This window comes from Rhinolophus sinicus, linkage group LG14 (assembly GCF_036562045.2).
Source record: "Rhinolophus sinicus isolate RSC01 linkage group LG14, ASM3656204v1, whole genome shotgun sequence".
Taxonomy (NCBI): Eukaryota; Metazoa; Chordata; class Mammalia; order Chiroptera; family Rhinolophidae; genus Rhinolophus; species Rhinolophus sinicus.
Genome location: NC_133763.1, coordinates 42,750,893 through 42,895,071, shown reverse-complemented (window position 1 = coordinate 42,895,071; position 144,179 = coordinate 42,750,893). Strand labels below are relative to the sequence as shown.

Below are 144,179 nucleotides of genomic sequence, written 5' to 3'. Positions count from 1 at the left end.
CCCAGCAGCCTTTGCCATCAAGGGCCCCAACATTCCTAGATGCCATTGCCACTGAAGACACCTACAGCCTTGGCCACTGAGAACTCCTGCAGTTTTCACTGACATTGACTACAGGTGATCGAGCTGTATGCCACTATGAGAGTATGCCACTGTGCTCTCCACAAAAATGTAAACTCTGCACCCCCCAAATAGTACCTTCACAACCACCCACAGGTGAAAGTTTTTCCTCACTGAAGCCAATCCAAAAGGTCTGGAAGAGGTGATTGCTCCCTAATATGTACAGACAGCAACACAAACCCACAAGAGTCAGGAACCATGACACAACAAAAGGAACAAAATAGTTATCCAGAAACTGACACAAAAGAAATGGAAGATCTACCAATTACCTGTAAAAGAATTAAAAATGATGATTTTAAAGAAGTACAGGAATTTTCAAGTGAACAGAAATAAAGAGATCAAGGAACTCAGGAAACAGTACATAAAGAAAATGAGAAGTTCAAAGAGATAGAAGTCATAAAAAAGAACCAAACAAAAATGCTGGAGCTGAAGAATACAACAAATGCAATAATAATAATAATAATAATAATAATAATAATAATAATCCAATGAGAGCTTCAACAGCAGACTCGATCACCAGAAGAAGGAATCTGTGAATTTGCAGACAAATCTCTTTATCCAGGAGAAGAAAAAACAAAGTATGAAAAATAGCGAAGAAAGCCTACGGAATTATGGGACACTATCATGAGAACAAATTACTCATTACAGGAGTCCTAGAAGAAGATGAAAGAAAGGGGCAGAAAGATTATTTAAATAAATAATAGGATTTATAGCCAAGATGGCAGATTAGGTAAACACTATATGTCTACTACATCCTAGGATCACACCAAAATTACAAATAAATTATAGAACAATCAACCTCAAGAATCATCTCAAGACTAGCTGAACAGAATCCTTATAACTAAGGATCTGAAGAAGAGGTCACATTGAGATGGGTAGGAAGTGGGAAGACACGAAGTGGTCTGACCCTAAGCCCATGGATGGTGGTTGAACACTGGGAGGGCCACATCAGTGGCGGAGGTGCTCCCTGAAGACGGTGGGGTTCCAGCCTCATGCCAGGCTTTCCAGTCCAGGGGTTCTTTGCCAGGAAGAGGAGTTCCCATGGCATTTGGCAGTAAAAATCATGGAGGACTCTCTCTGCCCTTCCTAGTGGAGTGGAGGGCAGCTGGAAACCGAGACACCCTCTTACAGAGCCGGCACACAAACTCGCTCACTTGTGGGCACTTGCCTGGTTTCTGGTGGAGGGGTGGCAACTTGGGAAGCCCAGGGATATGCGGGGAAGGAGTTGTGTGGAGTTATGCGGAGTTGTGTGGTTTCAGGGCAGGAGTTGGAGGGGCAGGAGACATTGCTGTCCCTGTGTGGAGCCTGACACACGTGTGGTCTACATGAGGGCACCATCTTTTCAGTGTTAAGTCCTCCCCCAAAGGGCCAAGACTGGGACCACATTGGTCTGGTGGAATCTGCACATGTGTACCACCTTGGTGGTAGATACCCTGGGTCTCTGCCCCCTGCACAGCTGGTGCTACATCACCCAGAACACTACTGACTGCTGGGCTGCTTGCCCTGCCCCACAAACTGTGGAAGCCTTTTTGCAGCAGTGAGTAGGCCTTCGGAAACATTTGCATTTGCTGATGGGTGGTAAACCAAGACCTGCACTGCAGCATCTCTTGGACAGCTCTTAGAACCTGTGAGCTTGAGACAGGGGATGGCTGCCCATGGTGTTCTCATGACATTTTTGCAGGATGTTCGCGGGCCCAGCACCAGTGCAGGAGCCAAGACTGTATTGACTGTAGAAACCACCAACCACACCCCTTAGCTCCTTGGAACCCCACCTTGCCCACCTAGAGCTGGATTGCCAGGGACACTCTGGGCACCTGGGTGGCTGGCCTCACCCCCATAAGCTGTGGAAGCCTTTTGCAGCAGCTAATGACCCACAATGGCCCAGTGAGATTTTGGTGGTAGACAGTGACCCAAAACCTGTGCTGCAGCCACTCTTGGGCAGCTCTCAGGGATTTGCAAGCCTGAGGCTAGTGGTGGCTGGCTCTGGTATGCTAAGGGCATTTCGCAAATTGGTCACAGGCCAGGCACTACTCCAAGGCGAGTGGTGGCTGACTGTGGTGTTCTAGGGGTGCTGTGCGAAGTGGTCACAGGCCGGGCACTGGCATAAGAACTGAATCTGCATTAACTTTGTAGAAACTACCAGCCACATTTTGTGACTCCTGGGACTCTGCCCTGCCCAGTTAGTGCTGCATTGCCAAGGGCACTGTCAACACCAGGTCATCCAGCCCAGCACACACACCTAGGGAGGCTCTTTCAACAACTGGGCCTGACAGGCAGCTGGAATGTGGTAATAGGCCTAGGGGGCCCTGGGCCTTTTGCTAAGCTGCCTGAGGCCCATTACTAGTGGCAGCCAGCATCAGATGTTTACAGCGAGGCCACCCCCACATGCCTCCAGGTACAGCACAGGCAGCAGCTGACCACATATAGCTTTATGGCTCCTACCATGTAACCATGGGCCAGTAACAGGCAAGGCTGAAATTGGCCTGCATAGGAGCCCTTCCAAGGAGATACCAGAAATAACACACCCAGAGGCCACCTTCAGACCACACCAGAGCACTACCTGGTTAACCCACAAGTGGCACACCTAAAGGGGTGTTCTCAACAGGCACAAGAGCCCACAGGGGTGAATCCTCTTTGGAGGGGTCAGCCCCCACACAGCCTCTCATTCACTGTAAGCATAGCCAACGTTCACAGTCTGCTTCAAAGTCAGTTCCATCCACTGACATGCCAAAATCAATCAAGGTTCAACTACAACAGGAGAACACACATAACACACGCAAGGGACACTGCTGGAACATACACATAGGAGATGAGGGAGACTGTGCCATTGGACCACATACGACACGTACTACTTGAGGCCACCCAGCAAAGACTGAGCCACATAGGAGTTCTACCTACCATGTTTCCCCGAAAATAAGACCGGGTCTTATATTAATTTTTGCTCCAAAAGACGCATTAGGGCTTATGTTTAGGGGATGTCATCATGAAAAATCATGCTAGGGCTTATTTTCCAATTAGGCCTTATTTTCAGGGAAACACAGTAACACATAGAAGCAAAACAGAGAGGCAACCAGAATGAGGAAACAAAGAAACATGTCCCAAAGAAAAGAATAGGAGAAACTTCCAGAAATAGGACTAACTGAAATGGAGGCAACCAAACTACCAGGGGCAAAGTTTAAAACACTGATTTTAAAAATGCTTAAGGAACTTAGAATTTCAACAAAGAGATAGCAAGCATAAAGAAGGTCACAGCAACCAAAAAAAAAAAAAAGTCAGAAATAAAGAATGCAATGACTGAAATGAAGAATACATTAGAAGGAATCAATAGGAGATTAGATGAAGCAGAGGACTGAATCAGTGATTTAGAAGACAAGGTAGCAGAAAACCAATCGGAACAACAAAAAGAAAAAAAAAACCAATATAGTTTAAGAGACCCATGGGACAACAGCAAGCATAACAACATTTGCATCATAGGAGTATCAGAAGGAGAAGACAGGGAGCAAGAGATCAAGAACCTATTTGAAGAAATAATGATTGAAAACTTTCCTGACCTGACAAAGGAAATAGACATACATGCCCAGGAAGTACAGAGAGTCCCAAACAAGATGAACTGAAAGAGGCCCACACCAAAACACATAATTAAAATGCCAAAGGTTAAAGTCATAGAAAATCATAAAAACAAAAAGAGAAAGACAACTAGTTGCTTACAAGGGAGCTCCCATAAGACAGTCAGCCTATTTCTCAACAGAAATTTTGCAGGCCAGAAGAGAGTGAGAGGAAATATTCAAATCGATGAAAAACAAGGGCCTGCAACCAAGACAACCCAGCAAGGCTATCATTTAAAGGAGAGATAAAGAGCTTCCCAGACAAGAAAAAGCTAAAGGAATTCATTACCACCAAACCAGTATTACATGAAATGTTAAAAGGACTTCTTTAAGCAGAAGAAAGGAGAAAAATGAAGATTAAAAAAATATGAATAATAAAATGGCAATATCTATGTACCTATCAATAATCACTTTAAATGTAAATAGATTAAATGCTCCAATTAAAAGACACAGGTTAGCTGAGTGGATAAGAAAACAAGATCCATGCATATCCTGCCTACAAGAGACCCACCTCAGATTGAAAGACACCCAGAGACTGAAAGTAAAGGGATGGAAAAAGATATTTCATGCAAATGGAAATGAAACAAAAGCTGGGGTAACAATACTTATATTGGACAAAATAGACTTAAAAATGAAAACTATAATAAGAGACAAAGAAGGACATTACATAATAATAAAGGGATCAATGCAACCAGAGAGTGTTATCCTAATAAACATTTATGCATATAACATAGGAGCACCTAAATATATAAAGCAAATAAAGACAAACATAAAGGCAGAGATCAACAGTAACACAATCATAGTAGGGGACTATAACACCCCATTGACACCAATGGACATATATTCCAGACAGAAAATCAACACGGAAAAAGCGTTAAGTGACACTAGACCAGATGGATCTAATTTTTTTAGAGCATTTCACCCCAAAGCAGCAGAATATACATTGTTTTCAAGTGCACATAGAACATTTTCCAAAATAGCCCACATATTAGGTCACTAAACAAGTCTCAACAAATTTAAGAAGATTGAACTCATACCAAGTGTTTTCTCTGACCATAATTGTATGAAACTAGAAATTAATTACAAGAAAAAAAAACGGAAAACACAAACAAATGCCTGAAGACTAAATAAAATGTTACTAAATAATGAGTGGGTCAACAAATGAGATCAAGGAAAGTCTAAAGATACCTTGAGACATGAAAATGAAAACACAATGACCGAAAATCTGTGGGACACAGCAAAAGCAGTCCTAAGAGGGAACTTCATAGCATTGCCAGCCTACTAAAGAAACAAGAAAAATCTCAAATCAACAGTCTGTCTTTACACCTAAGGAAACTGGAAAAAGAACAGCAAACAAAGCCCAAAGTTAGTACAAGGAAAGAAATAATAAAGATCAGAGCAAAAATAAACAAAATAGGGGTGGCCAGTTAGCTCCATTGGTTAAAGCGCGGTGCTCTTAACAACAAGGTTGCCGGTTCAATCTCCACATGGGCCACTGTGAGCTGCACCCTCCACAACTAGATTGAAACAACTACTTGACTTGGAGCTGATGGGTCCTGAAAAAACACACTTAAAATAAATTTTAAAAAGAAGTTAAAAAAATAAATAAAATAGAGACTAGAAAAAAAAATACAAAAGATCAATGAAACCAAGAGCTGTTTGTTTAAAAGATAAATGAAATTGACAAAACTTTAACTAAACTCATCAAGAAAGAAAGAGGACCCAAATAAATAAAATCAGAAATGAAAGAGGAGAAGAAGTGACCACAGACACCACAGAAACACAAAAAAATAAAAATAAGAAAATACTATGAACAACTATACACCAACAAATTAGAAAAACACACGAACACGTGGAGACTAAATAGCATGCTACTAAGTGAATAAATTCCAAGAAGCATACAATCTTCCAAGGCTGAATCAAGAAGAAACATAAAGTCTGAACAGATTACTACCACCAAAATTGAATCAGTAATTAATGAGCTCCAAACAAAAGTCCTGGAACAGATGGCTTCACAGGTGAATTTTACCAAACATCAAAAAAGAACACCTATTCTCCTCAAAGTATTCCAAAAAATCCAGAAGGAGGGAAGTCTACCAAGCTCATTTTATGAGGCCACAATTACCCTGATCCCCAAACCAGACAAAGACATTATACACACACACACACACACACACACACACACACACACACACACACACAAAGCTATAAATATCCCTAATGAACATAGATGCAAAAATCTGCAACAAAATATTAGCAAACTGAATTCACCAATATATTAAAAAGATCATACACTATGATCAAATGGGATTTATTCCTGGTATGCAAGTTTGGTTCAATATCTGCAAATCAATTAACATGATGCCCTGCATAAACAAAGTGAAAAATAAAAATCATATGAGCATATCAATAGATGCAGGAAAAACATTTGACAGAATCCAGCATCCATTTATGACAAAAGTTAACAGCAAAGTGGGAATAGAGGAAACATATCTCAACCTAATAAAGACCATATATATGACAAACCCACAGCTAACATCATACTCAATGGGGAAAAGATAAAGCATTCCCCTTAATATCAGGAACAAGACAAGGATGCCCACTTTCACCACTTTTATTCAACATAGTACTGGAAGTTCTAGCCACAGCAATCAGACAAGAAAAATAAATAAAAGGCATCCAAATGGGAAAAGAAGAAGTAAAATTGTCATTATTTGCAGATGACATCATACTACATGAGAGAACCCCAAAAATTCCACCAAAAAACTATTAGAACTCATAAATGAATTTAGTGAAGTAGCTGGATACAAAATTAATATTCAGAAATCAATTGCAGTTTTATACACCAATAACAAACTTTCAGAAAGAGAAATTAAGAAAACAATCCCATTTACAATTGCATCAAAAAATAAAACATTTAGGAATAAATTTAACCAACGAAGTAAAAGACACAAAATTATAAGACATTGAAGAGAGAAATTAAAGAAGATAGAAATAAATGGAAACATTCAATTCAATTGCTATCAAAATACCAATGGCATTTTCACAGAACTAGAAGAAATAATCCCAAAATGTACATGAAAACATAAAAGATCCCTAATAGCCATGGCAGTCCTCAGAAAGAAGAACAAAACTGGAGGTATCGTGCTACCTGATATCAAATACTACAAGTAATCAAAACAGCATGGTATTGGCATAAAAACAGACACATAGATCAATGGAATGGAATAGAGAGCCCAGAAATAAATCCATGCCTATGTGGTCATTTAATCAATGACAAAGGAAGCAAGAATTTACATTGTGGTAAAGACAATCTAATAAATGGTGCTGGGGATACTGGAAAAATATATGAAAAAAAATGAAACTGGGCAATCTTCTTACACCATATACAAGAATAAACTCAAAATGAATTAAAGACTTAAATGTAAGACCAGAAATCATAAAACTCCTAGAAGAAAATATAGGAAGTAAACACTCAAACGTTACCCTTAGTAATGTTTTCACTGATATAGCTCCTCAGGAAAGGGAAACAAAAGAAAAAATAAGCAAATGGGACTACATCAAGCTAAAAAGTTTTTTCACAGCAAAGGAAACCATCAGTAAAACAAAAAGACATCCTAGTGAATGACAGAAGATATTTGCTAATGGTACATCTGATAAGAGGTTAATATCCAAAATTTATATATATGTAAAAAAAAATACAGCTCAACACCCCCCCCTCCCAAAAAAAAATCTATTTTATAAAATGGGCAGAGGACCTGAATAGACATTTCTCCAAAGAGGACATACAGATAACCAATAGACATATGAAAAGATGCTCAATGTCACTAATCATCAAAGAGATGCAAATAAAAATCACAATGAGATACTACCTCCTGTTACAATGGTTATCATCAATAAATCTACAAACAAGTGTTAGCGACGATGTGGAGAAAAGTGAACCCTTGTGCACTTTTGGTGGGACTGCAATTTGGTACAGTCACTATGAAAAACAATATGGAGTTTCCTCAAAAAATTAAAAATAGAACTACCTCATGACTCAGCAATTACACTCTTGGGTATTGATTCAAAGAAATCCAAAACATTCATTCGAAAAAATATATACACCCCTATGTTTACTACAGCACTATTCACAATAGTCAAGATATGGAAACAACTGAAATGCCCATCAATAAATGGTTGGATAAAGAAATTGTGGTACATTGATACAATGGAGTATTACTCTGCTATAAAAAAGAATGAAATCTTACCATTTACAACAACATGGATGGACATAGAGGATATTATGCTAAGTGAAATAAGTCAGACTGAGAAAGACAAATACCATGTGATCTCACTTATATGTGAGATATAAAGAGCAGAATAAACGAACAAACAAAACAAATAGACTCATAAAGAGAAAAAACTGACAGTTGCTAGATGGGAGGGGTTTTGGGGGATGGGTGAGAAAGGTGAAGGGATTAGGAAGTACAAATTGGTAGCCACAAAATATTCACAGGGATGTGAAATACAGTATGGGGAATATAATCAATAATGTTGTAAAGACTATGTAAGGTGTCAGATGGGTACTGGACTTCATGGGGTGATCACTTCATAGATTATATAAATGCCTAACTACTGCACTGTACACCTGAAACTAATATTGTGCGGAGCTGGAGCATCAAGGGTTAAGAAAATGTAACTACAAGCAGAGGTTGGGAGGATCGCTGAGGGGAACTCCGATAAGCATAAAGAACAAACAGACACCTCCTGTCCTGGGAATGGGAAAATATCAAAAGGTCTAAAGACAGTCAGGGCCAAACTTTGGAAAAACATAACTAATCTGTACTTGCTGCCTCAGCTGCTTTATGTAACCTTCTTGTTTCTGTCTGTATAAAAGAATGCTGAAAAATAAAGCAGGCGCAGCAGTCTAATTAGAACTGCTCGCCCTCCCGATCCCATCTTTGTCTCTTGTCTATTTTTTTCTCAATCCTCACTCCCCACTTCAGGAACCATTCGTCTTGTCGGCAGGCTCCGACATAATATGAAATAATACTGAATGTCACACACACACACACACACACACACACATATATATTCACAAGATGTAAAGTACAGCATAGTGAATATAGTCAGTGGTATTATAATAGCTATGTATGATGTCAGATGTGTAGAAGACTTAGTGGGGTCATCATTTTGTGAGGGGTGTAAATGTCTAATCATTATGTTGTTTTGCACACCTGAAAAAAACAAACAAAAAGAAATAATGGCTGAATACTTCCCAAATCTGAGGAAAAATATTAACATCCAGGTATATGAATCCTGAAGGTCCCCAAACAGACTTAACTCAAAAAGATCTTCACCAAGACAAGTATAACCAACTGTCAACAATCAAAGCTAAAGTGAGAATTTTGAAAGCAGAGAAAGAAAAAAGTGTTGTTACTTACAAGGGAACCCCTCATAAGGCTATCATCAGATTTCTCAGCAGAAACCTTCCAGGCCAGGAGAAAGTAGGATGATATATTTAAAGCGTTGAAAGGAAAAAAAATTGCCCAACAAGAATATTCTACCTGACAAACTTGTCCTTCAGAAATAAGAAAGACAAAGACTTTCTTAGACAAACAAAAGCTGAGGGAGTTCATCAACACTAGAAAAATGAAGGCCAAAAGTAGCAGGAGGAAGGAGATAATGAAGGTTAGAGCAGAAATAAATGAAATAGAGCACAAACAAAAGAGAAAAGATCAAGAAAACAAAGAGTTGAGCTTTTTTTTTAAAGATATACAAAATTGACAAACCTTTAGCTGGCTAACTGAAAAAAAGAGAGAGATGATTCAAATAAATAAAATGATAAGCAAAAGATGGACATTACAACTAATACCACAGAAATACAAAGAATCATAAGAGATTACTATGAATAATTATATGCCAACAAATTAGATAACCTAGAAGAAATAGGTAAATTCCTAGGAATATACAATTTACCAAGACTGAATCATGAAAAAATAGAAAACCTGGACACACCAATAATAAGTAAGAAGACTGAAGCAGTAATCAAAAATCTTCTGATAAGGAAAAGTCCATAATGAGATCACTTCACGGGTAAACTCTACCGAACATTTAAAGAACAATATCAATACTTCTCAAACTCTTCCAAAAAGTTGAAGAGGAGGAAACATGCCCAAATTCATTTTACAAGGCCAGCATTATCCTGATTCCAAAGCTAGATGAGGACATAACAAGAAAATAAAATTATGGGCCAAAATACCTGATGAACATTGATGCAAATCCTCAACACAGTACTCGCACACCAACCTCGAGAGTCCATTAAAGGATCCGACACCATGATGAAATAATATTTATTTCTGGGATGCAAGATGGTTCAATATATGCAAATCAATCAATGTGATATACCACATTCACAGAATGAAGGATAAAATCGTGAAAATTTCCGTAGATACAGAAAAAGCACTTGACAAAATTCAACATCCTTTCACGATGAAAGCTCTCAATAAATTAGGGATAGAACAAATGTACCTCAACATAATAAAGGCCATATGTGACAGCTAATATATTTTTTAATATATAAAAACTAGTGTGACCTAACTTTATTTATAGATATTTGAGTAGGAAAAAAGACTGGAAAAAAATTCAAAACATTAACCATTGTTAACTAAAAGAGATGGAAATAAACACTATAATGAGCATACTGTACTTTTGCTTATAAAAATAAACTCTAAGGAAAAACAAAAGAATGAAACAGACCCAGAGACCTACAGAGAAAAAAGAAACAGTGGAAGGCAGAATGAACAGGACAGGAGCAAAATGAAATGGGAGGGGTGGCAGCAAGAAGAAAGGAGACAGCTCGATGGCACACAACACATACACTGAGGGGACAGGGCTGTTGAAACTGGAATCACACCTGATGAATCAAAGGTAGACAGAAACCTGGGTGCAGAAGAGTAAGTTTAGGGCAAGAGTGAGGAAGCTGGACAGTAAGCCATCAGTGATGCCAGACAAAGTGTCAGTTAGCATCAGTGGACATAGGACAAAACAGTGTGACCCACCAGAAAAGCCCACACACAGATTCAGAGACCTAAGGAGTGGGTGCAATTTATCCATCTTTTCTATATACTTCGTGCTTTCTGTATCCTGTTTAGAAAACAGGATGTTCCTTCCCACTTCTCATGCCTTCACCAAGGTCATGAGGACGTTTTCCTGTTTTCTTGTAGAAGCTGTATTGTTTTAGCTGTCACATTCAGGTTATGAGTCACCTCAAATTAACATATATAATTGAGGTAGAGCTAATTTTTTCCCTTATGGATAGCCAGTTGGTCCAGCATCATTGAGTAGGCAAAACAGTCCTCTTGCTAGTGGATTACAGCAGCAGCTTCATCGTTCGCTGAGTAACCACACATGTGTGGATCTGTTTCTGGACTCTATTCTGCCCCATCGGTCCATCTTCCTCCCCTTATGCCAACACCACACCATCTGGACCACTACAGCAGGCCCCCAGCTTTAATTTCACCTGTCTTGCTTAGCCTTTCCCAATTTAGAAACAGGCTGTGTTCCCCAAAATTCCTGATGGAATTTTGATTGGAATTGTGTTGACTCTTAGATCAATCGAGAAAGAACTGGCATCTGAACAGTAGAGAGACACTCACCATTTGCTGAGGCCATCACCAATTTCTCTCAGCAGTGTTCTGTAGTTTCAGTGTGTGTGTGTGTGTGTGTGTGTGTGTGTGTGTGTGGTGGGGGGTGCACACCTTTTGCTGAATTGACTTTTCAGAGCTATTTTTCAGTTTGAAGTCTGCTCGTGTATGTCTAGCATGTAGAAATAGAACTGACTTTTTCATATTGACCTTATATCTGGCAACCTTGCTAAATTAAATTCACTTATTACTCATAACTGTTAGTGAGTAGCTTCCTCTGGATTTTCTACACAGACAGCAAAACCAAGGTCAAGGAAAGGCACCAAGTGACTGAGATACAGAGAAAGATCCTAAAGGAAGAGTCTGGCAGGAAGGGACCGGCATTTCTCAGTAGAGATACCATCATCCAGAGACAGGCACACAAGGAAATGGAAGGGGGACTCTGAATCCCCAAGTAGAGGCCCATCCCCACTCTGCCCCGCAGTGAGGCCATGTGGCTGAGGAAGGCGGGTGACGAGATGTCCTGGTTTACTGGAACAGGCCCCAGATGTCCCCAACCACGGGGCAGCTGCCCTACCCTGCACGGCCTTCTTGGCAGCCGGGGTTTCCTGGCTCTTGGCTTCCTCTTCTCTCACTTGTGGTTCCGCTCCACGAAGGTGCCCTTCATCTTGGCAATGATATCCGAGTCAGTCTTGGCATACTGGATGCGCATGGGCTGTCATAGAAGGGGAAACCCTGCATGGAGCGCAAGGCATTGGTGGCACTGCTGACTTCGTTCAAGATAACAAAGGCCTGGCCCCTCATCTTCAGGCTCCATGATACCAGGATATCCAGGATCTGGCCAAACTGGGAGAAGACGGCTCATCCTTCTTGATCTTCTCATTGAGGTTGTTGATATAAATAGTGTGGTTGGGGCAGGTCTCTGGAACTGCCATGGAGTAAGATGCTGGGGTAGGGCAAGAGATCTGCAGCTCCCACAAGTCGTCAACAGTTAATATTAAATGCAACTGTGAAAAGCTAAAAACTTTTCCTCTAAGATTAAGAATAAGACAAGGATACTCAATCCCAACACTTATATTAAACATAGTACTAGAAATCCTAGCCAGGACAATTAAGAAAAAAAAAAGGCATTCAAATCAGAAGAAGTATAACTGTCTGTATTTGCAAATGATATGATTTTATATATGGCAAACCCTAAAGACTCCTCCAAGGAACTGTTAGAACTAATCAACAAATTCAGTAAAGTTATAGGATACACAATCAACATATAAAAATCAGTTGAATTTCTATACAGTAACAATGAACTATCTGAAAGAGAAATTAAGAAAGCAATACCATTTATAGTTGCTTCAAAAATAAAAATATACTTAGAAATAAATTCAATCAAGGAGGTGAAAAATCTGTACACTTAAAACTATAAGGCACTGATGAAAGAAATTGAAGACGGCATTAATAAATGGAAAGATATGTTGTATTCTGTGATTTGAAGTATTTATATTGTTTAAATATCCATACTATCAAAAGAAATTTACAGATTCAATGAAATCCCTATCAAAATTGCAATAGCATTTTTAATAGAAATAGCAAATTTAATCCTGAAATTTGTATGGAACCACTAAAAACTCTGAATAACGACAGCAATCTTGAGCAATAAATCCAAAGAAATCCATACTGAGGCACATTATAATCAAACTGTTCAAAAACAAAGACAAAGAAAGACTATTGAAAGGCACAAGAGGGAAACAACTCATCACGTACAAAGGATTCTCAATAAGACTATAAGCTGATTTCACAGTAGAACCCTTGAAGGTCAGAAGGCAATGGGATAATATATTGAAAGTGCTGGAAGAAAAAAAACACCCTATCAACTGAGAATTCTATAACTGGAAAAACTATCCTTCACAAATGAGGGAAGAAATCAAGGCATTCCAAGATAAACAAAAACTAAGTGAATTTGTTACCACTAGACCTGTCCTGCAAAAATTGTTAAAAGTAGTGCTTAAGGTTGAAATGAAATTAGACAGCAACTTGAAGCTGTAAGAATAAAAAAAACGGGTAAAGATAAATACATGGGAAATTATAAAATCTAGTATTGTAGTTTTGTTTGGTAACGATACTTTTTATTTTCTACAAGATTTAAAAGACTAATCAAAATTTGACAAATTCATAAAAAAAGACAAGTTCATAATCTATGTTATTTGGCACTTGATATATAAAGATGTTATTTGTAACAACAATAACAGAAAATGGTGAACAGAGGTATGTAGGAACAAAGTTTTTGTATGCTCTCGAAGTTAAGTTGGCAGAATTTTGAGTTGGATTGTTATAAGTGTAGGATGTTATATATCATTCTTATCATCACCACAAAGAAAACATCTATAGAATATACATATAAGGAATGAAAATGGAATCAAAATGTATCACTATAAAAAACCAACTAAACAAAAAAGAAGGCAGTGATGGAGCAAATGAGAAAGGAAAAGCTGTAAGTCATATAAAAAACAAATGGCAAAATGGCAGAAGTTAAGTTCCTCCTTATAAGTAATTACTTTAAATGTGAATGTATTAAATTATCTAATAAAAAGATAGAGATTGGCACAATAAATTTTAACAAAACATTATGCAACTATTTGCTGTTTATGAGAGACTTTAGATCCAAGACCCAAATGGGTGAAAGAATAGAAAAATTGATTCCATGCAAATAGTAACCAAGAGTGTGAGGTGTCTATAATATCAGACAAAATAGACTGTAAACTCAAAAAGAATACAAGAGGAAAAGAAGAACACTTTATATTAATAAAAGGTGTAATACAGCAAGAAGATGTAACAATTATAAACATTTACGCACCTAATGACAGACCTCCAAAATATATGAAGCAAAAATTGACAGATTTGAAGGGAAAATAAGCAGTTCTACCATAATGGCTGGAGACTTCAATACGCCACTTTCAATAATGGATAGATCAACCATACAGAAGATAAGTCAGGAAATAAAAGACTTGAAGAACACAATAAATAGACTAGACCTAACACATACAAGGACACGCCACCCAAGAACAGCAGAATACAAATTTTTCTAAAGCTCACCTGGGTCATTCTCCAAGACAGACAACTTGCCAGGCCATGGAAGCCTCTTTGCTGAAGTGGAAATGGATCCTCCAGTGATTGGTTAAACCTGACAAACAGGGTCTTTCTAAGTTACAGAAAGATGTGGGTCCCCCTATGCTCAGCTTCTTGCACATGAACCTGGAGATGGCAATGATGCCCCCATTGCTTCCTTTCATGGTGAAATGGGTAGCCCCTTGGGACCAACTGTCTCACATGGAATGGAAGTGAGTGTAGTTCCCTGACACCCACACCACCACTGTATGCGATGCAGCCCGCTGGAGAGCAGCAGCTTGTCATCTGGTCTTGAATACCTCTCTGACTAAGAATAATGTCCATGAGTCTGTCCAGCTTGCAAAGTTGGAAGTGGTGCATTTGACGCTCCAGGATGCACTTTGCTATGCAGGTTCCTCATATTGGGATCTTAAGTGATTCATGGGCAGTTGCAATGGTCTGGTCAGGCCAGTGGCAGAAAGATGATTTCTTAATTAGTACAAAGCCGGCCCCTCTGAGGAGCCCACATTTGGAAAGAGTTGGAAACACTGCCCATTCCCACTCTGTCAACCATGTTTTGCACATACATGACACTCTAGAGACACATTTCAGCAATACAGCAAACCAATTATCTAAGATTAAGACACTTTTGCTAGCCACCCAGCTGCCTCGCTGGACCCCTCCTTGTTTTCATACATGCCTGTAGTTTGGGTACATAGTACTGGGCACTGGGGCATGTATGTTCTGGTCAAGTGGAACTATACACAGGACACTCCTCTGGGACTCCCTCTGACCAAAACAGTGAGTAACAACTGTGACTTATGCTCCAAAAATAAACTTTGGCATGTTTTTCAGTGGGGATCTGTTCCACGGGGTAACTGTCCCTTCTCCCAATGGCACATTGATTATATTGGTTCGTTGCCCCCAAGCACAGGTGCCAACCAGTATGCCCTTACTATGATTGACTTTTTTATGGGATTGATGCTAGCCTTCCCCATTTGGCGTGCCACAAAGGAGACCACTGTCACTAACCTCATGAGGATAATTTTAGACCCTTTGGTGTTTTGGGTATCATTGATTCTGACCAAGGGACTCACTTCACTTCCCCTGCAGTTCAGACCTGGCCATTAGAACAGGGCGAGAAAACAACTTAAGGGACTTTTGTTTGTTACTAAAACTGTTCTCTGGGAAATGAACTTCTAAGTGAGTCTGTTTGCTCCTATAAGCCCCCATTTTCCACAACTCTTTTCCCAGGAGGTTCCCTACCCCTCACATTAATTTCATGCGATCTTTCCCTGCTTGTTATCAAAGGCACTCTGGCTCATTTCACTGTCTGGGATGATTATATCCTCATTACTCCTGTCAGTGACTCCTCATATAAATATAACCTTTTGATTTTCCCTCCAACCCCTTTGTCTTGGAGGCCCCATCAGGGACAACTTATTGAATATCCTTTCATTGTTGAAAGCCGGTTGGGATCCCCTAGATATTTAATTTGGGCACAGGAGTACCTCCCTAAGCTAATACCAAAGCCTGAGACCTTGTCAATGTACTCAGAATATGAAGGACAGTGGCTTAACTCCCACTCTACTAGCTCCTTACAGGAAGTGAAAATAGTAGCCCAAGAGCTTGCCGGTGGAGGTGACTTCATCTTAGACAACTGCTGCTGCTCAGGATTTGAACTCTGTTTTGCACACTTCCCCTTTAAACAACTCCTGAATTCAGTGCTGATACCACTGCCACCCACAACTGATCACAACAAACGCTTTCATTGTACTGCCTCTTAAGAACAAGAACCCTGGGAGTACTATTGGCCCCTTAGGAACGTGAACCCTGGGAGTACCATTTCCCTGAGATTACTAATTGTTTCCCCCTGGATCCTGCTAAAATCTGCCTGTGAAATCAGGAGTTCAAAACCCCATGTTAGTAGAACAGCCCTAGAATGCATTAAGCCTCTAGACCAGGGGTATCCAAACTTTTTTCAATGGTTTTCACCAAGGGCCATATGCGGTAAAATACACAAATAGCCAGGCCACTCACTCAAGGTGAAGTACGTATTGCCTCACCTGGTTTATTTAAGTAAACTAAATATATTTTTGGAATTTGCTGCAGGCCAATTAACAATGGACTGCGGGCAGCAGTTGGCCTGCGGGCTGCAGTTTTGACACCCCTGCTCTAGAGGATGCAAAGCATTGCATCTTAATGCTACCCAGCAGGGAATTTCTCCTAATATACCTCTCTGCCATGCCTAGCTCCTCACCCCCCAGATTTGCTATTCCTATTGCCCTTCTAAATGTTTCCCATGATTTCTGTTTCCCTAAAACACTGGCCATGGCAGGACTTCCACACACCCCAGCACTCCTAAGGCTTGCACCCAGGAGCCTACACTCACACATACCACTCCCATGAACACCTCCACTTCCCATCTCTTCTCATATCACAACCACCACCACACCACCCTGGTGACAGACCAAACCTCCAACTCATAGGTACATGCCATGGAAATGCTGGTCTTGACCTTAGTCCTTTGAAACTGTGTGAGTTCCCATGAGCATCCTCCCTGCCAATGCCATGCTAGACCAAACTCTACAATGGCTTCCAAGGAAAACCCCGCCCCCATTCACGTAAATACATTACCTGACTGCATTCCTAACTGTACTCACCCAGGATGGCTGCAAACTGTAGTCAAGTTATGTCCAGGACTCAGCTGTACTTAGCCAAGTCCACATGCTGACGGCTTCACCCTTTTTATGATAACATCCTCTCAGGTACATTATGCTCTAAATAATGCCACCTTTGAGTTCTATTGTGACCCAAACTCACAGGTACATCACCTTATATATTTTTCCTTTACCAATTCCTCTGCAGGTTTTCCCCCAATAAAACCACACCCAAATATGCAGTGGTTTTACACAGGGACTTCCCCTAGTTCTTTATCCACAGGCACTGCCCCATTTCCATCAACCCAAGAACACCATGCAAAATGGGCAATATTTATTCCTATCTTAATAGGACTTTCCATAGCTACAGGAGCCACCAGAATTGGAATCAGAACAGCAGGCTTTGTAAAACAAAATCAAATCATAACTGCCAACCAGCACATTTCAGTGGACCTTTCAGATCATATTCAAAGGTTGCTTAAAACATTGTCCCTTATACAACTAGTCCATGAGTCTGTAGCCCAAAGGATAATGGATAACAGACTAGTTCTTGTCTATTTACTAGCCAGAGAATGAAGAGTTTATGCCATTGAGAGCATCCGTTGTTGTATGTGCATGAGTAACTCTAGACAGATACAGGCCAAGCTATGAGGAATGGCCAAGATGTAAAAGTCTTTCATAACCTAACAAAAATCATCTAGTAGATTCCCTTAATCCAGAGGTACCTGGATTTGTCCCACACAGTAGCATGCCTGGTTGTGAACTGGGTACCAAACCCTCTTAATGTACCCAATTGGACCCTCCTAGTTGTCACCTTTATCAAAATTTGTCATCAGTGGCTAAGTCAAGCTGTTCCATTTACCTTTAACAACTCCACACCCAGGTGGCAAGCATTATCCACCCCAGTTAGTATTGTTAATGATGTTGAGGCATCACAGAATTGATTGTATTGTAAATTTTAAAATGCATTTTCCTATCACCTCAATATCCCAGTAAACATGCTGTGAGCCCCCTGCCTAGAAAACGAGATACGCCAGTGTGATAAGGTTGCCCCTTGCCACAAACTCCCCTTCTTGCCTTCTTCTGACTGTGACCTATTGACACTTAAATGCACCAGTGAAAACCCCTGTTATACTCCACACTGATCCCTAATAAAGGTACTTGTCCACAAGTCCTCTCTTTGTCTCTCTCTCAGCTCCCACCTGTTTGCTGAGTCTGCTTCCTTGGTGCTCCTCCTGTGTGACCTCAGCACGTAATGACTTTGTCTCTCCAGGACCTGTAGGTATAACAAATTTTGTTTTCCTGAGCCCCCTCTTGTGGCTTCACTCGACTGACCATCACCTAAAAGAACACAGAACAGAAAGCAAAAAGGCAACCTACTCAACGGGAGGAAATATTTGCAAGTCATATATCTGATAAGGGATTGATATCCAGAATATATCAAGATCTAGAACTCATCAATTTTTAAAAGCCCAATTCAAAAATGGACAAAGAACTTGAATAGACGTTTCTCCAAAGAAGGTATACAAACGATCACTCAGCACGTGAAAAGATGTTCAACATCATTAGTCATGAGGGAAATGAAAAGCAAAGCCACAGCAGATGGGAGGCAGGTCCAAGATGGCAGCACGGGGGGTGCTGACTGTGCCCCTCCCAAGAACACATTAAATATACACCTATATTTAGAGCTATTCCTCCTGAGAGACAGCTGAGGGCCAACTGAATAGTATCTACACAACAAACAGGAGAGAGAGAGATAGAGAAGGGTGGGGATCCATAAGAGCTTTCTGGGAGCTGAGGGAAGTCTCCAGGACTAGAGGAACCAGTGAGCACCATTATTTGGATTTCCTCTGCACTTGGATAGCGGGCAGGAGCTCTATCCACGTTCTCTGTCAGACCTACAGAGCCACCATATATTGTCCCTTACTGTGCTGCATGCACACAGAGCTCCCCTGCCTGGAGCCAGTGCAGAACTAGCAAAGCCTTGCAATACCCATACACAGGGCTACCACATTCAGAGAAAGTGCAGAGATATGGGGCACTGCTGCATGCACACGAGGGATTGACCCAGCCAGAGAAAGTGCAGAACTAGTAAGGCATTGTGATGCACACACACTGGGCATCCCCCTGGATCAGAAGAGCAAGGAAGTATACACATACCAGGCTGCCCCGCACTGACTCTGTTCTGGCCACACAACAGGGAGCTACCACACATGCTCACACACCAGTCTTCCCTGCCCGGAGTCCACTCCTGTCCCCATGGCACACCAGGCACTGCACATGCCTATCCAGACTACAACTGTCCTGCAAAAACCATATGGTGCACAGCGTACACACTATTGCAAGATTGGGAGAGATAACTATTTCATCTAACTCACAGGAACAAACATAGAAAGTCAAACAAAATGGGGAGAGAGAAGAATATGACCCAAATGAAAGGATAAGAAAAATCCCAGAGAATAGCAGAGATAAGTAATTTACCTATTAAAGTTTTTTTTCAAAAAAACAGTTACAAAGATCCTCAACAAATTTGACAGCAGAGTAGAGGAACTTAGAGAGAACCTCAAGAAAAATTAGGATATGTAACATAGAACCAATAAGAAATGAAGACTACAATAACTGAAAATAATTAGAATCAACAGCAGATTACTTAATACAGAAGAGCAGAATAGCAATCTGGAAGACAGAATAATGAAAATCACCCAATGAGAAAAGCAAAATTTTAAACGATTTTTAAAAAACTTTTATTTATTTAAGTGTTTTTCCAGGACCCATCAGCTCCAAGTCAAGTAGTTGTTTCAATCTAGTTGTGGAGGGCGCAGCTCACAGTGGCCCATGTGGGGATCGAACCAGCAACCTTGTTGTTAAGAGCACCGGGCTCCAACCAACTGAGCTAACTGGCCGCCCTAAACAAATTTTTTAAAAATAAAGAGCATAAGGGACCACTGGGATGACATCAAGCACTCTAACATTCACACTATAGGGATTCCAGAAGGAGAGGAGGAGAGAAAGGGGCAGAAAATATTTTGAAGAAATAATGGCTAAAAGTTTGCTAATCTGGGGGAGGAAATGGACATACAGGTCCAGGAATCGCAAAGGGTTCCAAAGAAGATGAACCCAGAGAGGCCCACACCAAGACATATTCTAATAAAAATGATAAAAGTTAATGATAAAGAGACAGTCTTGGAGGCAGCAAGAAAACAAGGTACATGCAAGGGAAACCCCATAAGGCTACCAGCTGATTCCTCAGCAGCAACTTCACAGACCGGAAAGGAGTGACAAGAAATATTTAAGTGCTGAAGGAAAGAAACCTACAAACTAGAATACTATATCCAGTGAGGTTATCATTCAGAATTGAAGGAGAGATAAAAAAATTTTCTGATGAACAAAAACTAAAGGAGTTTACCACCATCAAACAAGCTTTACAAGAAATGTTAAAGGGTCTTCTTTATGCAGAAAAGAAAAGGCAATAACCAGAAATAAGAAAAAGAGGAAAGAAAAAAAATCTCACTGGTAAAGGAAAATATATAATAAATATAGTAAGTCAATAATTTAAAAAACTAATATGAAGGTTAAAAGACAAAATTAGCAAAATTAACTAACTATAATAAATAGTCAGGGGATACACAAAACAAAAAGATATAAAACACGATGTCAAAAACATAAAGAGTGGAGGGGGTGGTGGTAAAAATGTAGTGCTTTTAGAATGGATTTGAACTTAAATGCCTATCAGCTTAAAATAGACAGTTATAAAATATAGATGAATATATTTGAACCTCATGGTAATGACAAACCAAAAAATATACAAAAAATAAGGAGAAAGGAACCCAATCAAAACACTAAAGAAAACCAGCAAATCACAAGGAAAGAGATCAAGAGAAGAAGAAAATAACAGAGAACATCAAAATCAACCAAAAACAACAAAATGACAATAAGCACATGCCTATCAATAATTACAAAGGTTTGACAATTAAGTTCGTGAACTTGTTGCAGTGCTGTTGCTAACTTATTTTGATATCAGAGGGATTTTTCATTATGAATTTGTACCGACTGAACAAACAGTTAACTAAGTTTACTATTTGGAACTGCTGAAAAGGCTGTGTGAAAAAGAGATGACCTGAACTTTTCGCCAACGATTCATGGCTCTTGCATTACGTCAAGCACCAGCTCACACGGCACTGTCTGTGAGGGAGTTTTTAGCCAGTAAACAAATAACTGTATTGGAACACCCTCCCTATTCACCTGATCTGGCCCCCAGTGACTTCTTTCTTTACCTGAAGATAAAGGAAATATTGAAAGGGAGACATTTTGATGACATTCAAGACTCCAAGGGTCATATGATGACAGCTCTGATGGCCATTCCAGAAAAAGAGTTCCAAAATTGCTTTGAAGGGTGGACTATGTGCTGGCATCAGTACATAGCTTCTCAAAGGGAATACTTCGAAGGTGACCATAGTGATATTCAGCAATGAGGTGTGCAGCACTTTTTCTGAGATGAAATGGCTAACTTAATTGTCTGACCCCGTACTTTACATGTAAATGGAGTAAATGGTCCAATCAAAAGACATAGGGTAGCAGAATGGATAAAACAAAACAAAACAAAACCCCATCTATATGCTGCCTATAAGAGACTCACTTTAAATTGAAAGACTGACACAGACTGAAAGTGAAAGCGTGGAAAAACGTATTACCTGTTTCAACTTTTCACTGGTGAAGGGAAATTTTAAGTTACACTTAAAGTTATATTACAGACATGGTCTTAAAATTTTCAAGCAAAAAATTAAAACTACTCTGACATGAGCAGCTTCCCCAAAAGACTGGCAAGAGAAAATGCAAATAGCTAGAAAAACCACATTCATCAGTGTTAGGATAAATAAATAAATTAGGTTATGTAATGGGATGTTACATAGCAAAAAGAAATGAACTGCTGCTGTGTACAACAGCATGGACAAATTTCACAGACATGATGTTGAGCAAAACTTTTTGTATCCTGTAAAATTTCATTTATATAAAAGTGAATAATCAGCAAAACTAGTCCACAGAAATAAAAATCTGAATATTGCTTATCCTTAGTCGTGGAATATTGAGTGATAAGATACAACATGGATCCTTCCAGGGCACAGAAAATGTTCTACATATATACATACATACGTAAAGATTTTCTGAGTTGTACACTTGAGATTTCTATAGTTTAGCTCCCAGCCTTAGCGCCGTCTTCTTAGAAACCCCCCGTGCCATGAGAGCCAAGTGGAGAAAGAAGTGAATGCACAGGCTAAAGCGCAAAAGAAGAAAGATGAGGCAGAGGTCCAAGTAAACCTCTAGTTTGTGCACCCGTGGGAGCCACAGGAGCAGAAATAAGGAAAGCTGGAGGCCAGGGATGCTGGTACAAATTATTGGACTGCATGCCTGCTGTCTAGAACTTCTCAATGGAACTAGAACATCCATTGCCGTCTGATCGTGTGACCACCTTTAGAGAGATTCACTTTGCTCATATGAAAACAGTACCTTTTGGGTCCTTTGGACCCTTTTGGTCCTTTGGACCCTTTTGGTCCTTTGCTCTGGACGTGTGACATTCTGGACTGATTCTGTTCTCAGTTGTGGCTGAATGTAACATGTACACTAAATCATCTCTTCCCCTGTCTTAGCTGAAGAAAAAAAGGGATTTCTATAGTTTATTGTATGTAAATAATACTTTGAATAAAAATACTTAATTTTACAATGCACATGCAAATTCTCTAAAAAGAAATGCAATCTAAAAAGGCTCAAAATTAACACAAAGTTCCAAGAAACATGATCTCACATTCAGAAATCGTAACTGGAAACAATGGATAGCAGAATGAATTTCTCAAAGATTTTCGGTACAGAGTCAAGCTATAAGAAAAGTGTTTCCTTTGTTTACAGAATAATATTAAAGTTAAAAACAGAAACATGTATCAAAAAGTCACAGAGAAACAGAATTGAAAAGGAACTAGATATCCTAGGAAGGAAAATTATAAATATTGAAATTAAAGAATCAATGGGCTTTCTTGAGAAAACTTCTAGTTCTGACCAGGATGGAGTCGCTTATGTTTTACTAACCCGGTTTCATATAAATAAACATATACATGTGTGTGTGTGTGTGTGTGTGTGTTTGTGTGTGTGTAAATTAGGTTCCCAAACCCAATTCCAATGTGTGTGTAGGACAACAAGCAATTTTTAAACACCACCAGGGTGTCTGAGAATTAACTCAGTTTTGACACTATCTACCTGGATGGGGTGAAGGTACAATCCACCCTTTCAAGCCCTTAGGAATTCTGACACAAAGACTTACAGGTGTAGTTACAGTTTCTTGCTTAAGAACCATCCCTGCTTCCAGCACCTGAGGTCCCAGATCAGGTAGGAAAGAAGAAAGTTACGGTCCTGTAGGGAAGAATTGTATAGTCGAACCGCCATCCTCCCTCACTCCCTCCCCAGATCCCTTAGAATAATGGAGGAATCTATCCAGGGGAGACCCTCCCTCAACCCCCCTCATGTTGAATGTGAGCACACATTGTTGAAGCCATGAAAGCCAGCCCTTCATGTTTTTATCTCCCCCGTTTTAGACAACAAATGTTTCAACTGCTCATTCTGATTTTCTATTAAACCATTGCTCTGAGGATGCTATGCAGCATGACAAGTCCATCTGATGTGATACCACGGGGCCCACTGTTGGACACTGTGGGTTGTGAAGTGCATCCCTTCATCCAAAGCAGTGTAACTCCGTGGTCCAAACTAGTACAGTATTTTCTGTTCCAACCCTTGAATAGTATTTTGTGTATTTGCTTCTGGCATTGAGCCAATGTAATCCACTTGCTAGCTATGTGTGGGGCCTTCCCCACTGGGGAGTTTTCCCTACAGCCATCTGCAGTCTCTGCTTCTTGCTGACAGAACAGTTCTTGTTGACATTTTGTGCCTCGCCGAGTTCAAGAGAAATGTGTCTACATTCAGCGCATCCCTGCATTGCTGCAGCAACCCCTCCCCACGTCCACTTATTTCATGGAACCAGTGGCCACCTCAGGGGAGTGCACCAAAAGGTACACTTGGTGGCTCCAATCACCTTTTAAATCTGGAAGGGTGTTCTTCTGATGGACACCAACATGTTCTAACTTGCCCCTTAAATTCCCAGTGTGGTTTCCATAGGGCCACACCCTATACAGGCATCCCTTTAATGGTCCAATTTTCTATTGACCATCGACCTTACCCTATGGCTAGGCCATTGGCTATGGCCCATGAGTTCATCAAAACCCAAGTGTAAAGGCTTTTTACCATTGTTCAGTTCTTCCATCACTGCTAGGTAAACAGCATGCAATTCAGCCCACCAAGCCGACATATTCTTCCCTTCTTCAGTTAGTCTTGCCATCCTCTGGTCTTAATGCAGCAGCTTTCCAAATGGGATATTATCCATTTATCTTGGAACTGCCATCGATAAACCAAGCATCTCTTTGTTGTTCAGTTGAGAGCTGTTCATGGGCATTTGTTTCTGGCAGTTCCTCATGTGACTCCAAAGTCAGTCCTGGAGGAAAAGAGGCTACCTGCTCATGGATACGATGAGTTCCTCCTTGCAGTCCCCCAGCAGCAAGCTCCTACATACATTATTTCCATTTTATTCTGAAACTCTTCTGGGCGCTGCCTTCCTTGAGTGTTTCTCTTATATCACCCAAGATGTGGGTATCTCAGGTTTCACAATTATTTTATGTCTTTTGATCATTGAGGCAGCCTCAATTTATGTTCAATAACAAGCTAATAGTTCTCAAATGGTGTAGCGTTTGGGAATTTTCTGGTCCCAAATCCCAACATCCACTGCTGGGAAGCACTTATGGGTTTTTGCCATAAACTTCGGTCTGCGTGAGTACGGGTGGCAGACACTTCCAAAATCATATCTGAGTTTGGGTTATCAGGCCCCAAAGGTATTGAAAGAGCTACTGCCACTGGTGCCGCTGCTATGGAAGGCAATGTGAAGGTTCCTCAAAAAGTTAAAAATAGAATTACCGTATGACCCAGCAATCCCTCTCCTGGGTATCTACCCAAAAAATCTGAAAACATTTATCCATAAAGACATGTGTGCTCCAATGTTCATTGCAGCTTTATTTACGGTGGCCAAGACATGGAAACAACCAAAATGTCCTTCGATAGATGAATGGATAAAGAAGTTGTGGTGTATATACACAATGGAATACTATTCGGCAGTAAGAAAAGATGAAATAGGACCATTTGTGACAACATGGATGGATCTTGAGAGTGTAATGCTGAGCGAAATAAGTCAGACAGAAAAAGCAGAGAACCATATGATTTCACTGATATGTGGTATATAAACCAAAAACAACAAAAGAACAAGACAAACAAATGAGAAACAAAAACTCATAGACATAGACAATAGTTTAGTGGTTACCAGAGGGTAGATGATGGTAAAGGGGATCAAATATATGGTGATGGAAGAACTGACTCTGGGTGGTGAACACACAATGGGATTTATTGATGATGTAATACAGAATTGTACACCTGAAATCTATGTAACTTTACTAACAATTGTCACCCCAATAAACTTTAATTTAAAAAAAAAGAGCCGGCCTGGTGGCTCAGGCGGTTGGAGCTCCATGCTCCTAACTCCAAAGGCTGCCAGTTCAATTCCCACACGGGCCAGTGGGCTCTCAACCACAAGGTTGCCAGTTCGATTCCTCGACTCCCGCAAGGGAGGGTGGACTGTGCCCCCTGCAGCTAGCAACGGCAACTGGACCTGGAGCTGAGCTGCGCCCTCCACAACTAAGACTGAAAAGACAACAAGTTGACTTGGAAAAAAGTCCTGGAAGTACACACTGTTTCCCAATAAAGTCCTGTTCCCCTTCCCCAATTAAAAATATATATATATTTTTTTTTTTTAAAAAGAAAGAGCTACTGCCTTTTGTAATTCAGATAGGGCCTGCTTTTGTTCAGGTCCCCACTCAAATACAGCTTCCTTTCAGGTAGTCTTAAAGATGGGAGCTAGCAGTATTCCCAAATGTGGAATATGCGTATTCCAAAATCCAACCAAACTCTAGGCCTCTTGTTTGTTCCTAGGGATGGTAGTGACAGTTGTTTATTTTTCGTTGCTTGTGGAATATCTCGGGTGGTTCCTACCCAGGTATTCCCAAGAATTTTACTGTTCAGAATGCTGGTACCAACAAATTTGCTGTACAATAGCCAGTGTGGCCTGTGAAAAAAGCAGATGGCTCATGGAGTCTAACAATAGACTATCGAGGCTTAACCAAGTTGTGGTGCTCATAGCCTCAGCAGTTCCAAACATGGTCTGAACCACACACTGGTTCTTTGCTGGATTTATTAACCAGCCCCGGTGGGTCACGTGCATCACCACTGCATTCAAATCAGTCCTAGCTCACACTTTGGTTTCTGATGTTCTCATCATGGCATCAGTATAGTGTGTCATTACACTTCAGACCTGCATCAAGTCCAAACCCCTTCTGAACAAATTATGACAATAAGCTGATGAGTGCAGATAACCCTGTGGCAGGACAGTAAAAGTAAATTGGGATCCTTCTCACAGGAAGGCAAACTGCAGTTGGCTCTTTTCTAAGATACAGATAGAGAGGAAATCGTGTGTAAGGTCAGTAATTGAGTACCAGCCTCCTTTACCTGCTGTATTTTCTGTGTGGTTCAGACCATGTTTGGAACTGCTGAGGCTATGAACACCACAACTTGATGTAATTCTTGATAGTCTACTGTTAGTCTCCATGAGCCACCCACGTTTTTCACAGGCCACACTGGGCTATTGTACAGCAAATTTGTTGGTACCAGCATTCCAGCTTCTAGCATGTAATTAATTAAAGCGGTAATCTCTTTTTGTCCACCAGGTAGTCTATATTGCTTTAGGTTAACCGCCTGTGTGGGCTCAGGCAGTTTCAGTGGTTCCCATTTAGCATGCCAAGTTAAAACTGGCCAGAGGGCAGGCTTACATGCCTTCTGTTTCACAATATTAGTTAGGGGACGCAATCCCCGTAGTAATCCCAGTAATACATTCTGGTAAAGGAGATGTGACCACTTCACACAGAATCTGTTTAAAAACCCCAATCATCCAAAATTTCACCTTAATCCCATCAACTTTTGCATCCGCAAATCCTCCAAATCTAACCTTAGGCCCTGTTAAGACTTCACCAAAAGGTTTTCAAATCACAGTGCATTGGGATCCTGTATCAAGGAGTCCCAGAAAAGTTTCTTCTCCCCCTGGATATTTCACCCAGCTAGTGCACATGGCCTTGAGTCCTCAGCCAGGGGTTGGAGCCACAAGACCCTGGCCTCCATGTCAACATTTACCTTGATTAATCTTTCTAACCATCAGCCCAGAGGATTCCTACTTACAAAGTCGGACAATGAAGTTCGCGAACTCATCCTAGAAAAAGAGCTACATACCTCATTGCTGAATATCACTACGGTCACATTCCAAGTATTCCCTTTGGGAAGCTGTGTACTGATGCCAGCATCTAGTCCACCCTTTAAAGCAATTTTGGATCTCTTTCTGAAATGGCCATCAGAGCTGTCGTCATATTACCCTTGGAGTCCTGAATGTCATCAAAATATCTTCCTTTCAATATTTCCTTTATCTTCAGGTAAAGAAAGAAGTCACTGGGGGCCAGATCAGGTGAGTAGGGAGGCTGTTTCAATACAATTAGTTGTTACTGGCTAAAAACTCCTTCACAGACAGAGCTATGTGAGCTGGTGCATTGTTGTGATTCAAGAACTGTGAATTGTTGGCGAAAAGTTCAGGTGGTCTAACTTTTTCATGCAGCCTTTTCAGCACTTCCAACTAGTAAGCTTGATTAACTGTTTGTCCAGTTGGTACAAATTCATAATGAATAATCCCTCTGATATCAAAAAAGGTTAGCAACAGCGTTGCAACAAGTTTGTGAATTTAATTGTCAGACCTCGTATATTCCTCATTGTAATCTTTGCCTTACAGCTCTTTAAATTCCTCTAAACTGGGGTAAATAGAGCAGACTTGCTTGGGGCCTTTTAATGTTGGGGAACAAATAGGGGGTCCGAATGGTTCACCCAATTTCTGGTAGTGCTGCATCAGCACCTTTGTTTCAACTCCTTCGCTGTCCACTTTATTCATCCTTTTTTCTTTTTAAAATTATTTTATTTTATTGTAATTAAAGTTTATTGAGGTGGCAATTGTTAGTAAAGTTACATAGATTTCAGGTGTACGATTCTGCAACACTTCATCTATATATCACATTGTGTGTTCACCGCCCACAGTCAGTTCTCTTTCCATCCCCATATATTTTATCTCCTTTATCCTCATCTCCCCCCCACACCCTTACCCTCTGGTAACCACTAAACTTTGTCTGTGTCTATGAGTTTTTGTTTCTTCATTTGTTTGTTTTGTTCTTTTGTTGTTTTCAGTTTTTTTTATTATTAGTTTCAGGTGTACAAAACAATGTAATAGTTAGACATTTATACCCTTCACAAAGTGATAACCCCCCTTCCGCAATCTACTACCCCTCTGACATTGCACATAGCAGTTATAGTTCTACTGTCTCTATTCCTCACACTGTACTTGTGACCATATATATATATAAATAAAGTTATAGTTGACATTCATTAATATTCACCTTCAGCTTCAGGTGTACAGTGCAGTGATCAGGCATCTACATCTTCCCTGAGGTGGTCTCCCTAATAAGACAAGTGTCCATCGGATACCCTACAAAATCTTTACAACATTATTGATTATATTCCCCGAACTGTCTTTCGCATTGCCGTGGCAATCTTGTTTTCAGTTTAATATACCACATATCAGTGAAATCATATGGGTCTCAAGTTTTTCTGTCTGACTTATTTCTACTCAGCATAATAATCTCATGATCCATCCATGTTGATGCAAATGGTACTGTTTCATCTTTTCTTATAGCAGAATAGTATTCCATTGTGTATATATACCACAGTTTCTTTACCCATTCATCTATCGAAGAACACTTTGGTTGTTTCCAAGTCTTAGCCACTGTAAATAAAGCTTCAATGAACATTGGAGCACATATATCTTTATGGATAAGTGTTTTCAGATTTTTGGATAGATACCCTGGAGAGGGATTGTTGGGTCTTTTATCCTTTTTTCCAATAACTATCTGAAGATTTTGATTCTGCTGGGTCAAGTCCCTTTGTCTCTCCCCTTTGTCTCTCCCCAATTTCTTAATTACTTTAGTGTTGTTGGTAAGACCCATTTTGGGAGATAGCAAATCTTGTAAATCTTTTTTTCTTTTTTCCCCTTCTTCCACCTCCACCTCCCACTCTGGTTCAAGCCGTTGTTTCTCAGTCTAGTTGTGTAGGCCACAGCTCCCTGGCCCATGCTGGTATTAGGAGCCTTGTGCTCCCCACAGCTGAGGCAATCAGTCGCCAGTCGTTGGTCGGCCGCTCACAGCAGCTCACAGCAGCTCTCGCCAGCTGCCGGCTGCTCACAATGTCTGCTCGCCACTGACGCTGGCCACCGGCCACTCCTGCTGGCCGCCGGCCACTCCTGGCAGCACACGGTAGCCCAGCTCCAGGGAGAGCTGTTGTTCACAATCTTAGCGGTAGAGGGCGCAGCTCACTGGCTCGTGGGATTTGAACCAGGACCCTCCGTGTTAGGAGCATGGCGCCCCAACCACCTGACCCACCAGGCCAACCCCAGCAAATCTTATAAAGCTTCTTGAAATGTTCAATTTTGTAGCAGTAAAGTTACATGGCTCCCCCCTTGATCACAGCATTTATTATATCTTGGGTAACAGGCATATTCAGCAGATGACTATCCTGGTCATCATAAAGCCAGCCCCACATGGCTTGCATATAAACCATATCAGCTGCATCATCTGGGGTGTTGATTTGGCATTTATAGAGGACGTGGGAGGTCCCCCTTCTCAGAATAAACACATCTTACAGTGGTTTTTATCTAGCCCATCAACCCAAACATGCTCTTCCACCCCGCAGCATTCAAAACCAAAGACACAGCCCCCAACTTGGATACTCTCACAATCTATTTTAGTAAAGCTTCTTAAGAAAGTTCATGAGAACAATACACAAAATGAGCCAGCTCCTTCACACCATATCCCCTAGTTTCAGTCATTTCTTGGTTTTTCTCTTCCTCTACATTAACTACCTTCTTGGTGACCAGAGGTTTTAGAGGCACTTACTGTTTCCCCTGCATAATTTTTCCCTTTCTAGGAGACTTTGAGGCTAATAGCTGAAGCTCAGATCAACCCAGATCTGAGCTTGATTGTGCATCAAGACCTGACTCAGCATTTTCTTTTATTTTGGCTATTACAGATAACAATAACCATGCTTCTTATTATTTTGCATTTCTGTATATATCCAATGAGTCAGCTCCTTGGGGGTTGGGTCTACTACCATTTCTAAATTCCATTGGTAATTTTTTTTAAAAGATTTTATTGGGGGAAGGGGAACAGGACTTTATTTGGGAACAGTGTGTACTTCCAGGACTTTTTTTCCAAGTCAAGTTGTCCTTTCAATCTTAGTTGTGGAGGGTGCCATTCAGCTTCAAGTTGTTGTCCTTTCAGTCTTAGGTGTGGAGGGCGCAGCTCAGCTCCAGGTCCAGTTGCTGTTGCTAGTTGCAGGGGGCACAGCCCATCATCCCTTTTGGGAGTCGAACCGGCAACCTTGTGGTTGAGAGGACACGCTCCAACCAACTGAGCCATCTGGTAGGCAGCTCAGCTCAAGGTGCCGTGTTCAATCTTAGTTACAGGGGGCGGAGCCCACCATCCCTTGAGGGACTCAAGGAATTGAACTGGTAACCTTGTGGTTGAGAGCCCACTGGCCCATGTGGGAATCGAACTGGAAGCCTTCGGAGTTAGGAGCACAGAGCTCTAACCGCCGGAGACACCGGGCCGGCCCCCATTGGTAATTTTTACCTTTAGTAACTGATTTTGTCATAGCTGCAGTTTCATATCATGGGTGACTAAGTAGCTATCCAGGGGTCAAAGGTTCCTCACCCTCTCCACCCTTTTATCCTTTCTATTCAAAAAACCCACAAGTTTCCATGAGCCAGGACCATTCTAGCAAATCCCACTTCATTGGTACCAACTAAATTTGGTTCCTGGACCCCTTTCCAATGTGTCTGTGTAAGCTTCCCCACACCAACAAGCAATTCTCAAACACCACTTTTTAAAAATACTTCTTTGAATGAATGCTTAACTCATTTGTTTCCATAACCTTGTTTTATGACAAATGTATTTAAGTGACTTAATTTCCATTATGATTTTATTTTTAATCCAAGGGTTATTTAGTAATAGATTATTTAGTTTCTAAATGTCTTAAAGCTATTCTTTTTTATGGTAAATGCTAATTTAACCAATTATGTTTGGAAAACAGTCTGTGTAATATTGATCCCTTGGAGCTATTAGGGCTTCCTCTGTAGCCTAATGTATGGTTTAATTTTTTATATATATTTTGTGTATGCCCAAAAGGAATCTGAACTATCTCATGAGTGGAGAGTTATTTACATATATAATAGCTTGATCTAGTTTATTGTATTATTTAGAAATTTGATAACTCTGCCTATTTTTGTATGCTTCAACTATTAATTTCTCAGAAATGTGTCTGTGTAAAATCATCCTCTATATTTGTCGACTTGTTAATCTACTCATTTCTGTCAGTTGGTGCTTAAATTTGTCACTTTATCTTTTATCAAACTATATCTATATTTTAATATGCTCTAATTTCTTTTCACTCAGTCTCGTCCTTTCATCCATGCTGTTACATTATTCTCTCTGCATCCATTTCTTCATCTGTATGTAACCATTTTATAGTTGTTAAGAGTACATTAGTTGGGGCGGCTGGATGGCTCAGTTGGTTGGAGCGTGAGCTCTTAACAACAAGATTGCCAGTTCAATTCTTGCATGGGATGGTGGGCTGCGCTGCTCCCCCCATCCCCCCCCCCCGTGTCCCGGCAACTGGATTGAAACCAGCAACTAGACTTGGAGCTGAGCTGCATCCTCCACAACTAGATTGAAGGACAACAACTTGACTTGGAGCTGATGGGTCCTGGAAAAATCACACTGTTACCCCCCGCAAAAGAATTCTGTGCAATGACAGACACACATAAAATAAGACACATTTGAACAAATTAACTGCTTTTAAAAAAAAGAGTAAATGAGTTAATATTTGTTAATCATTTAGAATAGTAATTAGAATTACTTAGAATGTGGGAAAGGCTAAGACACTTGTTGAGACTATCTATCACAACCTACCTTCTCCCTCTGCCCAATTTTGCTTCCCTTCCTTCTCTTCCACAGATATTGATCCTTAATAAACTTCCTGCACATAGTATTATGTAGGTGATTGGTATAATAAAGGGTAGAGGTGGTAATTGAAGCCATGAGCATAGTTCAAATCACTTGAGAAAACAGGAAAGTTAAAGAAAATAAGAGGATCAATGACCAAGATTGAAGGACCTCTCTGATTTAGTGTCTGAGAAGGGAGAGATAAACCTTCAAAAGAGACTGAGGCATAGACAAAAGGGTAGGAGGAAAACCAAGCAAGTATATTGCCAACAGCATCAAGAGTGAAGAGATAATTAATAGTGCTGCTGTGTAAAAATCTGAACAAATGTGAGATAAACAGCATCAATTGCAATAGCAGAATGAGTGGTTTAATGAGTACAGTGGATGCTGTGATGCATTTCCCTGACCTCCCTTGAGGAGTGAAGGTCTTATTCCGTCAACTGCGGAGAGCTGCCAGCAGACATGCCTCAGTTATCAGCCTTCTTGAGTAATTGCCGTGGCTAGAGCTCCTCCTTACCTAAGGTCCTACACCCTTCCTTGGCGAACCCTGCATCCTAACTGGGGAAAACTCTGAAAGTTAATCTGTTTCAGGAATGTGGGACAGGCCAAGACATTTGTTGAGATTGGCTATCACAAATTAACTTCCCCCTCTGCCCAATGTTGCTTCCTTTCTTTCCCTTCCACAGATACTGATCCCTAATAAACTTCCTGCATATCAAAGTGCATTGCAAGCGTCTGCTTCCCTGGGAACCCAACTGGTGTCCATCAGTTTCCATAATAGGAAGTAGTGATGGCTATAAAGAGAAACCAGACTGCAAAAGGTAAGAAATAAAGTGTGAGAAAGTGGAACAAGCAAGAACGGGAAACTTGTTCCAAGTAATTTTGCTTTCACAGATCGGAGAAAGACCAAAACTAAGGCAGTATTAGGGCCTCACTACCCTGCCCTTTCTTTAGTATAGGAGATATTTGATTGAACGATAAATGCCAGTTTTACATACAGGATTCTAAGTCGTTGAAATTAACCCTTCACAAAGAGTGAAGAGTAATTAGAAAGTATTGCTTTCTGTTACTGTGTCGGGACATTAAGTTCTTTAAGCAGTATCAGCTTATTACGGAGTTAGGGGAATGAGTAGCCAGCATTTTTAAAAGACCTACATAAACCTTAAAATTGGCTACCTCATGGCAGTCTCTTCAACAACATGGATCATGTTAAAATAGGTATTGTCTATACCTGCTAAAACTGGATCTTCTAAACCATTCATCCCGCAGCTTCCTTGTAGCCCTAGCTGAACTAGAAGGTCTACCCCTTACGCCAGACACCGAACCTGTTTCTCGGTTAAGTGACTTAGTAGCAGGAATCAAGAGATTTCTGAAAAGCTTTCCTCTGGAGCTCCAAATCAAGATGCCCCAAAAAAGTCTGCATGGGAATTGAAACTTTTAGAGAATGAACGAATTCATTATATGACAATAAATAATAATTCTGACCAAGGCATGAGCGTGGGGTGGAGAGAGAGGTTAGGTTAAGACCAGGAGCAAAGCTTCAGGAGCGAGGGACTAACTGAGAAATCCTCCGGAAGTAGCAATAATACGGTGCTGGTTGCTGGCAGGCATTTAAATTTTTCTCACGCCAACGAGTGCATAACGACGGCAAAAGAGCCCTCTGATGTCTTTTAAAGCATTGCCAGGACCGGTAAAATGACAGCAGCGGCGAACACAAAGCAGAAAAGTTCCAATTGACCCCGGAAACATTTTATTTTGCGTAGGTATCTGGAGAATTTTCTTTTGCGGATTCGTGACTTGATCCGGAAGAAGAGCTAGCAAACCTCACTTGCGATTGGATTGCGTCATAAAGGCGGGGCCTTTGCAAGCCAGTCACGTTGGCAACAGGATGTGACGACTCCGGAAGCCGCGGGCTGAGCTGTGCTCCGGCTAGCGGCTTCAGTGGGCGCGGTCTCAACCCAGAACTCAGCTCTGCTGGGGGCGGCGCCATTAAGGCCACGCCTCCAGCGCCGACTCTGAGTGGCTGTGGAGCGTCGTCGTGGCTCTGCGGGGCGGAGACTCGGCCGTTTCTCTCAGAGTGCAGCGCTCAGCCGGCGCCGTCCCATTCTTCCGGTTTCCGGTGGCCGCACCGCCTCCCTCCGAAGCTTAGGGATCCGCCCTCTAGAGAGCTCGTCGTCGCCCTCTTTTCGGCGTCGAACTCCAGAGTTGTTCCGGAGTAACTCCAGCCCAACATTCCCTGCTCTGGTTCTCGCCCCTTGGAGGACCCCGGCCCCACACTGCCCACTTTCCTGGATGTGCTGGCCCCTTCCACCCCTCTAAAATGCCCAATAACCTACAGGGGGTCTTCCTGAAAGCCGCAGAGGAAAAGTCAGGCAACGCCTCGCATTGGTAAGTACAGGTTTCCAATCCTTCTCGACACACCCATTTCTTAGCAGGATGTCGAGTCGGCCCTCATTTCCTGACTTTAAAATTGAGATGAGTTTGCCCCCCCCCGCCCCCCTACGGTGAACTACCCCCAAGGAAATGTTCGTCACTTTGGCACTTAGAGCCCATCCCTCTTGGAAATGTAAATCCTCCAGAGCCTGACGCAGTCAGTCAGCCTCCGCCCTGGCTCCGCGGGACTCCAGCGTCTCCAATTTCAAAGGCAGACAGAATAGAGCTCCACGGGAGAGGACAATCAACATGGCCGACGCCCCTGTGTGACCAAAACCTTCTGGAAGGTTCTCGCGCAGTCGCAGGAAAAACACGCAGCAGTCCGCGCGGATTAGCAAGTGCAACCCAGGTGGCGCTGGACCTTCTGTGAAAATTGCTATAAGAGAGTGAGAAGGAAAGGATATATTTTTGTGTAATGGATGAGAGTACATGCATTTAGAAACTGAAAAATTGCTCTAGAATAAGGGAATAGATTATTTTTAAATTTCAAGTAACAGCTTTATATGCAGAGAAAGAAGAGTAAAAATAGAGGAGTTCTCATGTAAAATTAATTCTTTAGAGCAGCCTATTTGAAGCAGGTAATGCGAATGCCATTTCTAATTGGATGAACTATAAATGAACTAGATATGACACGGGGAGATTCCAGTATTTCTTAGACAGACATACCTATTTGTAAATTTAGAAACTAGTTTATCACTAACTCAGTTTTTTTTTTAAAGCTTATATTAATCGACGAAATGAAACGAACAAAACTATTAGCTATGGTAGAATATTTTAAGTTGTTACGCTCCATGGTTAGTGGATGTATAATAAGTAATGAGAAAAATGGTAATGGGTCTCTGCAGAAGAAAAATGTGAAGAAGAAAGCATGGAATTTGAGATTAAATTTCATGGAAGAGATTTTATGAAGAAAATGGGGTGCCTAGGTTTAATCATAGCTTTGCTAGTTACCATTTGTGAGGTTAAGGACCTAGGTTTCCGTTCTGTAAATAAGACCCCTTAGAGATATTTTAAAGATTAAAAGTGAATTTAGGTGAAATATTTAGGAAAAATAGAAGAGTACTATTTTGTTGTTGCTGTTGTTATAAGAATACAACTTCTGTACAAATTTTGGCCCAGGAAATGGGTCTCCTTTAACTACAAGTAGATAAAAAACCTCATTATAATAAAGACTTGAAAAAAGCATGCATAATATTCTGAAAATGAAACTAAATGCTCGTGAGCTAAAACAGTATTGAAGAACTGCCAAGAAAGAACTATTGTATTTCAAATCATCCAAAAAGCCAGCTTTTGTGTACAGTATGTTGTTTGTTGGTTTATTTTTGCTGGAAGTTGTGGAGATAGGCAGAGATAGTGATGTGTATAGATATGCAAAAGTAGTATTGTTTTTAAATGATTGTTTATTTCTACCTTCTTTTAATACCTAGATACTGATGACATCTGACTTACCGTAACTTAACACAGTTTGTTTTAGGATTGTATTTGTTTTTCATATCAGAAATAAGATAGAGTAAGAACTTTTAAGTTTTCATTTATTGTGTACTTTAACTCTTATCCAGTTTCTAATCCTTTGTCTATCTATATTTGGCATTTTTAAAACATTAATTGAATTAAGTTTTGATTACATTCACAAGTCATTTAGAGTTTATTAACTCCTTGATTTATGCATTGTTTTCATCTTCAAACGCATTTATTTCTTCAAATCACTTATTTGGGGTATTGGTTGCATATTCGATTTCATTCTGTTTTGTAAGTAACAATCTGCATGACATCCAAATAGAATTTTGTAAGTCATTTGGTTAATTTCAGCTCTTTATTGGAAACTTAATTTTCTTGTGATATTTTTGATGGTACTAAATCATTCATTTTCTTCATGAACAAAATGACTATGATTTTCTTATTTTCTATAGATACTTGAATTTTTCTTGAGGTGCTGCTTTCCTTTTATAAAAAGTTTTTAGTCATGTGATATAGAAAGTTTATTGTTTAAAGTATTTCTCATTCATTAGGGCATAAAATGTAAAACCCAAATTTAATTGTATAGTACAAAGGAAAATCTGTAAGATATTTGTGATGGAAGGCATTAAGTTTATTTAGATTTGGGCTTTATTAGCAAAGAGCAAAGCAGGAATCAGAATGGTATAGTGGAAAGAAGATAAGCTTTGGAGTACAGAGACCTAGGTTCATATTCTAGTCTACCACTTATTATCAGTATAGCCCAAACATTGGTTAAAAAACATTCAGTGAGTGCCTACTCTGTGATAGATGGTGCTAAATGGAGAGACCTACTAAAGAATAGGATATGGCCATGCCCATGAAAAACTATACAGTCTGGGGGGAGATGATGTGATACATTTTTTTTTATAGCATTGTGCATAGAATGCTGTGAGGGCATAGAGAAGGGATATTGTAGGAAAGATTTATTGAGCAGCTGAGTTGGGGAATATAAATGTCAACTCGCCAATTAAAGAGGAATGCAGGCTATGGCCAGGCAGAGAAAATCAGTAAATACAGCACCAGTATGGCTTATTACTAACAATTGGTGTTTCTTGTTTGATTCTGTGCTACAAGGTAGATAAATAGAACTTAAGGGTTGGGTTTACCTTGCTACGGAGATTAGATTTCATCTAATGGAGAGCAGAGGATTGGACTGTCATGGTCACCTGTCATAGATAACTGATGGTAGTGTGGATTCGAGAGTGAGGATCAGGCATATAATGATCAGTCGTTTCAGAGCTGAACTAACTGATGCAAAGTAAGGGCTGATTCAAAGAACAGAAGGGAAAATATGCAGACCTTGTCAGTGAATTGGTATAAAGAAAAGGGGATCAATTATGATGGTAGATACTGGTAAACTAATAGAGATGAAGAACACACCAAGAAAGCCATCAGAGAGATATTTGAATCTGAAATTCAGGCAGGGTCAGAGCTGAAAATAGAGTCTTGTGAATCATCAGCTAAGAGGTATTATACTAGAAGCCTGTGATAATACATTCCCACAGTAATAAGAATTAGGATGTCATATGATTGTCAATTGGCTTTTATCCGCTCTTAATCCTCTGTTCTAAAATGGAGAGCTAAAATGAGTATCCTTAGCAAGGGACTTGGTTTGGTTAGAAAGATAATGTTTCATTGTCAGTTCAGTGTGCATTTAGTTTTGTGCCATGTGTTATTAGTTTACTTTTGTGGTTTTGTGTGTGTGTGTGTGTGAGTGTGTGTGTGTGTATTTGTGAGAGAGAGACAGACAGACATACAATGTAGGCTAACTGAAATCTATGACATTTCATTAATCTCTGTTTATGCAATTGAATTTTTGGACCCTGTTATTTGGGATTATGCCAAAGTAAATACAAGAAAATGGATGGGAAAAATAAAACTGAAAAAAAGAAAATGGGTTGGATTGCCCAAGAGACCATGTAATACTGAATAAGTTACTTAATGTTTCTAAACCTCTTATTTTCTCAAGTATAAAATAGGAATGGCAATACCACATTGCTGGGCTATTATTAAGATTAGATTAATGACATTTATAATAACATTATTGTGTATATAATATTATATGGTGTGTATTACATTATGTCCTTATGTATATTGTATAAGTACATAATGTGAAATCATAGGTAGTAAAATGGAAAAAGGTCTCGTAGCAGTTGGAAAAAAAAATATTTTCAAAAATAGCTACAAAATGTTCATTAGCCTGCAAAATTTTTATTCCATTTCTAATATGTGGATGTTTCATATCAATATTAGAATAGTAAAAAATGTCAGAACTTATAAATATATTTAATATACCTTTTGTTAAAGTTCTCATATATTCAGAAGACTACCTAATTCATTTACTTATTCTTGGACACCAACTATATGTTTTAATGGAAGGTCATAACTAGCATATATTGAAAGTTTATCATAATCCCAGCCAGTTCTTTTATTTACTTTTCATAGCAAGCCTTCCTTATTGCCTCCATTTTACAAATAAAGAAACAGATATTCCAAGAAGTTAGTAAATTTACCAAAGTCAATCAACTAATAATAATTTAGAAGAGCCAAGATTAGAATCCGGTAATCTTTCTAATCCTGTTTTCTCTTTTAAAGTCTCAGACTGTATTATTTTTCCAGTGTACTTCTCAGTTCAATCACCAGCTGGTTTAAAGTAATTAGCATGTTGATGATTCTTTTTAAGTGACCAAACCAGAGCATGGGATGCAGAATCTGGTTCTAGTTTTAGTTCTAACATTAGGAAGCAGAATGTGATCTTTAAGAAAACAGAATCTTTATAGGGTTTTTAGTTAATCTCTTAAATGGAAAGTCACTTCTAGATCTGAAAAAATATATATATTGGTTGAAGAAGTGTGAACTTCACCTGATTTGTGACTTCTCTCCTTAACATTTGCATTTCGGTTTTTTAGAACTCATTTCATTTGTTACTAGGAAATCATGGATTTTTTAAAAAGTCATGGCTTGTAGAATTCAATTAGCTAACATTGTCTACAATGTGCCAATTGCTCTGTTAAGTGTAGAGGATGTATTATGACTAAGATAACCTATCCTTAAGGAATTTATGGTCTCTGGTAGATTAAGTGACTCTACTGATATTCTGGCATAGAAGCTGTATTTTCCTTCCCTTTTTGGAGGGGAGTGGAGTAGAAAAGAAGAAAATCATTGATTAGATTTGAAAATAGTTTGTGTGATATTCACAAATGTTTTTTGTAAAGCAGAAATAGACCATATAATGAAGTATGTGAACGAAGTATCAGAAGCCTGTGTGATTTGTTTGAATCCCATGTCAGTTAAAAAATGCTTGCCCCTATGGACATAGTTATAAAAACATGGGTTCTGCTGTATTGAAGCTTCAAATATGTTAGCTAAATGTTACTGGTGAATGAAGTACACAAATAAACCAAATGAGACTAAGCAGTGAATGGTATTGAGACAGTTCACTTGAAATGGAGAGTCAAAAGAGCTGCATTATATATACAAGTATACGTAATGTATACAAGTGGACCCTTTGGTCAGCGTTGCTCAAGCAGTAGTTCCCCGTAATCAGAAGCGTCTGGACGCTGACAGTAACCACTTTGAGCACCTCTTGTAATTGCAGAAGTCAAATGTGATTTGTATTCATCTTTTGTTATTGGTTTATATTATTACAATTTTAATCGTTTTTCCCTTTCTTAAAATGTGTATATGCTTTTTTGGCACCGTGTGTGTGTGTGTGTGTGTGTGTGTGTGTGTGTGTATTATATCTATTGTATGTAGTATATATATTACATACTATTTATGTATAAAATATATGTGTTTTTTGCGGTCCTACTGTGCTTGGTATTGGAAGAACAATTACAAAATAAATGATGTAGTCTCTGACCCTAAGGAGTTTACTGATGAAACAAATACTTTATTCATTTTTTTAAAATTAGCTAATAGAGCAAAGGCAGTATTGAAGGCATTATATAACTCCTAGCATTAGTGGCACCAATGTAAGTACTTTAGGGATTCCAAGTGGAAGAAATTAATGTGAATTTGAGTGACTACCAGATATTTCATGGAGAAGATGGAATTGATCCTCAATTTATAACTACATTTTAAATTGTTGGAGAAGAAAAACATAACTTGAAGAATATTTAGAATAAATAATGTGCATGAGATAATCCAGAAAAGCAAAGAGACCTCTTTGATAAGACCAGGGATTTTATGTTGAGAAGTTATAGGTGGTACTGTTTTGTAGAGATTGGTTGGGACTAAATTGTAGATGATTGTCATATCAAGCTGAATTGCCAATGGTGCATTATAAAACTTTGAGCAAGGAGGAAACAGGATAAAAATGATTTTAATCTGCCAGAGGTACATATTAATAGTGTCTATAGTCAGAAAAAAAACTAGTTCAAACGTCAGAGCGAAAAACAGGGATAAGAGAATAAGGACTAGAAACAAGGTGGTGCAGGTCTGCTCTAGGTAGTGGAAGTGGCAATGGTGAATAAAGAAGATGAATAAGAGCTGTAAAAGAGAAAAAAATTATAGACTTGGTGATTCATTGAGATTACATTTATTGACTGTTTACCCTTTGTAAGCATCTGTACAAGGTGCTGTGGGTGAATCAAAAGTGAACAAGAAGGGTGATAAAGATAAATTGGAGATAACTAGGTGATTTCAAACCTAAGTGGCTTAGAAAATAGTAATGCTAACACATGACTGGATGGTAGGATAGAGTAGTAGTTTTCAGTAGAGTGTATTTTTAACTTTAAATTGATGGTTAAGTAAGGTGAAAATGTTTGGTAAGACATCACAAATATGGAACTAAGGTCAATATTAGGGGATAGGAATAAAAGGATGTAACTGAGAGTCCTCATCGCAAAGGAAATAGTTCAAATAGTTGAAGTGGTGAAAATTGGTTCAGTCTTTAAAGAAGAATGTCTTGAATGAGAAATAGGGTCAAGAACTGCTTTGGAGAATAGTCATAGTTTAATGCTTAAAATGCGGAAAATGAATAAGAAAGGAAACATTAAATAAGACGAAGCAAATTGTGCTCAGTGGGACTCATGATAGGAAGAGGTTCAAGATGGAGGGATAATTAGCTACTGTAGCAGTGTCAATTTCAGCAGAGAGCACCTAGAAAATGAGGATAAAGACAGATTTAACTTGCAAGACACATTTGGTGATATTGGAGAATGAGTTATAGAATAATGGGAAAGAAAAGAGGCCTCCAGAACAAGGCTTCGAGACAACTTTCTGGCATATCGGTGATAGGAAGTTGGTAGATGGTTTTAATTGCAGTTCTTTAACTCCATCTTCAACCACCGTCACTAAACTTAGCACCTAGATCACAGTCTTCTCTTTGATCCTACATGACTTTAGCATCTATGTGGATAATCTCTTTGTCACCTGGTCTTTCAGTACAAATATTTTTTTCTCCAGGGATCTTATTCTCCGTTCTAGTGCCAGGCATCCACTTCTGTAGTTATTGTTATCAGATGAAATTGCTGCATCTACAAAATTCTTGATTCAGGCTTTCTAATTACCAGTTCCTATATTTCTAGCTTACTTCTTGAAGTATTCATATTCCCATTCTGATAACTTTAACTTTATCTGGGCCTTCAGTCCAATAATCCTTTTATTTTCTCCTTATATTTTAGGCTTTCATGTTCTCATTTTTTCCCCATCCAGTTTAGATTCTGTTTCATCATTTTAATTTTATCAATACCCTAAATTCTTTTGCTCCTTTTTGATTTTTCTTGTACCCTTTTTCTGAAGCCTCCGCAACCCTGGATAAACCCAGTGATTTGCTTTCTTTCTTTTTGCCTATACCTGGTGAAAACAAGGAAAATCTCAGAAGAGCAGACTGGTATTACTATCAATTCATAATCACCACCTGTCTCACTGGGCCATCAGCAGTGCCCAGTGACTGTTTTCTGAGATCATCTTATTCTTGCACAAAGACTGTTCAAATCTCTTCCTGTTTTTGCTCTTATTCGTAGCAGATGATGTCATCTTTTTCATAGAGAAAATAAAAGCAGTTAAATCAGAGTTACCTCAATCTTACAACACCAAAGCTATAAACCTACCTGCAAATGCACTTAACCTCTCTTCCAGTTCCAGTGGAAGGAGATGTTTGTTTCTCCTGCTCCTGTTAAGGTTCAATCCTTCCACCTGTCTTCTGGTTCTCATATCCTACCTCCTCATCAAACCTTGCATGTAATTAGCCGCGTTCCTTGCCAGTCTCTTGCTCTTGACAACTCACATGAGCATTTACATATGCTCTGGTTCATCTAAGCTTTAAAAAAAGGATAAGACCTCTTCCTTGATCCCATGTTTTGCCTCCAGCTACTTAACCAGTCTTTCTCTTCTTTACAAAGTTCATAAAAGAGTTGTCTATACTTGCCATTTTCATATGCTTTCTTCATATTCACACGTTTCCCCACCAAACTGCTCTTTAAAGCCATTACTGACCCTCATGCGATTCATCCCAGTGTGCAGTTTTGAAAAAAATTTTTTATTGGGGAATATTGGAGAATAGTGTGTTGTTTCTCCATGGCCCATCAGCTCCAAGTCCAGTTGCCGTTTTTCAGTCTTTAGTTGTAGGGGGTGCAGCCCACCATGCCATGTGGGAATTGAACTGGCAACCTTGTTGAGAGCTTGTGCTCTAACCAACTGAGCCATCCGGCTGCCCCTCCAGAAGCTCAGTGACAGCTCGTTGTCTTCAATCTAGTTGTGGAGGGCGCAGCTCACTGGCCCATGTGGGGATCTAACCAACTGAGCCACCCGGCTGTGCCCCAGTGAGCATTTTTAATCTGCAGCCTACTTGGCCTCTCAGAAACTTTTAATAGAATTCCCCAATTTTCTTGCAACTCCTCCTTTGGCTTCCATTGCATCAAAATCTTGTTTTCTTTCTACTGCTCAAAGAAAATGGGAAGCTGCTGAAAGCTTTAAGCAGGGAAGGGCCAGCTTTAGGGTGCCAACTTGAAGGGGAGAAGATATGACTGAAGCAAAAGCCAGTTTCCGAGCTACTAAAGTAGTCTAAACCAGAGGCGATGTTTCATTGTACCAGAGTGGAGACAGTTAATTTGGAAAGAAATGAACAGATCAAGGGAAATTTAGGAGATGATATCAACAGGATTTTGGGATAGATTGAATACAGATGGTAAGAAAGAAGGAATTACTTCTTCTGACTTAGACTAAGATAAGTGGGATGCCATTTACCAAAAGGGGGGGAAAACACTGAAAAAGGCCATGTTGAATTTTAGGTGCGTTTGAGATTCTGAATGGAAATGTCATGAGGAAAGTTGGATATATAAGCCTGAAGTTTGAAAGAACTAAGATATAAATATTTGAATTGTTGATATATAAATGGTAATTAAATTGAAGTCATGCATTTAAAGGAAATCATCTAGGGAAAGTGTACAGAGTAGGAAGAGAAGAGTTCAGTCTAAGCTTTGGTGAATTTCAGCATTTGAAGGTTCATTCAAAGAGGATGAGTTGGCAAAGGAAAGTGAGGAGTCACTACAGAGGTAGGAGAATGTTATATCTAGGAAGCCTTGGGAAGACAATGTTTTTTAAAAACGGAGCAAGCATTTTTATATTCCTCCAAGTACATCGTTTATCTCATTTAATGATAATTACCTATTTACATATTCACGTGCCAGATAGTTTAAGTTCTTTTTAGGGATTGTGGGTTGAATTAGCTTGGAGTCAATCAAACATTGTCTGTAAAGGGTCAGATAGTAAATATAGCTTTGTGGGCGGTACGATCTCTCTGTAACTGCTCAACTCTGCTGTTGTAGCATGAAAGCAGCCTTATACAGTACATAAAAAAATGAGTGCAACTTCGTACTAATAAAACTTTATTTATGGATCCTGAAATTTGAATCTCATAATTTTCACGCATCACAAAGTAGTAGTCTTAAGACTTTTAAAAAAGATATTTAAAATATAAAAACCATTCTTAGCTTGTGAACTGCACAAAAACAGGGAGGAGGCCATATATGGCCCACAGGCTGCACTTAAGGAAACTTTTTCCATAATTGAGCCTGGCCTGAACCATAACAGACACTCAGTAAATTTTTGTTTAATAAATTAAAGTTAAATAGGTTCTGGTCGAGATTTTAAGTGCTTTTTGGGGGGTGGGGAGGTAATGAAGGTGGGTAGGTGGGTTTTCCTCTTCGACCCTGAAAGCAAGAATTCATATTTTTCTTTATGTTCATGCTTTTCTTTAAAGATTATCTTTTCAATTAAATATACCATTTTGAAGTACTATCAAATGACCAGAAAGCTGTTTTAAATATTTGTAAGGTTGTAATTATGTTATTTTGGATTGCAGAAAGGTAAAACTGAGTTCCATTGCTTCCTAGGATGTATAGAATTTTTTGCTTTGATGTTTATTAATATCTGAGGTTTTAAAAATACCTATAGGCTATAAAACACACCTTTACACTTTTGAGAATTCTATTATTTTTTTGCCCATAAATTTTTTTCTTCATTTGATCTTAGTCATATGAGGGCACACTGGTTTTATAGGACATGGACTCTGCACTCATGTTGCTAGAATGTAGCATGAGAGACAGTCTACAGACAAGTGAACAAACAGATTGATACGTGATGACAACTTGTGATATGTACTATGGAGGAAATTAACAGATGTAATATAGACTGTGAAGAAAGGACAAGAGCTGTTAAGGTGGTCAGAGAATGTGTCTCTTTGGAAATACAATTTATGCTGAGACTTGAATTATGTGGGTGGGAGAAGATTTCTACATAGATAACATGTGTGATGGCCCTGAGTCGCATGAAGTCTTGATATTTTCCAGGAACTGAAAGGTGATTTTAGGTATAATTAACTTGAGGTGCCTGAATTCAAGAAATGAAATAATTGATTATATAAACAGAAATTGGTATGTATTGGATTTTTAAAGAATCAGACAATCTGTACTAAGACGTAGCTCATAAGTGTCAGGATCAAAATTAACTAGGTTATTAAAAAATTACATCCAGTGTGTTTCACATTCATTGAAAACCGTTCAGCAGAAATGGCGTTGCTATTAATATATATATATATATATATATATAAATGTATATATATATGTATATATATGTATATACATGTATATATGTATGTATATACATGTATATGTATATATATATGAATTGACAGGCAGTTGGAACTAATGTGTAATTGCTGTACTAAGGGCTATTTAGAACCAAACTTCAAATGTGCTGAAATAATCAATAAATTAAAGACGGAAATGGTTCCTACACAGGTAACTCAGTTTAACCTCCAAAAATCTGGCACACTAAGGTATCACAGTAAAAGATGCCTTTAGCAGAAGAATGGCTGACTGTAGAACTTATGAGTGAGTCATTGTCAGTAGGTAGACGACAACAGATTGTGGGAGGGGAGAAAAGAGTAAGAGAAATAGAGGTGAAATGAGAATCCTGGTCAGTAAGAGTAAAGGAGGAAGACAAGAGGAAATCATTCAAGGAGAAGGAGAAGGGAGGATACTAATAGATTAGGAGGAGCATATTCTTGTAGGCATGATTTTATATAGAGTAAAACCTTAGAAACGTCTACGTTCAGGAATAAATGTTCAGATCTCATACCTGTTGCCTAATCATGTGAGATCTAAATCAAAGCTGACCATATCTTTGATTATCTCCTTCAAAATCTTTGTTTTGCAATATTTCGCTTTGAAAAATCAAAGTGACAAATTATATACTTTTATTATGTTATAAATATATGTGTTTTAAAATAATATTTGCAAATACTTGCTTTTAAATAAAATGTATATACCATGTAGTATGTTGTATTTATTTACTCATGTTCTTTTAAGTGTTTCAGGCTGCATGTACCAAGTAGTTCAGACGATTGGCTCGGATGGAAAAAATCTTCTGCAATTACTTCCAATTACTAATGCCTCTGGAAATCTTATACCGATAGTTCAATCTTCAGTCATGTCTGATGCTTTGAAAGGGAATACAGGAAGCCCAGTTCAAGTTACTTTTCAGACTCAGATTTCCAACTCTTCCACAAGTGCATCAACAGTTCAATTGCCCATTTTTCAGCCAGCCAGTTCTTCAAACTATTTATTTACAAGAACAATAGATACAGCAGAAAAAGTTAGAGTTACTTCTGTGGGAACTGAAAATTTTACCTCATCAGTTTCTAAAGTTCAGAGTCATGGTGTGAAAATTGATGGACTCACCATGCAAACATTTGCTGTTTCTCCTTCCTCAACACAAAATGATTCATCTTGCTTTTTAGTAAATACCCAGAGTCTTCCAATGACTGTGAAATCTTCAGTTTTGCCTTCTGGGCATCATTTACAGATTCCAGCCCATGCTGAAGTGAAATCTGTACCAGCGTCATCATTGCCTCCTTCAGTTCAGCAAAAGATACTTGCAGCTGCAACAAGTACCTCAGGAACAGTTGAGGCCTCCCAAATACCATCTGTTATTTATGTTTCTCCTGTAAATACAGTGCAAAATGTAGTTACCAAGAACTTTCAACATATTTACCCAAAACCTGCTACAGAAATAGCAAAGCCAATGATACTAAATACCACACAAATGCCAATGAATGTTGCTAAAGAGACACAATTAAACGGTGGTCAGCATTCTCAAGCTGCTCCAGTGAAATGGATTTTTCAAGAAACTCTACAGCCTTGTACTCCATCTCTTGTTCCTGTTAAGTCTTCAAATAATGTGGCTTCAATGATTTTAAAAAGTTTTGTAGATAAGAAAAATTTGGGAGATACGATAAATATGGCGCCATTGAGTACCATCAGTCATAGTGGGACGCAGTCCAAAAGTATGCCTATTAAAGATAATGCTTTGGTTATGTTTAATGGGAAAGTCTATCTCTTGGCTAAAAAGGGGACAGATGTTTTGCCATCACAAATTGACAAACAGAATTCTGTTCCTCCTGATATTCCACCAAGAAAAGATCTATCACAGATAGTGAGTTCAAGTGCAGTCACAGAAATATCCAGAGAGGTTGTAAATTTTGTTTTGGCTAAAAATAAATCTTCCCAGATGGAGACAAAATCACTTTCAAATACCCAGCTTGCTCCCATGGCCAATCTAAGGGCAGAGAAGAATAAAAATGTGGAGAAACCATCTCTTTCTACCCCAAACCCGCATAGTCTGAACCCATCTATTAACTACTTAAAACAGAGTAAGACTTTATTCATAAAGGCAGACTGTCCAGATGGATTTAGTACAGGACAAAATGCCCCCAGAAAAGGAAATGTCATCCAGAGCATAGAGAAAATAAGTTCCTCTGTTGATGCAACAAGTGTTACTTCACAACAGTGTGTTTTCAGAGACCAAGAACCAAAGGTAATTTTCCCATGTCAGGGTGTTCTTTTTATCTCTCTATATAGAAAAATTTTCTTAATTCTCAAAGTTGTAATACCTTTCTCCCCTCCTCTCCCATCCTCCACTCCATCACACACATACCATACACACATGAATGCTTAAGTCAGAGCTTTCAGCTGAAGGAAATGTTTGAGGAGGAGTATAATTGAGAGAGTCCAGGCAATATCTTTGTCTTGAATCATTTGGCATGCCAGATCTTTAAAACAAAATCAAACAAAAATCGCACAACAACGTTTAGAGGAGTTGGAGAACGATAATGTGAATTAAAAGCTTAGTAAAATTATGTGTGTATATGTGCATACCCATATTTGTACACATGCATACGTATACATACATATATATTTAATAGCTACTTTTAGTGGTCAATATTGTGCATATAGGAGATTGGGGGTTTTTGTTTGTTTTCTGATGGTAGGTAGATACCTGGCAATTTTTTTAGGTAGATGGTGGAAGGGGTAGGACAAGGCCAAGCTTTCAAGTCATTTGTGAAAATAGCATTTATCAACATCTTTGGGATTTTTTTGGGGGGAGACAAGCTTTTTTTTTAGCCCTTCTTTCTGACTCATCCAATTATCCAACATAGCCAACTAGGTACCTTTCTGTTCTACTTAAGATATGTGTGTCTGTGCTCACTAAATACTTATACCCACCTTTTCCTCACTTAGAGGTCTACTTAATAATGTCAGCGTTTCTCCCCTTTCCATACAGAATTATTGAATTCCAGAGATGTAAGGAGATGCATTCTGATTAGGTATAAGATTGATTAAAGGCAGAAGACTTCCAGAAGACTACAATTTCCAATTAATGTCATATAGATTATTTTTAACTTGTTTTTTGTCTGTATTGAGTTGTTTGAGAATTGAGTACTTGTTACCTTTGTAGTGCAAGAAAGTGAAATAAATGAGAAATTTCAGGGGAACATTTTAATTTTGTCCTTAGTTCAGATTTTTGAGTGTGGGTGGTTAGGCAAGGATAATTCAAACCAACCATTTAGGACTTTAAAGCATGTTTTAAGTAAGGTGAGGTAATCACTTAGTTGCTAGTCTGATAAAATAGCTTAAGTAATGGGCAGTATTGTTTGTGTGTTTTCTTTTCCTAATTCCAGATCCAGAATGAGATGGCATCAACATTAGAAAAAGTTATTCAAGAAAGAAATGACAAGAAAAATTCTCAAGGAAGAAACACTAAGGCATCATCTGTGAAGACTGATGCTGAATTTAAAAAGATATTTGGTCTCACTAAAGATTTGAGAGTGTGCCTTACTCGGATTCCTGATCATTTGGGCTCTGGAGAAGCTTTTAATACCTTTAGAAGTTTGGTGAAGAGTGAAAAAGACACAGAGTTTATAGTGAAGGAGAAAGACAGAAAACAGGTAATAGATTATAAAGTGTCCTTTGTAGGTACTCCAGAGAGACATGAATGTATTTTCTTGATTTGGTTTTTTAGTTTTATGTATCAATATGAATAATAGTTACCCAATTTACACATATACGTATACCAAAATAGTGTTAAAAAGAACCACATATGCATAGATAAAAATGCATTCCCGGTTAATTAAAGATACTGTGTTAAGTGTTTTTATTCACCTACCATTTATTTTTTTATCATCAAATTATAAGAAAATAGCCATAGCTTTTTAACTAGTTATACTACTTTGAAGACCCTATCTAAAATAAATAATCCAAGTGTAGAGAAAATACAGGCATGAGGATACTCACTACAGTATTAACCCTTAATACAAACATTTTAAGAAATCGACATGGTCAATAATGATGAAAAGAAGCATTCCTGTAACTTTGCGTACTGTCATTCTACTTATACAATTATAATGTTGTTTAATATCCTGCACTTCAGATCAGAGATTGGTCAATCTTTCCCAATGAAAATGTTTCATATGTGCCTATCATACAAAGGAAACAAATTAATTCTCAGGCTCTTCATAAATGACTGTAATTTTTTGGTGGTAGATCAATACAGCTTCTAATACTTGACATAAGCAGGAAAATGTGAATTAAGCAATTTATTCTCAGTGGAAATCTTTGGACATTGCTATTCATTTTGGTACCACACAGTGGTAAGCATTACTTTCTTGCTGTAGTTGTTCTCAGTATATTTTGTTGAGTTGAATTTAATTGCTAAATATTTGTATCTGCAAACTTGTTAAATTTCAGAGCACAATCTATATATGGCAGTAATACTTTGTTTTTCTATTGGAATCTTACTCAACATTGCAACAGGGTTTTGATAAGAAAAGAAGAGCAAAAAACATTAAGAAGATGGATCACACAAAAAAGAAGAAAACTGAGAGTGCTTATAACATAGCTGTAAATGGAGGAACTAATGTCACCAGTTCCCAACTCATTAGCAGTATTTTACCAACTTCAGATGTATCACACCATAACATTCTTACAAGCTGCAACAAAACCAGAGAAGAAAAGAGAACTGAGATAGGACACTGTACCCTGGAGAACCAGGAAAAATGCACATTGAGTTCAAATGCAGATTTTGAACAAAGTCAGTCCTTTAGTAAAAATTATACTGAAGATATTTTTCCCATGACACCACCAGAGTTAGAAGAAACCATTCGAGATGAAAAAATAAGAAGACTTAAGCAGATGCTGAGAGAGAAAGAAGCAGCCCTGGAAGAAATGCGGAAGAAGATGCACCAAAAATAATAAAATGTTGCTATACTTGAAGACTTCAGTGAATTGGTTGTGTTTTTACCATATTTTTTGCATTAAGTTAATTATAGATGCTTTTGAAAGTGTTTTTGAATACGAAATTTGTTTATTCTTCAGTCGATTATAAAGTTTTATTTAAGGAATACAGAAAAGATTGATTCAATATGACTCTTGAATAATCTACATGGGGTATCTGAATCTTTGTCTAGAGACCTGTTTTTGGAAGGAAAATTTTTCTATTTTTCTGTTATTTTAACTAGAGTTCCCCAAGTTTGAATATTTGTGCAGGACTTTTGTTATTGTTTGTATCTTTAGCTAAATTGCTCAGGTGTTATTTCAACAATAGATAAGTATTGTATACTATTCAAATTAAATAATCCAAGAGAAGAAATCAGCTCTAAACTTAGCTTTGCCAATGGATTTTTATATGTACTCATTCAGTGTCTTTACCTGTGAAATGATACCTTCTACTCACCAGTGTAATTTTTTTAATTTTATGAAATGTATTATAGCAACATTATTTTAAAACTCAAACATTTCTTGAGACTTATGAACACTTGTTTTGTAACTTTTACAAAGTAGTTTCATATAATCCAAAATGAGTTTTAGAATTCATGCTATACACTGTATTGTTTGCTTAATGTGATATGTTATTGTTTCTAGGCAAAAACTACTTGTTTTTTGAATATGTACATATGTGACCTTGGACTGTGTGAAAAGTAAATGTGAACAATGGTCACATTTAATACTTTTTTAAAATTGTAAAGTGTGGTTTTTCTTAAAACCTGCGAACAGTTTCTATCTGGTTATTTTTCATTTGAAGAGTTTGGTAGTGGTGGGGGGATAGGATTGAAGGGGAAGTAGGAAAAGGTTATTTTAAAAATGATTAACAAATCTCTGGAAGTAAGGTCAAATAAAATATGTACATTGGCAACAGAATAGAAAACAAAGTGCTGAGAGGGAGTCGAGTCGAACAAATACAAACTGTTCATCAACTAGATTCTACTGCATTTTCTCTTTTGTAACAGCTTTATTGAGATAATTCATGTAAAATTTACCCTTTTAAATTACAATTCAGTGTCTTTTATTATTATTATTACGCACAGTTTGCATACATCACCACCATGCTCTAATTTTAGGACATTTCATCACCCCCAGAAAACCTCATACACATTAGTAGTCACTCCCCAGACCCTCCTTCCTCCCAGACCTGCCAACCACTTTCTGTCTCTATAGGTTTGCCTGTTGTGGGAATTCATATGCATGGAATGAGTCATTCAAAATATTTTGTGACTTGTTTGTTTAATTGCTGAATAATATCATTGTATGGATATACTACACTTTATCCATTTATGGACATTTGGGTTGTTTACACTGTGGGCTGCTAGGGTGTTAGGTTACTATGAAAGTTTGGGTACAAGTTTTTGTATGGACATATGGTTTTAATTCTTTTGGTTTTAACTCTAAGAGTGTGACTGCTATGTCATATCCTAACTCTGTTTAACATTTTGAGGAACTGCCAAACTATTATATTTCAGTAAGCTTTCGCTCCCCCTACTCCAACAAAATGAATTTTGTCAAGGACACCAGTGACTTCCATGTTGCTAGATCCAGTGGTCAATTGTCACTCTTCTTTATCCAACCATGGGAGCATAATTTCATGAATCATTACTTGCTTTGAAAAATCTTTAAACATTTCATTACTAAAGAAGCAGTTCATGTACATTGTAGAAAATGCAGCAAGCTAAAATACTAAGAAAACTTCATATTCCATCAAGCTAAAATATTAATGTTAAGATATTAAATGTTGGAGCTAGAAGATACGTAATTAAAGATTATCAGTAAATACAGAGGGTGCCAAAAAAATGTATACACATTTTAAGAAAGGAAAAAACTATTAAAATTGTAATAATATATTCCAATAACAAAAGATGAATACAAGTCACGTTTGACTTCTGCAGTTACAAAAGGTGCTCAAAGTAGTTACCATCAGCATAATTTTAATAGTTTTTTCCTTTCTTAAAATGTGTATACATTTTTTTGGCGCCCTCTGTAGATACTTGAAGTAATAGGCCTGGACAACACCACTTGGGATAGTATAAACAGAAGATAAAATTGGCTCATGTTTGAGTACATTTAAAAGTTGGGAAAAATCGTAAGTGAATTTTGAGGATTGGAAGAAGAGAATGTTAAATACATTGTACTTTAAATCTTTGAGATTTTTACTTACAAATCTTTTTGTTCAAATCTTTGAACAAAGTAAGCAATATATCATTGTTAAGTAAATTCAGCTAAAATTATACCAAAGACATTGCATCCATCTTTCATTTTCTTAGGTATTCATTTCAGCCTACTTTCTCCTTTTGATTCTTGAGCTTTATTATAAAGGCTTTGCTGCTCGTAAAATCTCAAGGACCCATATTCTCATATTGTATTCCATGATACTGAAATGTGGCTTGAATCCTTTACAACAAAATTCCCAAAATTTGTCTATGCTGATAGTCTCAAACTCCTACCTTATCCTTCTGAAATTCACTCAAGTTGGAGTTTTTATTGTTCCACTAAAACTGTCCTCCCATCCCCCCAAGGATTCCAACAATTGCTGTCTAATGGTCAATTCTTAGTCTTTATCTTACTTGACCTGTCAGTAGCATTTGACTTTTTTTTTATAAGTCTGTCATTGAAATTTGTTCTTCACTCTGCTTCCAAGACACTGTATTCTTGTTTTCCTGCTACCTTATTGGCTGGTCCTTTTCACTGTCTTTGGCTGATTCCTTCCCTTCTCCATGATCTCTTAATGCTGCAGTTAAAGCTCAGTCCTTGTATGTTTTTTATGTTACATCTATATTCACTCATGTGATCTCATCAAAATGCCCCCTATATTTAGTAACTCCAGCATTGTCTATCCTCCTTGACATATTCACTTGGAAGTCTAATGGACATCTCAAAATTAACACAGGTCATCTCCAGCTTCCAATTATACACCTGAAATTTGCCTCAACCAACACCTCTTATATCAGTTAATGACAAACATAGGCTTCCACTTTTTCAAGTAGAAACACTTGGAGTCCACCTTGATTTCTCTTTTACTTACACTCTACAATGAGTCTGTTAGAAAATTTTCTTAGTTTTATTCAAATTATACCTGATATCTAACCATTGTTCACCACTTCTGCTGTGATTACGTTGCATTGTCTTTCATCTGGATTATTGAAATAACCAACTGTCTCCCTGTTTCAAACCAAAGTCCTACACCACAATAGCCACGTAATTTTGTTAAAAGTATAAGAACGGGGAAAGGACAAAAAAGAAAAGAAAAAACAATAGAAAAATGGGAAAAATGCATGAATAGACAACTCACCATAAAAGATACAAAAATGACCTTCAAACATGAAAACGCTCAAAAATTAAAACTAGATAAATGCAAATTAAAACCACACAAATACCATTTCTCATTGGTCAGACTGGAAAAGATTTAAGAATATGACAACACATTGCAAGACTGAGGAAATACTCGTAGCTTTGTTCATATATTGCTAATGGGAATGCAATTTGGTACAATTCTTTTGGAGGGAAATTTGACAATGTCTAACAAAATTGCATATGTATTTACCTTTCAACCAATGGGGCTGGCAATTCTAAGAATCTGTCTTGAAGGTATGCCTCCAATATGAAAATATATATGCAAAAATTTATTAATTACAATATTGTTTTTAATTGCCAAGTACTGGAAACAATCTTAATGCCCGTTCATAGAGTGGTTGAAAAACCCATGGGATGTCCACACAGTAGAAGACTATGTAGCTGTAAGAAAAGAATGAGGAAGAACTCTGAACTGATAATGTAGTGATTTCTAAGACGTACTGTAAAATGAAAGCGGTAAAGCACAAAAAAGACAGGAGAAAATACATAGACATCTGTTCATTTATACAAAATAAATATGGAAAAACTAGTCTCATTATGAGACTGACTACCCAAGGGAAAGGGAAAGGCATAGAAAGAAGGGGAATGGGAGTGGGTTAGAAGGGATGATGCAGAGTAACATTTCTCTGAACTTTTTTATAGCTCTGACTCTTAAAATTATAGTAATGTCTCACCCTTCACATACCTTCAAATAAACAAGATGAAGAGCAACCAGGAAATGGGGGAAGCCAAACTGGAGTGCAAATAATAACAAATGGAAGTACGTGTATTACAAAAGCATAACACGACCACACTTAAGGGGATATCACTTAGAAAGCAATATCCTCACTGGGCACTGAAAAGCTAAAGCCTTAAGTGCTGTAATCTAGTTAGTAAAAGTGTTTCTCACAGAAGTATGAATTAGCACTCCTGAAACTACATGTATATTAGAATTGAACAAATAATTTCATATATTGTGGATGAGAGCCAGGTTTCTCACTGTTGAAGACACTCAAAGGAAAGTAGGAAGGCTAAAACAAACTGTGGCATTGGATTAGAATAACAGACATCAGTATATGCTCATGGTTTTTAATATATAAATAGGTTAAGAAATGTACATATGCGTGTATGTATGAGTTAGTGTATATTCACATATTTCTGTACTCTGTTCACTGAGAGGGCCTAGAAGCAGTGACAGTCCAGGTCAGTGAGCACACCTAGCAACAGATCTTGGTTTCTAAACACCATTCCCCAACATAAGGAACCAGGGCTTGGTGGAGAAGTTGATTCTGGGGCAGGCTACGGCAAGGCAAATACAGGTTGAGCCTAGAACATCTTGTGATGTCAGAAGGTAAAGAAATGCTCTAAAAGATGGACGCTTATCAAACACAGAGGAGCCGATGTGAAGGAGCTCCTAATGCTCCAAACTGGAATGATTTGAGCAACAATAAATGATGGCATTTAACTTTAATCCCTAGAATAAAATATACTCAGTTGATACCAACATAAAAATCATACATAAATGGGGGAGAACAGGCAGCTCTAATTAATAAATATACAGGTAAATGGGAAATAATCATCATTGCAAATGCTCCAGTAATAACTGTTGCAGACAAGATTCACCAGTGAATGTTAAAATGAATGGGCACAAGTTTGAAGAGAAACAAGATTTGCAGTCTTAAAATGTTTTTCTAAAGACGCTTTATAAAGAGAAATATAGTAACTTTATAGTGGAAAAAACTACCAGACACTATCTAAATGACCAATAACATGACATATCAACATCGTGAATCCCTTGATATAATGCACAGAGAGACTATTGTGTGTGTGGTAGTCTCTCCAAAAAATACAAAACCTTTTTGTTATGGATTGAATGTGTCTCTTCTAAAATTCATACGTTCAAGCCCTAACCACCCCCACGCTGTGTGGCTGTATTTGGAGATGGGGCCTCTAGGGGAGTAACTGAGGTTAAATGAGGTCATAAGGATGGGGCCCTGATCCAATAGGGTTAGTGTCCTTATAAGTGAGACAAAAGGGTGCCCCACCCCAACACCAGTGTGAATGCACTGAGGAACCAGCTCATTTACACTGAAGAAAGGCTATAAGAGGAGAGGACACAGTGAGAATGAGGCCATCTACAAGCCAGGTAGAGAGCTCTCACCAGAAGCTAAATTGGTTAGAACCTTGACGTCGCACTTCTAGCCTCCACAACATGAGAAATAGGTTTCTATTGTTTAAGCTACCTAGTCTGTCATTTTTGTTATGGCGGCCCAACTTGATTAATACTCTGCAAGCATGAGCAAATATCAGTGAACTCAAATTGACAGGCATTGTACAAAATTACTGATTAGTATTCTTCCAAAGTGTCAGGGTCATAAAAGACAAGAAAAAGAGTGAAATGTTGCAGACTGCAAGAGACGAAGGGGGTGGGGAGAGAAAAAAGAACTACATGTAATATGAGAGAGGATTCTGGAACAGAAAAAAAGAACAAAAGTGAAAAAAAATATGAGAAATTTGAATAAGGTCTGTATTTTAGTTAATCATATTGCACCAATTAATTTCCTATGTTTTTCTTTATTCTTTTTTAAAGTTGGTTTTTACTTTTCAATTACAGTTGACACTCAATATTATATTAGCTTCAGGTGTACGGCGTAGTGGTTAGACGTTTATATAACTTATGAAGTGATCCCCCCAATAAGTCTACTACCCCTGACACCATACGTAGTTATTACAATATTATTGACTATATTCCCTATGCTGTACTTTACATTCCCGTGACTGTTTTGTAACTGCCAATCTGAACCTCTTAATCTGTTCTCCTTTTTTATCCACCCCCCCCAACCCCCACCCACCTGGCAACCTTCAAAATGTTCTCTGTATCTATGAGTTTCTGTTTTGTTTGTTCATTTATTTTGTTCTCTAGATTCCACACATAAGTGAAATCATATGGTGTTTGTCCTTCTCTGTCTGACTCACTCCACTCAGCACAATACCCTCTCAGTCCATCTAAGTTGTTGCAGGTGGCAAGATTTCACCTTTTTATGGCTGAGTAATATTCCATTGTATATACGATGTCAGATAATTAAGATCGTGAATTCATCCCAGAAAAAGCGCTACATACCTCATTACTGAATATCACTACTGTCACGTTCAAAGTACTCCCCTTGGGAAGCTATGCACCAATGCCAGTGCCTAGTCCACCCTTCAAAGCAATTTTGGAACCCTTTTACTGGAATGGCCATCAGAGCTGTCGTCGTATTACCCATGATGTCCTGAATGTCATCAAAATGTCTTCCTTTCAATATTTCATTTATCTTCGCATAAAGAAAGAAATCACTGGGGGCCAGATCAGGTGAGTAGGGAGGAAGTTCAACTACATAATAAGTTTACTAGCTGCAAATTCCCTCACAGACAGTGCCATGTGAGCTGGTGCATTGTCGTGATGCAAGAGCCCTGAATTGTTGGCAAAAAGTTCAGGTCCTCTAACTTTTTCACTCATCCTTTTTAGCACTTCCGAATAGTAAACTTGATTAACTGTTTGTCCAGTTAGTACAGATTCATAATGAATAATCCCTCTGATATCAGAATTCCTCCTGGAATTCCATATTATGATATAATTTTTTCCCATAGCCCTTATCATCATCAATATTCTGCATATTGTACTTATTTAATTCTAGTATTTAATGTTGTTATACAATAGTTTAAGCTGCACTTAAGTTTCAGTTAGGGAAGAGGTTTTTAACTGTTTTGTTCACTGATGTATTGCCAGTGACCTTGAATGGAGAATGAACAGTCATGTGAAGGCTGCTTCGCCTCCAATGTTGCATTCTAGTTTCATGGAAGAAAGAAGTGATCAGGAATACAAAATCTGTATTCATGTATTATTGAACCACTGGCCAAACTGTATTACATGGCTACCTCTAACTGCAATGAAGACTAAGCAATACTTTGGCTGGGAGCATTACTGTTCAAACAAAATTTACTTTCTCTTGGTAAAGAAGAAAAGGATTGGATACTGGGTACGTTACTAATAATGTCTGCCACAAAAGCCATATCTACCACATTTTGACAAAAGATTTAGGTGTATAAAGACAAAGAATGAATACTATAAACTATTCAGACAAAAATATTAATTACCTCAAAGGTAGGCAAAAACTTTCATGAAGTTCTACTTTTGTTTCAGTAACACTGAAGGGAAGACCCAGCACAACTTTTACAGAGTTCTGAGAGATAAAATGTAAATCAAGACTTTTTTACATGTCTAAGTTTTGAATGATATATGATATCGAAAAAAAGATATTCTCAAATATTCAAGAGCCCAGAAAATATACTTATTTTCTCTTCTGGAATAAAAGTAGTTAGTAATAATTTACATAATAATAATTACTTAATAATAGTAATAACATATACTATTACAGCAGCTCTTTGTGTCTTCTTTAAGAAAAATATTCTTACCGCTGGGAGACTTTGAACTACCTATGTCAGCTTGGCTAGGCTAGACTACATTTCCCAGAATTCCCTTTGCCTACATTTCTAGTTAGAGACTCTTGTGGCAACTTGAAGGGTAAAAGTGAAGCAGCAGTCATTTTGTAGCTCATACACGTTGTCTCTGATCTACTGTCATCTGGTTGCCATGAGGGGTGGCCAGGCCTGAAACTACTTCATTGTCCCCTGGATCTTTCTTTAGCTTATCTTACCTCTGGGTCAGGACTGTGTTTAGCTCTGTGACAAAGAAGCTTGTCTTCTGGAGGACAAGGCTAAAGACAGCAAGAACTGGCACTGATAACAATCTGCCCTGTGGCCTTCAGCTTGTCCTTGCGAGTTCCATCTTGTTCTTGCTCTTGTTCAGGCCACACTCATCTTTTTTTTTTGGCTTCTTGCCCTGTGGACTTTAAGTTCCAGGACCAGATGGAAAGATACTAAATAGAAGACAAGGTGGTCAGATTCCTGGAACAAATCCTTTTACACACACACAAATACACAGACACATATTACCCATTCTAGTGGTTCTATTTCTCTGATTGCACTCAGACTCAACTTATAAAAAAAATTCTACCCTGAACTTATAAAAAAAATTCTCCAATAATTTTTTTCTAAGAGTTTTAGAATTTAGCCTTTCAAAGATTGGTCTTAATTCACCTCATACTGATTTTCGTGTATGATGTGAATAAGGAGTCCAATTTTCATTTTGTTCTATATGGTTAACTAATTGCCCCAGCATTCTTAATGAAAAATTCCATCTCTTCTTGACTGACCTGTAATACCTACTTTATCATATAGCAAGTGTATGCCTATGTGTGGGTCTATTTTCTGGTCTTCTTCTTAGGTTCTATTGGTATATCTATGTCTCAGTGGATACTTGAGTCTTAATTACAATAGCTTTAATATAAACTTTGGCAAGTACCCTATCTTACTCTTCTTAATCAAAAGTATCTTAGTATTTTTGATACTTTGACACTTTTTTTTTTTTTTAAGATTTTTTATTGGGGAAGGGGAACGGTACTTTATTGGGGAACAGTGTGTACTTCCAGGGCTTTTTCCAAGTCAAGTTGTTGTCCTTTCAGTCTTAGTTGTGGGGGGCACAGCTCAGCTCCAGGTCCAGTTGCCGTTGTTAGTTGCAGGGGGCGCTGCCCACCATCCCTTGCAGGAGTCGACGAATTGAACCAGCAACCTTGTGGTTGAGAGCCCACTGTCCCATGTGGGAATCGAAACAGCAGCCTTCAGCCAGCGTTAGGAGTACGGAGCTCCAACTGCCTGAGCCACCAGGCCGGCTCTCCTTTGACACTTTTATATACATTTTAGAATTATTTTATCAAATTCCATAATATAATCTGCTGGATACGTATTGGGGTTGAATGGACTCAACAGATTAATTTGGAGATAATTGGCATATATACAGTGTTGTTCAAAGTTCTGTGCTTTTCTGCATATAATTCTTACACTTTTAGGAGGTGTGATCAAATACCATGAATGTTTAAATAAAAAAAAATTATTACAGTAAAAGACACATTGTCATTAATCCACCTCAAAATAATCTCCCTCATTTTGAACACATTTATTCCATCATTCTTGCCACTTTCTGAAGCAGTTCTGGAAGTCCTCTTTCATGATTGTCTTTAGTTGCGCTGTTGTGACTGCCTCGATTTCCTGAATAGATTCAAAATGTTTTCCTTTCATGGTCATTTTGATTTGGGGGAAGAACCAGGAGTCACATGGTGCCAGATCCGGTGAATAGGTGGATGAGGATACACCGTAATGTTTTTATTTGACAGAAATTGTTATACCAGAAGTGATGTGTGACATGCAGTGTTGTCATGATGTAGGATGAAGTAAAGACACTCGTGAAAGGAGACTTCCAGAATTGCTTCAGAAAGTGGCAAGAGCAAAGTGTGTTTGAAGCAGGAGTGGGGTCAGGGGTCGGGGTGGTGGTGGAGTATTTTGAGGCGGGTTAATGGCAATGTGTCTTTTACTGTAGTACATTTTTCTATTTAAACATTCACTGTATTTTTTATCAAACCTCATTAGATTTATTTTTTTATTTACTTGATTAAAAATTTTTTTTGATATCTGATTACAATTTCTTTTTCTATTGGATTGTTGTTGGAATGTCAAAATATAATTCATTTTGTATACTGACAGTATACTCAGCAACCTTGCTAAATACTCTTAGTAATTCTAATAGTTTATAAGTATATGCTTTGAATTTCCTACATATGCAGTCTTGTATCATATGTAAATAATGGTGGTTTTGTTTCTTTTCTATCATTCTTTTATTCTATTTACTTCCTTTGCCTTATTCGTTTGCTCTAGAACCTCTAGTACAATGCTAAATAATTATTTTCTTCTCAATATCAAAGGGGAAATTTTCAACATCTCTCCATGAAGAATGATGTTTGCTGTATTTTCTTGTAAATGCTCTTTTGTAGATTTATTAGGATTCTCCAGAGAAACAAAACCAATAGAGTGTATGTGTGTGTATACATAGACATATTATGGATATGGAACAAAATAAATAATAAAAATTTAGGCAGAAATTAGATGCATAAAAATATGTAGTAGATAGGATCAATAAGATTAGAAATAGATTCTTCCAAAAAATCTAGTAAAAATTAAAAACTCTGGTAAGATGTGCTAGAAAAAAAGGAAAAGGCACAAATTACAAATATGAAGAATGTCCAGAGACATTAAACAGAAAAAGTGCATTGTGGAGTATGGAGAAGGATTTTAAAATATTGGCTGATGCGATTGTGGAGGCTGGAAAATCTGCAGAGTAAACTGGCAGGCTGGAGACCCAGGGAAGTGTTGCAATTTAAGTCTGAAGCAGTCTACTGACAGAATTTCCTCTTCTTTGAGGGAGGGAGGTCAGTCTTCTTCATATGACCTTCAACTGATTGGGTGAGGCCCACCCACATTATTGAGCAATCTGCTTTACTCAAAATCTGCTGATTTAAATGTTAATCCCATCCAAAACATATCTTTACAGAAACATCTAGAATCATATTTGACCAAATAACTGAGTACTGTGGCCTAACTAAGTTGATACATACAATTAACCATCACAATAGTTCCCTTCTATTACTAATCCATTAAGAAGTGTTTGTTTTCATTGCTTTGTATGTGTATTTGAATCCCTCATCGAATTTTAAGTTCCAAGAGGACAAGAACCGTGTCTAAACAATTTTTTGGACTCCAACACTTTTGACATGCCTTGGAACATAGTCAGTAATCAAGGAATTGAAGTGAAAGGAGCTGCTGTATAAGCAGTGTATGTGAGTTGAACATGTAATTCAATTTAAATGCATTTGGGTTATTGTAAAAAGTGAACATCATTGAAAAAAAAGTAGAAAGCTACTTGAAATATGAGCTTACCCTAAAATTTTCAATCTTCCACATTTGGGGATAAATTTCTCATTCCAGGTGGTAATTTGCTGAGAAAAACTAATATTTACTTATTTATATTCTGCATCTTTCCTAGAAAGATTTCAGATAGTGAAGAAATAAACCAAGATGGTTTAAGCTCAAACTCAATAGAAGATCTTTTGTAAACAAACTAACAACAACAAAAAAGTGTTTGTTTTAATAATCAGTGAAAGTTAAATTTTATCAAATGCTTTTTCTGCATATATTGAGGTTACCATGTTTTTCTCCTTTACTTGGTCAATATGGTGAATTACATTGATTTTCTAATGTATTCCAAGATAAACTTAACATCTGATGTTTTATCCAGGAATTTATTTAAGAATTAATTCTGTTAATATTTTGTTTAAAATTTTTGCATGTATTCTCATGACTAAGAACAGTTAGTTTTTCTTTCTCATATTTTTTTTTTTTAGGTTTTGATATGAAGTTTACCTTGGGTGTATTTCTTTTTTTTCCCTATACTTTGGAGGTTTTTTTTTTTTTTTTTTTAATATATGTAAGATTAGATTAACTTCTAACTTACATTCATGGTAGAACTCATTAGTGAATCCATCTGGGCTTAGATTTTCTTTATGAGAACAGTTTTGACTATTGATTCAATTTTGTAAACAGTTATTAGACTATGTTTTCTATTTGAAAGAATTTTGATAAATTATTTCCCTAAGATTTCCCCCACTTTAAATATTTTTATGTATTTTTATAAAGGTGTTCACAATGCTCTTTCTTCTTCCCTAAAACCTTTAGAAGGAACCAGACCTGCTGGCATCTTGACATTTTTTTATTTTTTCTGAGAAGAAGCTTCTTAGTTCGATGTAGTCCTACTTGTTTATTTTTGCTTTGTTGTTTGTGTCCTTTTTTTATGCTTGCAATTTCTTTGTTGAAGTTCTCACTAAGGTCCTTGAGCATCCTTATAACCATTGTTTTGAACTCGGTCTCTAGTAGGTTGCTTGCCTCTATTTCATTTAGTTCTTTTTCTGGATTTTTCTCCTTTTCTTTAATTTGGGATGCATTTCTTTGTTTCCTCATTTTGGCTGCCTCTCTGTGTTTGTTTCTATGTACCACGTTTCCCCGAAAATAAGACCTACCCGGACAATCAACTCTAATGCATCTTTTGGAGCAAAAATTAATATAAGACCCAGTCTTATTTTACTATAATATAAGACCAGGTATAATATAATATAATATAATATAATATAATATAATATAATATAATATAATATAATATAATATAATACAATACTGGATTTTTTATTAATTTTTGCTCCGAAGGATGCATTAGAGCTGATTGTCTGGCTAGGTCTTATTTTCGGGGAAACAGGGTATTAGGTAGATCTGCTATGTCTCCCAGTCTTGGCTGGGTGGTCTTAATGCAGTAGGTGTCCTCTGGGGCCCAGTGGCACATTCTCCCTGGTCACCTGAGCTGAGTGCCCCAGGAGTGTCTCTTGTGTGGGTTGTGTGTTCTCTCCTGTTATAGCTGACCCTTGATTGCTGTTGGCACATCAGTGGGTAGGATTGACCCTCAGGTTGACTGGTTGTGGGGTTTGGCCACATCCACAGCTTATGGGCTGCTGTGCAGGAGGCTTACCCCCACTGAGTGGGATTCGCCCCAGTGGGCTGTGGTGCCTGTTGAGACCTCCCTTTGTGTGTGCCACCTGTGGGGCTAATCAGGTGGTGCTCTGCTGTGGTCTGAAGCCAACCTCCAAATTTGTTGGTTCTAGGGCCTCTTGGGAGGGGCTCCAGTGCCGGCCCAGGTCATCCACTGCCTGTGACTGGCCAAGGGCTACATGGTAGGACTTACAAAAAGATCCGGAGTTACAAAAAGATCCACAGTTGTTCGCTGACTGTGCTCAACCTGGAGGTGCATGGGAGAGGCTACGCTGTGAACTGAGGATGCTGCCACCATTACCAGGCCTGTGGTAGCTCCACAAAAAGCCAGGACTCCTGGAGGCCTGCTTCCACCTGCTGGTTCAGCCACTGATAAAGATGCATGTGGTATGTGAGTTGGGTGAGGCAGGGTCTCAGGGAGTCACTAGAGTGGGAAGAACTGCAGTCAATAGTTTAATGTAGACTCTGGTTTGATGCCAGTGCTGAGCCTGGAGTGACTCAGCAAGTCTTAGAGCACACTGAAGCCAGTTGCCGCCCAGCTGGGGCCAATGGTCTCTGATAGTTTTCCAAGAAACAATGTAATGTGGGAGGGGCTGGCTGCTCATGGAGAAAGTGCCTCCAGCAGATGGGTGAGTTGGGTGGGTAGAATCCTAACTGAGTCAGCAGGGCAGAGCAGCAGAGCTTGCCAGGCCAATTAAATTTAGATTTGGCTTGTGGGGGTGGGCTCAACATAGGAAAGATGGCGCCCACCTGCTGGCTGCACGGCAGTAGGACCCCTCTTTAGGAAACTGCTGACTGTCCTCCAGGTCTCCCCCTGAAGCCACACTCCTCAGTCTGCACCTCACTCTGTATGTTTCCAAGACCACCTGAGTCACCGTCCCTCCGCTGGAGCCCAAGGTGAGTGCCTGCAAGAGAGTGAGTTTAAGAGGATGGGCTGTTTAAGAGGACATCTGGGTTTCCTGCGGCCTTCCATCCTACGCGAACAGGTGGAATCCGTACTGTTTTCACAGGCAGATATTGTGGGGGCTCCTTCTCCTGACACCAGTACTTTGGGCTGGGGTGCTGGTGTGGAGGGGTCCTTTGCCTCTCTGGGGAAATAGTGGTGATGAATTCATTCAGCTTTTGTTTGTCTGGGAAACTCTCTTTCCATTTTGAAGGCCTTCCCACTTTGCTAGATGGTGCATTTTTAGTGGGTAGGTGGCTGAGATATCCCTCCTGACTCTCAACTACCACAGGGAGGTTTGGGGCTCATTCAACGTCTCCATGCCTCCCACCAGTCTCAATGTGGCTTCTTCTTTATATTTTAATTATAGGACTTCTGTTTGGCAAGACATTAGATGGTTCTCCAGGTTGATTGTTATATAATATAGTGTAATTTTAATGTGTTCACAGAAAAACATAGCTACAGTATTTGTCTACTCTGCCATCTTGGATCTCTCCCTTAATTTCTCTTTTTGATAGCTTATTGTTGGTATGTAGAAACATAACTCATTTTTGTATATTGATTTTGCATCCTGCAACTTTACTCAATTTATGTATTAGTTCTAACAGGTTTTTCTTTTCTTGGTTGAGTTTTCAGAGTTTTCTATACCTAACATCACATCATCTGCAAAGAAAGATAAATTTATGTCTTCCTTTCTCTTTTGGATGCGTTTTATTTCTTTTTCTTACCTGATTTCTCTGGCTAGGAATCCCAGTACTACATTGAATAAAAGTGGCAAGATAGGCCATCCTTGTCTTGTTTGATCTTAAGAGAACAAGGTTTTATCATTTCACTGTTGAGTATAATGTTAGCTGTGGGCTTGTAATATGTAATATGTAATGGCCCTCATTATGTTGAGATACATTCCCTCTCTACTCAGTTGAGCGTTCTTATGAATGGATGTTGAATTTTGTCAAGTGTTTTTTCTGCATCTATTGAGATGATTATATAATTTTTATCCTTCATTTTGTTCATGTGGTGTATCACATTGATTGATTTGTGGATGTTGGACCATACTCGCATCCCTGGAATACAGCCTACTTGGTCAGGTGTATGATCCCTTTAATGTATTATTGAATTTGATTTGCTAATATTTTGTTCAGAATTTTTGCATATGTGTTCATCAAGATATTAGCCTGTATTGTTCTTTTCTCATAGTGTCCTTGTCTGACTTGTTTACTTTCTGTAGTGGTATTGATTCCTTTCTCTTTAATTTTGTATATCTACTGTAAGTTTTTCTATGAGGCTTACATAAAAAATCTTATATTTACACAGTCTCTTTTAACCTAATAACAGCTTATCTTTGAAAGCATGCAAAAGTTCTGTATTTTTACACTCCCCCATTTTATGTTTTGAGGTCACAATTTACATCTTTTACACTGTAGATCCATTAACAAATTACTGTAACTATAGTTACTTTTTAATACTTTTGCTTTATACATTTATGTATTTTCTTGTCATTAATTATAGTCCTTTAGGTTAAGCTTGGAAATTTTCTGAATGTATTTGTGAGGGTGGTCTAGTGGTGGTGAATTCATTCAGCTTTTGTTTGGGAAACTATCTCTCCTTCAGTTTTAAAGACCTTTCCACTTTGCTAGATAGTGCATTTTTGTTTGGTAGTTTTTTCTTTAAGCACTTTGAATATATCATCTTACTACTTCCTGGCCTGCAAAGTTTCTGATGAAAAATATGCGATAGTTTATGGGCATAACAAGTTGCTTTTCTCTTGCTACTTTTATATATATATAATTCTCTCTTTATCTTTAACTTTTGACAATTTAATTATAAGGTGTCCTGGTGTGGGTCTTAGGATTCACCTTATTTGGAACTCTCTCTGGGCTCCCTGGACCTGGATATATTTATCTTCCCCCAGGTTAGGGAAGTTTTCAGCCATTATTTCTTTTAAATAAGTTTTCTGCTCCTTTCTCTTTCTCTTCTCCTTGTGAGACCCCTATAATGCATATAGTACTTGATGGTATCTCATAAATTCCATAAGCTATCTTCATTCTTATTATTCTTTTGTTCTTTTTTCTACTCTGATTGGATGAATTCGACTTACCTGTCTTTGAAATTTCTGATCCTCTTTCACTTGATCTATTCTGTGGTTGAACCTCTCTGTTGAATTTTTGGGTCAATTACCATCTTTTTAGCTCTGTTATTTGTCTTTGATACTTTAGAATATTTTGTTTCTCTTCACTGAAATTCTCCCTTTGTTCTTTCATTGCTCTCCTGACCTCAGTGAGTATCTTTATGACTATCATTTTCAACCTTCTATCAGGTATATAACTTATCTCTATCTCATTAAGATTTGTTTCTAGAGATTTATCTTGTTATTTTGTTTGGTAAATATTCCTTTATTTCTTCATTGTCCTTGACTGTCGGTGTTGGTTTTTATGCATTAGATAAAACAACCACCTATCCCAGACTTGATACAGGTTTTGTATAGGAGATAAATCTCATTGATCAGCCTGGCGTGAGCCCCTAGTTGTCTCTCAAACTTTTGTGATTATCCAAACCCCCTTCTTTGTTTTCAGTGGCTCCCAGTAGTTTAGGGTGTGAAACACACATCAGTGTCCTAAAGAAAGGGACTGAAGTTAGCACCTAGATGCAGGCTGATTAGAAGTTGGGTCCTCAGGTAGCAGCTGAGAAAGCCCATGTTTAAGTCTCTGCAAAAGAGTAACTGGGAAATGGTCATTTTGTCTGCTCCCTCTGTGCTGATCCAAGGTATATAGCCGTGGAGGAGGGGGTGCTCCTGCACCTGTTAAGAAGTGTTTCTTTGTTCCCTACAGTCCTGTGAGACCCATGAATGCAAGACCTATTGGATATCAGAGCCAGGTATCCCAGTGACCCGTCCCTCGGGTGAGACCCACAAATGCTGTGGCATCAGATATGTGTACAAGCTCCTTTCAGGGAGACTTAGTTTTATTATTGGATCTGGCTGGAGGGAGAATATGGAATAAGTATATACCAGCTTTCTCACTCTCTGAGGAGGAACACAGCCAGCCCCTGGTTCTTGTAATATTAGAAGCCTGGCCCTCAGACAGTAGCTTTCAAAGTTTGCAGATAATTTTCTTTCAGGGAAAGACTGGGAGATGGATGCTTTTGCCTGTTCCCTTCGGGCTGAGCCTTGTGGGAGATCCACAGTGAGTGCTCATGTACCCATTACAAATTGCTTCTTTGTTTGCCATGGTCTTGTTTGTCTACTGGACAGAAGCCCCATTGGATTTCAGAGTTAGGTGTTTTGGGATCCTGTCCCTCTGGTGGGATTCTTAAAAGTTCAGGCCCAAAGTTTTATGGGCTCCAAATCCTTAACTCGTTGAGGAGAATCTGGGAGTTGGGTGCTTCTCCTCTCTGTCTATGGGTCTTCTCTGAATCTGTGATTCAAATCTTCCTCTCCTTTTTCTTATAAGGACACTAGACACTGGATTTAGGAAGCACCCTAAATCTAGGATGATCTCGTCTCAAGATGATTAGCTTAATCACATCCACAAAACAATCCTATTTTTAAATAAGGTTATATTCACTGGTACAAGGGGTTAGGATTTGGACATACTACCTTTTTAAGGACACAATTCAACACACTACAACTACATTTTGATTAATTGTCTCATTCAAGTCTTTCTGTTTATTAGTCTCTCTTTAGTTGTATTGAAGCTGCTGTTGAACATATTCATTTAAGTTTCTAAAATTTTGATTACCGTGTTTCCCCGAAAATAAGACCTAGCCGAACCATCAGCTAGCTCTAATGTGTCTTTTGGAGCAAAAATTAAGATAAGACCAGGTCTTATTTTCGGCCTAGGTCTTATTTTCGGGAAAACCACGGTATTGTATTTTCAGTTTTCAAAATGCTTAGTCTTTCTTTAATTTCTTCTCTGCACATATTTTAAAGCTGTTCGTTATTTTTGTATATAGAAAAGTATGTCTTTATATTTTGTGGGTCTTTTCCTATCATTTGTTTTTTCTCTTGGTTCGTAGTGCCTTCTAGTTCCCCCCATTTTTATTTAAGTATATTGAGGGTAATGTTGGTTAATAACTTTAATAACATTATATAAGTTTCAGATGTACAACTTTATAATACATCATCTGTATATTCCCTGTGTGCTTACCATACAAAGTCTAGTCTCCTTTAGTCACCATATATTTGACCGCCTTTACTCTCTTTATCCTCCCCCATAACCCTCTCCCCTCTGGTAACCACCATACTGTTGTCTATGTCTATGAGTTTGTATTGTTTGTTGCTTTTTGTTTTACACCTCACATAGGGGTGAAATCATACAATTCTTGTCCTTTCCATCTGACTTATTTTACTTAGCATGATACTCTCAAGATACATCTATGTTGTTACAAATACTTTATCTTTTTTATGGCTAAGTAGTATTCCATTGTACATATGTACCACATCTCCTTTATCCAATCATTTGTTAAAGGACACTTTGGTTGTTTCCACATCTTAGCTATTGCAAATAATGCTGCAATGAACAGAAGGGCACATATATCTTTATGAATAAGTGTTTTCAAATTTTGAGGATAAGTACCCAGAAGAGGGATTGCTGGGGCATATGGTAGCTCTATTCTTAATTTTCTTTCTTTTTTTTTTTTTTTTGCAGTTTGAATCTTTTTATTTTTTTTCTATTTTTTTTATTAGTTTCAGGTGCACAGAACAATGTAATAGTTAGACATTTATCATATTCTTAATTTTTTGAGGAACCTCCATACTATTTTCTAAAAGGCTCCACCAATTTACATTTCCACCAGCAGTGTATGAGGGTTCCTTTTGCAAACAATACCTTCATTAAGGGGCTAATATTCAAAATATATAAAGAACTCATACAACTCAACAACAACAAAAAAAATCCAGTTATTAATAAAAATGGGCAGAGGACTTGAACAGACACTTTCCCCAAGAAGACACACAGATGGCCAACAGACTTATGAAAAGATGCTCAACTTCACTAGCTATAAGGGGAATGCAAGTCAAAATCACAATGAGATACCACCTTACACCTGATAATAGGATGGCTGTTATCAATAAGACAAGGAATAACAAGTGTTGGAGAGGATGTGGAGAAATGGTAACCCTCATACGCTGCTCATAGTGCCTTGTTTTCTCATGTGTTTGGTGAATTTTGACTGTAAGTAGCTCAATTCCATTGAAAATTTGCTTTCTGAGATTCATGGAGACGTGGTATTATGCTTGTTCCTTCAGAATGTGTGTGCATTTTGTTTCTGCCAGAGCCTGAGATGACTTCTTGTTTGGGACTACTTTAAACTAAATTTTCAGTTTGAGAGTTTGAGGACGACTCAGACTCTATAAATGTACACGTTAAGTCAACGTGATAACCAGATTATGGATTCAACTCCTTAAGGATGTTGCCTTCCTCTGCTACACTGTCAAGTTTTAGAGAGATTTTCATGCAATCTTTGGTGAAAAGGAGTGGTATTTCTAGTTCACTCTTATACTAAGGTAGAGCCCTTTGGAGGCCTTTGACTTAAAAGAGAAAAGACTTCCACTTAGACTCCCCACCTTAAGCAGTCGCTGAAATTTGCCTCTTCTAGTCCATGTGCCATGAGGCCATGAAAACTGGTACCCAAGTTGACCAAGTTTGGCAAGTGCCCTCAAATTTCTCTTACGTCTCTGGTTCACACCATCAGTAGGTCTCTGGCTTGAGTATCCCTGATTTTCTTTCTGGCACAATAATGGTCTTAATAAAATGTTTCAAAGATTTTATACAGCATTTTAGATATTTATTGTGGGAAGTTTAGTCTAGTAATGTTGTCTACTATCTTATCAGAATCAGAAATCTCTTTCTTTTTGAGTCAATTTGTATGGTTTCTATTATTTTAGAAAATTGTCTGTAGCACCTACATTTTTAAAAAAATTGGCCTAATTTTTAAAATTATTATTATATTCTATACTGGGCTTTAAAAATCTTACCTGTATCTATGGTTATGGCCCAATTTTTATTTATAATTAATCTGTACCTTTTTTCTCTCTTTTTCTAACTTGATCAGGCTAGTGATTAATAAAGGCAAATAAATAAGTGATTAAAATAAAATGTGGTAAGATCTATGAAGTTTCTATGAGTGTCATGGAGGTACACATGAGACATTTTATCAATATTTAAATGGGAAGATATGTAAAGCTCTCAGCATGCTGCCTCATACTTGGGAAGACCTCAATAGTTAGTAAACTTTGTAATTGTTAGGGAAACCTTCCTTAGAGAAAGGAGAGGGTAGGAATTGTCCAGAGAAAAGAGGAACAGTGGATGAGTGGGAAAAATTGATTTGCATTGATAAAGCCAAGAGCAACTAAATAAACTTTAATGTAACTAAAACATAGACTAAGAGTGAGAATGGCAAGAGGTGAGGCTGGAGAACTAAGAGTGGGACATATCATGTAGGACATGGTAGACTTAATAAGGAACTTGGATTTTACCCTAAGAGAAACATAGTTATTGAAGGGTTTCAAGCAGGGAAGTATCTTGATTATATTTAAGTCTTACAAATATTATTTTGACTGCTGGAAGGAGAATAGTTTAGATGGGGCCAATAGTGGCTACTAGGCGACAAGAGATGGGCTATTGAAGGAATACGGGCAAGAAATAAAATAAGGATAATGGATGGATTTGGTATTTTGTAAGTGAATCCTTAAAATTTCATGACTGACTGGATGTTGGGAGTGAAAGAGAGGTTAGAGTTAAGGACAAGCCCAGGTTTCTGGCTGGGACAACTGGGTCGGTGGTGTTATCACTCACTAATACAGGGAACAAAGAAGAACAAACTTGAAAGGTACGATAAGTTTCATTTTGTACATGTTGCATGTGAGATACTTCTGATACTTGTGATACTCACGAGAATGTCTCCTCTGCAACTTCTTTGCCTCAGGAAAGTGCAAAAGGTGTAGGTTTTCCTATACGCTACTACTAAAGTGACCAATTTTCCTTAAAGGGAAGTAGGAGATGCTACACAACACTTTGAGAATAGAAACCAATTCTTTCATACCTTTCTCTGACTTCTCTGCCTTTGGCTCTGTATTAGGTGTGCTCTGATCTTTTGATTTACAAAATGTGGTTATCATACAAACAATTTAATTTAGCTTATTGACAATTTGATTGAGCTTTTCCTGACCCAACAAACATGGCATTGTTGGCCACCTCTAAGATAGCCCCCAATGATCTCCACCCCATGGTATCCATACCATTGTTTAATCTCTTCCCCTTGAGTGTGGGTTTAACTTTCAACTTACTTCTAAGGGACAGAATATGGCAGAAATGATGTGATGGCATTTCTGAATGATACTATCAAAGGACTATGGCTTGTTTGGGGTGCTGTATTTCATGCTCTATCTTGAATGTCTTGCTATGGTGAAAGCCAGCTGCCATGTCATAAGGCAGCTTTGTGCAAAGGTACATGTAGCAAGAACTGATGCCTACCAAGAGCCATAGGAAAAAGCTTGAAAGTGGATCCTCTTCCAGTTGAGCCTCGAGATGGTTGCAGCCCTAGCTGATGTCTCGATTGTAGTTATGTGAGACATCATGAACCAGAATCACCCAGCTAAGCTGTTCCCAGACTCACGACCAACAAAAACTGTGAGATAATACAGATTTGTTGTTCTCAGCCACTAAGCTTTGGGGTAATTTGTTATGCAGCAATAGATAACAAATATCCCTGACTTGCGGGCAAGGCAATCAGTCTGAGTTATGTAAAGTATATTTGAGATATAAGAATGGGAATGTCGTGATTGAGATCACGTGCTATTTTATTTACTAAAGAGTTAAAATAGTACATTAACAAACCTTTATGTGATAGAGAAAGAACACCAGACCTCTTCTGAATGTGATTATCACCTTCAGAGACACGAGTCCTGCTGAGTTACTCCATAGTTATGTAAATCACAGGCTAAGAGATTGGTAAAGTCAGGATATGAATAAATGGATCATTTCTTCTGGAAAGACTTATAATGACTCAATAATGGCCTTTAATAAAGTAGTTGAAATGAAACCTCACTCTTTGGAGAAAGAGTAGCTGTCATTTCTGTAGCCAAGGCAGCCTATCTAAAGGAAACTCAGGGTGGTGACAATGATCTAGTAAGTCTAGCTCCAGAGCGTCCTTCCCATTGTCTATTGCTGACTTTGGAGAATTACCTGGGCATGATTTAGAGACGAGAGTCTTGAAAATTCAAGTCCTGGGCCCATCCTTTGATCTTGAGCCATTAATGCCACAGGGTCTCTTGGCCTCTCGTGTCTGGAAAATGCTCAGGTATTAGTGTCACCATTTTGAGTGACACAGCTGCCACTGTGAATGATTGTCTTGATTTCTGAGGTGGGAAGGGCCTGGCCAACACCCTCTTCTCTGGTTGTATAAGACAGGGACCAAAACAAGGAAGAGACGAGAATTGAACAAAGATGTCAGTCTAGGAGATGATGATTTTGGGCTTCATGCTATAAGTGGTTTTGGATTTCCAGTGATGAAACAAGTCTTTCCGGCAAAGGCAGTAGCAGGTCACAGCCCTAGGGATTGGCTGGTTTTGTCAATCTGGCAATTCAGAGTCAGTGCAAAGGACATCCCCAACACCTGAGGAAAGAGTGGAGAAAATATGAGGTCTTTGTAGGAAGAGCCATCTCTCCCACAACCCCTGGGATCAGCCCCAAAGTAAAAGAAAGTATCTATTATACTGAGACTACCCTTCCTGTCATCAATTCCAATTCCTTCTCAGGTGTCCTCTCCTTTAGTTTCAGAATGGCAGTGGGTAGGTAAGTGGGGGGTCAAGATGGCAAGAGAGTGGAGTATAAAGTGTTGGGACATCTTTTGTCTCCTTAAGAAGTCCTTAAGAAGGCTTAAGAAGCTCTGCTGCTGGTATAATCACGTTCTGAACAAGTCAGCGCTTCATGCAAGGAGTCAACTCTATTCATGCCCTAGGCCTTCTTGGTTTCCAAGCAGAGAAACATTGTTTCCCTCTGAGCTCTTTGATTAAGTCTTAACTAATCTGTGATATACCCAAAAGACTTGGCTATAAAAATAGTAGAAATATCACACAATAAAGAATACAAAACTACCCCCAATTAATTCCTGACTTAAACTGAGCAGAGACACACCACAAGGACATTGAGTATAATTTTCATCACCAACTCTTGCTTAATCTACAAGGCCAATTTTTAAAGTAGACTGTTTTGTTCACCACAAGCTTTTGTCTTAGGAATAAGTTGACCAGATAGATCTTACAGCATATTTTCTCTATGCTTTAAATTGGTAATAACATGGTTTGCTACTTGACTGGGGAGCTCATATTTATTGAGCACATACTACATACCTGGTACTGTTCTGAAACTTTAGATGACCTAACTCATTTAATCCTCAACATAGTCCTGTGGTTCAGCTCTTACCTGGATCACACATACACAGATAGTGATGATGCCAATATACAGGAAATTGGACTCAAACCACACTGTGGCTTTTTCATAGCATCCCTAGAAAAAATTACAAGTACAAATTATATCGCTGCATTATTCAACTTTACCAAGAGGTTTATTTGGGAAGATGGTTTGTATTCTGCCTTATGCCAAGAGACTTAGGCCAGGTGTTACATTTTTATTTTCTTTACATGAATAAAGAAACAGGCATAAAGGTGAGAATATTAAACTAGACTTTTCTGGTGTTCTTATCATTACAGTAACACCTAAAGAAGTCTTAGATCCTCACACACTGAGTTCATCTAGCTCCCAAAAGGTATGTCAGCAACAGGTGTCCTTATGTTCTTTGAAAATGTACTGCTGACTTGGTATTAACAAATGGGAATACAGCCTATGCAATGCTAGGATTGGTTGCATTTCAGCTTCTGCTTCAAAAGCCAGTAAGTCTGTCATGGCCCTACCAAGCTCCAGGGCAGTTGCTTGCTGGTAGGAGTCCCAGCCTTTCTTCACAGACCTAAAAAATTCCAGAGGTTTCTAAACAACCCTAAGGGTGGGTAACATGGGATAATAGAACCGTAGGGACTTGGTCGAGTTGAAAGATGATTTTGGCTTCTTCTCTGGGTCTACTCTAGAGATCCAAATTAAGTAGGCAGGTTGCTTCAGTAGTTCCAACTTTCTCTCTCCCAGCTCTTTACTTATGACTCATTTCACTGACTGGAGACTGCCATCTCCAAAGAAGGAGAGCAGAGAAACGGGTAGAGGAAGAAGCTTTTCTAACCTCAACCTTACAAATTTCACTTTCAGCCATAAGGAGACCCACTTCTTGCTCAAGAAAAATCTAGACATAATCCTCTGTCTCTATCACATGCCTTCCCCTTCTATTATAACCGTTTAGGGCAGCAAGATTCTTAATTACATCTCTAGTTGAAATTAGCTTGTGCCTTTTTTGTTTTTCCTGATTTGTCTGGTTACTTGGGTTGTCTCCCTGGTGTCTATTTTGTTCAAGGTTCCCTGTTTCTGCTTGGGAGGACTAGGTCCTGTGTGACTGGATTTTCTAAGATAATTAAAAGTTTCATCAAAGAGGCCAACAAACAAAAAATTGTCCAAAAAATTACCTTAACTTGTGGATCTGAAGGGCAAGATGCTGGTATGACAGTGGTCCAATCTCTTGTGCCATTTATACCACAGCATTGCAGCTGAAAGCCAAACACCCCAAAAATATAATTGTTAGAAGTCAGCAGAAAGAAAACTCTGGGCCTCGGAGAAAAGATGGGCCCTTCACACTTCATTCTATAGCAAAAATCCAGAATTGGCCTGACTACTATAGCTCCTTTGAACAAAGTGTTTTCAAATCCATTATTTCATTTCATTCATATAGACTCCTTGAAGTACAGAGGGTATGTTTAGTTTATTCACACTTTACAGGTTGAAGATTAGATACACAGAGGACTTTATCATGAAGGGATTAGTCTGACCATAGGCAGACCCACCATCCAGTCTTAAGATCACAGAAAGTAGGACAATCAGACATCATGTGCTTGCTTACATGATGTAATAGGATATATCAGCTATGCTAGTCTCACTAGAAAGAAAACCTCCCTCAGGCTTCCAGATTCACAAATAAGGGAGATAAAGATTCTCTGACACTGAAATATCTTGAGGAAGAAACTAGCCAGATCCAGAAAGTGGGGATTCTACAGAACAAACAACCTCATTCATTCCCACAAATCAATAGCATGAACAAAGAGGAATACTTTATAAATTAAAAGAGATTTAGAGAGACATATCATCCAAATGTAACATGTGGACCTTGTTTGGACCTTGACCTGAAGAAACCAATTAAAACTAATTTTTTAGGTAGTTAGAAATATTTGATTGTAGATCATTTATTAGTGATATTGAGGAATTATTATAAAATTTTAGGTGTATTACAAACAAGTTATTTTACATGAAGTCTAAACAACACACTTCTAAATAACACATGGTCAAAGAAGAACAAATGTCAGGAAAAATTTTAAAATATTTTTTAAGTATATGGAAATGAAAATACAATGCATAAAAATCTGTGGAATTTAATAAGCAAAAGCAGTGCTTAGAGAAAAATGTATCTCATTGAATGCGAATATTAGAAAAGAAGAAAGATCTACAATCAGTAATCTAAGTGTCCACCTTAGGAAACTAAAAAAAGAAGAACAAATTAAATTCAAAGTAAGAAGAAAATAAATAGGAATTAGAGCAGAAATCTATGAAATTGGAAACAAGAAATCAATAGGGAAAATCAACAAAACCGAAAGGTGGTTCTTTGGAATGATTGATAAAATCAATAAGGTTCTAGCCAGGCTGAGTAAGAAAAAAAAGAGAAGACACAAATCACTAATATCAGAATAAAAGAGGGGTACAGATCCCATTGAAATTAAAATAATAATGAAGAAATACTATGAACAACTCTATGCCTACAAATTTGATAACCTACATGAAACAGACCAATTCCTTGAAAAATACAATCTACCAAACCTCATACAAAAAGAAATAGATGATTTGAATAGGCCTATATCCACTAAAGAAATAGAATCATAATATATAACCTTCCAAAACAGAAAGAACTAGGCCCATATGGGTTCATTGGTAAATTCCACCAAACATTTAAGGAAGAAATTACACCAATTCTCTATAACTCTTTCAGAGTATAGAAGCAGAGGGACTACTTCCTAACTCATTCTTTGAGGCTAGCATTACCCTAATACCAAAATCAGACAAAGACATAAGAAAAAAACAAAACTAAACTAGATATCAGTGTCTTTCATGAACATAGGTACAAAAATACTCAACAAAATATTAGCAAATTGAATAAAAAAGCATGAAGAGAATTATACACCATGACTAAATGGGATTTATACCAGGTATGTAAGACTGGTTCAACATTTAAAAATGAATAAACACTAGAGATCTACTGTACAAAATGGTACCTATAGTCAACAATAATGCGTTGTTAAGAATTGTTAAGAAGATAGATCTAATGTTAAATGTTCTCATCACAATAAAATTGAACCAAGACATGTTCAACATCGGAAAATCAATTAATGCAAGTTGTTGCAACAAAAGACTAAAAAAGAAAAATTACACAATCATATCAATAGATGCAGAAAAAGAATTTGCCGAATCCAAACCCCATTTATAATTTTTTAAATCCTCAAAAGGTTGGAATACTAGGGAACCTGCTTAACTTGATACAAAAATAATCTACAAAAAGCCCTGCAGTTAGCATCATACTTAATGGTGAGAGCTTGAAGCTTTCTCACTAAAATCAGGTATAAGGCACTCCTTTTTAACATCGTATTGGAAGTTCTTGTTAATGCAGTAAGGCAAGAAAAAGAAATAAAAGATATAAAATTCAAGAAGAAAGACATAAAACTGTTTTTGTTTGCAGATGATATGATCATCTATGAAGCAAATGTAAAATAATCAACATAAAACATCTAGTACTAACTAGTGATTATAGTCAGGTTGTAGGATATAAGGTTAATATGTAAAAGTCAATTGCTTTCCTATATGCCAACAATGAATATGAAATTTAAAACACAGTATTATTTATATTAGCACCCTCCCCTCCCCCCGAAAATAAAATACTTGGGTATAAATCTAACAAAGTATACATAGATCTATATGAGGAAAACTACAAAGCTCTGATAAACAAAATAAAAAAAGAACTAAGTAAATGGAGAGATGTTCCATGTTCATGGATAGGAAGACCCAATGTTGTTGGGATGTCAGTTCTTCACAACTGGATCTATAGATTCAATGCAGTCCTAATCAAAATTCCAGCAAGTTATTGTGTGGATATCAACCAACTGATTCTAAAATTTATATAGAGAAGCAAAGGATCCAGAACAACAAACACAATATTGAAGGACAAGAACAAAGCTGGAGAACTGATGCTACCCAACTTTAAGACTCACTATAAAACTACAGTAATCAAGACAGTATGGTACTGGCAAAAGAATAGACAAGTAGATCAATGGAATAGAATATAAAGCTCAGAAATAGGCTCGCATACATAGAGTCAACTGATTTTTGACAACGGAGCAAAGGTAATAAATTGGTTGAAGATAGTCTCTTCAACCAGTGGTGCTGGAACAAGTAGACATCCACATGCAAAAAAATGAATCTAGACAGAAACTTTACACTCTTCACAAAAATGAACTTAAAATGGATCATAGACCTACATGTAAAACACAAACCTATAAAACTTCTAGAAGATAATATAAGAAAAAATCTAGATGGCCTGGTTATGGAGATACCTTTTTAGAAACAACACCATAGGCATAATCCATGGAAAAAAAAAAGATAATCTGGATTTCATTAAAATTAAAAACTTCTCCTCTGCAAAAGACAATATCAAGAGAATTAGAAAAGAAGCCACGGCCTGGGAGAAAATATTACCATAAGACATATTTGAAAGAGGACTGTTGCCCGAAATATATAAAGCCCTCTGAAAACTCCACTGGAAAACAAACAAATTGATTATAAAATGAGACAAAGACCTTAACGGACACCAAAAAAGACAGATAGATGGCAAGTAAGCATATAAAAAGATTTTCATCATATATCATCAGGGAATTGCAAATTAAAAAAACAATGAGATATCATGGCACACCTATTAGAACGGACAAAACCTGGAACCCTGATACTAAATGCTGGTGAAGATGGGGAACAATGGGAACTCTCATTCATTGCTGGAGGGAATGCAAAATGGTACAGACACTTTGCAAGACAGTTTGGAAGTTTCTTACGAAACCAAACCTACTCTTACCATAGGATCCAACAACCATACGCCTTGGTATTTATCCACAGAAGTTGGAAACTTATGCCCACACACACAAAGAACTGCTCATGGATGTTTATGGCAGCCTTATTCATAATTTCCAAAACTTGGAAGCAACCAAGATGTCATTAAGTAGGGGAATGGATAAACTGTATTATATCCAGGTAATGGAATATTATTCAGTGCTAAAAAGAACTGAGCTACTCAGCCATGAAAAGACATGGAAGAAACTTAAATACATATTAGTAAGTGAAAGAAGCCAATTTGAAAATGTAACCTACTGTATGATTCCAACTCTATGACATTCTGGAAAAGGCAAAACTATGGAGCCAAAGAAAGATCAACAGTTTCCCCATATGGGAGTCGGAGGAGAGATGAACAGGCAGAACATAGAGGATTTTAGGGTAGTGAAACTATTCTGGGTGATATTATAATGACGGTTGTGTTTCATTACACATTTGTCCAAACACATAGAGTGTACAACCCCAAGAGAGAACCCTACTGTGAACTATGGACTTTGGGTGATAGGTTCATCCTTGGTTAAAAAAAAAGTATCATTCTGGTGAGTAATATTGACCATAGGCAAGACTGCGTATGTGTGGGACCAGAGGGTACTCGTATGTGGGAAATCTCTGTACCTCTCTCTCCATTCTGCTGTAAACCTAAAACTGCTCTAAAAAATAAATACTTTTTTTAAAAAAGTTATTATCTTTATATTTAACGGGTGAAATGATATAATATTTAGTATTTGCTTTAATATAGCCTAGCAAAAAAGCATAGGGGATTAGTTGAAATGACATTGGCAAAATGTTAACTGTTGAATCTGGGTGATAGGTACTCAGAGATTCATTTTGCTATCATTCTCTTTCCTTTTGTATTTGTCTGAAACCTCTATAATCCATAGGGTTTTAAACTGAATTAAAAAATCAAGAATTGCGGATTCAGAGTAGTGAAGTGACTTTCCCAAGGCCACCCAATCCTGGTCTCTGGGCGCTAATTCCTGTGGTGTTTCCTCTACTCCACACTAAGCAGACGTGGCAGGGCCACAGGAAGCGCCACGTGATCAAAGTGACATTGTCTGAGACGCAGACCCTGCCAGTGCCAGGCTGCATCCCTGACCCTTCTTTATCTCCCAACACACCAAGGCAGGAATGCAGAGTTAATCTATGTTTGTGGGTGTGGAGGGCGTCTAAGAACTGGGATGCTGGTGAGCTAGGTGACAAGCAAGATTTGGGTGACTCAGGAATTCAAAAGAGATTTCTTTGTCTGATATAGTTTCTGTTTCTAGGAAAAGTTTGGAAACTACACAAACTAATCTTGTGTGACACATGTGGGTCTTCCTTGCATCTTAGTGGGGCTTGAACAATAAGCCTATTGGAGTTGGTGAAAGATGAAAAAGAATATAGACAACTTTGTACCAATCAGACTGACTCCTATCCCTCCTGTTTGTGAAGCCAAGCATATTCTGGAACCCATAGGCTGTGGACCTTAGATTCTGACTTTCGAGAAAGGAAGTCCCCTCTAGCCCCTGAAACTGAGGTTGGAAAATTAGGTCAGGGTTGAGCTGAGGAAGATTCCATCTGTACTCACAAATCTCTGGATGGAGTCCCACGCCGCCCTGGTGCTATTGTCCGAGTGATATCGCTGGATACTGTCCGTCAGGCCATCAGCCACAGACTTCCTCAGCTGGGAAGGGCACGTTCCAGCAAAGGAGACATTGTAAAAAGGAGGTGAGTTCAAGGTGACTTTCTAGTGCAGGGTAGTGGTTCCGTTTGCTCTTCCCTTCCAAATGATCTCAGAGCTACAGAAGGGAAGGGAGGGGTTCTGGACATCTTTTTTATTTTATAAGAAGTGCTAAGGGTGAGATGGCATTGAAGGAAGAAGCACAAAATGGTCTCTTCTGCTTCCAGAACTCTGATTTTACAAAGGAGAAAAGGGGACAATCAAAGAACGGGCTTTCTTAGGCACTGAAACCTATTCTGTATCGCTAAACACATGGAGACAAGCAAGTAGGAGAAAGAGAAACTTGTTTTGACTGTTCTTGTACTCATCTTTCAAAACCCACTCAAATGCAATATCCTTCATGAAATATTTTTCTCTCCCAAATGATAATAAATCTCTCTTTCCTTCAACCTTCCACTTTGCTTCTCCCTCTGATTATAGGGTTTACTTTGTGTCAACTTCTTCTCCACTGCCCACTCCCCATCGCCAGCCATGCAACAGTGAGCTGCGTTCTTTATAACTTACCTTATGTTCATACGCGAAGAGCAGGATGGCCAAGGTCACCTCAGCAAGGAGAATAATCAGCAACAGGACAAAGAACTGGGGCAAAGCAGAAACATGCTCACCCCACTGAGCCCCGTTCTCCCCCTATTCCCACTGCATCCTGGGAGCATCCAGTCATGTGTTTGCACGGGTGTGGTAGGTTCTTATTCCTGCCTGCTTGGGCCGTCACCAGCTTTCTTTTGTTCTGGGAGAGGAATAGGTATTCTTTCCCTACAACTAGACTCCAAGACGGTAGCGGGCGGATCAGCTGTCTTCTAACTGCGTTCTTTCCTTCCCAAGTGCCTATCGAGCTCTACGTGCATAACGCATATTTGATACCATTTGTTGAATCAATGAAACAATTTTGGCATCAGCCTATCAAAACAGTGGAGCAAAAGACCAGGAAACTAAACCATGAATCCTCAGAGTTTGGGGCCTGGTCCTTTCTGCAAGAACAGGGCTATTTTGGGGTGGGGACAGGTGATGGTGGGAGTTGAGAGGAGCCCTGTACAGATGGGGAAAAGAGACGCTCTAATCATGGTTCTAATTCATATTTATCTCCATCTCTAGTTGCTTACTCCCTTTATTGTTAACAGACACAACAGAAAACACATTTTCACTTATTTCCGTTCCTTCACGTTTTTACCCCGACATGAATTTTGACTACTTAAAACCTTTTCCCCATGTCTATTATCTTCCATCTTTTGCCATTAGTCTGGGAACTCTCTGAGAACAGGGACTTTCTTATTCTATCTCTTGGCTCCAGTTTAAGAGTTGACCCATAAGGGAAAGAAGATTAACCCAATGACTTAAGAACCAAGGTGATAGAGCACCCACACTTACGGGTGGAGTGGCACTGTTATACCAAGCTCTGTCTTGTGTACACTGGAGAAATAAGTAGCTCTTTTTTCATAGAGATTACAGGCAAAATTGAAGCCTAAAGGTGCTCCTCGGAACAGTTACCTGACAGGGAACAACTGAAAAGCTCTCACATCTCATATTAGACCTCAATGGCTGTAGCCTGGGCCCCTGCCTGTACTGGGTCACTCACACTATGGCATATCTCATGCAGATATGAAATAGGGAAGCATCCTCTGCCATATCAGGAGGATTGCAGTATTCAGGAGAACCTAGAGAACTAGAGAACTAGTTGTTCCATTAGTTGGTGACTCTGAGTCAGATCCTGAAAATATATACTAATGGGAGGAGGATTTACGTAGATGGATGACACTTGATTTCAACCAGACTTGAAAAAGAAACGAAATGCTATGAATGGAAGTTGCAATGACAAAGGTTGTTGTTAATGGTGTAAAATGGATTCCAAAAAGGATAGCAATGCCCTCTCCCACCTATCTCTGGGACCTCAGTGAGAAACAAAATACTATTGGTCTAGATAGACTTGGTTGAGCTGAGATGCCAGTTTTAAGTTTCTATGATTTCCCCTTACCCATAGGTGAGCTGCCAAGAAACATCTTGCCTGGGGTTTAAGGCATCATGTCCCCCCACTTACGGTACCACATCAACTGTGAGAGACTCACCGACATAAGCAGGCACTTGTTCTCCTTGATGGAGCCCATGCAGCCCAGAAAAGCAACCACCATGATAATGGAGCCCACGATGACAAGCACATTGCCCAGCGTGAGGGAGGGGAGGCTATGGAAGAGCACCCCAACATTGTTGTGGATCAGGAGATATATCCCAAAGCCCAAAATGCAGCAGCCACAGAACTGAAAAGAAGAATCGCACAATATTCTACAGTCAAACATGGTTCTCGAGTATCTCCTTACATTCTCATGTAATTGAGATTAGAATCACCTTTTTCCATTGGCTCTATCAAGACTGATGAATAACCTCTTTACCCAGTTTTCCCCATGCACCTAGAAAACAGGTGACCCTAACATCTTCCTGTGATGTCTCACTCATGCCGCATCCTACCTATGTCAGATACCAGGGGAAGCTCACGCCTGTGAGTAACACAGTATCTTCATGCTTCCGATTCTCTACTCCTTGTTCCCTCAGCTGTTTACATATGGTCTTCCATTACACGTGGAAAGCACAACCGTGTAGAGGGGAGGCCGTGTTTGAGGAGTTCATCTTGCTGGGTAGAAAATTAGAGGAGCCAACTTTTAAGAACATTCTCCTACTGTGTTTCCCCGAAAATAAGATCAGGTCTCGTATTGAATTTTTCTCCAAAAGATGCATTAGGGCTTATGTTCAGGGGAATGCCATCCTGAAAAATCATGCTAGGGCTTATTTTCCAGTTAGGTCGTATTTTCGGGGAAACATGGTAGAAACAAATACTATCCCATCTTATATCTGTAATTCAATTGCTAAACCTCCCCAGAAAAGGTGACTTGCCTTTTAATCAGCTATTCTTCCAACAGGCCCAGGAGGGAAGAAAAAAGCTAGAAAGAGGTACTCAGTACACAGAATGTGGATATTCTCATCCATAGATGTCAGCAGTGAGCGGTAATCGCCTAAAGCCCCCAGAGAGAGAAACAGCATCCCCATAAAGAACCGCCCTGGTTACCTTTCAATTCTGCAAGCTTACACTGTGGCAAGATGGGAAGAGGGGAGGAAAGTATTTTCCCTTCTTCTTAGGCTGGGTATACTGCACATGACCCAGGCACACCTAAACTGCACTTCACACAATTCTCTTCAGCAGAGGAGAGAGAACTAGAGTGTAGCTGAGAGGTGGTGAGCTCAGCCATGCTCAGAAGAAACGCACTTACCCAAAAGAGCAAGTTGAAGAAAAACAGGACATACTTCAGCAATTTCAAGCTACTCATGCCCATGCTGGGATAGTCTTGCACTAAAACGTGTAAGGAAAAACAGGAAGTAAGTTACCTGACTCTGCAAGGTGGCTCCAAAAATCAGAGGGCACACATATTCAGCATTCAAGGATCTCCAGCCTTACCTTGGGTTTGAGCTATGACTTTTCTCTGGAAAGTTTCCCCAAACTCCCTGCTCTCTTAGTCTCTGAACTGAGGTATCAATAGACTCATCTTGGACACTCAGTTTTGCTCCAATTCAACAAACCAAGGATGCTTAACATGGAATGAAATGCTCTAGAAGTAAGCAATAGAGCCATTCTTGGAGGAGGGTGAGTCACAGTGACACACACGGGGCCAGTGCTCAAAGACTAGTGACTGGGCACTTACTCAAGATGGCAGCACTGGGGGCAGGGATAGGCTGTGGAGAAGGCCAGTGGCTGAATCAGCCATTTCCTTAGATGCCCTGAGATGAACAAGCATATTACTAGTGGTCTGTGAACCTCGCTACATGAAGGTGGTGGGAACATATTTATGCCTCCTTTATTCTTTTACTGAAGAGACATTTATGGTGTTTTTTGTTCTCAGATGCTGTGGGAGATGCAATCATGACTAAGCAGTAGCTATCCTCCAGAGACGTTAATCTTATAGCAGAGATAAAACTGACCAACAAATATCCAATGGAGAAATGAAAAGAGAGCTTGAATTTTTAAAAAAACATAATGTTTTTCTTGGTGAGGACATCAATATGCAAAATCTGGTCATCAATTCCCGAGATCCAGATGCACAATTTTGAATTTTCTCTCAGAAGTAATGGGGTGCTCTAGAGTGACTCATATTTTAAAACTACACATGAGGCTAATATACAGAACACAATGTCAATTTCTTTTTTTTTTCTCCCATTAGAACTATGCATTTTACTGGTGCATAGATTGCTTGTACAATCCATCGTACCCTCTTTGCTGTGTCAGGGTACCCAGAAATCAGATGGTCTTGAGAGACGATTCATCAGGCCGCAGATAAGCCTCAGGAGCCACTTCTGTTCCACAATAGAGCAATCTCTGTTGAAAAGACTAAATACTTATATCTGTTTCATACTGTTTTCCTCTTCCTTTATTTTGTCCTCTTTTCCTCCCTTTCTTGTCTTGACACTCAGAATTATTCCTAATTCTTCATCATAACTTTAACCAAGTTAAAGTTAGATTTTAAGTGTGTCCCAAGACCCCAAGTGGATGCCTGAAACTGTGGATAGTACCTAACCCTACGTGTACTATGTTTTTTTCTTTATATACATATATCTGTGATAAAGTTTAACTTGAAATTGGGTGCAGTAAGAGACTGACAGTAATAAGTAATCATAAAATAGAATATCATAACAATACACTATAATAAAAGTTATGTGAAAGTGGTCTCTTTCAGAACGTCTTACTGTACTGCACTCGCCCTTCTTGTGGTTATGGGAGCTGATACAATGCCTACGTGATAAGCTGAAGGGAGATGAATGACGTCGGCACAGACAGAGTGTTAGGCTACTGGATGGGTCACTATGATACTGGGACAGTGGATCTGATAACCAAGATGGGTATTAAGTGGCTAACAAGCAGGTAGCATATACAGTGTGGAGCCACTGGACAGAGGAATGATTCAGTGGGGACAGGGCAGGACGTCCCAGGTGGGACAGAGCAGGACGGTGCAGTTTAAAACTTACTAATTGTTTGTTTCTGGAATTTTCCATTTAATATTTCCAGACCATGGCTGACCATGGGTAACTAAAACCATGGAAAGTGAAATCAAGGATAAGAGGGGACTACTGTAGTTGAGAGATGAAAAACAAATGATGATTTACTACACAGGCTTTGAGGTCAAACTTAAAGTCTTAAACTCTCACAAATGCCACTAAACAGCTATATGAGGTTTGGAAACCTACTTAGCATTTCTAGTTACAATTTATTCCTATGTAAAATGGGGTAATACTTACACCTGAGAGGGTGGATGTGAACGTTTAATGATCTTACCACAGAAATTGACATATGGCCAATACTCAACAAATGGAACCCATGATTATTTAGTCTTAAAGGACCACTCTTGTTTCTCAAGAGTGGATGATATATTTGAGTGTCTCCCAGGCCTCTCAATATTGACCAAGTCTCTCGTAGACTGAGATGCATCTATGGAGAAATAATCTGATTCATTTTATCCAGAATTTTAAAATTAATTTAACCCTTAGGATGTCACATTTACCACTCTCCATCTCAAAATTCTTGAGAATTCTTACTGTATCCTTTTGCACAGTAATAAAAGATGGATATGTCAAGTCCCAAAGAATAGTACCAAATACCATGGGAATTCAAAAATTTTCAGCTGTATTAATGATGTAATTGACATTCAAATGAGTGTATTCCTTTAAGCAGCTAAACATTGACATTACTTCACAGACAGAAAGAAGAACCTCTTCTTTCACCATCCCTGATATTTTCAGTTACTCAGGTTCACACTAAATTAAAGGAGAAAAACTGCCCATTTGGTAAATAGTGTCACTACTTTTACCGCACACAATGATGGCCCCAGTTTCCATATATTCCCCCCTTCCCTTTATTCATTGTGACTGAACAGTTATTGAGTGCCTACCCTGTCACCCCTTCCAACTCCACTGCCTGGAAGAACTGACATGCCTCCACTGTCAAAGTCTGCAACTCCTAGCCCCATGACTCATGGCTCTGTGAGGAAACTCCCTGACGTCAGCTTCTAGGAAACCTCTGTGACCCAACTGCAGTTAGCGGTGGCCACCTCCCACAGCCCAACAGGAGGCCAAGGATTAAGGTTACACTTTAGTTTTCTCCAAGCAAAAAGTTTGAGAAGGTAAACCGTCTTGTGGATTTCTAGTTCAATCCCTCTCTTTTCTTTCACCCATACTTGCATGGCCATCCAATCTGGTCTTGAATTGAATTAAGTTTAAGTTCAAAACTAGATCTGTTTGATTCCATCTGTTGGCTGACGTGAGTGGCCGGTGGCCAGGGTGAGTGGCCGGCAGCCGGCGAGAGCTGCTGTGAGCTGCTGTGAGCGGCCGACCAACGACTGGCGACCGACTGCCTCAGCCGGGGGAGCGCAAGGCTCATAACACCAGCATGGGCCAGGGAGATGTGTCCTACACAACTAGACTGAGAAACAACGGCTTGAACCGGAGTTGGGGAGGGGGAGGAGGCAGAAGAAAGGGAGAGGAGGGAAAAAGAAGTGGCTAAGGTTGGACAGAAGCTTCAAGAAACTATCAATTCTTGATCTCCAGCTTTATCTGATCCAATCCTAGAGACAAATCTGGAGCCACAGCAAGATAGCTTTGGTGTTACACAGACTTTTTTATTTATGAGATACTAATAAGTGTTCCTCAAACAAAAACAAATGAAACAATAGGGAGTGAGAGGAATTTGTGATCAAATAATTTTGGAAGTAAATGGGATTAAATAAAAACAAGCCACAATAAAACAATAAACAGTTTTTTTTAATGAATGACCTCTGCTGAGAAACTTGTTATATGCTAATATACACTGTGGGTCACTAAGAAAAGTCTACTTATATAACTACAAACCCATTCTTATATTGAAGATTCCTTATTAATGGCTCAGAGAACATAGTGTTCCATGGCACACAGCTTGATAAACACTAGTAATGGAGTCAAACAGATCTAGTTTTTAATTCTGGCAGCGCTACCTGCCAGCAGCATGACCTTAGGCTACTCACTGAACCTCTCTAACTTTCACAATTTCCGCATCTTTAAAATGGTGACATCAATATCGGTTAAAAAAAAATTAAGGGTTGCACTGGCCCAGTGGCTTAGGTGGTTAGAGCTCCGTGCTCCTAACTCCGAAGGCTGCCGGTTCGATTCCCACATGGGCCGGTGGGCTCTCAACCACAAGGTTGCCAGTTCGATTCCTCGAGTCCTGCAAGGGATGGTGGGCTGCGCCCCCTGCAACTAAGATTGAACACGGCACCTTGAGCTGAGCTGTCGCTGAGCTCCCGGATGGCTCAGTTGGTTGGTGCACGTCCTCTCAACCACAAGGTTGCCAGTTCGACGCCCGCAAAGGATGGTGGGCTGCACCCCCTGCAACTAGCAACGGCAACTGGACCTTGAGCTGAGCTACGCCCTCCACAACTAAGATTGAAAGGACAACAACTTGACTTGGGTAGAGCTGATGAGTCGTGGGAAAAACACACTACTGTTCCCCAACAAAAAAAGTCCTGGAAGTACACACTGTTCCCCAATAAAGTCCTGTTCCCCTTCCCCCCCAAAAAAAAAACCTTAAAAAAAGAAAGTTTTTTCTAAACAGGAAAAAAAATGTGTTCTCTATGAGGGCCCCCAAATTAAGGCTCTCTTGCCAAAATAAATTTAGATCAATGATATAGTTCACTGAACCCTGAAAAAAATACCGAGTTCTTCATAAACATATTTTATTTATAATCCTCAGGTCAGCTCTGCAACTTTGGTGTCAATAGCCCCACTTTGCAAACAGGAAGTCCAAGGCTCAGACAGCCTAGATAATTGGTACGAGATCACCCCACTAATGATCAGCAGAGACAAGGGGCGGGCCAAGGTGTTTCAGCCTCCAGAGCCCACTCTCCTTTCACTGCTCCTCAATTCACTCGCTACAAAATGATGAGCCTCCAGGAGGACTCCCTTCATCTTTCGGTTTGCACCCCTGTGAGCAGTGGCTGAGGAGGGAGGGCGGGTTAGGCATGTATGTCTCTTCCAGGGAATAATAGGCAATTGTAGGGGGAGAGGTGATACGAAAAACAAAACAAAACCAACAACTTTTAGGCATTCATTGCCTCTCATCTCTCCATCACTTTGGCAACGGAATATGTCTGACATCTTATTCCTCCCTGATACTGTGGTCTGGTGAAATTTTTTTTCCCTTCAAGGCTGCTCTCAGGGGAGAGGAGTTGGTGATTCGTAGAAAAGAGAAAGAAGGAAGAAGCAAAGATGAGAGAAAAAAATGAAGAAAGACAAATCCAGATGATCTTGGAGGCTCATTTTCTACCATTTGGAAGTTTAGCAAGAGAATAGCTCAACAAAAAAAATCACAGATGCTACTAGCAAATGAGCTGAGACAGGGACCTTTATAACAAGACCAGTCTAAATCAGGAACAGTTACCTAAAACAGTTACCACTAATGCGGAGTCAGTAGACTAGAGCTTCTCTGTCCTTACTCTTAAAACGTGTAAAACTTTGCCGTGAAGTGTTCCTGTCTGAGAAGCCTATCCCTCATGCATGCAAGCACAGCCCAGTATGGACAAGGCTCTCTGTGGGATAACGGAAGCCACTTCTGTGGTTCGCCTATAAAAAGTTTGAATAACCAGAATCTAGTCATGAGGAAACATCAGACAAACCCAAAAAGAACATTCTGGAAAATAACTAGCCTGGAGGCTTCAAGAATATCAATGTCATAAGATACAAAGAAGGACTATTTCAGATAAAAGCAGACTAAAGAGACATGACAGTCAAAAGCAATGTATGATCAGAGACTTCCTTTTGGTATCAAGAATAATGGGGCAATTGGTAGACTCTGAATAAAATCTATGAATCGTCAGTACTACTGTACCAGTGTTCATTTTCAGATTTTGATCATTGTAAAGTGGTTATGGAAGAGCATGTTTTTGTTTGTAGAAAATACACACTAAAGCACAGAGTGGGAAAGGCTATCATGTCAGCAATTACCCTCAAATAAGAAAGCCAGGGAAGAATAAAGAAAATCTGGTAAAATGTTAATATTTGGGAAATCTGGGTGAAGGCAGTTCAGAAATTCTTGGTACTATTTCACAACTTTTCTATAAGTCTGAATTTTTGTAAAAATAGAAATTTTTAAAAAGACTTTAATATGAGTAATTGATTTAAAGGATTCTGATTTCAAAATCATTACAACTTAAGTCCCTGATAGTATAAATACTGAGAATCTACCATAGCTATTTTCAGAAGAACAAATCTCTGGATAATTCTTAAATGCTTCTGTTTGCTCCTATATAGAGTGAATATTAAATCATGAGTTCAAATTTACTTGGACAAATTTTAAAATATGTGAGGTGTCAAAATCATTTCTCACCCCTATTCCTCAACTAGTTCTCTTGAAATATAAAATGTCAACCAAAATTTTGACAAATTAAATGTATATTAAATATATGATTTGCTAGCTTATTGATTTCAGATCAACTGGATTTATAATTAAGTTGTATTTTTATTTCACTTAAGTTAAAATGCCCTGGAAATGTCTTTTTTTTTCTTTTCTGGAATGTGATACTCCTTTTAATTAAAAGTTGACGGAAATTTCTTGATGTGAACAAGAAACAAAGTCTAATGATGCCTATTTAATAAGAAGTCTATAAAAAAAAAGGGAGTATAGTGTGTGGATGAAACAGAAAATCATAGAGAATCGGGAAATAGTCTAAAAAACAAGTTTAGTAATTTTAGGACTTTGGACAAGTCACCTTATCTGGAAAATAAGTAGATTGGAATGTTACAATAATAGCTAATACAGAGGGTGCCAAAAAAATGTACACACATTTTAAGAAAGGAAAAAGACTATTAATATATATCGATAACAAAAGATGAATACAAGTCACGTGTGACTTCTGCAATTACAAGAGGTGCTCAAAGTGGTTCCCATCAGCATCCAGACACTTCTGATTATGGCGAACGGCTGTTTGAGCAACATTGACCAAAGTGTTAACATCTCTTAAAAATGTGTATGCGTGTTTGTTTTTGGCACCCCCAGTGTATCCTGGGCTGTCACTATGAGTTGGGCACTTTATTTGAATGTGAATAATCTCCAAGTTTCCTTTAAGTAACAACATTCTAAGACTTGGAATATAACACTTCTAGTTTAAATAATTATACAAATGTATCCTTGTGGCATCTTTTCTTTCCAACAATTCTTGGCCAGTACATATGATGTATAGAAGCTACGGCTACTACCATGTGCTGGTGAGATGGGGATGAAGGGCTTGCCTCTGGATCCCAACACAGACCCATGGTCTCCACTCTGAGTGACCATCCATTGGCTTTGGAAATGCATTCTCTTCTTCTTTCCCAAAGCCTACCTACAGACAGCCTTCCCAAACTGAGTCCCCAACCCCCAGATGCCATCCTCTCCTCCCGTGCCCCAGCAACCACCTGGAGGCCCGCTGTGCACAGTTGTCTGGTTTCTCTGTGTTACTTTCACTCCATCACTCTGCATCTGTGGTGGCAGCTGGGTCCTGGAGTACCCTGAGGGCAAGTGCCCAATCTCTAGGCCCAGGGTGATCTGCATACATCAGATTCTCACTTGGTACAGGAAGTGCTGTACCACAGGGCTGACTAATGTAGGAACACAAACCAAACCACCATAACTAAATCAACACAGCATTTCCTGGAACAGAAGCTGAGGGAAAAAGAATGGCTGTAACCTCACAAAAAGCTCCACCTTTCACTCTAGCACTGGAAAATCTAGGCTAAGGAGGAAAATATCTGCCTCTTCACCCTCATTTCAGGTCATAGTCCATCAATTCTGTCCTGTGGATATCTCAGGTATAGCCCCATCCAGGGCGAGGCCACCTGCCTGGTTAAGGATCTTGCCTTCCACTTTCAGGTGCTGGGATTCTAGAACCAAGGAAGAGAAATGGATCTCTACTTCCTGTGGCTCTGCAGTCATGGCTTGTCACGTTCCAGTCTTGCTTACTCTCATTTCTAACATACCTGGGGGTTCACAGGTTTTAAGTTTGCATATACTGTGCCCTGTCTTGAATGCCATTATGTCCAGTCTCCACAGCAAACTCATACTCCTTTGAAAATGGAGCCAAGCAGTCCCCCCTTCTCCCAGGGAGTCTTTGGCACATTCCTAAACTCCCCCTACATTTTGTGCACACACTCCCTCGATTAGAGAAAAGATCACATTTTGTTATATTTCTGTGTAGTATTTGTGTCTGTCCCCCATGCTGGACTCCACAATCACTTCGGATTTAATAACCACATCTGTTATCTTTGTGTCTCCAAGCACTTAGCACAATATCTAGCCACTGGTATGTTGCAAGATTGGAGTAAGGAAGAGGAAAAGGCCTCAGCTCCGAGTCTGAAGCCTTCTGAGTAGGCAGAGGTCAACCTGAGGACATAAGAAACTGAAGACCAACAGAGTTTGACCTCTCCAGTTTGTGTCTCCTGTCGAGTACCAAAGGGGAAATCCCTTAGGTAGTAATTGTGAAGGCCTATGTTTTGAATTGTTCCCTGTGGGTATAAAGGTGCCCAATCCTTTCATTTAAAGGCTAAATATTCTTAACCAGCCCACACAGGAAACATCACAGGAAACCATGTTTTAGCTCAGTCTCTGCTCCAACTAAACTGCAATTTCAAAACAGTGTACATTCTGCTAGAGATTGAGAAAGCAAAATTTCTTTGTTTAGCCAGCAGCTAAGATTCTGCTTTTGTTCAACTTTCTTCCAAAGCAGCTGTGTACATATCTAATATCTCTTTTCTCCTATGGGAGTTCCTTATGGGCAGGCCTATTTGCTGGACTACTGTCCTCCTAGCTTGCCACCACCGGTCCCCACCATCATCTTCCAAAGCCCAGTGCCTGGACCCAGAGGATACTCAACAGTTGATTGTTAAATGACTTTGTTGAAAAGTCTGGTCTTTATTTGTAAATTCAAGCCTCAGTAGCCCGAGGTGTTTTGGCCTTTCCACCCCTCCTTGTTGGTGGGTGGTTGTGATCCTAGGGAACTTTCCTGTCCCCTCCAGGAGAGATACTTGCAGGTCCTGGAAGGAGAAAGCTCTGAGTTAGAGTCCTTCTGGTGACCTGACCTAGCAATGGTGGTGGTCACAGAAAGCCAGGACCAAATGTGGCTATGACTTTCTGAGTCTATGACACCTCAATCACTAGTTATAGGGCATGAATTAGAAATATTGCAATATCAAGTTTCATTGATTGGTGCATGTTATATTTATTAACATGCTTTGCACACCGAGGGTAAATGTATTTGGGGGAACTCTGATGATCACAACGCACTTCCTGTCATTTGAAAACAGCCATTCTAATCATCTCTTAGAGGCGTCTAAATTTCGCCTCTTGAAACATAGGTACTGACCACGCCGTCTGTTCCTGGCTGAGCTGGGTGTTGTGATTTGCAGCAGTCCTCGTATTTAGTGGGAGTCACTAAGTTTACTTTTGAAATTTTCTCAAATGAAGTAGACCTACATCTCCCAGCTGCATTTCTAAATGGCTCTGGCTGTTGGTTCTCTCCTTACTTGAAAATCACAAGACCAATCTTCTAAAGACCAAACCATGTAGGAAATCTCCCCAACGTCATCTCACACAGGCAGCTCCAGGCATCGTAAATGGCCACACACAGAAATTCAAGTTTGGAAGCAATTTAAGGATAGGAATGTCCTGACCCAAAGAGATATCGGAAAATGGGAACGTGCTTAATTCTGGCCTGATTGCCTTTAGAGGGTTACTAGGATCTTGCTGATTCTTTTACTTCCTGCATAATATTTGTGAAACAGAAGCAGGAGATTTTAGAGTCACTAGCGAGGTATATGGAGACCCCTAAGAAGATACCCTCTCCCACATGGTTCATCTCTGCTCTCAAACCAGATTAAAATGTCACCAATCTTACCTTTTGCAGGCACTTTTCCTCAGTCCTTTAGACTTGATGATTGTCCTTTAGGTGGCTGCGACAAAGCTGTTACAACGGAAGTCCGGAGCTATTTGTGTAAAAGGAGAAGTGAAGGAGGAATAAATGTGAACATACTGCGACAACAGGAAGTCCATATGTGGAGAGGGAGGAAGTGAGCCTGGGCCCGCCCTTTTAAGCTTCAGAGATGCAATCCTTCCCCTGTGGCTTTTTAGAAGCTCGTTCCCATGACCCACCCAAACGGGTTTCTATGAAACACAGGAAAACTCAAAGACCAAGTTGGTTCAGACACTGATCTGTGAGTACGGTGAGTTCTTGGATGATTTGGGCATCAATTTTCCTCTAGAAAAGGACAGTGCTTTTCAATCAAGGTGGCACCTCAGAATTACCTGCGAGTCTGTTCAAGAATGAGTTTGTCTGGCCCCACCGCCAGAGTTCCTTATTCAAGTAGATTGAGACTAGAGTGCAATCCAAGAATTAAAATTTTAAAAAGTTTTCTAGGACTGAGACTTAGGAATGTCTGTTAAGCCAAGTCCACCTTCTTCCCACCTTTCCTCCAACTGCCTTGCAGAAATCTCGTCTCCAGTTGGATTGGGCCACCATTTTCAGACTGTTGTGTCTCAGGAGCTGGACTGTCCTTACGTAAGGCAATTGTTGAAGGCAACCCCCAAGGCACAATCCAAGGGACACTGGTAGAAATGATTTGGTTAATAGAAGGACCCCCAGATTTAGAGCCCAAAGATCTGGGTTTCAGTCCCAGCTTTATCTCTGCTAGCTGTGAGATACCAAGCAAATCTCAACCCCTCAGCTGCAGTTTATTAATAGTAATGTAAATATAATATAAATGGAGCCACTTTGAAAGGGAGTTGGCGCTGCCATCCCAAGGAACTGCCTTGCGCTTTTACAATTCAAACCTTCAGAATGTTAAAGCTGGGAAAAACAACCTTTGGCCTGGGCCTAAAACAGTACTGTATTCCAAACAATTGTTTGCAGAGATAACAAGAAAGCAGACAGTATAACGACCAGACTAAATATTAAAGACATTCTTTATAATTAGCATCACTGTGTTAGCTTCTCTGCACCCATAGAAATGCCTTCCTTTGCTTATTAACACCCATGAAGATTCCTTCCTTCTAGTCATGTAATTGTTCCCCTTCCATTTCTCATCAATACCCCTTGCCTTCACATCCTAACCAGAACACTTTTTGGGCTTCTGCCTGGATCAGTAATTCTTGAATAGCTATTCTCTTGGATCTCAAATAAATGCTTGTTGCCTCTCACTTTGGCCCTTTATTTTCAGGTCAACAGTAGCATCTAATTATAATCCTACTACCGTGTTTCCCCGAAAATAAGACCTATCCTGAAAATAAGCCCCACTTAAGATCGTCAGCCAGATGGATGCATTTAGTACGTTGTGACGATGTTCCAGAAGATGACATGAGTGTATTTGAATACATCTAGATTGTTGTACATGAAAAAATAAGACATCCCCTGAAAATATGCCCTAATGCGTCTTTTGGAGCAAAAATTAATGTAAGACCCAGTCTTATTTTCGGGGAAATACGGTAGATGTTAATGTTATATCCCCATTTCCTGGTGAAAAAACAAGAGGCTCAAAGAGATTAGATAACTTGTCCAAGAATACACAACTAAGAAATGACAGAGCTGGGACTCAAAGTCAAAGTCACAGAGACTGCTGTATGACCAGATTTTGAAAAATATGTTTCCAGTTTTCACTCTATTGTATCCACTGGGATTTTCTTAGACTGAAAGAATCAAGGGACTAGATAATAACCCTAATGTATTCCTAGTCAGCTGTGAACTTGGGACCAATCACTGAGCCACATTGTTTTCATCTGATAAATGAGGAGATGGATACTTTCCCTGGTGCTTGACTTAGAAGCATGCACCTGGGAAACTTGGCTCTTTCTGTTTTCCTTCACCCTGAGACACTCAGATTCTGGAATAACCTCTGACCAGGGCAGGCTTATGGGAAAGCTGAGTGAATCAAAGATGGAAATGTTCTTCACTGCAGAACTTGTCAGTCCTTGATATTTTCTTAATATTCTTTAAATATGCAGATTTTCCCAAACTTATTTGGTCATAGAAGAATATGTGTGTGTGTGTGTCTGTGTGTGGTTGTGTGTGGTTTTCCCCAAGGAACAATTTTTCAGTGTGACTCTACCTTAGGAAATGCTGTTATAAACTCTACTCTCCTGCGCTGGCAACAGCCTGAGGAATCACTGTCCCTCCCTTGGGGCTGCTGTCACACTGACAGAACCCTGAAGTGGAGTTGATGAGGAACAACTTCTTGCTTGACTCACATTTTCTGTCATCTCCTTCCTCCCGACGGGGTTGATGGCTATCTCTGTACCAAAGATGCACAAATCTGTATGTGCACATCGGTCTCACATTCGTGCTCCACACAGGCACCGGAAGTCCAGTGTCCAAAATTCACCTTAGCAAACTCAGCATCCTCCCCCTCAGGCCTGCTCTCCACCCTTCAGCACCACCTCAGGGAAAGGCCTGAATAACTTCCCTGTTGCCCACGTCATAAACCAGGAGGTTTCTTAGGCTACTCTCTCTCCCACACCACCATGTATTAGTCTTAAAAACGGATTCAAGAAGACAATTTAGGCGATACAAACACATTTTATTTAACCCTTCGTAAAGTGGACAGTCTCCATTTGGAAAATTACAAAACAGGAAGAAGGTAGGAAGATTTTATATGGTTTAGGAACAAGGAAGAGAAAAATAGTAAATATCTGATTGGCTGGGGCCAATAACCGTCGTTATCCTTGTTTGGGAGGAGAAGGCCCCGAGTTGGCTTGGAGCTTAGGTATCGGCTGACTGGACATATTGCATTTCTAGTCAAGAGGAGCGTTTACAGGGACACACAAATCACCTAAGTCTCAGTTTGTTTGCATGGTACCAGGGCAGGAGTGGCCCTATCTTGTTCCTAGAAAGTTATTTCAACAATATCAACCATGTCTTTTAAATTATACCTTTCCTAAATATTTCTCAATCAGGCCACTTTCTCCAACTCCAAAGCCACTTACATCAATCCTTGTCTCTCACCTGGGTTACTGGAGTCCAGCCTCCTTCAAGATCAACTTGGATGTTTTCTCTCTTAGCCCTAAGAAGGAGAGCCTTCTAAAAATACAAATTTAATTATGTCACTTTCCAGTTTAAAACTATTTAATGGCTTCCCATAGGTTTTAAGCAGCTGCTGTTAACTCCTAACGCTATCTCATCACGCCTTCTCCATCCCCACCTCCGTTGTCCCACCATGCTGAATTCCGAATTCCTTTGAGTGGCTTAACAAACTAATCTAGTTCATTGCCTCTCTCTCTCTCTCTCTCTCTCTCTCTCTCTCTCTCTCTCTCTCTCTCTCTCTCTCTCTCTCTCTCTCTCTCTCATATCCTCTCACCTCTTCATCTGACTAATTCCTACACATCTCCATCTCGGTTCCCTCAGGAAGCCCTCCACAGGACCAGTTGCTCCTGTCATGTGCTTCCATTGCCCATAGGCATCACCCGATCATTCACTGTTCACATAATTGTCTGTTTTCCCTACTAGACTCTAGCTGTGGTGGGAGGTTCTATGATTCTCTGTGTATGTTAAATGGTTGTGTCTGGCACATAGGAGTTGCTCTGTTAATATGTGAATAGCTTCAGGATGTGTGAGGCCTGCAAGTTAGGGGAACTAGAGATTTGGGTAAGGAGGAGAAAGAGAGGGGGGAGAGAGAGACAGAGAGAGACAGAGACAGAGAGGGAGAGAGTGAGAGGTAGAGTGAAAATCTATGGAGGGAAAAGTGGTTATTAGAGGGGGTTTTAGGAATATCAGGAAGAATATCGCAAGGCAAGAGCTGCTCATGGCAGAAATGGATGAGCCTTTTAGTGGAGAAAATTTTCCTTTAGTGTATTTCTCTCCATCATCCCATTGGGAAGGGTTGATCCAAGTGCTTGACAATCAGAAGCAGCTGTGGCCTAGAAAGGGTGGAGAATTGTATATCCACTTAGACCCAAACCTACAAGATTTCACTGAGAAGTAATGTGGTTTATGACCATCAAATATTTACAATCCATTTGGATATACAAGAAAAATAAAATGGAGAATAAGATAATATCAAGGCATCAAGGCAGCTCAAAAACATTGGGGAAAAAAAAAAGCTAAGTTAGGAAAGGAATCTCGCAATAGCTCAGACTCATGGCTTGGCCAGTGCATGGTGTATTGGTCGATGTGATAATAGAACCTGGGGATGTAGGAAGCATGCAGTTGGCCAGACAAAGAGTGGGAATATAAATTTTAGATGCTCCATTAGCATGCAGTAGTGCCAGCCCAAATGCATCCCGAATGGACAAAACCTCATACAGAAAAAAAGAGAGCATTGGGTTCTCATTTGGGCCTTCTTTTAAAGCATTCTGGATGAGTGAGTATGTCTTTATTATATTGAAAGTAGTCACTATTGAAATATGAAAAAAATACAGGTAGAATTCCCAAGCTTTTCCCATGAAAGTTACTCAAGTATGCACGAACATTAGAGCTGGAGAGGCATAGATGCTTGTGAGAATTGTAAGATTGGAAGCTTCAAATGGGAGATGAAAGTTAATTAGCATCATATTAGATTTTTGCTTATGGACTCTAAAATTAGAGTTGTGTAGAGAGTACAATAGAAGAATTTTAAAAAGCAAATTATCCATGTAATTTGATTGTGATTATGAGTTATAACTAAAAAAAAAAAAATGTGAGTGCTTAAAAGTCTAACCTTTGACTTCATATCGTTTTTTCTAGATATTTCTGGAATTTCAAAAAATCATTTATATTGAGAAATAAATTAAAAATTTGGGTTTCAGAAATTGCAGAGGTATTTTCTAGAGCCCATACTGTTCTTAGGGCCTGAATTAAGTAGCCATGACACATCACAGACATTACGTAAAACAGTGCAGAACTGTTTGGCAGTGTGGCATCTGGGACAGTAGTGCCCCAAGGGGCTGCCTTGGATGCAAGTCTGCCAATCCATGTCACATTGGACATGCCCCAAAGGCAAAGCAGTATTGTGGTTGGTTAAGGTAGCTGTAATACAAAACAAACTGTCTTAGACCATTTGGGCTGTTGTAACAAAAAAATACCACAGAATGGGTAGTTTTTAAACAATAAAAATTTATTTCTCACAATTCTAGAGGCTGGAAATCTCAGATCCAGTCACCAGCAGATTCAATGTCTGGTGAGAGTCTGCTTCCTGGTTCATAGATGGCTGTCTTCTTGCTGGGACCTTACCTGGTGGAAGGGGCAAAGGAGATCTCTGGCACCGCTTTGCTAAGGGCACTAATCTCATTCATGAGGGCTCCACCCCCACGACCTCATTATCTCCCAAAGGCCCCACCTACTAATACCATCACATTGGGAATTACGTTTCGATATATGAATTTGGGGAATGCAAACATTCAGTTTCTAGCACATACCCAGGAGAGAAAAACTGAATTATGGGATCTTAGAGTTAGGAGTATGATGTCATGGAAATAACAGAGAGCTGGAAACCAGAAGGCATTCACAGAGATACTTTGAAGAAGTCACTGGACATCTTTGAGTCTTGGTTTCTTCATCTGTGCTGTGGGGATAATTTCTACTTTATAGACAAATGAGGACCAAATGAGAAATGATGTGAAAAAGCTTTCTTTATAAGGCTTAAAGCATGAATAGTGATAATTAACCACAGTATATTCCTTAGAAAACACATAGCCAATCTTCCAGATTTTTCAGATTTGGAGCCTGGCGCCTAAAGTTATCAAAAGCCTTGCCTCAGGCCTGTCAGTTAGATAGGAACTAAGCAGATATCCCACCTCAGTGGTTAGGGAAAAGGTCAGACCCCAGGAGGATGCACAAGGTGTGGTCCCATCGTGCTGCAGGCTCTTGATTTCCACATGAAAGTTGTGACTCTCTCTTATTAAGGTCCCACCTTCTTGGAGCTCATGTGCGTGTGGATCAGTGAGAAACCACTGAGACTGCATGACACCGTGGGCGAGACTAGATGAGCTTTCTTGTCCTCCTGCCTGAGCTCAGAGATGGCAGGGTGACAAGTCTCCCTCCAAACACAGCTACTCTCTGTGATGACAGCAGTGGCCACCATCTCCTCTCCCAACTCCCTCATCCAGCCTCGACTGTACGTCTCTATCCCCTCCTGTACATCAGCAAAGGACTGCACGGCCTTGGGACGAGACTCAGGAACTCGTAGGTCATTGTGTACCCTTTCCTGCACTTCTCCTCAGAAGGGATCTAAGTCTGGGTGAAAAGAAGCCTTTTTTGCAGGCCAACACACTCCTGAGCCTCAAAGAACAAATATGTCAGGGTGCGGCCATGCTAACTGTGGGTATCCAGTACCCCACAAGAACAGAAGTCCTTTGTAAGCCAGGGAAGTCATTGGCAAGTGTTGCTTTTAGACTAACTTGTAGAAGAGAAGTCAGTTACAGAGATTCAGAGGCTTAAAAAATGCAGTGCAGGTCACGGTGACACACAAACTCACCCACAGGAGCTGGTCACCTTAGAAGCTCTGGCCTTGACCTTATAGGACATAAACTAATCCAAACACGACCTCTGTGTTTTTGTATATTTTTCCAGCAGGGAGAATAAGGGGAGCTATCATGAAAGGTCTAAGAAAAAAAGTGTGTGTGTATATTTGTGTATACTTATATAGCAGCAAAAGTCTTTATTCAAATAAAGTTTGAAATAGAACAGCAATAAATAAGGCAGATAAAAGTAGAACTGCGCAGCGAGCACAGGGTGGGGGGGCTCAGAGGCTGCTCATCCTCTTCCTCCCTTGGGTGTCTTCTTAGGACCTTTGCCCAAATCTAGGGATAGGAACCCACTGGTCCAGGCGACCAGACCCCTGGGTTCTTTGCCAGTGTTGGGTTTATTTTCAGTTGTGGGACCAGGGCTTCTCCAGTCCTGTAGACGTCGCTAACTTGGAAAGAGACTCCCCAGGCTTTATGTTTTATTGCCATAGATCAATGGCAGGAGGAAACCAATTCTCCACCCAATAGCTGCTCTTCCCCATGTGTGGGGATGGGAGTTGTTGTGGCTTCCGGCAGAAGGAATGATGGGGAAATGATTCTCCCAGTTGACAGCAAGCATGCTGGCCACGCACATCCTGAGGCTCTGTTACCTGACTGGAGGTTGGGCACGTATAAGATGTGCAATGTGGGCCTTGGGCTGGCAGGGGATACCCCGGGCTCCGGCATGTACCATGGTACAGTACACGCCCTCCTGGCCAAGTGTAACAGAACAGCGATCCTACAGGCAATTCTGGCATATCCAAGGAGAGTTCCTTATGTGTCCCTGGGTAAGGAGAAAAGCCACTGCACTGGTAAGTCATTTGGCATATGGGTAAGATGCCTGGCCCCAGAAACAGAAGTACTGGTCTATAATCATGCAGGGAAAGTCCACTTAATTCCCCCAGGGTGTCACTTCCCTATCTGTGAGAGAAGATAGACTGACTAATACACACATTTTTCTCTGGGCCTTAAAAATTCTGAATATTTATTACTTTACAATATAAAAAAATGAATTCTTGCTACATAATCGTTGGGCTGGGATTTAGTGAAGAAGGTGGAAACTAGGAGAAAAGTTACAAGAGCTTCCATTTACTGAGCTGTTCCTGTGGGCCAGACAGTGCACTGTACATGTTCTTACTTGGTGGCAGTGTGAGGTAGGCATGGCATTTCCTCCTTTACAGATTAGAAAGGCTAAGATGGGTGAGTTTAGGTAACTTGCCCAAAGCATACTGCCAGAAAGTAACAGAACGTGCATCTCAAACTTGCCCGTGACATAAAGCCTGCTCTCCTATCTAGCCATCCAGCTTTCCCAGAGCTAATCTGACATGAACACTTGTCACAGATGAGGCATCAGTGGGTAGTTGAAAGCTGGCTTTTATTTTCCACCGGAGTGCCATAGGAAGACCTCATAATATTTTTCTCGTGTAAAGAGGAGCAAGAAGACAGCAATTTTCTCTTCATAAGACAAAGCCTGAGAATGCTTTCAAGACACCCAGCACCGGCTCATCTGTGTCGTTTCCAGTGAGGGTTTTGTGAAACCCCCATGAATAGTGAGCATAATCTCTTTGCTAAACTCAAAAAAAAGAGAAAAGCTTCAACAAAAAAGTTTAGGCAAGAGATAATCCTGTCCTCGGCACTGGGGCAGCACAATCTGTCAGAGCCAGACCAGGAAGCACGCAGCATGTGAGTGTACAATGCTGACCTCAGCTTCTCTGCTCTGAAGTTAACTCAGCTCTTCAGAGCTTCATGGAGCAAAGAACAAACACATGCCCACCACACCCTGTGTTCTAATTCTGAGAGCGTGTGCCAGCAGGAAGGGGAGCAAGTTCAGGCAAGATCCTGGCAGGGCCTGGAGAAGGGGGTGGCACTCAATAAATAGGAAGCCCCAGCTTCCAACCGCGCCTGCCACCATAGCAGCAGGAGAAATGGAGCACTGCAGAATTTGGCGTGGGTCCTTTGCCTCGCCTCATTACCCCAAATCTTCATTTCCCATTTCCAAGTCCCAGAGTGCAAAGCATTCGAAAATGCTTTGCTGAGGCCCCATCTACTTCAGAGAAAGAAACTGGTGTATAATTAACATCTTATAATTATTATTACTGTTGTTATTTTTAAAATAAGTTTATTTTTAGAGTAGTTTTAGGTTCTCAGCAACATTGAGGGGAAAGTACAGAGGTTTTCTGTATAACCTCTGCCCCCACACTTGCATAGCTTTCCCCACTATCAACATCCCCACCAGAGCGGGACATTTGTTACAACCGATGACCCTACGTTGACAATTATCACCCAGCATCCATACTCTACGTTATGGTTCAGTCTTGGTGTTGCACGTTCTAGGTATTCTGACACGTGTATAATGACATGCATCCACCATTACGGTAGCATACGGAATTGTCCCACTGCCTAAAAATCCTCTGTGTTCTGCCTAGTCTTTCCTCCCTCCCCCAAGCCCCAGCCTGTGGCAACCACTGATTTTTCTTTTTTTCAATTTTTAACAATTTCTTTTTAAATTACTGTTGACATCTATACAACATTATATTAGTTTCAGGTGTACAAAACAACGTAGTGATTAGACATTTCTATACCTCACAAAGTGATCACCCCAATACGTCTCTTACCCATCTGACATTGTACATAGTTATTACAATATTATTGGCTATATTCCTTATGCTGTCCTATCCCTGTGACTATTTTTTTCAATTATATTTGACATTCAATATTATTTTACATTAGTTTCAGGGGTATAGCCTAGACCCACTAGTCTTTTTACCGTCTCCATAGTTTTGCCTTTTCCAGAACATCATATAGTTGAAATCATGTAGTATGAAGCCTTTTCAGACTGGCTTTTCTCACTTAGTAATATGCATTTAAGTTTCTTCCATGTCTTTTCATGGCTTGACAGCTCATTTATTTTTAGTACTGAATAATATTTCGTTGTATGGATGTACCAGTTTATTTTTCCATTCATCTACTGAATGACAACCTGGTTGTTTCCAAGTTTGGGCCATCATGAATAAAGCTGTTATAAATATCCATGAGCGGTTTTTGTGTAGACATAAGTTTTCAATTCATTTGGGTAAAAACCAAGGAGTGTAGTTGCTCAATCAGATGGTAAAAGTCTGTTTAGTTTTGTAAGAAACTTCCAAACTGTCTTCCAAAGCGTCTGTACCATGTTGCATCCCCACCAGCAATGAATGAGAGTTCCCGTTGCTCCCTATCCTCACCAGCATTTGGTGGTGTCAGCGTCCTGGATTTTTGTCATTCTAATAGGTGTGTAGTGGTCATTTAATTATTTTAAATTTCGAATCACAAGTGTAATTTTATATTTATAGATGTAGTTTTACATTAGTTATTTAATCAATGTTTGTCTTCCCCATATAGACTGAGTTTTGTGAGAGCAAAGATTGTCTGTTTTTATTTGTTTATCACTTAGATGTAGCACAATTCCTTGGATGTAGTAGACCCTCAATGAATACCTGAATGAATGAGTGACCGGTCTTACCAGCTCATTTTGGATGTGAGCTTTTACATAAGGATCCAGGTCTACCGAACATGATGATACAGAATTTGACCTGTTTAGACCATTGCTGGGATACCAACCAGTTCACCAGAAGCTGTCAGAATGCAGCAGTGTCCACGGCCATATTTAGAGGCATCTGGTCATCTGGCTTTGGTAGCTCCTGGTTTAGGTAGTTACCTTTTATATAAAATCTAAGTGACTCAATCCAGTTCATCAACCCTTGGAAAAATATGGCATTTTTCCTGTTTTGCTTCATCTGAGGAAACCTGGCTTCTTACTTAAGCACTTCTTTAGGGCTTCATGAATGTCTCTGTTTCTTAGGCTGTAGATTATGGGGTTGAACATGGGTGTCAGGATGGTATAGAGCAAAGAGGACCCTTTGCGCAAAAGTTGGGATGAGTTGGCCGAGGGCACAAGGTACGTGGCAATCAAGGTCCCATAAAACATCGTGACCATGGTGAGGTGTGAGGAGCAAGTAGAGAAGGCCTTTTGCCGACCTGTGCCAGGTGGAATTCTTAGGATAGCAGCAAGAATGCAGGAGTAAGATGCTGTGATGAGGAGAAATGGGACCAGAGTCACTGCAGAAGAGGTGGCATAAGCGATGGTTTCAGTCAGTGAGGTGTCCATGCAGGAGAGACGAACCAGAGGAGTAAAGTCGCAAAAGAAGTGATCGATTTCATTGGGTCCACAGAAGGTTTGTCTAGACAGTAAGACCATAGTGATTGCTGTCAGGAGGAAACAGCAGAGCCAAGAGCTGGCAGCCAGCCTAACGCACAGGGGGCCAGTCATGAGGAAGGGATAGTGGAGAGGTTGACAGATGGCCAGGTAGCGGTCGTAGGACATCACAGCAAGCAAGAGACACTCTGTTGCAGCCAGGGATCCGAAGAAATAAAATTGGGCCAGACAGCCAGCCACAGAGATAGTTTTCTGTTCAGCTATGAGAATTAGCAACATCTTGGGGACAATGTTGGTGGTATACCAGATCTCCAGAAAGGACAAATTCACTAGGAAGAAGTACATGGGGGTGTGGAGGTGATGGTTGAACAAAACTAGCAGGACAATGAGGAGGTTTCCAGAAACAATTAAGAGGTAGAAAACTACAAACATCATAAAGAGGAAAATATTTAGCTGTCGGATGGAGGAAAATCCTCTAAGCACAAATTCCGTTATTGTTGATTGGTTTTCCCAGGACAAGATCACCATGCCTTGGCTTCCTTAGGGGCATAACATGCAAAATGCAGAAAATTCTAGCTTACACATAGAGCATGGACTGAGAGAGATGATATTCATGCCCCACTCAAGTTTTTGGAAGTTCTTTTTATTTGGGTAGAGAAGTATCATCCTTTTTCCCCCAAGGCCTGAAGTGGGAAACAAAAGAATTTGGAATAAGGACTTGTGATGACGTCAACTTCCTCTCTCACCACCACCACCTTTTTTTCCCACCTGTATCTTCACTTCATCAAGAACAATGTCAGGCTTTGTCAGCAGGAAATAGAAGGAAGGAGAAGAGGAAAACAAAGGGAAGGAAGGACAAAGAAAAAAGAAAAAGTATCACCTGCTCGATGCCCTTCCTGAACGGACTATGGTAGCTTGGGGAGGAATGGGGAAAAACAGGAAGAAGATCTAAAAGGAAGATGGGCACATTTTGGAGGGTTTGTGAACTCTCACATAGGACCTAGAGGATCAAGGGCCCAGGGAATCCTTCCTCTCCTACCTCTTTAGGGAAATGCCCCCCATTATATCTCTTAGGCATTCCTCTCCTTTCAGCTTCTTAGTGAGTTGAGAGTTAAGTTTCTTATTTTTGTTTTTGTTTCCTTGATACTAGCAGGAGAAAATCATGTGAGTGACATTTGAGATTCTCTAATTCTGAGGTGAGCGCCCGTGCTGGTGTAACCCCAGGGCAGCAGTGCTTCCTCTCACAATTGTAAGTAGGTAAAAAATCAGGCCATTGAAAAGGTTTTATCTAGGGCTTCAGTAAAAGGGAAAAGAAGATTCAGAACCAGGTGGCCCTCAGGCACTATGTGCCAGCAACCGATTCAGTATAAGACAGCCACAGGGTCTTGGGAGTGAGAAAAGGAACGCCAACTCTCCCACTCAATTCTATGCTGGTCCAAGCCATCTATCTCACCACAAGGCTCAGGGCATAAAGAGAAACTGCCCAGAAAACACTGCCATGCAGAGTTGGAGGCTGAAATCACTTTATTATTCTCAACCCCTTTGTACTGGATCTACCTCTCCTTAATTACGGACGGACCCAATTGCTGCAAGTAAGCAAGTGGAGATGGGAAAACCTACTTGCAGATAAAGAAAGCACTGTGTGGGTGTAATAATGAGGCAATTACCATGAGTAGCCAATAACCCTAAACAAAGCCAGGGGCTCTGCTTTATGAGTCAGGCTTTGAGTGAGTAGTTTAACTTTTCTGAGACAGCTTGTCATCTGTAAAATGGGACACAGGATGGGAGGACTTAACATGTGTGCAAAAAGCATATAAACACAAAGATTGGGACATCACTGCTGCTCCGGGCTGCCAACATTCCTGAAGTTCACCAAGAATTGCCTTGACTTTGAAGGGGTCATTGGCAACAAATCCCAGTTTCTTTTGCCACGTCGCGCAGTGTTTTGTGCATGCAATTGTGTGAGGAATCAAGTTCTTCCTGCTTTTCTTATCATACGAACAGCCTCTGGCAGTACACCCATTCCATTCGGAATTGACCAAGTGTCCTAGGCAGCATTCTGTGGCACCATACTTCCAGCTTTCCAAGTGGCTCACAGAACTAACCCTGAATCTGTGCTGACCGATAGTCCTGGTGCCCCAGGGATGCCCGGACGCTGAGCTCACTGAATGGAGCATGGGTGAAGGCACGAAGAGAGGACGGTTCTTCATCCCTTGCAAAGCACAACTACGTAAGGATCTGAGATCTCAGAGTGGGAGGCTTCGGTCCTCACAGTACACAGACGGACTCCTGGACGGTGCTGCTGCTACTGTGGCTATTGGGGACGGGGAGGATTCCCTCCCTCTAGTCTCCATGAGTCCTTATGGCTGGACTTATAATTGGCACAAGACCAGATTGACAGGAGGAAAACACAATCTAAGATATGCCCACGGGACATCATAAATGATGATGCTCTCTGCAGTGAGGAAGCAGCCGGCTTTGTATACTTTGTAGACAAAGAAACAATTCATTTGTGAAGAAACAACAGGGTGAAGACACGTAGGTTTGGGTGCTCATTACTGAGGAATCTAAACTAAGTTTGGGCTTGGGTAGTAAATTAGTAAAGGAGTAACAAGCTTTGTTTAAGCGAGCTTTTTGGCTCTGGATTCCTTACCTCTAGCAATAAGGGTGTGTCTCTCAGCCCCTCTGCAGCAAGGAGGGCCCCCTTCACGGGGTAGATTGATTTCTTGCATTCAGGAAGACAATGGAGGGTCAGTGTGCCCTTCTTGCCCTGGCTGCTTGTCAAGCAACTTTAATACAGAGTAATCAATGTGCTGTTGGGGGATATTTGGGGGCTGCCTGTCCTGGGCCCCAACACTGCCAATGATATTACTTGATCCCAGGCACGAAAAATGTATAACTCACTCAATCATCACAACAATGCCATGTGGTGAGTACGCTTATGATCTCCCTCTCCAGATGGAGTCATAGAGGAGGTAAATAATTTCCCTGTGGTCATCAGCTAGGACGCGGCCGAGATGAGAGTCAGACTCACTCTGGATCCCTCGCTCCTAACCACTAACTGCCTCTCAGCACCTGCGGGCGTAGACTAGTTTGCATTATCTCACAGAGGGGGAAGAGGAAAGGTTCCACAAGACAGCCTTACTTCCCAGTGTTAACTTCAGGGAAAGGGAGGCTGGCTTTGTTGGTTGGTGAGCGAGTCACCCCATAAAGGCTGAGGAATTCTGACAGCCTTCTCTACCTTTCTCCTGGACTGGCTTTCACACGATGTCCTTGCTTTATCATCATAAAACAAACCATGTCAGTCCATTACCTTAAAAAAAAGACTAAGAATACTTTTTGAGACGTGCACAGGCTGTTGCCACTTCCCCTCCTCCTGGCACTTCCATTTCTGCTGAGGGTGATGCAGAAAAGCATGACAGAGAATGGAAAGCAGGTGAAAGGTGGGAGGGAACTGACCGGAGAGGCAGTGATGCTGCTTAAGAGTCCAGGCCCTAAAGGTAAACAGGCCTGGACTCAAATCCCCGCTCAAATGTGGGCAAAGGCATTGTATGAGCTTTAAGGGAAGAGCCACTCAGCTGCCTCCAGGTCCATAAAATTGAGGCTTTTGCAGGCAGCAAAGAGGCAAGCAGCCACTGTCTGCCCCTATGTCCTCAGGAAAAGTGAGGATATTGGGAAAGGATATTATTGAAAAAACAAGAGGTATGGACTTGTCTGACACGCTCCGATGTTAACTCCACTCAGATATGCTGCTTGACTCTAGAGCCATAAGCCCAAATCACACAGTATGTCTGTAATTCATGGTGACACGGGGTTAGTGCTCAATAAATGGTGGAGTTTTGTCTGTCTCCCTCTCCTCTCCATCTCTTTCTCTTCCACCTATGCCAGCAGTTAGTGGTCTCTTTTAGGAAGGCGTCTGCTCGCCTTCACTGGAGATGGCCAGCAAGAACAACTTATGAAGACAATTAAGGGACACGGAAATCCTGGAGAATTATTTGGATCGGATCATTTTTAACATCTCTTCCAAACTTGAATTTTTTTTCTCTTCTAGTTGGGAAGTATTCCACTCCCCAGGACACACACAAGGAGCTTGTGGGAAAGAGAAGAGGCTTGTCGCAAAGCAAAGTAAAAACATAAATACTCAGTGAATAAGCACAGCTTTTGCTGCTCCCACTAACAAAAAAGCAAGGGAGGACCCGAAGGGTCTCATGTACTGTCTGAATGGGATCCATTCTCTGAACTGAATGAAGTGGTCAATGAATTCACCCATCAATTTAGCCAGCACTTGGCTTATGGGTAAGGACTGTGGACTCTTGCAAACTGCTGGTTAATTCAGGTGAACAGTTGGTTAACCAGATAGACAAATAGTTTGAATTTTTTTTTTTTTTGGTCACTAAACTAATCGTTGATTTAGTATGCTAGGGAATTGTACCCCTGGCCCCAACTAGCAAAAGACAGACATAGAACAGGAAAAGCTGAGGTGTACAAAGCAGAGTGAGTGTTACCTGTCAGTGCCTTACAAGGGTTCACTCCTACTTTGGGGATCCAGGCCACAGACACCATGGCATGTCCATCTCTCCTGGATTCAGAGAACTGGGCTAGACATCCAGAATCCTGCTTTTCTCCAGAAATACACTTCCTTGTGCAGTTGACAGAAACTAAGTCAAAGCTGTTTTTAACCCATGAACTTAGGAGGCCAGTTGCGTTTTGGCCCCAATTTCCAACCTCCTTCCTCTGTGTAAACTTGAGTCCCTCTGTGGGCAAAGCCATCACCTCCCCTGGGACTGGTGCTCATGGGCATTTCCCAAATGATTGTGATGGGGAGTTTCTGTTTATCTTGCAAACTATATGAAACCAAGCTACCTTCACTGTAGAGGAAATATCTTATTCCTTTGTTTTGTGTTAATCTTCGACTTTAATCTTGACTCTGTATTTATGTGACCTTTATAAAGAACTTTAATTTAATGATTGAACATGCATGAGTATGTTGTGCTTTGGGGGATGGATTAAAATAATATTTTGAAGGAAGTATTCAATCTGTTTCTATCCGCTGGAAGGAAAAAAAAAGTTGTGCATTTCCTTCCTGTGTAGATTTGGGGAGGCAGTGAAACACGTATCTGTGATAGCAAACGTTTATTAGCAAAGCCATTAATTAGGATTCTAAAGAACGTGTGTCCTCCCGGTTCAAAATAACAACTGAAGCGAGTCTTGCTCTAGGAAATGTAAGTTTGTGAGTGACAACCTTATGGAATTAAAGTTATCATTTACTGACAGGCGTTAAGGGACTGGAGAGATATTTGCTCACGGTAGCATATTAATACAGCTGCCCCATAGGTGTAACAAATGAAACAATGATACAATAATCCATGAATTGCAACCACCTCTTTTGTACTTTAGAAATGAACTATTTTCTCTATACCCTAGTAGCCAGACTTTCCGAGACCTTGCTATTTGCCACTGTTTGAATTCACAGACAAATATTTGATGATGAGGCCGCTGTGTAGAATGTCCTGAATGAAATCTACTAAGTAGCTGCCATATTCCAGGCATTGTGTTCAACCTATGTTATCTGTTTGTAATCCTCACGACTGCTCTGCATTTCCTCCAGTTTACAAATGAGCTTCGAGAGGTGGGGTGACTTGTTCAAAACTACGCAGGCAGAGGAGCGTGAGGAAGCTGGGAACAGACTGAAAGTGCTGTGAGGACAGAGCCTGTCTATTTTAGTTACTACTGTATCTGCCTTAGAGTAGTAAGGTTTTAAATAAATACTTACAAATAAAGTCAATGAATAAATATGGGAGCACATGTCGGACTTTGTCCTTTCCATTTTAGTAAGCTCTTTCCTCCAATTCACAAAATGGTACGATTATCCTGCCCAGTGAAAGGAAGGGCTCTAGAACCCGAGAAGAGGCTGAATAGGTGGTAGAAGTGGTTACTGATGTTAATGTTTTTAATGGCAAATTATACCTCAGAAAGTCAAAGACCACTGGTAAGAATGGCCAAGATCATTTTATTTAGAGCAAGACCGTTTAAGAGAAGCCTGCTTCAGGATTTGAGCCAACGACTTATTTTACAGGAAGGCTAGTCTGCGATTTCTAAGAGTTTGTGAAACCATTTTCTATTCTTAAAAAGATATTTATTTTTTGGAAACCACTGATACAAATTTATTTAGGAACACAAGCTTCAAATACGTTCTGCAGCTGGTACAGATTCAGCTAAAGACTTCAACTCTCAACTCACATAGCACAGCACAAGAAACAAAATTATAACTGATCTTTCGATGTCAAGGAAGGTTTAAGTTACAGTGTTTATAAACTGTAAGGTGAAACATTCTAAAAGAGAAAATAAAAAGGGTTAAAATAAAAACATTTTTGAGCCGAATATGTTAACTTCAGTTATTCAACATGATTGGGAATGTGACTTTGTGTATATACAGGAGTCCCCCCTCATCCACAGGGGACACCCTTCAAGACCCCCAGTGGATGCCTGAAACCATGGATAGTGCCAAACCCTATATGTACTGTTTTTTCCTATACCTACATACCTAGGATAAAATTTAATTTCTAAATTAGGCATGGCAAGAGATTAACAACAATAACTGATAATGAAATAGAACAATTATAACAACATACTGTAATAAAAGTTATGTGTATGTGGTCTCTCTCTCTATCTTAGCAAACTGGCATCCACTGGGGGTCTTGAAGGGTGTCCCCTGTGGATAAGGGGGGACTACTGTACATACACAAAGTCACATTCCCAATCATGTCGAATAACTGAGTGCTAGCCACTCATTGTGTGCCTGCTGGAGGCTGGTGTCTGGCATTAGCAAGGAAATGAGGGGAGAGGTTTGGGGAGGAGGGGAGTCCCAAGCCCGTCCTCTGCCTGCCCATCCTCTGCCTGCCCATCCCTGCTCATGGGCACATACACTGGTGCACACAAACTCACTTCCTTTCTTTTCTCTCCCTCTCACCTCCCAGTCCCATTTCTCTCTCTCTCTCTCTCTCTCTCTCTCTCTCTCTCTCTCTCTCTCTCTCTCTCTCTTTCTCCCCTGCTCCTCTCCCTTTTATTATTTCTTGTCTCTAGCTTTATCTCTCTGGATCGCTTTCAATCTCTGCCCTCCCTTTCTCTCCCCTTCTCTTCTTTCCTTCTCTCTCCCCCTCCCTCCCTCATTTTGATGTTTACTAGGGTGCCTCCCTCCACAGCTATGCCCCTGTCCCACCAACGTGCCTGCACGCACACACACTTCATCTTTTATAGTGTATTTCTACTGTATCTCTTCTATGTTTAGATATATAAATAGTTACCATTGTGTTACAATTGCTTACAGCACTTAGTGCAGTAACATGCTGCACAGGTTTGTAGCCTAAGGAGCAATGGGCTGTACCACAAGCCTGGGTGTGCAGGAGGCTGTACCGTCTAGGGGTGTGTAAGTGCACTGACATTCGATGAAATCGCCTAATGACGCATTTCTCACCATGTATCCCCATTGTAAAGCGATGCATGACTATAACCAAAGAATTGACTATCCACTTTCTAAACCTCTTGTGATCAGTTTCCTTTCCCAGAAGTGGTAGAAACCTTTGCCAAAGGGAGACTGTAAAATGCTCTCCCGTTGGTAGCCAGAGACAGAAGGCAGAGTGGAAGGAGACAGAAACTCCACAGTCATACTCCTGCCACCTCTAGCTCCCCCTTCTTGAGCGCAGTTTCCCCGGTGGAATCATGAGGGGCTCATGGCTGCCTTAGCGAGCTTGATCTTCGTGGCTGAAATCCAGCAAGGCCTTTCATCCTTAAGGTCACCACTAGATAACACACATTTCACCAGAGAAGCAAATCAGATTTCTTTTTATTTTCCTTTTTGAAAGTTTATTTATCTTGAGATAATTATAGAGTCATATGCACTTGTAAGAAATAATATAGAAAGACTCTTATACCCTTTCCCCAATTTCCTTTAATGAACACATCCGGCAAAACTGCAGCACAACATCAGAACTATGATATTGCCATTGATAGTCAAGATAAAGACTATTTACATCACCACAAAGATTTCCTAGTGGTTCCTTTTTACAGCCACACCTACATCCCTCTCACCTCCACTTCATTCTATATTTTTTACATTTTTATTGGGGAATATTGGGGAACAGTGTGTTTTTCCAGGACCCATCAGCTCCAGGTCAAGTTGTTGTTTTCAATCTAGTTGTGGAGGGCGCAGCTCACTGGCTCATGTGGGAATCGAACCGGTGATATTGGTGTTATGAGCGCTGAGCTCTAACCAACTGAGCCAACCAGCTGCCCCTTCACTTTATTCTTCACTCCTGAAAACCACTAACCTGTTCTACAAGTCTATAATTTTATCTTCATCCTTATAATTTCAAGAATGCTATATAAATAGAATCAGACAATACCTAATCTTTTTCGATTGGATTTTCCCCCCCACTAGTTTCCCAGAGATTCACCGAGAAGAACCCATAGCTATGTATTATAGTTCTACAAATATTATTTTAAATAAACATAATATCCAATTACATAAGCACAATTTGGACAATTATGGAACAGAACATGATAAAATGCATCTACTTAAAAAAAGATGTGTTCAAAGAGTTGATAATAACAAAAAACACATGAACCACAATGAAAAACAGCAATATATAAATTGCATCGCATATTCAGAACCGTCTCAAATATGTACAAATATATAGAGAAAAAATACCAGAGGAAAATTAAACTAGATACTATTCATAGTTGCTTGGAGGTAGTGGGCTTATGGGTGATTTCTTTCTTTGTTTCTTCCTTCCTTCCTTTCTTTGCTTCTTTCGTGCTCTCTCTCCCTTTCTCTTTCTCTCTCCCTCCCCCGCCCCCCCACTCTCTTCTCTCTCTCTCTCTCTCTGTCTTTCTCTCTCTCTCTTTTTTTTCTCTCTCTCTCACACACACAATCAGAAGATAAACTTTACCTTAAAAGTTTTTTTAAATAGTGTTCAATACTGTGTTACTGTATTCATAGCGTAACTAGGACAGGCAGTGTAACTGGATCAAAGAGAATTAAAGGCAGAGGCACTTCAGAACTCTGGACAGCTCACTGGAAGTACAGCTGTTCTGCCTGTGTGGAAAACAGCTTTCATCCTAAGAATGTGAGATTTATGTAGTTGGCTGTATCTGACTAAAACAGTTTTATATTCAGAGCATTTTTGCCTATTTTTTCCCCCAGATTTCTCCCTTGGAGTTATGGAATTAATCTCATATTTTCAAACTTTTCTTTGAAGCAAGGGGCAATTTTGTAAATTAAAGGTCAGAGGCAAGGAGATGAAACCAAAACAGGATGTTGCTAAACATCACTCAGCATTTTGGAGACGAGGATAATTGTTGCAGGAATTTATCCCACTTGCCTTAGCCCAAACGCAGCGTTCAGATTTATTGTGTTTAATCAGAGACTGTTCTAGATGTCATTAGCTAGTCTGTTTAAGCCCTGGATATATATGATCTTAGAATGCTCTTCAGACTTCAATAACAACTTTGATAAAGAGCTATTTTCTTTCTTTTTCTCTTCCTTTCCTTTCTTTTCTTTTTTCCTTCCCACCCCTTTTTAAAATAGTTACTGTCCTCTCTGAGGTCACTGTGAGAAAAACACTACTGAAACAGCGGAAGCTGAACTATTTATGGATTTGGACTAGAGCTGCCCTAATGATGTTGTGTCATAATCATACTAAAAGAAACCAAGGTAAACAAGGATGGAATTTTAGATTAACTAGAGTTTTAAAAGATTAAGAACCTTTTAGGAACCAGAGGGCCATTTAAATAGTTTCTCGCCACAAAATAAGTTTGCTAATCATAATTGAAAAGGGAGAAATCTTAATTGTCCCAAGAAATCTAAAAAAAAAAAAGTCTGTAATGGCCGACACAGTCCCCACTGCCCGGGGCCATGCTGCAATGAGTAAAGCAGTCTCATGCTAAGTTTAGTGGATCAAAAAGATACAAAGCAGCCGGGGTCCTTGTGTCATCTTTCATCCATGGTATCATCTCTGGATTGCTTACTTCTGGACTTCTCAGTATTTTAGAAAAAAATAAGCCTAGAATTTTTTAAAGGTACTTTAGAGGGCTTCTCTAACTTACAGCTAACTATAGTCTTCCGAAAAGTGTAGGGTAGTCACTTTTGCAGAACTGGGTTCATTAATATTTATTTACCGTGTGCTTTCTATATGCTAGGCACTGTGTGACACCCTATAAATACAAAGAAGGTTGTTCTGGGTTTTGTGAAATGTACCTGCCTTGGCTCTTTAACGTTTGGAAGGCTGTGATAGAATAGGTATTCCTACGTCTTATCAGTCTTCATAGGATGGAAGAGCAACAGCAGAGTACTTTGAGCTCAGGAAAACAATTTAAAGAGAGGTTACTCTTTAATTTAAGAATTGTTGGTCACAAGGATATTCTTTGGTCTAATAACAAGGAATTGACATATCATAGTGGTTAGGAGCATAAACTCCAGAATCACAGTAAGAGATTCAAATTCTGACTCTACCACATAGGAATTGTAAGACCTTGAGTCAATAAGTTGACCTGCTAAACCTCAGTTTCTTCATCTGTGAAATGGGAATAACAATGCTACCTCCCTCACAGAGCTACTATATGGATTAATGATCTAATGTACATAGAACATTCAACAGTGTCCCTGGCATGAGCTAGGTGCTCAAAATCTGAGGTATTATTATTATTATTTAAACAGAAACATGAAATTACAGTTACTGCCTACATGTATTAGGGAAGGACATGAGCCATAGATTGTTCTGGAAGATAGCGAATGGATAAGGTGGGTCAGGAAAGACTTCATAGAACAGCTGTACTTTAGCAGCACGCAATCTGATGTTGGGCCAATTTGAAGTCCGTTTCTCCCAAAATGACAGTCAACATCGGGGATCTAAACAAAAACCTGTTTCACCACATTCCATTCTAGCCGTCAACCAAGTTATTGGCTGTAGTGGGTGATGCATGTCTTGGAGAACTGGAGACCAACCCTGAGCCTCATGTTGTAGTGACCTCATTACCATCTGGCACGAGCATCAGAGGCATCAATCACAGGGCCTGTTGCCACGTATCTAAGTTTTATAGTCCCTGAGGATGTTCTTCTGAAATGTGCGTATTACACCATCTCTTCAAAGAAGGAAGGTCCTTAGCTGGAACTGCTCCATTATTCACGGTCCTCCGGGGACCCATATGCTTGTCATATTAAGAACCTGCCCATAGAGGATTATACTTAATAACTCTAGTAGTGTGTAGGGGAGGAGCTTATTTCTAAATCTTAATTACATAATCATTGGATCATTTTCTCATTAAAACCAGTTACGTCTAAACAAATCTAGAATCCCTTGGCATTTAATACTCTTAACTTTTAATGAAGTCCCTCAGGCTTTAAACAAAGAAAAGTAAAAAACTTTTAAACAATGATTCATGGAAACTAATTATAATTAATTATCTAATCCCCCTCTTTACCAGCGTATTCTAAGATCATCAATTATTAAGAGCTGTCAACTCTGCTCTCTTCTTAGACCAAGCTATTCCACGTTGAAGGATAGAGGTGTCTGGGAAAGATTTCCCCTTCTGTCTGTGCTCCTTTTACCGACTTTCCCTCTCTCATTCATAAGCATGGGGTAGGAAGGTTCTGGATGCTCACCTGAGTTATATTCTTAAGCCGTAAATGTAGGTAGTCACAGGGTTTCTTTAGCAGTTCAACCATGTCAGAGAGCTCATGGCTTCTCAGCAATCTATGGATCTTTCTTGGTCAGGCGGTTTTTTCCAGCGGGCCCACTGGAACTCCATCCCCCTATTATCAGAGCTGTCTCCGGCAGGCACTACAGTTAGAGGCCTCCCCGTCAAAACAATGTTGAATGATCACAGCTGTTAGGGACGGACCTCCTGGCACCCTGGCCAGATTTAACGAATCCATAGCGTCACAATAGCAATAGCGCGAATCCCCCCAAACCCGGAGGCCTAATCCTATAAAACAAAGCGCCCGACCCCGGTAAGTGCTCAGTCTCTGGGAACAATCCTGCTGAGCCACCGGCATAATAAAGCTGTGTTCTCCCTGATCTCTGCGTGCCGATTGAGTCTCTCGGTCCTCGTCATTTTTCTGCAACGTCTCCAGTGGTCACAAGACTGCTGCAGTATCTTCAAGCATCAAAACACAAACAAAACAATCCTTTGAAAAACTATACACAAAAGCAGAAATGGACAGACAAGGGTTTCTCCACATCTCTTATCAAAAAGAAAATCTGCCTAGAATTTCTTCAGGAGACTACGCCTTCTGTATCAGCCAAGATTAGATCTATCCAACGTACAAAGCTTCGGCACTTGACTTATCAATGTAATTTTAAGTTTCATCATTTTATGAAAATGTCAATGACAAAACACCTTAGCATCCCAATTTCTGGACCTCCTTTTTGTTTCAGCCACTGCATTCCTGACCACATCTTATATTTTATGCGTTCTCCGTCTCCGATGATGCCTAAAGCCTAATGAACTTCTAGCTCTCTTCCGCTTCACTGCCATCACACCTCTGATCTGACAATGACATTCAGTTGCTTTGCCTTAGCTTCCCCCCTTATCCTCGACATCGAACAGTTCCCTCCAACTTTTGCTTTCACCTTTCTCCAGCTGAGACACCTACTGTGTCACTGGTAACCCTCTCTTTTTAACATCCTCAACTCTCTGTCTCATAGTTTCCTTGTGACATCTGCCCAAGGTGGATTAATCCAACCATCTGGCCCTTCTACATAAGGGAGCTCTGAGGTTTAAAAGCACTCAGTTCAACAGTTTGCCAGCACATAAATGTTATCTGCTATTGTTGAGTCTTTCTTTCCAGAAAATGTACTTTGAATCCCTGAATCCCATCAGTGGTCCTCTAGGGAAGACTTCTGGTCCAGAGTGGGCTTCCTGAGGACTTTAAAAATTCCTGTTACCTTGCTTTTTCTTCTGACCCAGAAAGACAGCAAGCATAGTGGTTAAGGGACCAGACACTGGAGACGCATTACCTGGGTTAAAATCCTCACTATGTGATGGACAATAAGACAGTTACTTAACTTTTGTTGGCTTAGTTTCCTTATTTATGAAATGAAAACAGTCATGATAATACCTCGCAGGGATGCTGTGAATATTCCATAAGACAATCCATGTAAAGCCCTTAGAAGATTGTTTGTCCTGTTGTAATTGCTCCTTAAATGTTAATTATTATTGTTAACCATTCCATATTCTGCAAACAGTTATTATGCACCTACCAAGTGTGAAGCATTGCTAGATACTGGTCACCATTAAAACAATCCCTATTCTTAAGGAGCGTAAGAGTTTCCAAGTTAAAACTTGTCAGCTGTTGATTTGTTTTGTGGAAGCTATTGTCATTATGATCTTATTTGGAGACAGGCCTTCAGGGGGATTCATCTCAGATGACACTTCTCTTGCAGAATCTGTTTCAGAGAGGCCACCCAGCCTTTGCTTCGTCCCTTCGTAAGATCCAGGAATCCTACTGTTTCCTCAGGTGGTTCCAACCCCTAACTCTAATCACCTCTCTGTGTCCAGGCTCTCTGACTCCAATGCCCTGCTATTTTGTGTCAGGAGAAGTACTAGAAGCAGGACAGTAGAGTAGTTCAGAGGTGTTCTAGGTTCAAATCCCAGCTCTGCTGCTCCTATCCGACAAGTTATTTAAACTCTACAGCCTCTTTCCTCATCTGTAAGATGGGGAGAAAGCAGTAACTACCTCACAAGGCTCTTGTGAGCATTAAATGAATAAACATATAACAATTGCCTAGAATATTGCCTGGCATAGAGTAAGCTCTACAGGAGAATTTGCCATGATGGTAATTATTAACTTGAAGGAGGGTCAATACAGCACAGAACCTATGTGACTAGCCCAGAGCGCACCTCCACAAGTGTGGCTAATGACTGTTCTTCCAATCCACCAACAGCTTTTTCTGACACCGTCTTGACAAGTCCTGGTTCTAGGAGGCAGAAGAAGAGAAACCAGAAGTACTGAGAACAGAGGGGATGTAGCAAAAACGGCCATACTAACACTATTAGTTAGGAACATGCACTCCCCCTCTGTCGCACCGCAGGCGTAGGGGAGTCCAGTTCTGTAGAGAAAGCCTGCCATGGTTTATCCAAGAGCAGAGGTGCGTGCCATGTGCCCAGTTCAGCATTCCTGTCTCACCACTGCCAGCATGGTCCTTCTCTCTTGTCTGTCTGCGGGGAGCCAGGGGCAGCAGGGTCTTTCTCCGGGTTTTCAAGAGAACCCAGGTCAGGTTTGGGGCTCAAGTCACAGATACTCTTGGAATCAGGAAGTCAAGGAGACGTGATCTACAGACGCACCACCAGAGGGCAGAGCACCACCGCAGGAATTCGAGTCAGCAGCTGATGAGCCCACCGCCAGCCGCTGGGGAGAAAGCTCCAGAAGGCCTGGTTGCAGTGCTTCCCGATTTCGTTTCCCTGTGGCTTGGCCCAGACTCTTGGAGGTCACTTTATGATTAGAGACATTCCGCCTGCTCAGGGCCCTCACCCCAGCCGTGCCCAGGCAGGTGTCCAGACATTTCTCAGCCACGGCTTGCCTGATGAGAACGGGAGGTGAGGGAAGACAGTGTGTGGGGGGTGGGGCAGAGGGACAGTACTATCAGCCAAACGTCAACCCAGGCCCGGGGATGTCCACTTCCTGGATATTGAGCATGTTTATTTGATGCAAAAGAAGGGAAGGAAAGGCAAATCAAGATGAGGGCCTAGTTTGCCCCTCTCTGTTGCTGCTAAAATTTCACATCCTAGACCCCTGAAAGCCTTGGCTTTAGTTGAGGGCCCTCATCTGGGCAGATTTAGATGTAGCTCATTCGGGCAATCCTTCCTTAGTTGGTATAAAGTGGCATAATTCCTAAAATAGCATCCCCATGTCACAATCCCCCTCTCGTAGTTTACCTTTGAGTTACGTTCATCATGAAAACAAAGGGCAGAGTGGGGTTGGGGTGGAAGGTGACAGAGGTCTGTACTCCAGTGCCCCATAGGGAATTAATAGTGGGGTTATCTGTGGTCACCCAGAGAAGGCCCGGGGTGCTTCCCATCACTGGGCCTTCTGACTTCCCCATCCCCTCTAGCACAGGCAGTAGAAGACAACGCCTCCTGCCCAGACAAGCACAGAGCAAAGCATCTTGGGCCAGGAAACAGGAAGCCCAGTTCTAGCTCCAGTTTCACCCCTGCCTTGCTGCTGTCTTCTGGGGAAATTACTCAACTCGTCTGGACTTACGTTTTTTGCATTTGAAAATGACATTTCCTCTTGAAGGGCGGTACTGCTGGGAGGGGGGGAAGCTGTTTTAAATCTAGGATTTGTCTATTCCGTTTCTAAATGATTCCTGCTCATGCCTCAGGAAGATATCTGAATAAAGAATAAGGAACCAAGATTTACTGAATAGAGGTTATCTGCTAAGGTCACGGAAAGAGTGTGAAATGTCAGATTAGTTGATTTCACTCTCTGTTCACACACACACACACACACACACACACACACACACGCTTCCCATCCCCAGAGTTTAATTAGTTTCTCCTGGCACAGGAAGCGTGGCACATCTGGAATATTGTTGACTGCTCTGCAAACGCCTCACATTTAGTGTATTATTAATCTGTTATGCAACTCCCCTTGTTGTGATTGTCACCTTTAGCAATGTCTCATGGGAACATCTCTGGCAGGCAATCTTGAGAGCAGTGTTTTAGCCACAGTCACGCCCACCTCACCCCCAACACACTTTTGGATCATTTTCCCCCCACTATGATCTTGGGCAAATCACTTACCCTCTCTGGTCATCATGCTGTTTACAGTATTTTAAAATAGGAAGTCAGAAGGAAGTTCTATTTTGCTCCCTCGCTTCTTCTCTCGGCCCTCCCTTCTCCTTTCTCCTTTCCTCCATGGTCCCCAAGGCAGGATTCCACTCTCCAGCCCTTCTCAACTACTTGTCTCCCCTGAGGCAGCCATTGTTTCTTACCCTCATACATGCCATGCTCTCTGCTTTGAATTCCCTTTCTTAAAATGTGCATTTTCCGACTAACTCCCACTGATCCTTCAGGCCCCAGCTTCGATGGCATCTTCTCCAGGAAGACCACACCTGTTCTCTCTCCCAGCACGGCCTCCTCGGGTTAGGTGTCTCTGTTCTACATGGCCGTAACACCTGCACACCCTCCACCATCCAGGGCCATTGCCTCACCAATTTGTCTTCGTTCTGGACCAGGAACTTGTCTTAGAGCATCCAACGTCAAGCACAGTGGTCTGGCCCTCATCATACTGTGTTTCCTGCTGGGTTTAGTTTTTAGTATAGATTTACATGTTCTTTGCCCAGACCCTGCTTTCGATGTCAAGTAGAAAGTCATGGCTATGCTCTTAGATACTCCTGTTACTCTGGCAGACTGTGCTCCTGGGAAACCACAGCGTTTAGTCCATATCCCAAACACTGGACATGTTTGCAAATGGCTTCTGTTAAGCACTGGAAACTTCCCAAGAAGAGGAAAACCACATCCATCTCATGAAGTTGACAATACATAAGGAGCTTTCATGTGCCATTTAATACTTCAAACTGGCCTCAGATATGACTGTCTCCCTTGATAGGTTAGGAAACCCAGACCCAGAGGGACTGACTCAGGGTTCCAGGGACAAGAAGTCGTAAAGCTGTTACTAGAAGTCAGGTGGCATCTGTCCCTGGACTCCAAATCAGGAAAAATAATGCATCCTCACTCTTTGCCCCACCTCCCACCCTCCTCAGACAACGGTGTCGGCGCTGTGCTTGCAGAAGCCTCAGGAAGAGTTGCAGAGGCAGGTGACTGAAGCAGACAGCCCTGCAAGAGCCTGTCTGCCCTGTGGTCTCAGGGAAGAACGTTGTGTACTCTTTCTGTCTCCAGCTCAGCGGCACATTGATCCCACACTTGGAAAAATCAATGTTGGCGAGGACGGGAGAAAGATCTGCTCAGACGCATTTGTCATTTGAGGTGCCCTCAAACATATTCCCACAGCCTCTGTTCCCTCATCACAGCCACTGACTAGACCAGAGCACCTGTCATGGGCAGAGCCGAGTGTGGGGAATCGGGACCCTGAAATATCAGGTCAGAGGGAGCTTAGAGACTCCTGGTCCAGCTCTGCACTGCACGGTTGAGAAGTCTGAGGCCAAGAGGTGAGTGACCTGCTCAAGGTTACAGAGCCGGGAGGTGACAGGGCCAGGATGTAAAACTCAGGTCTCTGGATGGCATTTCCATGCCCTGAAACCTGGGTCACATTATGCCCATATGAGTATGATCGATGTCAGGAAAACCATTAGTTAACCTGGCTTCCTTGGGGTGGCACAGACTGTGTTCCTGTGTTCCTCCATAAATGTATACTTTGAAGACATTCTTTTATCACCAGAGCCTCGTTTGCTTTGGGCGGGCTTATTTCGAAAGTTGAAGGATACAGTGGTATGTGGGCATATCCAGGAAAGTCCTGACAAACAGATGGCTACTTCGGACCCCACAGGGTCCCACAGTAATTTGGTTCCACAGTGAGGATAGCCCAGGATGGATGCTCTCAAACGGCTCTCCGCTCAGCATATTAATTATTCATCGTGTCCTTAAATACTCTCCTGTGACGAAATGCTAAGTGATATGAAATATGCATCATGACGCACCCAGGACAGGGCCAAGGGTAGAATTGAGCAGAACAAACGTGATTTCTGATTACATCGCTTTCATTCTAAGCACTGAACACCCCAGGCAGCTAGGACTCCATCCCATTCGGAAAGAAAACCAGGAAAGTAGATTCCACAAGCTCCCTTTATGTGCTGCCAAACCATCTTTAGACTCTTGGCAAAAAGTTCTTTCCTTTTTCTTCCTGCCTTTTTTTTTTTTTTTTTAAACTTGTAAAATCTGAGGTTGAATGTCTATGCATATATGTGATGCACCCACATAACCAGCACCCCAGATCAAGATATAGAAAATTTCTAGCAGCCGATGCTTCTCAGTCAGCACCACCTCCACACCCCCCACACAAGAAATCACTATTTTGACAAGACATTGTTTTTATCTTTAAGTCTAATTTAGATCTTCCCTTCTGTCATTTCTGCTCACTTCCTCTCATTTTTTAATTTACAGGCAGAGGCCACATAGTTATCGGCTGCCTGCTGTTTTGGGGTTGACTAGAGTGGAAGCCCAGAAAATGAGAGGCTCTTAAGACAGCCCAGGGAGAGATGATACTGGATGGGTCTGGAGCAGTGGCAGGGACGATGGAAAGGACAGACTTGTGCGCTGTGTTTTGGAGGTAGAGGGGCTAGGATGGGATGTGACAGTGAAGGAAAGATGGAGTCAGACATGATCAATAGGTTTTGATTGGAGTTTCTTGTTGGAGGTGCTACCATTTGTGACATAGGAAAGATGGCAAGCGTCCGGGGGTAGCATGAGCTCAAGAACTCTATTTGGACCAGTCAACCTGAGTTACCTTTTCTGCATCCAGGTGTAGAGTCCAAGTCCCCTAGAGCTCAGGGAAGGTGTCAGGCATGGAGAGAGATTTGTATTCGGAAGCCATCAGCCTATAGATGGATTTCCAATTCTGGGGATGGCATGAAATTACCCCCGGTAACCAGAGGAGGGAATGGGACCCAAGACAGAGCCCTATAATTGTTCTTGATGATGCTGACAGTTGCCTTTGCTAAGCTTTAACTAACATTAGAAAGGGGAAAATAAACAGTGTCTAATATGTAATTCAGTCTCAAGATTTAAGAAACTCACTTGCAGCTTGGGAAAAAATATTTTTGAGTGTTCTGTAACCTCTCACGATGATTCAAGGAGATTCTGATGGTTAATTTTGGTCAGATCAGTCATCTCTTTAAGGTCCCAGTGGTTCCTGGTCCGACAAACACAGACAGACCTCTAGATAATCCCACAAGCACTTTTCATTATTGCAAAAAGCTTGATCAAAATTGTGTGTTTACCTACCTAACGATGTATACACTAACCACAGCGTCAGGTTTTTCTGCTTTCTCTAGAATTACATCCACTGGCAACACGGTATCGTGGAATGATCAGAAGCTTTGTTTGACAGTAACATGTCTTCAGATATTTTTAAAAATGAATAAATGTAGAAGAAACTAATCAATGCATTTTTGAAGGAGGACCATGATTTCAAAGACGGTTTATTCATCTGTAAAAATGAGAATCATGATAGTTCCTACCTCTTTGGGTTATTCTGCGAGATTAAATGAGAACGTATGTGAAGGGCATACTGGGAAGGGCCCAATACGGAGTAGTGGCGATTGTTATGATTGTGAGTATGCTTGATCTACCACAGCCTCCAAAGGGAACCCATAATGCAGCCCTTTGTGTGAAAAATGTGGAGACCACGCTACTGTTCTGTTCTGTGACACATCCTTTGGTGCCAATAATAAAACCCGTTGCACAGAGTTAGGGAGCCCTCGTTACCAGTTCACATATTTCTGTTTACGTGCGATGATGTGGCCCCATCCCTACTCAAAGAGTCTTTCTTCAGGAAAAGTGGACAATAGCCCCCCCACCCCATATAGGAACAAGTCAGCAGCTGTAATAAAAGATAATCCCAGTCTTTCCTGAACTCTCTCAGATCGTCTGTCAGAGACAGCAGTAGGCTGAAGTAATCTGGCCGTTTGAAGTCATTTCAGCTGATTTGTTCTTTTGTTTGCCAATAACGTTGCTTTTGTAGCTCAAAAAATAACAACAACAACTGTAATAATATAAAATAGGGCATTTTTTACTTCTACTGTCAGACCCAAGCCTTGAGCTCCCCACACAGATGGAAACACGACCTATAAAGTCTGAGAAATGGAACGCTGGGGTTTAATTATGATGCAGCAAGAAGGCAGGCAGGAGTGCCTAGCCCAAGGTGACAGGAATGGCATTTTAACAAGAACGTCTAATTCACGTTTTAAGGTTTTTGAAGCACTTCCACGTAAACCATCTCACTTGATCTTCCAAATGGCCTTGCCAGTGTTATACTCATTTCAGGGATGAGGCTCGGATGCTCAAAGAAATGAACAAACTTGTCCAAATGCTGGAGGCAGGACTCCAACCCTGCTTCTGTTCCCATCCACTGTCCTCCATGGAAATCTCCTCAGTGACACAGTGACCTGTGGATCCTTCTGGCCCCATCAGGGATGGGTCTGAGTCTAACCAGCTAAAGGAGTAGCTCCATCATCAAAAGAGGGGTGTGATCCGCAGTAATCATTGAAGCAATGCCTTCAATGTTTTTAATGACTTGCTTTCGTAAATAAAAACGTGTAGTCAGGCATTTGTATATTTTACTCTACTGGTAGCTGGACTCAATTACCTGGATACTTAAAAAAATATATCTATATATGCATCTCTACTTTTGTTGTTTTCTTTCAAATATTTTGGTGTTTACAACGAAAATAATTCTCAGCCTCATTTTCATTTTGGCAGAAACATAAGATGCTGGGAAAGTGTGACTGTTCAGAGTTTGATGAGAACTCCTGAATGGCTATGGGATCCAGCACAGATCATGTAACTCTCTAGACCATCATGGTCCAATAGACCCTTTGGGAATGTTCTAGATCTGCACTGTGGCTAATGTTCGGAAGCCTATTGATAAATTGAAATGTGACCAATGAGACTTAAAAACTGACTTTTTTATTTTAATTAATTTAAACTTAAATAGCCACATGTGGCTAGTGGCTATTGTGTTGCATAAAGCAATTCTAGGCCTGCATCTTCATCTATAAAATGAAGTATTTATGCTAGAATCAATCTTTCTAAGCCTCCTGCCATATTTCTTAGCACAGTGGACCGTATTAGGCACTCAACAAATATTTGTTGAATAGATATTTATAGCATGAAAGAAATGAATAAAGGCGTGAACAAATAAAATGTTGACTCTTAAGGGACCATCATCAATGGAAGTAACTTAGGATGACTTCCTACATAATCTAGAATTTTGAGGGATGAAGGGAAATGCCAGCACTGGCTGCAGGAGGGTGGGGACGCTTGGCAGCTGTTCCCATGGGAACAGAACCAGGTACAATCCAGATCAGATTTGCCTTCCCACTTCCTCCATACCCGGAAAAGCAGCTTCCTCCTTGGGAGTATTTTCATAACCCAAGTTTCCCAGTGAGAAGGCGTCTCATTGCTAGAGCTATGGACTGGGAAGAATGTCAGGAAAGAGGGGACAATTGTCAGGAAGCCACAGGGATAGCTGCCAAGACTTCCATTCCAACCCATGGGAAAGACTTTGTATAGACCCTGCTCAAAATATCCACTGTCCTGAAATGTGTTGGATCAAATAAGTGGGTGAGTCACAGCTATCTATCTTGGCTTTGACTCTCCTCTCCCCATTTCTGTTCTGAGGAGTTTCTTCTCTCTTCCAGGCAAGGTCTGCACTCAGTCACACTTCTCTTCTTCACATGGATTATGGCAGATGCTTGAGGATTTTCCAGGGGGAATGTCCAACCCAGGATGCATGCTTCCTGTTGCTAGTTCTTTTTGGAGATAGATTTAATAATCTAAATAAATATCAAAAGTCTTCGTCAAACTTATTATCCTTGAAATACAGTGGTACTGAATGGTAGATAGTACATGGAATAAATTTCAGAGGAACTTATATTTCTATCTATATTGGATTATTGGATATTATATGATGTAGCCAGCCCTTTTTTTTTTCCTTCTGTGCTCTTAGTATAATGTATACATTTTCCCCTTGTCTTATCTTTGTATAGTTCCCCTCGAACCCATATGTACTTAATGGTCATGCTGGGGAGGTGAGGGAACTGGCAATAAATGCACCAGCTTTTTTTTAAAGCTCCATTTGAGCTGTTACTATCAAAGAATCTTCTAAACCCCGGATCCCTCAAAGGAGAGGTTTCTCCTCTCATCCCCTCTGAATGAATTGCCATTACTTTAAAATAATTTTATTCATACTGTGTTGTAGCAAATATAGATCTTGCCATTCTGGTGCCTTGCTTGACAGGGAAGAAACATGTAAAGCAGGAATCAGAAGAGGCCATCCAGGAATTTCTCAAATAAATTTATCATAGACTTTTCATTGTCTAAAAAAACCCCGAAGCCACAGGAGAGGACCTAAGGGTGACTCTTATATCCTCTGTGGATAGGAATTGGTTATGGGAAAAGCTACATGACCTGGATATTGAGCTCTGGTTATTGGTGCTTGTGTAGGACAAGCCTCTCACTGCTCTAAGAGCCGGAAGAGATGTACCGTCATTTTGATGGATCCAATAGCACCATCCAAACGGAGTGAGAGAAACAGAGATGTATTTTGGACTTTAAAAAAATTATATACAAATGACTAATAACACTGGTGTGATACCACACAGTCCCACTACAACAAAGAGAATACAAAGGCAATATTCTCTTATATTAAAATGGAAAAAAGGTGCTCAGCATTACTAATCTCTAGGGAAATGCAAGTCAAAGTCCCAATGAGATACCACCTCACACCCACCAGGACGGCTGCTATAACATGTGTTGGCAAGGATCTGAAGAAACTGGAAGCCTTGTGCTATGTTAGTGGGAATGTAATATGGTGTGGTCTCTATAGAAAACAGTATGGTGGTTCCTCAAAATATTAAAAATAGAATTACCATATGATCTAGAAATGCCACTTCTGATTATATACCCCAAAGAAATGAAAGCAGGATCTCAAAGAGATACTGCTACATCCATATTCATAGCAACGTTATTCACAGTAGCTAAACCATGGAAGAAACCCACGTGTCCATCAATGGATGAATGAATAAACAACATATAAGAGATATCTATCTATCTGTCTATCTATCTGTCTCTCTCTCTCTCTCTCTCTGTCTCTCACCTATCTATCTATCTCTCTATCTTGCAATAGAATATTATCCAGCCTTAAAAAGGAAGGAAATTCTGATTCATGCTACAACATGGAGGAACCCCGAAGACATTATGCTAAATGAAATAAACCAGTCACAAAAAGACAAGTACTGTATGATTCCCCTTATATAAGGTACCTAGAGTAATCAAATTCATAGAGACAAAAAGTAGAATGGTGGTTGCCAGAGGTTGGCGGGGAGAGGAAATGGAGAGTTGTTAACGGGTACAGATTTCAGTTTTGCAAGATTAAAAGAGTCATGGAGGTGGATATTGGTGATGTTTGCAGGACAATGTGAATGTACTTAATAACACTGAACTGGACACTTAAAATCAGTTAAGGTGATACATTTTATGTTATGCATATTTACCACAATTAAAAAATTTTAAATAGCATTAATGTCACGAATGAGGATTAACCTTCATAGGTAATTGTCTCTAGTATCTACAGACTAAAATATCACCTTTTCTACTACAAAAGTCACTAGTTTGGGCAGGAATCCTCTAGCATTTAACTACATCTACAAACAACCCTATGTACCAAGTTAATTCTTCACTTCTTGCAACCTATGGGTTATATTCACTGTATATACAGCAGATCTATGGTGGCTGGAATGTTCCTAGAGAAAAATGCCATGGATTTCAGATGGTATCTAAAGAAAGGGAGCTCTGCTTCACTGGAACTGTCCATAGCCATGGACAAGAGAAAAAGTTGAGAGCCTTCCCTTCATTTAAATTCCAGATGGGCCCCAAAGATCACCTAGGTCACTGACTCTTTACTCAAAAATTAAGGAATCCAGGGACTGGGTGAAGTATAACTCAGAGGGCATGGCTCAGGGAAGTGGGGGAGGCACAGGTGTAACATGACTTTCTTAATCTTGAAATGTTCCCCTTCCCAAAAGTAACTCTCCACAGCCTGCCAGAGAATATATTAATACTATTCTTTTTCATGTTATCTCATTTATTTTCCACCATAACCAAGTGGTACAGGTATGAGTCTCTCCATTTTACTGCTGAGGTTTAGACCCAGGAAGGTAAGTGATATTCCCAGTCTTGTAAACTAGTGTATCAGTTAAGGTTGGGATTAACTATGAATACCAAACACCTGAAAAATACAGGCTGAAATGAGATAGAAATTCAAAGACAAGTAATTCAGGGCTGATATGGCCATTGCATGGTCACCAGATAGCCAGAATTTTTCAGGCTTTCTGCTCCGTCATACATGGTGGGTGACCCTCATCTTCGAGGTGCAAGATGGCTGCTGGAGCTCCAGATGTCACACCTACCCTCCAAAGAGCAGGATGAAGGAAGGAGAAATAAAGGTTAAGTATTTCCAAAATAAGAAAACTTCCAGAAACCCCACACAACATTTTCACCTATAATTGGCTAAAATTTAGTTACATGATCAAACGGTCTTTTAGCCGTCAAATGTATCCATCCCGAAGTCAGGATTCTATTATTTTTAATTACAAGAAGAGTAGATATCCAGAATATACCTCTAATATTTGGGCCTGTCTCTAATATTAGGCAAGTTGCTTAACCTCTTTCTGCCCCATTTTCCCCATCTGTACAAAGTTAGTGTAAGTAAAGTGCTGAAAACAGTACCTGGCATGTGGTATGCCCTATGAAACTGTTGTTGTTGGTGTTGTTGTTATTATAAAGTTCCATGAAGTCAAACAGCAGGTGAAGCAAGAGGCATTCTCTCCGGCTGAGAGATACCAGAGGAGAGTCAGCTAAGGGCTTCCTCAATAGCCCCACATGGATTTACAGGGGTCCCTGGAAGAGGACTTCCTTCCTGAAGCTAGAACAGGATATGGATTTTGGTGAACTTGGACCAGCACTCCACTCCAGATTTTCCCTCCTCCCAGATAGTCCTTGCTCCTTGCTGCACTCAGGCTATAGGCTAGATGCCTCCAGTCTCAAAATCTAATTTGTCTTCCCTGAAAGCCAGGCCTGAACTGGTTGAGACAGCACCACTTTAATGTCTGTTCTGTGACTAGTCCAGTGAAAGAAAAGCTCATCTTGCAGCTAGAGTCCTGCAGCAGGAAGCAGGTTATTTTACCCTTCGGGCAAGAGGCGTCTGACAGTCTCCCAGAGCTACTCCTCAGGGCCAGAGAATTTCCATGGGACTCTCCAAGAGCCTCAGCAATCCCAGCAGCAGCTCTAGGCGTCGAGGAAATGAAGACGAACTCCAGTCAAATTTAAAAGAAAAACGTCTTCCCAAGGGACTTGGAAACAACTAATATAACTTTAAAAATAAAATTAATTTTCAATAGCATCGCTCTTTCCCCAGATAATACTTAGATTTGCTTGAAAATGATATCACCAAGATGTAAAACTGAGTGCTGAAAAATGATTTCGTACTCCAGTAAGCTGGTGCTCTATATTTCGTGAAAGCAGCAGCAAAAGGGTGTCAGATTGGTGTATCATCATCATTTTTTGTTTAGATGAGGAACCAGCCCCTCAAAGCTGAATGAGACTAGTCCCAAGACTTCTGATACAAAAGCCTGTATTATTTCCCGCTCACCAGCATGTGGCGCTGTTGGCCACTACCTCCTTCTGGTAACTTTCTTTTTGACTTCTATGATACTAAATTCCTGTTGTTGTTTTTTTCTTTTTTGTTGTTGTTGTTGTTTTTTCTGCTCCCCATTTAACTGATTGTTCTCAGCTCTCTTTGTGGCCTCTCTTTCTCTTTTCTTTTCCATCTGCCTCTCCCTCGGAGGCTACCAAATACCAGGGAGCTATTTCAGAAGTATATCTTAAGTCTATCCTCTCCTTTCTTTTTTATTTTAGATATTTAAAAGTCAAGCACATCATTTTTAAGGCAAATAGTGCTACAATGTTTATAACTGCATAGAGCAGTCCCGGTGTCACATCAGCTTGCTCCAATGCTGGTCCTGCTTCTAAGCGACAGAACTGCTGTGTAAGGCTTTGCAGGTGTGCAAACTCAACTTTGGGGGTACCATCTAAATACTCTGTGATGGGAATGGCACCCTCCAGAGTTGTGAAATGCACACCCTTCACCACTATATATAGTAGCCTAGCCGAGTTGTAACCATTTTCAATTATTTTAGCTACTTCTTCTAGTATTTACATGTACAATAATATGCTTGTACAGCTTTTTTGATTCTCCAATGTTATTATATATTGACTTCCTTTGATGATGATGGATTATTACTTAGCTCTCTCAAACTCTTCCAACTCCTCCCCATGTCTTTTCCTTTTTTATCTTTATAGTTATATCACAATTTCATTTCCATCTATATTCAAAACCTACTGTATTAGGACCATGTAAACACTGTTTACTGCTGTGTCAAGCATTATACTATTATGATTGCTTCCTTGTTCAACTTTGGTTTTTTCACATGGTTAGTACTTGCCTCTATTTTTTCCCCTCGTCTTAGTATTCCATGTACAAATGACTGGCTCAATCTCCCCATTTCCTCCAACAACTTCTCAAATGCCATTTGATATTGTACGTTTTTTTGTTTTTTGTTTTTTGTTTTTTGTTTTGGTCTGGAGGGTTGTCTCCTGGGCTTTTAATTTCCTGTTCTATGGGCTGGTTATTCTCTAGGTCAGCTACACAGCTCATGCCCTGAGACTTCCCTTCTCTACTAGCCTGAGAATTTCCATCACCTCTTTCCTGTTCTTGGATCTCATGCTTCCTCTTTCCTTGTTTGGTGGAACGTATTGCCTAGTAGTTTCTTCAAACATGATAAATTAGAGGTGGGTTTCTTGAGATTATTGTATGTCTAAAATATCTTTATTCTATCATTACACATCTTGATAGCTTGGCTAACTGTGTATTCCTAAAGGGGAAATGAATTTTCTTTGTAATACTGAAGGTAGTTTTCCCTGTCTTCTAGCTTCCAGGATAGCTGCTAATTATTAAACCTTTGTACGTAATCTCTTCTTCTCTCTGGAATGTTTTTCTATTAATTCTTTATCCCTGGTGTACTGAAATTCCATGAGGATGTTTGTTGGTGCAGCCCTTTAAAAAGTCTGTTTGAGGAAGAACAATTTTTGCACTTATAATCTAGATACCTTTGTAATTGGTTTTCTAAGATGTCATCAAATGATTTCTTTGAAAATTCTGTTTCATCAATTTTCTCTGTTCCATCTTTCTATAACCTCCGTTGGTTTGCTAGCAGAGGGCGAATCCTCCAATTTCCTTATCTTTTCTCTCTCATTATTCATACCTTTGTCTATGTGTTTTACTTTTGATGAGATTTCTTCAACATAATATTCCAATTCTTCTTTTGAATGTTTAATTTTAGTTATATTGCTAATTTGCAAGAGCTCTTCCTTAGTAGCTCGTATTGTTCCTTTATTATAGCATCCATCCTTGTCTCTCTGAGGATGTTGTTTTCTTTAAAGCAACTTTTTTTTCTGCTCCTGTTTTCTTTTCTTTTTCTCTGCTGTTTATGTTGTAGGCCTTTCTCAAAAATCTAGATCTCTTACCTTTGTTTATTTTTTTTTATTTTTGGGGGGGGAAGAGGAACAGGACTTTATTGGGGAATAGTGTGTACTTCCGGGACTTTTCCAAGTCAAGTTGTTATTATTTCAATCTTAGTTGTGGAGGGCGCAGCTCAGCTCCAGGTGCAGTTGCCCAGCATTATTAGTTGCAAGGGACGCAGCCCACCATCCTTTGTGGGAGTCGAGGAGTCGGACCGGCAACCTTGTGGTTGAGAGCCCGCGCTCCAACCAACTGAGCCATCTGGCCACCCGGGAGCTGAGCAGCAGCTCATTGACTTCATTCTAGTTGCAGAGGGCGCAGCTCACTGGCCCATGTGGGGATCGAACCGGCAGCCCCGTTGCCCAGAGCTCGTGCTCTATCCTACTGAGCCACCCGTCTGCCCTCATTTATTTTTTAAGAGTGAAAAACAAAAAAACCGATTGGAAATCTTCTTGATGACTGCTGGAGTTCAACTTATAGATTGAATGTTTTCCTTAGGACAATATACTCTGTGTGTGTGTGTGTGTGTGTGTGTGTGTGTGTGTGTGTGTCCCTCCCTGCCCCCTCTGCTGCGGCCATTGAGATTCTCCAGAGGAAGAAGCTCCACTCTCCTCTTATGAGGGTATGAATGTGGCAGCGTGTCTTCTGGAGGGCAGGGGAAGAGGATGAGTGCCTCGCCAGTCAGGATGCAGCCTTTCATGTAAGTCCTCTCTTTTCAGTCAGCACCCTCACCCAAGCCCTCTACCATGCTTGGTGTCTCTGAATTCAGAGGCCCTCATTTCAATTGCTTTAGAGAACAAATCTCTTCTCTCCCCACCAAAGTGTGAGAGGAATAATCACGTGGACGTGTGGGGTAGGATCCTGGAGGTCTAACTAATTCTTTTACAGACTTTCAACCAATTCCCCTGCTTTCATCCCCGGCTTCCTCAGCCCCTGGCGCCTCAAGGTTTTTGGTCTCTTCTGGGTTCTTCAGAGCGAATAGGATTGCTTCTCACTGATATGCCCAATCACAGACACTTAACTTCAATCTTTTTAAGTTTTCTCTGCTCTGCTAAATCAATTTACAACGTCCCATATAGTTTTGTCTTTATATATCGTGGTTTGGGATTATGTATATTTCCCTAGTTTCATGATGATGGAATGCATGTTTTGTTCTAGTCTTTCTTATTGCTTCAGGTGATTTTTTACAGGGAAGTAAGCAGAAAGGTCCACTTAAAACCAGGAGACCCTCATCCCTTCTTTGGCCTTTCATCCTTACTGACTCTCACTTGTACCTTTCAAGTATCACCAATCTACTCTCCCAGTCACCAATTTCTTTCCCCTCCAATTCATCCTTCACAGATAACCTGATCTGATTGCATCCCTCGCCAATTCAAGAACGTTCAGTGTCTTCCTACAACAAACAGAACTGTGTCCTTCCCAATTTGGTTTCAACCATCCTTTCCTGTCTTATTTATCTCTATACTCATAAACTTTATTTTTCAACAAGCGTCTATTGAAAAGTTACCATATGCCAGGGCACATTAGGCATTTGTGGATACAGAGATGAAAGCACAATTCATGCACTCAGAAACCTCAGAGTCACAGACAAGTAAACGAAGACAGTTATTCTTTCTACCTGGCATCTGCTTCCCATCCCTGTATCTGCCTATTAAAATTCTATCCATTCAAAGTCAACCTCAGGCAACAAGCCTCCTTTATCTTCGGGTTGAAATTAATCTCTTTCACCCCCACGCTCCCCTGAGCACTTTCTCTGTATTGCTATTAGAACATTGAATCCAGATTACCCTGAATGTGCCTGTAGATATGTCTGTCTCCCTCACTGATGGAGAATCCTTAGTGGTAGAGACCACAAAGATCTTTATTAATCAGGGAGGTGTTTTGCATATAAAACAGGACTTCAATAAAAATGTATTGGAAATATCACGTTCTCCTGTTATTGAATTTGAGGAAGTAATGTTTAGTTGGTAAGTACATAAGGGACGCTGAATTGCTTTATTTCTTCTTTTGACATTCAAACATTTATTAACGGTGGACCGGGCCTTGTGCCATGCATGCACTATGGTTATAAAGATTGGAAAGACACAGTTGTGTCCTGCAGTGGCTCACAGTCCAGCAAGGGGACAGTAGTGCAAACCATTGCAAAAGCCTGTGATAGGTGCTATAATAGAGGTGAGAGCAGGGTGGGAAGAGCTTAGAACACTGCCTGGGAAGGGGGGGGGGGGCACCAGAAAGGAGGTGATATCCAGCTGAGATGTGAAGAATGAAGCAGGTCCCTAGAGAGAGAAGGGAAAAAAAAAGAAATTCTACTGGATGTTATTTTCACTTATGGCTATATTGAGAAGGGGAAATCATAAATCTTGTTCAAACAGTTTCATCTGCTAAATGTTCAAATACTCAGGACCTACTATGGGCCAGGTTCCAGGCTAAGCAGACATTTTTAAGATAAATTCTCTTAAAAGTGGATAAAGGAGCAGCACATTTTAATTCAGCAAAGGATTTCATTGACAATTGCAATAATGTAGTCCGGGTAAGTGTTCTGACGATTTCTTAATTCAAAGAAAACGCTTAGAAGAAGAATGCATGTAGATAGCATCTCCATTAGGCCGTTTGGCTCAAATATCTACCGTCACCAGCAAGCACTTGGCAAGAGCTGCACTGGAATCAATTCCTGGTTGGATTCTGTAATGAGGGTCGGAAATGCCATTATTCCGAGTTGTTAATTAAAGAGAGATTCACATGCTTTGCATACCGGATGTGCAGGCGGTGGGGCTGACAGCCAGTGCTGAATGATAATCTGATTTATATTCTCTCTCAGAGGCAGGGGCAACAAACTTCTCATAAAGGCTGAGGAAGGAAGGGTGTGTGTGTGTGTGTGTGTGTGTGTGTGTGTGTGTGTGTGTGTGTCTGTGTGCGCGCGCTGACCTCACGCCAGGCAGCATGCTGGGCACTTTACATTGTCTTCTTTAACGTTCACTGTGTTCCTTTTGAGATAAATGTGTTACAGAGATACCAGCGGACACAAAAAGTATTTATTTTCTTTGATGTATTATTGGTATTATTAATATTGATTTTACAATGTTAGCCGGGAAAATACCAGCCAATTCTCAGTAGAGGTAGACACAGTCACCTTGAGACATACCTTTCTGTCCAGGAAGGAGTTCCTTCAGTAGCCTCTCTGGCTGATGCAAATGTAAGACCAGTAGGCACGCCTGCCCCAGGGAAGGTTGTGACAGCACCTGTTTTGTGGTTGGCTATGTTTTTCCCTCCTAATTTATCGGAACCTGTGGAGCTGGTAGGTAGAAAAGGACTGCGCATGTTTGCATAGGGCCAAGAAGCTCTCCAGGTAACAAAGGGATGAAAACCCTTCTTTTTGAGGTTCAGCACCATTAGAACTGTTTTGAATGAATGTACCCCCAACTTAAATGTCAGCTCCACAAGAGCAGGGTTCACTGTGTATCACAGGACCTAGCTGGTGGCTAGCACATAGTAGGTGCTTCATAAACATGATTGAATGACTCTTATCCTCCAATTCTTTACCCGAATACCTCTGCTCCCCAGTTTTCCAGAATAAATTTTTACTCTTCCTTTTTTATTAAGTGTCTGTTCACTAATCTTCCTAAAATAATTAACCAAAAGTTTCAGCAGCTTCTAAAATCTCTTTGTATAATCACATTTCATTTACAAGTATAAAATCATGTCATTTAAATTTCATTTAAAATTATAAAATAGAAGAAAATCTTTTTCTTCTTGTTTGTTATAACTAGAGAATGCACAACCAGATTATCTAATATTTATGCCAAGTTGTATTAATAAATAAGCTAAAAATAAGTGGTAATAAAAGGGTATTTTAAACCATTTAATATTGGAATTGTATCCACAATTAGGCAGATTCTTCCTGTCCTAATTTTAGTAGGAACGTTTCTTCACTGGAAGCTATGGTAAATTTATTGTTTTGAGATGACACATTGTTTGTAAAACAATTTAAACAATTTAAATTTAAGTCTTTGAGCTGAATTCCATCCAAAGTGTTTTAAAAAGCCTTTGTCATCATTATTTTGATGTTTTTAGAACTCTACAAAACCAAGATATGACAGAGTTAGACAAATTTGATTTTTACCTGTCAATAATCTGTTAATCTACGATTTGAGAGGAAATCAATGCCTATAAATTCAACTCAATAAACACACTTTGAAAACCAAGTATGTGCCAGACATCATGATATGAACAAAAGATAGAAAAAATGTAAAAAAATGTCCCTGACTCTGACAAGCTCATAGTCTAGCAGGAAAAGACAGATGACTAAGGAAATGGTTACAATTAGAGAGAAGAGATGGAATGAAAGCTAAGGGGCTGCTCTCTGGGACAGCGGAGTGTCTGTCCACTGCAACAGAGAGAAGGCAGAATGCACATTTAGACATAGGTAGTTTCTGGTCTGAATTAAAGAGAGTTCATTCCATCTTAATCTTCTTTATCCACGTAATCTCTCTATTACGATTATGCATATGATTTAGGGCAATAATATTTGGGTTTAGAATAAGCTTAATAGACAAATGCTGACCTTTAATCTTGTCCAGAACTTCTACCTGAATGAAGGGTTGAGATAAACAATGAAGGGTAGAAAATTAAGTCGCCAATAATGCTGGTTCCTTGGCTTTCTCTCAATCTATTGCACAGACTATCATAAATATTTTTTAAATTGATGTAATAAATAGCCTTGGCTGTACGTTCATCTTTCAGTCCGGCAGCTATCTTTGGAAAAGAGACCAAGACAGAGAAACCTTTGGATCAGATATTCTAGAAATCATTGCTCTCCTGGCAGGCAACTCTCCTACACTAATATATCAGTCAAGATATATCTGGAAAATGTCAAATTTAGGAAGGTGTTTGCATTTTTCCTGACATGTTACTTTTTAAATATGTTCCAGGGGCACTGCACTCAACACTTTCCCTACATTATCTCCGTTCATCTCACACATTTCCTATAAAGAAGACTCTATTGTCTTTTCTCATTTTAAATGAAAAACATTGAGTCACAAAGCCACCAGGATGTAAGGTCCATGTGGGCAGAGAGTGTTGTTACTTTTGTTCCCCCCTCTATCCTCAGAGCCTAAAACAGAGCCTGGCATTACAGAGAAGCTCATACATATTTGTTTAGTGAGTGAAAGGATGGATGACTTCAATGGTAAAGAACTTGTTCAAGGTCACAAGCTAGTAAAGGGTAGGGACTCCAATTCCAACGGTTGCAAAGCCTCTGCTTCTAATCCCTATGCTCTGTTTTCTGCCCATGGCTTGAAACTGCCTTCCAATCAATTCCAGACAGCCGGAAGATCAGAACATCCAATATTTCCAGAGGCATTGAATGGCAGGCTGACCCAGGTAATCTTGCCAAGAAACTAGATTGGGAGTGGAGGGCACAGTCCTTGTTTTAAGGGGACCCAGAGGCAGGGACAGTGGTGGCCAATTCACTCTTAGATTCCATCAAAGTTGGAGTCTTTGAAGATATGTTGTGTGGGTTAAATAATATCTCATATGGAATGGGCTTAGGCGGGTACTTGAGACATACATGTGGTAAGCACTTAATACATATTTGCTAGAACTAAAGAGGTGACTGTAAATTTTGTAGAACATAACTAGGTCCTACGAGAATTTTGAAAGCAAATGATGGTAGATACTATTTAGAATGACTTTACCTGGTAAAACCAATGTCTGACACTGTTATCATACAATAAGTCATCATTTGAAAGACTGAATAAGCCTTTATCTGCCTTCTTATTTTCATAAAGCAAGGATATTGGGAAATGTACTTTCAAAATTCTATTCTGAGCATTTTACAGATCCTAACTCACTTAACCCTCATAACAACCTTTGAGATAGATATCATCACCAGAGATGATTCCATTTTATAGATTAGGTTTCAGCCTGTCAATAATCTGTTAATCTGTGACTTGAGAGGAAACAGAGGCACAGAAAGGCTAAGCAATTTGCCAAGATCACACAGCTGGTAAGTGCAGAGGTAGGATTCTCTATTCCATTCGATTAGAATCCTTTGTATTTGCCTATATCTTGAGGAAGGCAACGATTACTGTGGACACAAAAAGCACTAGGTTATATAAGAAAAAAATGATACTTCACAAATGTTGAAAAAAACCATTGTATTTCATAAATATTAAAAACTTCTGCTCATTAAAAATTCACTATTCAGAAAGTGAATCGGCAACCTTGGGACAGACAGGGAAAAATATTTGTAATACATATGTCTGACAAAGGACTCATATCCAAAATATATAAAGAATTCCTATAAATCAACAATAAAAGAACACAATTTTCAAAAGAAAATGGGCCGCAGATTTGAACAAACACTTCACAGAAGGAGATACATAAATGACCAAGAAGCACATGAAAAAGTGCTCACCATCGTGAGTCACCAGGGACACATAAATTCAAACCACAGTGTGTTAAATCCATGTCTTCATACCTGCCAGAATGGCTAAAAATAAAAAGATTGATAACACCAACTCACAGGAAGAAGACCAGGAACAGTGAGAAGGTCATGCCTTGCTGATGAGAGAAGCGGAAATGTCACAACCACATTGGATAACTGGCTGTCCTGATATATTTAAACATGTATCTGCCTAGAACCCAGAAATTGTGCTCCTAGGTATTTATCCCCAATAAATCAACAACAACAACAACAACAAAGGCCACAAACAGCTTCTACAAGAATGTTCAGACTTAACTCATGAGAACAAGAAACTAGAAGCAACCCTAATGAGCATTGGCAGGAAAATGGATAAACAAATTGTATTGCCTTCATACAGTGGACTACTACTTAAGTAATATCTTATATGTAATGGGCTTAATAATATCTTATATGTAATGGGCTTAATAATATCTTATATGTAATGGGCTTAATAATATCTTATATGTAATGGGCTTAATAATATCTTATATGTAGTGGGCTTAATAATATCTTATATGTAATGGGCTTAATAATATCTTATATGTAATGGGCTTTACTTAGCAATAAAAGGGAACATACTACTGACATGTGCAATAATATGGACAGATCTCAAAATCATTATGTGGAGGAAAAGGAGACACAAAGATTGCAAACTTCATGATTCCATTATATGGTTCCATTTATGAAGTCCAAGGACAGGCATGGCATAGCTAATCTATGGGAATAATCGTCAGAAGCGGTGTTTCTGGGGGGGCGGGGGGGAGATGGGAGGTTGACTGGAAACTCTCTGGAGTGATGCACACACGTTATCTTGTTTAGGATATACCTTGGCGTGTGTACACAATTGTCCAAACTCATCAAACTGCACACTTAAGATCTGTGCGTTTTATTATATGTCAATGACATCTCAACTTCACATGTGCCTGTGTGTGTAAATGCACAAGCATGCCACACATACACACACACACAAATACACACCCAAGTGTGCTCCTGATTTCACAGAGAGACTTTGCCACTCAGTCTCAGCCCTTGGTGCGGGAGGGAGATTCAGTCTGAAACTCCATCTTAATGAAAACAGGAGACTCCATTGTAAAATAGAACTGGAATGCACTGACCCCCACTCCCCATCACCATCTAGAGCAAGGTTGTGGGTATCTTGCTATGGAGGGTGAATGACTGGGTAGGTCTGGGGGCAGACACCATGGAAGATCTGACAGGGCAGGCCTAGGAGGCTGTCAGCTCCCCTCCAAGGTCTCATTGTGCTGGTGGGTGCCCTGTGTGGGTCTGAGCCCACACACGGATGTTTTCCTCTTCTCTGTCAACTCCCTGAGTAATTCTGCAGCTGAAGAAAAGCCTTCCTTCTTTTCTCCCATCACCCCACCACAGCGGTATTGTAGTTATTTTCATGAGAAAATTCATTCCATTTCACTATATCTTGATGGGTAGAGTATCCTTTTAACATCCTCTGCATTTGGTCTTCCCTGCTTCTCGTTTCACTTTCACAAATGTTTTTAAGACTACTTCTCAAATTTTAACGCATATGAGTCACTTATGGATCTTATTAAAATTCCAATTCTAATTCAGTAGATCTGGGGTGGGGCCTGAGAATCTGCATTTTGAAGAAGCTTCCAGGTGGTGCTGGTGTGTAGGTCTCAGGATCCTGTTTTAAGTAGAAGGTGCTCTCTAGAATGCATTGGGTGCTGCTCCCTCCTCCTAGTTACAGGGTAAGTTAATGCAGACTGTGGTATCAGAGAAAGACGAGGAGAGAAAAAAAAAAATTCGGATTATCTTCTGCTGTCTCTTTCTCCGTCTCAAGCCCCGCCCTTCCTGCTTCTTACTACATATAACAAATGGCTCTGTTTTCCAAAGAGCTATACACACCCGCCCCCAGTGACAGCTGTCTTCTTCTAAAGATGTATCAGAGAAGGAGGGAAGGCAGCATTACTCATTAGAGTCATGATTTGCTCCAGCCCACATTGCAGATGGAAAAACTGAGGCATGAAGAGGCAAATTGTCTGAACTATAAACAAATACAACATAAAGGGCTACGTTTACAACCAAGATTGTATGACTTTAGAACTAGGTATGTTTGCCAGGGTTTTCTTGGTGGCTTCTGAATTGAAATTGGAACAGCGTTCTTAGATTAAATCTTAGACAAATCAGGTATTCTGGGAGGGCTCTGGATAGCATGACAAGTCATTTCTTTCGACCTCACTGTAATGCAGGGACTCAGCTCCTGCTCTCCGCACAAGAACCCAGGATATGGTGAGGACAAAAAGGAGGACCAATGAAGCCATAGACAGGGGAGTCATACTACTATATTCTTGCTGGTGGCTGGGCCAGAAACACAGGAAGCAGGAGCCACACGATCTGCAATCCACAATCCGCTTGCTAATTGCACTTGCTAGCCGCAATCCGCCATCTGCAATCCACCATCTGCTTCTCTGCCAACCACCAACACCTTAGCGTAGCCACGGCCATTATATTAGTGGCTAATGGCTAACCGGTAACAGCTGATGACCACCCAGTCACAGCGAATGGTCATCTGATTCCAGCTGATGACCATCTAATAACCGAGCCAGCACCTTTCCACGTGAGGCCGAGAGCCTGGCAACTGCTCTCTGGGACTCAGTCCCCACACTCACATTTCCAGTCTCTGAAAGATACTTATTGTGTTCATTCAACAAACATTTACTGGGCACCTACTGGTCCAGGCTTTGTATAGTGATTGAGAATACCAAGAAGGGTAAGCTCACGGCTTATCCTGAAGGGGAGACAGACACACAGAGAAAGAAATGATGAGATAACACAACAGAATAGTTACCAAGCAGCTACAGAGCTAGGCCAGAAATCACACTGCCTTTTTCAAGTTGGCCTTAGAGAGGTGGGCATAGAGGGGTAATCCTGCCAGGGGGAATGAGAGACCCCCCAGAGCAGTTTCATTGGCTCTCAGCCTTGAGAAAAGAGTGCAGTTCATGGGGGAGAAAGCACCAAAGGGCATTTGGGGCAGTGGAAGGACAGCATGAGAAACTGCGCGATTACTTGGTGGGCTTGGCTCCGAGTGGTCCTGGGTTGACAGGAATATGGATGGTGGGGGGATAGCATCAATCCCTTCCATTTGCAGGCTTTACAGTCTGCGCATCTCACGTGCAATATGTTACTTGATCTGAGCAGCCTGTGCCTTCATCCCCAGCCAGAGCACTAATTACCTGTCAGCTGGAATGCAGGAGGCTTAGGACACACCTAGGAAGGGCTAGAAAGATGGTTAATCAAAACCATTCTGAGAAAGTGATTAAAATTTCCAATGTGTTCTACAAGCCTTCTGCTTCTCCGGAATTTTCAATGCAATTATTATCTCATTCTTTGGGAGCCAGCAGCAGTTCTCCAGAGAGCTTTCCTGAGCAGCAGTGACATTTCAGAATCAGAGCCTGCACTCTGGGCTGCCTGAGACGGCCTGACGGTGCATCCCAGCAGCGACCTGGCTGCATCTGAGGTGCCCGTTGTTTTGGACCTGAGGCTCCCACATGCCTCTGCTGGAGCCCCCCAGCACCTCTGTGCTGGCACATACCCCCACTCTGAGTCCTCTCCTACACCTGAGGAACGCGGAATTCTCAAGGGCAGCTGCTTAAATACAATAGTTCTCAAATGCTAGAGTGTATTTCATGCCCCCAAAGGGCTTGTTAAATGTACAGAAGGTCTGTCCCCTACCTGGAAATTCAGATTCAGAGACCTTGAAGCCAACGCTGAAAATCGACTTTTTAAAAACAAATCTTCCAGATGATTGGGATATAAGCCAAAACTTAAGAGTAGTGGTATTAGGTTTTGGAAATCTCTATGTGGAGAGCTTCTAGACTCCCTCCACCCACTTTGTGGGTTTCCCGTCACAGACCTGGGCTCAGTTTCTGGTGTGAGACAAAAGGCAAACTTGGGAGTCACAGATTAAGCTCATCAAGTTACCCAGCCCACTCTGTGGCTCAAAAGTGGAGGAGAGAATGTCATCCTCCTAATCCCATCTGCTGTGACATGTCCTTCTGGCCCCATCATTTCTGTAACACACTACTGAGTGACCCAGGAGACACCGAGCACCTCTGCTTCCCTCCCCCTGCCCCCAATGCTGGGAACACTGCAGCCACAGGAGGGGCTCTGAGCCTTCCCTTCAGACCGAGACCCCCAGGCACTGTCCCCTGTTCACCTACAGCAGCTTTTCTGACCCTGCACTGCCTATTTAAGCAAAGGAATCGTTGAACACCATTTCCAGCCTGGCTAATGAAACAATGCTTCAAAAAGTGCCACCAAGTTGAAAAACAGCTCACACATGGGGAGTCCTCGTTATTTTCATCACCACAGCCGGCAAACAGCTCCTGCCAAGCAGGATCAAACTTCCGGGGAATGTTTTGAAAAGCTGATGGAAACAAGGGCCTCTGTCACACTTCTGTCACACATCACCCCAGCATGTGGGGAAAGTTCTCTTGGAATGGATGCTAGCCCGGCTCAGAGACACACAAAATTGATGTCTCCAGCAGCATTGCCGTTTTTACTGCGGACTTAAAGTTACATGCTCTAGTGTCTAACGCGGAAAGGGAAGGGTTAGAGAAACCAGGTTTCTAAAATAATTGGAGCAGGTTGAGGGCTACTGTCTAAAAAGATGTCTCACAATGCTTCCCCCTGCCCTTCCCCACCTGAGCCTGAGCTGGGCACGGCCTAATTACCTACATAATTTCCTTGGCTTGTGTGCTGGGGTCCAGGTGCCCTCTCTGTCCACTGGAAACCGAGCCATCTGTCAGGCACCTGTCTCCCCTCTCACCTACACAACTCCATTAGCTTGGCGGCTGACAGTTCTGCTATACTTGTTTTACCTCTGACAGATTTTTCCGTTATGTGGGGGGAGGGGCTTCCCCTGCCCAGAGCCAACTCTAGGCTCCCATGGTTCCCTCCTCCAATCTGTTAGGAAAAAGATCAGGGATGCAGCTTAGAAAGGGAGGAGATAGTGTGTTCTTAGCTGTTAAGCAATAAAGGTCAGGTCCTCCTTGTCAGCCACAAGCAGAGAGTTATTTGTTTATCTCTCCATGTAGCACTGGTTTGTTGCCGGGAGCAGCAGACAAACCTAGAAAAAGGGATTCAGACTATGGATCTGAGCAAAGGCAGGAAAAAAAAAAGTTCCTTTGGAAATAAAAACAAAGCAAGTTGGATAAAATGCCCGCTTTTAATCCTTTCGTGATTCTTCCTCCTCCGCCGCCTTTCACCACCCCCCATCCCCCACCCCACCATTTGAGGTTTCCTGGGTTTTGGGTAGGTCTCACAAGAGAAATGGGAGCAGTGATGGACTGGGCATGGAGAGGTGTGCACTCATCTGTACATCACCCAGCCACAGAAACCACGTAGAGAGCCCACGCCCACATTAATTCATTCAATGAATCAATGACAGGCAGCATGCAATTGCAATACAGTGAGAGCCAGAAACCTGGGAGTGTGCTCGATGCTTCCCTCTCTCTCTCACCCTCTACATTCAACCCATCGTGAGTCTTCCACAGCCTGACTCCTAAACGTCTGTCAAACCTGCCCACTTCTCTCCATCCCGACTGCTCTAGTTTAGCACTGCCATCACTCGCCTGGATGACTGTCACAGTCTCCTAAATTGGCGACCAGCCCTTTCCATCTAGCCTTCATATAGCACCCAAAGAGATCTTTCATTGGTGCAAAACTTATGCCATTCTCCTGTTAAAATCCTGTACTAATGTGTTTTTCTCTTCTTCCCCCGGCCCTGCTTTTATCTCTAAAGCCCAAGATCCTTCATAATCTGGCCCCTGCTTATTTCTCCAGCCTCAACTCTCTGACTTCTGGCCTCAAACCCTAGGCTCCAGCAACCTAAACTTCTCTTTTGCAAAATAGACTGTGTGCTCTTTCACTTTGGGTCCATCGTGCCTGCTGTTTTCTGTGCTTGGAAGAATCTTTGCAATTCTCCTAAGCCCCTTCATTAGCGATTTCCTGCTTGAACTTTAGGTCTCAACTAAAATTTCACTTCCTCTAAGAAGCCTTTTACTAACCCGTAAGCAGGTAGGCAGTCTCTCCCCTGCTCCCATAGCATCATATGCAGCCCCACCTCTAGTCTATCATCTCCAAGAGGGCAGGGACCATGGCTAGTGGGGTCACCATAGTATCCCTGGCCCTGGAGAACAGAACAAAACTGACTCAATAAAGATTTTTAAAAATGAATGTCTGTCTCTGCGTGTGTGTTTTTTCCTGCTTAAAGCTGGAAAGACGACAACAATAGTTTACTTCAGTTTCATAACCATAAAATTTTTCTTCTTACTTCATGGGATTTAGGACAAACTAGCATTTCCCCCTCTCCCTTCCTCTTTTCCCAAAGCCTGCCTATCAAGGGGATTTTCTCATTGCATTTTGGTGGAAATTTTCATTACTGCCTTCCCTATAGCAGTTTATCCCTGGAGCGATACCCAGGCTAATTCTAT

The 144,179-nt window shown here is 40.2% G+C and overlaps 3 protein-coding genes across 5 annotated transcripts; 1 reads left to right on the top strand and 2 right to left on the bottom strand.

Moving 5' to 3' along the window:
* Positions 1–34,490: 34,490 nt before the first annotated feature.
* On the top strand, positions 34,491–51,427 carry LRIF1 (ligand dependent nuclear receptor interacting factor 1). Of its 3 annotated transcripts, none has more exons than XM_019730457.2 (4): positions 34,491–34,775; positions 46,133–47,639; positions 48,784–49,050; positions 49,916–51,427. In XM_019730457.2, the coding sequence occupies exons 1-4, from the start codon at positions 34,708–34,710 to the stop codon at positions 50,351–50,353; spliced, it is 2,280 nt and encodes a 759-aa protein (XP_019586016.2). In that variant the 5' UTR covers positions 34,491–34,707; the 3' UTR covers positions 50,354–51,427. The 3 variants fall into 3 exon arrangements, with proteins under 3 accessions (XP_019586016.2, XP_019586017.2, XP_019586018.1); XM_019730458.2 differs by having other exon boundaries at positions 34,553–34,775; positions 46,141–47,639; positions 49,916–50,491; XM_019730459.2 differs by lacking the exon at positions 46,133–47,639 and having other exon boundaries at positions 34,637–34,775; positions 49,916–50,491.
* A 20,582-nt stretch (positions 51,428–72,009) lies between these two features.
* Positions 72,010–93,294, bottom strand: CD53 (CD53 molecule). The gene is made up of 8 exons (XM_019730460.2): positions 93,170–93,294; positions 83,498–83,577; positions 82,304–82,492; positions 80,748–80,822; positions 80,091–80,186; positions 74,794–74,874; positions 73,652–73,735; positions 72,010–72,842 (listed from the first exon to the last, which is right to left on the bottom strand). The coding sequence occupies exons 2-8, from the start codon at positions 83,558–83,560 to the stop codon at positions 72,771–72,773; spliced, it is 660 nt and encodes a 219-aa protein (XP_019586019.1). The 5' UTR covers positions 83,561–83,577; positions 93,170–93,294; the 3' UTR covers positions 72,010–72,770.
* A 10,213-nt stretch (positions 93,295–103,507) lies between these two features.
* Positions 103,508–104,458, bottom strand: LOC109446793 (olfactory receptor 11A1). Its single transcript, XM_019730562.2, has one exon. The coding sequence runs from the start codon at positions 104,456–104,458 to the stop codon at positions 103,508–103,510; it is 951 nt and encodes a 316-aa protein (XP_019586121.2).
* Positions 104,459–144,179: the final 39,721 nt, after the last annotated feature.

Coding starts and splice junctions, on each gene's coding strand:
- LRIF1 (XM_019730457.2), top strand. CDS start 34,708: ATGCCCAATAACCTACAGGGGGTCTTCCTGAAAGCCGCAGAGGAAAAG. Junction 47,640..48,783: donor TCAGAGACCAAGAACCAAAG/GTAATTTTCCCA, acceptor TCCTAATTCCAG/ATCCAGAATGAGATGGCATC. Junction 49,051..49,915: donor AGGAGAAAGACAGAAAACAG/GTAATAGATTAT, acceptor ACATTGCAACAG/GGTTTTGATAAGAAAAGAAG.
- CD53 (XM_019730460.2), bottom strand. CDS start 83,560: ATGGGCATGAGTAGCTTGAAATTGCTGAAGTATGTCCTGTTTTTCTTC. Junction 82,493..83,497: donor TCTTCAACTTGCTCTTTTGG/GTAAGTGCGTTT, acceptor TCTTCTTTTCAG/TTCTGTGGCTGCTGCATTTT. Junction 72,843..73,651: donor TCTGTGTATGTGTGATCCAG/GTAAGAGCTGAA, acceptor CTCTTTCCTCAG/GTGTTGGGGATGTCCTTTGC.
- LOC109446793 (XM_019730562.2), bottom strand. CDS start 104,458: ATGGTGATCTTGTCCTGGGAAAACCAATCAACAATAACGGAATTTGTG.